Source organism: Paroedura picta, chromosome 6 (genome assembly GCF_049243985.1).
Source record: "Paroedura picta isolate Pp20150507F chromosome 6, Ppicta_v3.0, whole genome shotgun sequence".
NCBI lineage: Eukaryota > Metazoa > Chordata > Lepidosauria > Squamata > Gekkonidae > Paroedura > Paroedura picta.
Window position 1 is genome coordinate 27,883,905 of NC_135374.1, and position 121,403 is coordinate 28,005,307.

At 44.8% G+C, this 121,403-nt stretch overlaps 1 protein-coding gene and 1 long non-coding RNA gene across 2 annotated transcripts; one reads left to right on the forward strand and one right to left on the reverse strand.

Moving 5' to 3' along the window:
* The first annotated feature begins 8,045 nt into the window (after positions 1-8,045).
* On the forward strand, positions 8,046-114,885 carry ARHGAP31 (Rho GTPase activating protein 31). Its single transcript, XM_077341918.1, has 12 exons — positions 8,046-8,195; positions 73,293-73,395; positions 75,588-75,732; positions 83,732-83,814; positions 85,522-85,629; positions 91,791-91,936; positions 93,643-93,841; positions 96,523-96,647; positions 99,173-99,232; positions 102,802-103,401; positions 104,280-104,536; positions 107,979-114,885. The coding sequence occupies exons 1-12, from the start codon at positions 8,096-8,098 to the stop codon at positions 110,394-110,396; spliced, it is 4,344 nt and encodes a 1,447-aa protein (XP_077198033.1). The 5' UTR covers positions 8,046-8,095; the 3' UTR covers positions 110,397-114,885.
* On the reverse strand, positions 40,404-45,912 carry LOC143840644 (uncharacterized). The gene is made up of 3 exons (XR_013232277.1): positions 45,881-45,912; positions 42,358-42,486; positions 40,404-40,557 (listed from the first exon to the last, which is right to left on the reverse strand). It is a non-coding gene; the product is annotated as an uncharacterized LOC143840644 (long non-coding RNA).
* Positions 114,886-121,403: the final 6,518 nt, after the last annotated feature.

Below are 121,403 nucleotides of genomic sequence, written 5' to 3' on the forward strand. Positions count from 1 at the left end.
ACGACGTCGCACACAATCTGCCACACTCCTGAAACAGTCCTGCAAAAAGCGATTCGTTGTAGCGCTTAAAGGGAAATTGGGAAAAGTGGATTCACCCTCTGAAAAGTGCTACTCTTGCAAACAATCTGCAACACTAGCGAAAAAGACCTGTGCGTTCCCATTGTTGTGGTTCCAACAAAGTCCCTCCACCTGGCTCTCTCCTCCAAACTTCCGGCAAAGCGATCGCCATTTTTTTTTCTCGGAGCGAGCACAAAGCAATGAACCAGCGAGGCTTCATTCACCCAGCGAGGCTTCTCCGGCTACAGTCCCTCCACAAAGCTCCCCTAAGTCCCCAAGCACAACACAGCCACGTTTGGAAGTTCGGGGGGGGGGGTTCTTTTCACTCGTGGGAGCGTGGTAACGATGACTCGCCAGCTCACACACCAGCTAGATGGGTCTCTACGTTAGGAGGAATCAAGGCATATTCGTTGCAACGTGTGTTTTTCTTTCTTTTTTTAAAAAACCTGTTCTTAAAGGGAAAGGGGCTTTTCGGGAGCATGATAATAACTGTCCATTGGCTGTTTGTTGGATTGACGGCCAGGGGCGGGACAAAGCACAGGAAAAACTGCTTCCTTTCTAGTGATTTTTGCGAGACCGGAAACCAGTGGCCCGGGGGGAGCCGGTGGCAAACCTAATGGCAGGATGGGGGTCTGAACCTGTTTGAACATTCTAACTACCACACTATACTGGCTCTTATTTGACTTTGTGCACTGTTCCATTGCCTCTGGCTTTTTAATGTACTGGTCGTAATTTCCCTTCAGTGCATGAATATGTACTATATCCATCTATTTTCTGGCTGCATGATTCTGATGGGGTCTCACCCACAAAGGCTTTAACACCTGTTAGTCTTTAAGATGCTACTCAGCTAGGTGTTTTTCCTGTTAGTCCTCACTCAGCCCGCAGCAAGGGAATACAGTGGATTTTCTGCGGGCCTTATCAGGGTATATGTTGGGCCCGGGCCATCCTGGTCCAGCTTCTCCCCCGTCTGTGGTACCACGTACCAAAAAAAAAAATAATGCCCTAGAGTATTATTCAACTGAGGTTCACAGGATCCCTGTCTAGACTTGTCTGAAACAGCATATGGGTTACCCTTAAAAGTGAAGCATTAATATAGTCCAGATCAAGACTCCTTTGCAAATTCAGCTTTCAGCTTTTGAATTGGATATGAACATTTTCATGCAAAGGTTCAATTTGTTTCTGCTCTGTCAAAAATAGCGTCTTGTGTTCAGAATAACTGAAAAGTCCAGAATAAATCTGAAAAGCTACATATGTATATGTCTCATGGTCTCAGCCTAGTAATTTTCCCTTGAGGACTAAATGCAGTTTCCTTTACTTGAGCAGAGAGGAGTAATTGGGGTGAAAGGGAATTGTCTGTGGTGGGAAGAGCAGCATTTAAAAGTAAGTGCAAGACAGATACATAAAAACAGTTACGCTTCTCTAAAACCTTCCATTTCCCTTCTACAGTATCCTTTAATCCAAATGTTCCGAGGGAGAGCACCAGCTAAGGTAGTCTATGAACAGCTGGCTTAAAATCACAACACTAACCACACTATCCTAAGCAGCGTTACACCCATGAAGTTCCATGGAAGTTAAAGGTTATCAGGGGCAATGCTGGCAGGGGCTCCTGGGAATTGTAGTCCACGGACACCTGGAGGGCCGCAGTTTGACTACCCCTGGGTTATAACGTAGGTTAAGGTGGCATGATGAATCTATTGCATCTGCTAGTTTACCCATCTGAACGTATTGTAATCTTTTGAAACGTGACTTGAACAAATTATGCTCTTATTTGCAAAAAAAACAACAGATCCATAACTAAGAAGAGAGTGCTTGGGATGAATCAGTAACACAAAGAGGTTAAGAAAGAACCAGTATGGTCTAGGGGCTAGAATGCTAGCAAGGAAAATGGGTTAAGCTTTCATTATGTGAAACGCTTTGAGCGATTCAAAACTTTTGACCTCACCTACGTTGCAGAGGTTAAATAAACTCTGAACATGCTGGAAAGGAAGAATTGGAACCATGATCAATATCCATGCTGTGTATCTTGAACCTGCTACGAGCAGAAAACATGAATGGCTTAATTCTTCTGTTGTCAGGAACAACGAACTTATCAGTAATATAAGAGAGGTTTTCCATGTGTTAGTCTTGCTTGGTGCTCAGCAAGGTATGCTTTAATTTTATTTAGAGAGCTTTCATACTGCCTCTCCAGGCAGCTCCCAAGCAAAGCTGTACGATGAAATCGTAAAAACAGCAGCAAAATAAACATAAACATAAGCCATGAAATCCACATCATACAAAAACAAGCCAGGGCATTAAAAAGCCTTCATGTTAAACGGATTAGAATTGGAGTTTCTTTCCTTTCCAGATGTTTCTTTATCTTGTAGAAAATGAAGTTATCTAGATTTCAAAGATCTGCTGAAACCCTAGAGAAGCAGATGTTCTGTGGTTGAGTTAAGTTCTGGAATAAAGTGACTCAGTAGCAGACAGGAAATTGGACAAGGGGTGGGGAGGGAAAGAAAGCTGGGGGAAGAGGTTGGGGGAAGGAGGTCACAGTGACGTCCCAGGGTCTAACAATGAATTGTCTGTGTCAGGAAACCGATCCTAACAGCGGAGCTAAATTTAGGAGAACACATTTTCTCTCCCTGTAGCTCAAGCTTTCCTCCTTTACCTTCCCTATGCTTTACAAGGTGCCTGGCAGTTAGGTGGACCTGTAACAATTCATCTACGAAGTAGAAATGAATTTTGTGCCAATCTAGGAAATGCTACAAGCAAAAGCAGAGAGGAGGTCCCTCAAAACTGCTTTCGGATGCTTAGGGCTGATCCTGCGTTGAGCAGGGGGACTAGATGGCCTGTATGGCCCCTTCCAACTCTATGATTCTATGAAAACAGGACTGGAAGAACTCCTTCCTTCCACTGCAAAAGAGCAAGGCCCAGGCCAGTTCTGTTATGTACAGCTTTTGTTCAGGCCCTGGTTTCTACTACTGGGATTCTCAAGTGAGCAATGAGTTAAGTTAGAATAGATCCCAGCCACTATAGAACTCAGTTGATTCTTTCAAAGAGGTCTGTAAAAATTGAGGCTGGCAGGTTGGCTGATTGGGAGAGGCCATTCCAGTGCTTGTGTGGGTTGGATGTCATAGGTTAGGTTTGCATGATAGATTCCATCTCACTATACTGGAACTTTTCAGTCCCAGAAAATTACATAACAAGGTACTGACTGATCTTTAAAACAGCACATTTTTCAAAAGCTGGAGAGCATTTAAAGTATTCTTCAAAAAGGTGCTTCTTTTATTTTAGCTGGTTTATAGGAAATTACAGCATCTTGACAGTTTTGGACAAAACTCCCCATTACAAACAGAGCCAAAATATCCCATTACAATTCAGGTAAATCCAAAGCGATTCTTACATTTCAGAGGACCACTGAGGGTGCACAGAGTAGTTTGGGCCAGAGATTGATCTGTTTTACAGACATTTATTTCAAATTGACAGAGCTTTTGTGGTTGTGTCCGAGCTTTGAACCACTATGTTGTTTCTCATTTGGAATGTGGTAGTTGTCTTATAATAATGGTAGTCAGGAGTTTCAACCAAAGAAACAAAGAAAAAGAAAACAAACAAGTTTCTATATCTCATAATGGTGAAGATAAATGTATATTTGAAATTTGCTTAGCATATGATTCAAATCTTTCTGCGTGGAAAAGGATAAAACAGTCTTTACAAATAATTATATTCTGCAGTCTTTTTGCAAGAAATCTTTGTTCCCTTTTCTGCTAATATTTTCACAGTGAAGAAAGCAATACCTTTAGTCATAACACAAAAGGGTCCAAGTAGCTGAAACACTCTTTCTTAGTACCTGATTATTGTGGAAAAATGCCCTCCACCCTACAATTCACCCAAGTATTTCAGTTATTGTGGCTACACTCTGTGTGTGCTCAGAAACCCTGCTGCAGTTTAATAACTGGCAGAAAGGGTTGGAGCGAAGGAGCCATCAAGCTCCAGGCCTATTACACTCAAGCCCTTTGATCTGTGAATGATTCTGACTTAAGAGAGACAGTAGTAAAAAGGAAGGGCAGTGAGTAAGTTTGCCATTGCTGGAGCATCATAGCTGAAATAGATTGTCTCTGTTAGGTTGCAGGAGCAAAGTAGGCAGATGTGGCAACTAGGCAGAGCCAAGATCCTGCGTGCTAGACGTGTGACTCTGTTTGGCAGGAAATATTCTCTCAGTCGCTGGTGGCATGGGACTTACCCAGTTTGTTTTTGGCATGCCTGGGGAATGAAAGGAAAGGACGATGGTACTAAGAAGAAATTTGGTACAACCATGGAGTTTTCTAACCTCTGGGGGACCAACCTGAAGGAACAGGGAAGTCTTGCAAGTCTATTTATTCACCAAAATACATAAAAGGAAGAAGCTGAACTCTGTTTTTCAACCTGGGGTTCACCCTCATTGCTGAGTTGGACCACTCTCAGGCAGAAGTCAGGCTACAGGATGCAGGAAGACAAAATAGAGGAGAGAGTATTTCTCTAAAGTATTTGTAGGTTAGGATAGCATACGTGTTGTTATTTCAGTAGAGTCCTGTGAAAAAGTTAAGCAATGAGGGACCATCCTCCAGGTGGTGCTGGAGATCCCCTGAGATTACAGGGGATCTCCAGTGACAAAAAAATGAGTTCATCTGGAGGAAATGGCCACTTTGGAAGATGGACTCTATGGCAGGGGCTCATGGGAATTGTAGTCCATGAACATCTGGAGGGCCACAGATTGACTACCCCTGCTCTATGGCATTGTACCCGAGTGAAGAGCTTCCCTCCCCAATCCCTGCCCTTCTTAAGATGCATCCCCAAAATCTCCAGGTGTTTCCCCAAACAGGAGCTGGCAACCCTAGTAATGAAGAAGAAGAGCTGGCTTTACTAAACCCTGCTTTTCACTACTGGAAGGGCTCCCAAAATGGCTTACACAAACCTTTCCCTTCTACTCCTCACAACAGATACCCTGTGAGGTAGAAGAGGCTGAGAAACTGCTAAGAGAACTGATCTGTGAGAACAGCTCTATGAGAACTGTGACTAGCCCAAGGTTATCCAGCTGGCTGCATATGGAAGAGAAGAAACTAAAACCTGGTTCTCCAGGGACCAAGCCCTATGAAGATAGGTTGAGGGACTTGAGAATGTTCAGGCTGGAGAAAAGGAGGTTGAGAGGGGACATGATAGCCCTCTTTAAGTATTTGAAAGGTTGTCACTTAGAGGAGGGCAGGATGCTGTTTCCGTTGGCTGCAGAGGAAAGGACACGCAGTAATGGGTTTAAACTACAAGTACAACAATATAGGCTAGATATCAGGAAAAAATTTTTTCACAGTCAGAGTAGTTCAGCAGTGGAATAGGCTGCCTAAGGAGGTGGTGAGCTCCCCCTCACTGGCAGTCTTCAAGCAAAAGTTGGATACACACTTTTCTTGGATGCTTTAGGATGCTTAGGGCTGATCTTGCACTGAGCAGGGGGTTGGACTAGATAGCCTGTATGGCCCCTTCCAACTCTATGATTCTGTGATTACTCTACCTTCCTCCAGGCTAAGGAATCCTTCCTGCAGTGGAAATTCCAACTCTATGATTCTGTGATTCTGTGATTAGAGTTGGCTGCTCTAACCACTGCACCACACTGGCACCAAATACCCAAGCAGGCCTGCTGTGAGAACAACATTGTATATGTGTAAAACATTCCATAGCTTCTGTTTTCCTTTTTGTGTGTTATAGGCCATTTTGGTTGCCTTCTTTGTTGTTGTTAGGGTAACACAGCTAGGATGATATTTTGGTAATACTTAGTAGGATCAGGCTTGGGAAATACAACTTAAATGCATGTGCAAAAGTTCACACAAACCTATTGCCTACAAATTCGGATTAGCGTCAAGATTCCTTACTTTGCAAAGAGACATCAGTTCTTAATGTGAAGATGGATTTGCTTCTCCTACAAAATCAAGTGACTGTCTGGCTCCTGTCTTTAAAAAGAAAGGAAAAAAAGCTCAGAGAAATATCTGCTTCTTAGGAGGCCTTTGTTTGAATCAGACATCTGACCCCTTTGAAGCCTATTCCTCATCAGTTACAGTACACAACTCTTCCCACCAGAATGTTGTTTTACCAACTCATACAGTCCGAACGTTGTATGTCATGAGACACCATGTGATTAGCCAACGCTGTGGTCTCAAGAAATTTGGAATGGATGCATGAGTTTCCCAGGGAAGGTGGGAGAAACGGTTGTTAAAAAATCCCAGAATAATTTTTCTTTCTTTCTGAACATTAATGACAATAGTAATGGAGCATTTTTAGTTTTTTATAGTAGTGTTATCTCTTAGGAATGAGTCACACGAGAAGGAACGGTGTCTGTGCAGTTATTTCATGATGGCAGAAGGCGTCAGGTCTGCACATAAAAGAGAAAAAAAGTATTTTATACTTAAACAATTATAGTTTCTATAATAATATTTTCTGCATTTGGAACATGTAAACTTTATGATTTGTCATTATTTTTTTTATTATGGGAGGGGGGGAGATGGAATAGAAAGTCATCAAAGAGGAAATAAAATGCCACAAACTGTAAGGCAGAACCCTGCCCTTCATTATCCCCAAAAGTGAAATAATAACAATATTTCCATTCATCCCACCTCTGCAAAGGGCCATAGCACCTGTCAGTTGAGGACGTTACAGAAATACGAAATGCTGGTGTCCCGCAAAATTTGGAGAACAGTGAGGTGAGAAGGGGGCAATAGTTTCCCCGCTGCTCAGAGCTCACTGAATTTCTCTCCTCGGGTCACTTGTTTTCCTCTGCTGAAGAGAGGGGGTTGCAAACTGATTCTAGAGTGCAACTTTAGGACCAAAGAGCATCTGTTTCTGGTCAGCAATAAGATGTGTGAGCGTGTGGGCATGTCCCTTTGTGTGCTGGGCTGCGGGATCTTCCTTCTTTCCCTTCTCTTTTCATAGCTCCCCCCCCCCCCCCCGCTTTGCTTGCAGGAGAGAAAAATATGTAGAAAGCAAATTTAGGCTGTGCAGTGTCCCAGAGAAGAAGGAGACTTGGCCATTTATTGGAGCCAGTTATGCTCTTTCCTCCTTCCCAGCCCCTCCCTAGGCATTCCCCCCCCCCCAGAGCTGACCATTTGTGGAACAGGAAACGTCAGAGCTCCGAGCTGCTCTGGGCCCCTACTCAGTGGAACGATTTCCTTTCAGGCTGTCCCGTTATCTTTGAGCGGGCAGGACGTCCCCCTCCCTCCCTGCTCTGAAAACCCTCTGCCTCCCTCTCCCCTGCCCATACTTTTTCTTAAACACACACACACACACACAACACTGCCAAAAAAGTCCATCCTCCGCCCCCTCCCCAGCTAACTTCCTTCCAGCATTTCCTGAGCTGGATAATCCCAGGATTTGTAAAAACAGAGGAAAGGGGAAAGCGGGCGAGAGGGCATTAATATAGAAAACCCGTTCCTTGTTCTCCTAACATAGTTTGGAAACTGGGAGGGGAAAAAAGAGAAGAGTAATTGCCTAGCTGTGTCTTTCTCCCTCACTCCTCCTCCCCCCTTCTTTTCTCTTTTACAAGTTCATGGAAGAAAGGATTTGAAGTGTCCGGTAACGACTCCCTGAAGGATTTGGTGAGATCCAGCTTGATTTAATTGGACTGCCTGCTTGATTTGGCTTGGGAGGTTCCTGGGAGTCAACGACAAGGAAGCGAGACCCTTGGCTAACATCTGGTCCCTGTTGCCAGTTTCCTTGTGGCCACCACCCCCACCTCCTTTTGAGGAGAACTCCTCTGAACTTGGGCTATGATCTCTCTGCTGCTGCCTGCTGGAGATCTCTGTCTTGTCCTGACCTTTCCCTCCTGCAAGAACAGCAGCCACAGCAACTCAACATCTGGTGGGGATTAATGTTGATCCTTCCAGCTAGAAGTTCTTCTGGACTTTCGATGTCGCTGACTGGAAACAGGACCCGGGCGACGAGGGTCTGAAGAGAAGGGGGACCTTTGCACTTGTCCCGAGCAAAACGAGGGGGGTGGGGGGAAGGAAGGAGGGGGGGGGAAACCTCTTTTTGGAACTAACTCATGAAGAACAAGGGAGGAAAGCCGAAACTCAAAAGGAAAGGAGCCGCAAGCGTATTTGGCTGTGATCTGACGGAATACCTCGAGAGCTCTGGACAAGATGGTAACAAAAATGTCTTCTTCATTTCTTATATTGTCTAGCGATGGGTCCTCTTAGGCAGGGAGGAATGAAAGGGCCACCTTTATTTGATATGCCACCATGAAGGAAGGGAATAGTGCCTACTGATTTGTCCATCGGGAATGTCCATCCTACAGTGTTCTTAGCTTAGTGAAATATTTTATTGTGTGGCAGGGAGAGGAAACGTAGGGATGTGCCAACACAGTGTCCAACTTGATGTACTCGGAGAAGGAATGATTAAGAGACTTTTCACACTCTAGGGTGGGGTACAGGAGACTTCATGATCTCACCAAGGATTTGGTCCTTCAAGGTTTGGGCACTTCTTTTTGCAAGATGCTCCAACCCTGAACTTCCACCAAACTAAGTGGGAATAGAAGGTAGTTTAAGTAGTTTCTTTTCTTCCTCTGAATAAAGAGCCAGGAATGGATCCGAGGCCCTGGTAAAAAAATCCCCAGAGTTTTCTTTCTTGAACAATACAGGAGGGGAGGGGGGAGTGCAGATATAGGGAGAGCAGGGCTTCCTGTATTTCTTGCCAGAAACCCATCCCCTGCCTAGCCTATGATCCATTTCTTCAGATGAGCATATGGGGCGTCAGACCGTGGGAGGCGGCTGTGCCAATTTGGTTTGGAAGGGAATGGTTGGAGATGGAGGGAAAAACAGACTAGCTCTCCTGAAAGTGGGCTGGGTGACAACACATCCCACAGATTCTTTGAAGGGAAGGAGGAGGCGGTGCCCCCCCCCCCAACTGAAGATTTGATGGGAAATTACTGATGCTTCTTTGCTTATTGCCATCTGCGTAGACATAATGTTCTCAGAGAAGATTCATTAGATTTCTGAAGACTCAGAGTTTCCAGGGCAAGGCAGCTTCCGCAACAATCATAAGGGATGTTGCTCCAAGAAACCGTCATGACTGTCCTCTGTGGAATGGACGCCTCCATAGGGGAGTGAGCTTATATAAGCGCAAAGGGTCTTTCCTGTTACACAGTACTGTAGCTTGCCAGGATGCACCGTGTTATTCTCCTCCTCCTGACCATTGCACAAAACATCCCCCCCCACACACACTCACAGGTTAGTCATAAGATGAGCTTAATGTATTTGACAAATGTGTGTGATGGTAGGTGGCCAAGCACGGGTGTGCATCTCTCAATCAGTACCTAAATGCAGCCTGCTCTGGTGTGTAGGTTTCCCCCTTGGATTGTCTACAACAACAATGTAGGCTTTCCCGACTGAGGACAAGAAAGGCATGCAAATGGTGGATTGGGAAGAATTGCAGGTGAACGTCTAGGGCAGAGGTGATCAAACTGTGGCTTTCCAGATGTCCATGGACTGCAATTACCATGAGCCCCTGCCAGCATCCACTATTAACTTCTATTGTTCTGCCATTTCTTCAGAACTATTCTTCGTTTGTAGCATCCAGGGGCTGGTGGGAGCAAATGGTTCTTGTAGTCCATGGACATCTGGAGAGCCACAGTTTGGCCACCCTTGGTCTAGGAGATCACATCTGGGAGGACTACTAAACCAAGCATCAAGCCTTTGTGACACAACCCTTCTGATTTTTGCAGAGTAGGCAGGCAGCAAAAAATAGATCAGACCCCCTGGTGGGCTATAGGTCACAAATTGTACAGCAGTTCTCTCAATTCAGTGCAGATGTGGAAATAGAAACAAGAATCCATTTTTTATTTATTGCATCAGAGGCAAAATGGGTAGCTGTACAGCTCTAGTGAGTGGGTACTTTATCAACAGTTTCTTTTTGCAGGACAGTTAAGCCCATCAAGCACGGTTTGTCAGGAGGATCAGGGTGGGCAAATGCTGGGTTGTCCTTCATGTTGATTGGCATGTTCCCCTCGTCCAGTACTGCATGAACCTGTACAGAGAAACTCTATCAGACCATGAGCCATGAAAAGGATGGGAGGTTAGATCTTAGGGTGTGGATTAAATTGTAAAGATCCTAGGCAGTGGAAGTTTTATTACTGGCAGTAGAAGCAGGTAGAATAGTTTTAAGGCAAAATCTATCATCAGATAGCCTTGAGAACTGAGGGAGTGGGAGGTGGGGGTGGTCAGATGTCAGTGGAATAAGACTTGCACACTTCCAGTTCTCCCTTCCTGAAACATCTGAGCTGAAATTGTATCACTTATAATAGGGAACTGGCCGTTGGTGAGTAATTTTATTTGAACCCTTCCCATCAACAGGGAGCAAGGCAATAAATGCAAAGCAGAAGTGTTCTTTTTTTAAAAGCTGTGATTGGGTACGGAAACATGGCTGTGTTCCTTTTATTTTCTGTGTGGGGATGGAGATGCTTGGTCATGGACCTGGCAGTTTACTCACTTCTAAGGAAGGAGTCTGGAATCCTCGAGACTGTGAGCTTGCTGATGAAACTTAGGGCTAGACCATTTTCACTTTCCAGGCAAAAGAAACTTTCAGAACGGGGACTATGTGAAGACAAATACCTTTCAGAAATTGATCTATTTAAATGAATGCCCTCAGAAGGATTAATCAGAGCAACATGTGCTTTGGTGTGTTGCAGGTTCAAGTCACACTGCCTTGGCTTTCTTCCATCTTGTATTGGTGTTGTTTTGCCCACTGATCTTTCCAGTTTGTTTTGATGATTCATAGAAGGCCACAGAAGAACTCTGTGACTAGAAGACAGATCCCTCCAAAATGGAATCATTTGAGGAAGTCACAGGAAGTGGTGTTGGCAGCACTGTGTAGCTTTCTTTCCTCTGGGTCACCTCTTAGTAATAGTCTGGCTTATGCAAAGGGCAAGGAGAGGAAGAATCCGTGCTGTCGTAAGGGATTGTTCTGGGCTGAGGTGCCTGCCTTAACCACCTGCCGGCTTGCTGTTGCAGAGGAAATGTTCCTCTGGCTCTCCTGGGCTTGTCTGTAACACAAAAGAAGATGAACCTGTTGAAGCAAAGGCAGAAGATTTAGTTGGAGGATTTAGTTGGAGGATTGTTCTTGGTCCAAATGACCAAGAACAATCTTTTTTCTTTCTTTGGGTGGCTCCTCAAAGGTTTTTTTTGTTCTGCAAGCAGGAGGGCAGGGAGGGCCCGGCAGGCGCGCTGTGCGCACGCGTTGGAGGAGGGGCGCTCCTCGGCGGCTTCTCATGCGGCTCATCGGGGCTTTTCGGCTGTTTTTTTTTTTTTCCTTTCGGTTGCTCCTCGAAGTTTACTTTTCTTCTTCAGCCAGGAGGGAGGCCCCGGAAGGCACGCTGTGCACACGGGTCGGAGGAGGGGCGCTCCTCGGCGGCTTCTGTCGCAGCTCGTAGGGGCTTTTTGGCTGGTTTTCTTTTTTCTTTCAGTTGCTCTTCGTAGGTTTGTGTTGTAGGGAGCCCCCGGCAGCCGCGCTGCGCGCGGCTGCCGAGGGCTCCCTTGCGGGCGGCAACAAAAAAGCTCGCAGTTGCTCAGGGCTGGGAATCGGAGGGAGCAATCGGCAGGCGCTGCGCGCCTGCCGATTGCTCCCTCCGATTGTCTGTCCAGAGGAAGGGTCCAATCCGGACCCTTCCTCATCACGGACACATCCCGCCTCAGAACGCCTTACCGTTTTATTTAGTCTGTGGCGCCCGCGGTGCCACGGGCGGTGTTAAGATAATATCATGTGACCAGTGAGCAGATTACAAGGTATGATAACATTTGAATGTAACAGTAAAGAGGCCTAATCAGATAAAATAGTGTCATTGGGTTGGGATTCGAGAGCAGATCCTAAACATATACAGTGTACGCTGGAGCTAACATAGTTCCGCAGGGCTTGTAGAACAGAGCTCTTCCACCAAGCTTTTGGTTGGGCCCAATGAGCTGACAACATCTATCGGGTCCCTACTAGATACAATGCAAGGCTATTGTTACCCAGCCAATCTATTAAACAATATGTTACTGGTTAAATGGTTAATGGTTTAAATGTTTGATAATGTTGATACAATTCACAAAATTTGACTTTCAGAGTACTGTAATTCATATTGCAATGGAACTTGTTCACTGCCCTGTGCTATAAACCTCTCTGAGACACAAGGGAGAGTGGTATAAAAATGCAATTAACTACGTAAACTACCTACCTACCTACCTACATACCTACCAAACACCCAAGCAGGCCTGATGTGAGAACAACATTGTATATGTGTAAAACATTCCATAGTTTCTGTTTTCCTTTTTGTGTGTTATAGACCATTTTGGTTGCCTTCTTTTAGTTGTTGTTATAAGGATAGCACAGCTAGGATGATATTTTGGTAATACATGGTAGGATCAGGCTTGTGAAATGCGACCTAAATGCATGTGCAAAAGTTCACACAAACCTATTGCCCGCAAAGAGCTTCAGTTTGGATTAGCACCAATCTGTTTAAGTTTTCCTTGTTTCTATTTGCATCTTTGTGACTCTTTTCAGAAGTTCTTGGTAACCTGTAGAGGTTGCCCATGCGTGAGCTATGCCACAAGTGTTCTCTCTGTGATGCTCTGCCTTGGTGCATAGATGCCACTTGTGGAACCTACCAAGAAAGCAAAATAGGTGCTCAGTGATTTCTACACAGTGTTTTGTGCATATGCCTGTTATGAAAGTATTATTATTAATTTCTGTAATACAAGTTGTAATGCAAGACATGTATGAAATGTCACCCAAAGTAGTCCAGGCAGTTGAAGCTGTTATAGAAGGAACGGATTTGGGTGCACAAAAGTCAAATATTTTTATTTCTTGGGCTTTCTGATGCAGGTGTTAATCTCTCAGCCTTTTGTTGTGTAGTAACCATGTGCCCCCCCACCCTCCATCCTATTTTGCTGTTTGCCTGTCTAGCCATTGCTGGTTCTTGCAGTCTTGCAAGCATCTTAGACTGTTTTAATTTATGTGGGTTCCGAATCTGCTTTATTTTGGATTGAAAGCCACTTTGAAGACTCAGTGATGGAAAGGGGTGTGTGTGTAAAAATGTCTTCGGAAACTAAATGCACTAAGAAGGATGTTACACATCTCAGATGCAACATCTGGTACCCATGCATCTCGCCCACAGAGAAACGTTCCACTTTCCCTCTTTGCACATTATAGCAACAGGGTAAAAATGGGATTCACAAGTGTCTTGTTATCCACACTCTCCTCTTTCTCGTAACATTTGAAACCATCTGAGTCCCCTTGGGGTGGGGGTTCACCATGGTTAGGACTTTTTAATTGTGAAGTTGGGCAATTCATGATGACAACGGCACTTTCTTTTTTCTTTAAAAAAGAAAGCTCCTTTAAATAAAAAGGGATTTTGCAGCTTTTTCACAACACAGTTGCAGATACTTTTTCAAGCTTTATTTAGCAACCACAAGAGATGGAAACTTCTATATTCCTATGGAGAGCTACAGTTCCATGAATGCTCACCCTTTAAAAGAGCAGGGAGCTGATTTGGAAACTTGCTCCTGTAGTGAATATTTACCGCCCCCATTTCAAGATAATTAAGAGAAGAAGAAGAAGAAGAACTGTTTTTTTATACTAAGGTGACCAGATTCTGAGGGGACCTAAGGCAGGACACTGGGGGTGGAGGGGTGGCGGGGGGGGGGGCGCTCCTGCTCGGTGGTGGTGGTGGTGGCGGCAGGCAGGGGAGCCCCCGCCCCCGCCCCTCCTCCTCCCCCCTCCCCCCGCCCCTTAGATGCAACAGCCTCCTGTCTAAATTCCAAAAATCGGAAGGGAGAGGGGGCTCTGAGTGGGTCCTCCACCCTTCCCATCCCTTCCTGCCAGCTCTACAGTCCCCTCCTCGCCTGGCCAGGCTTGCTCTCATGGAGTGGGGTGGGGTGGGGTGGATCTCACTGATAGCTCTCCTCGGGCTCCAGGCGCGCGAGCTCAGCGAGGAGCCGCCTGCGGGCTGCAGTGCGGCTGGAGTGCCGGGGAGGATGCACGGACCCAGGCAGATGCGGGGCTTAAGATCGCCCCTGCCTTCAGCTGCCGAGGGCCTGCCCTGAGCTGAAGAGGCCGAGACTGGTGGGGCGGCGGAGGGAGGAAGCTGAAGAGAAGAGAAGGCAGCAGCAGGAGGAAGGCAGGAAGCGCCCCGCCACAGCCCATGGCTGCCGCCGCCGCTACACTTGGCTTCACCTCATGCTTCCAGGGCCCCGCAGCCGCTGCCATTGCCAGCCGGTTTCCACAGCCGGTGGGAATGGCGGCGCCATGCAAGCTCCGCCCCGGAGCTGGGGGGCCTGCATGGGGGTCTCCTGAGCCCAGGCTGCTCTCTGCACTGCCTGCCAAAAAATTTTTAAACATTGTAAACAAATTGTAAATTAAAATTTTTTTTTTTGGTAATTGTAGAACGTCGCGGGACACTTGGAAAATGCCGCGGGACAGGGCGCAGATGCCCCTAAATGTGGGACTGTCCCTCCAAAAGCGGGATGTCTGGTCACCTTATTTTATACCCTACTTTTCATTACCTGAAGGAGTCCCAAAACACCTGACAAACCCCTTTCCATTCCTCTCCCCACAACAGACACCCTGTGAAATAGGTGGGGTTGAGGAAGCTCAGGTAGCATCGTTCTGCTAGAGCAGCTCAAAGAGAAATCAAATCGAACTGATTTATTACAGTTCAAGGCCAGCAAACAGAAATGGATTTCAGAGTACGTATTCCACAGTCAAAGAGAACTGTGCCTGTCTCATAGTTGCCCAGCTGGCTGCATGTGGAGAAGTTGGGACTCAAACCTTGTTCTTCAGATTAGAGTCCACCGCTCTTTAACCACTACACCGGCCCTCAGAGAGCCCTTCTTGCATTGTCCAATGTGCAATCAGAGCTCTCCGCAGGCCACTAACTACTAGGCCCCCTGAGCACATTAGCCTACTCTAACGGGCTGCAGGGGGGTGTAGTCCAAATGTGCCCTGGCTACTTCCAGTATATATTTGAATTGTTTCTCACCCTGTTTCCCAGTGCTAGCTATCATTTGGCATGCATAGACAGAAAATATCTGACAGACGTAAGCAGGTAGCAGTATTGACAACCTGGGCAAGCTTGCCACGTGCCCAGTGTATGGCATGCACATTCAAAGGAGTATGAGAGAGTATGGGGAGAACTTCAAAAAACTTTAAATCAAAACGAGGGTCCTCAGGTTGCTAATATTTGAGAACTGCTGACCCAGCACATTGATTCTCTGCAACCATTTACGGACAGACAAGTAGCTACGGATTTTGGCAGCAGGCAGGTTGTAGCCTGGACATAAACTTGAATGAAGAGCTTTCTATGATGGGAATAGTCGAGCTGTGGGAGACATACATGTACGAATCTGTCATCATCATTCCCATCTCCCCATTATTGTGCCAGGAAGAGCTCTGACAGCAGTGAAGCCTCCACATGTTAAGGTAGTGATGAGAGGCATCAGTTTTGATGTCTGCCTTCTTTCTTTGGGCGATGCTGCATGTTCCTCGCAACTTTGTATTTTCATGCAGGTGGTGATGAGCATAAGGAGTACAGAAGAAAATGCTGGCTCTTTAGTCATTTGCCCTGACCTCAACGGATCTTGGCGTCAGGCACGTGTGAGAAGGAAACAGCTTCATGGAGTTTGCTGCAGAGGTTGTATTTGTGTTCTTTGTTCTGTGGAACTGAGATACCTTCTATGGAGTCAGATCTGAGGAGAAGCTCTCATCTAAGCCAGATTGGAAACCTGCAGTCCAGATGTGCGGTTCAGTTGCCTGAATCATGTGGTTTGTTTTTCTGCACGCGCATGACTGTATTTGCAGCACGCTTTTATGACAGTGTGATGGATTCTTCTTTGGTTACATGGCTGCGGGTGGGGTGGGAGGAATGTATTTTGATGTCCCCCCCCATACATTTGTCTGTTGTTATTCTGGTTGCATGCATGGATAAATGTGCATTTGATGCATACAGACTGGGATCCCATAAGCATCAGCAGGGGAGAAAAATCTCTTCTGATCCCAATTAGTACCCACATGCCTGCTATGGAGGAGGTTTCATGACTGAATGTTCTAACTAGAACTCGGCTGCCTGCACAGGTGGCTGTTCTTTTACCTTTCTGTAGAGCCTCTATGGTGATGGTGTGATTTAAACTGTCTTTGCCTGCGGTATCTGATACATTATCGCCGGGCCAGAATTCCTCCTTCCCTAGCCCTCCATCCATCCCCTTTCATGAATACTTTAAGCTGTTTGGTACTTAGCACTTTTTTGCAGCTTAAAGAGTCCTGGGGGTTGGGATTAATTAGGTGCAGCGGAAGCAATTTTCCTCCAATCCTAATTAATCCCCAACTTCTTTCAGCAGTGAAAAGAACACAGTTTATAATTTTAAAAGCTTGCAGCATTGTAGGCCACTGTGGATCCTCTCCCCTGCCCCTGTGGATCCTCTCCCCTGCCCCCTCCCATTCAGCTGTTCAGAGGGGTCTGCCCTCCTCACAGCCTAAAGGGCAGGTTAATTTTCATTGGGGCAAACTCAATCTGCCCAGTTTTCTACGATCAGTAATTCTCTGCCTCCTGCAGGGCAATGGACATGCACAGCCCTTGATGTGACATGGAGGGGGAGGGTGCTTTTTAAATTATTTTTTTTAATAACATTTTCTGCATCACTCTCCTCTGCACTCAGGTCTATAGTTGGCTTCCTTTTTCTGCCCTCTTGATCAGTGTGTGTGTGTGGGGGGGGCAGCCATATTATGATTATTATTAGAGAGAATGACACTATTAGGTAAGCATAGTCTGCAAGCAAGCGAGTCCTTATTTATGGCACATAATGGAATGCAAATTGCTGCTTAGGCTGCACTAAGTGAGCTCCGTAGGCGTGTTCTGCAGTAGATGTTGGGATATGTGCAAACTATCTCTGTAAATTTGTGTCTGTGGCCATTTCCACTCAAGCTGCCTCAGGACTGATGCTGGGTTTCCCCCCTCACTTCTACACAGCATTGTGGTGCATTTGTGAATCCCCTGGTTTTCCCTTGTGTGGGCAGGAAAGTTTGATTTTTTTGGTCTCATCCACATGGCTGCTGTTTTTCTCCCTTCCCCATGACGGCCATCTCCTCTCCCTGCCACGGGGTTTACAAAGTAGAATAAAACAGGGGAGGGGCTGTGGTTTAGTGGCAGAGCATCTCCTTGCCATGCAGAAGGTCCCAGGTTCAATCCTCGGTATTTCCAATTAAAAAGATCTAGCAGCAGGTGATGAGAGAAAGCTCTGCCTGAGACTCTTGAGAGCTGCTGCTGGTCGAAGGCAGTATGGTCTTTGATGGATTAATGGTCTGATTCAGTATAAAGCAGCATCATGTTTCCAAAGTCAGCAACTGAATATTGTTGTCTGTTCCACTTAATATTTCTGGTAAGGGCTTGGAGGAGGAGCATGCCTCATGGCTTAACACCCACTCAGGGCAGCTTTCCTGCTCCTGTGCCTCTTGCTCCAACCAGCTTCCCTGTCTGTCCAGGTGTGGACTGCTGGGTTGGGAAGGAATAGGTGGGATTATGCTGCTTAAAGTTCTATTTTAACTCCTGTTTTTATTGGGTTTTACTGTAAATCGCTACAATCCAGCGTGGTCCAGGAGTGACTGACAATAAGTTTAAATATACACAAACAAACAAACAAACAAATAAAATTATGTCAAACACCATTGTCCCTTCTTATCATAAACCAAGGCACACCTTCTATAAACAGGTGTCTTTGAACTAGCTGTTTACGAAAATTCCTAGAGCACCAAGCTCCAAGCTGTAGGTGGCCTGTGCCATTTTGAGTGGCACAGTTAGATTTCTGCTAGACTAAATACATGGAAACTTATAGAACAATACTGACATGACAGAATACTGAATACTGGAAAGTAAAATGTAAAATCCATCAGGTGCAAAATGAATATATGGCTTTTTCAGAAAATGGCATATATATGTTTATATGTATGCTTATATACAATGTATCATGACCATGGTTTCAGAGCTCAAGGCTTACATAAATAAAGTTTTATAAGTAAAGAAAGAAAGTTTTATAAAGACTTATAAAAACGTATAAAATTTAGGCGGTCACTCCATCAGGCTCACAGTCTGATCACCAGTTGTGGTCAGCAACTGGCTATCCAGTGAGGTCTGAACATCTGAACGCATTAAATTCTGCTAATTCTGCCCACTTCCTCCTGCACTGCTTTCCTGCAAGTTCTCTCCCTCACTCTGTCCTTTGCAGGCAGCTGCTGGTTCTCCTCCCATTTCCTTGCCAAGTCATTAAAAAGATGCATCCTTCTTGACAGCACATTCCCTACGGTGAGTGGTGTGCGAATGAGTGAAATGCAAGTGGCCGGTGCTCAGAAGGGAAAGACTGCTTCAGATTCAGTCATGGCCTCGGGGAATGCCTGCCTTCTCTGTGGATTGAGAAGGCCGCCTTTTGCACAAGGGATTTGGCTGCGATCACCGCTTGTTTGGGAGCGGGGCTAATCCCTGCTTCCAGATGGAATTGGGCCAGGTCTGGGGCAGTCCCATGCCTGGCCTGACTCAGGCCCTCAGTTGGCCTGCAGCAAGGAAACACAATGACAGTCTTCACAGCTCCACCTTGTAGCTATCAATCTGCTGGGTGTCCATGGCAAGGCTCTTCTCCTGGCATGAATGGAGTGAGACAGAAAGGCCAGGGTGCCACTGCCAAGGGCCTTACTCCAGAACTGGCATGGCCTGACTCCCTGACAGAGGCCAGGGCTGCCGGGGCAGCCACAGAAGAGGCCAAGGTGGGGTGGGGGATCCTGGTCTCTGTGCCCTAGTTTTGAGCTGCAGCCCAGCACCAGGCTCGCTCCACAACCATTCGGATCGCTTGCCCAAACCTGTTCCAGAAGTCTCCATATTGACATACAAGGCAACACCTTTGGCTGGGAACTTTAGAAGGAAAGAACAGGGAGAGGCTTGGCACCGAAGAAGGGGAGGGAGAGTTGTGAAAAAGAGAATCGGTTGGAAGGTGATTGGGCGTTTATGCCATGTGACAATGAGTGACAAATCAGCCCCCTCAAACCCAGGTGGGTAGTCTTCACTTCCTGTTCCTCGGCTATCCCATTTGTGCACAACTCCTGGGGGCAGACAGAGGGCAGAGCAGGGCAACGGCTTCCTCTGCAGTCATGGGAAGAATCGGGGCAACTATCCCTGAGCTGAAAACCAGGGGGCAGCGTGGCATAATGCCTCCCATGTGGTAGACATCACGGTCCTGCAGGCACAAACACCTGTGGCATTAAGAAACCAGTGTAGGGCAGCTTATTCCGAAAGGCTTGATCTGCCCATGACCCCATTCCAGGCAACAGGTGCAGTGAGCAGGTTTTACACAGTGCCTGATTAGAACATTGCGGAGAATTTTGCATTATCCGATCCAGAGGCTCCTCTTGGGTGTAAAGTACTCGCACGAACCCAGATGTTCAAGCCAGGCTCATGTCTGCATCAAAGGTCTCAGCATTCCGTGTCCCAATAGCATATTTCCCCCTGTCATGGTTACAGGCTGTTCGGTTTAATTCCCTCCGGTCTTTTCAGGGGAAGGGCTTTGGCTCAGTGTCAGAGCATTTAATTGGCGTGTAGAAGGTCTCAGGTCCAATCTCAGGTTTCTCCTGCTGTTAAAAGCTTCAAGTAAAGGGTGATGTGAAAGATCTCTCCCTGAGAGGTGAGGAGCCACTACCATTTTAAGTAGATCGTAATGACCTTGCTAGGCTAAGGAACGAGTCGGTATAAAAGCAGCTTCATGAACAGAGCTGTGTCCAGTGCTCTGGTAATGCTGTGCTGGTTCAAGGCTGTGCTTTTCTGTGCACTTATTGTGCTCCATGGCACTCAGAAAAACATTTGCCATTGAGCCTATACCATATCACTGCTTGTCCTTCCTTCTTCCTTTGCAAAGGTGCTCTATTGCTTTGCAGAAGGCTACTAGCTACCCTTCAGCCCTTCCAAAGAGTTGGGTCACATGCAAGCAAGTGTGCATAATGCTGAAGGGACGCATGTTTCAAAGTGGAGGATTGCCTGCTCAACAGATAAAGACAAGCAGGATCAGAAAAGAGAGATAGGGTCTAAGCTGCTGCCTCTTGTGACCAAGGTTGTCTAGAGATGAGGCTACCCTTCGGAAGGAAATTGTGAAAGCAAGTTTGGATTTAGCATAAGCCCACAAAAATTCCAAACTTCCAGAGTTTTACTAGCTGGTCCAGCCCTATTCCTTTATTAGTAATTTGTGGCATGTCGATAGCTTGAATTTCTGCACCATTTCGGCTCTGATTTACAAAAGCTGGCTACTCTCCGGGAGGGAACTTTTGTTCGTCAAAGGTGATCAGAGCTATGGCTGTTTGCAGTCTTGCGCTATTTGGTGCGTAGGAACCCAAGGAATGCGTAACGTTAATCACTTTGAGGCGGAAACATATTTGAGTTTCTCATGTAGTGAATGAGGCCTTTTAGTTCCTGCTCAAGAATGGGCATTTCCAATATCTTTTGCTAGCAGCTTCTCAAGAAAGGAGGAGAGAGGAGTTAGAATGGTGTAATAAAGGGAGAGGGGGGGGGCTGACAAGACTTGCCAATCAAAGCCGTGTATTACAACTGATATCAATGGGAGCCAAAGCCATCTGTTTAGTGTTGTTACCTCACTGTCCTTTTGTGTTTTGAGGCTATATTTCCATTATTTCCTCAATCTTTTGCTCATTTCCTGCGAACTGTGGTTTAACAGCCTCTGCACTTGAATGTTTGTGTTGCCGGCACAACTCTCAGTTTTGTTATCTGCATTTTCTTTCGCGGGCTTCTGTGTTTCACTGCACTGCCTCCTATTTCTACCTTTCCCTTAGCAGTTACTTAGTGAGGGATGTAATTGTTTGAATGCATCAACTGACTTTCCCTTACAGGCTGCTAAAGAATGTTTTAGCTACATGTTCTCAAAACCTGATTGCACTGCTAGCACATTTTTCAAAGAGATTTCAATTTTTGAGTGAGTGCGGGAGATACATAAGACACAAACTAAATTGATATTTTGGTGCATCTAGCATGTCTCAGCCGTAAAACAGCAGGGATATTCTACAGGAGGAAAGGCAGATTCAGAAGTAAAAGTAACGGGATACTTTGTGGTCTGGAGCTCAAATTGGTTTGTGGTTTTGACCCAGGAGATCCTGCAAATAACAACTTGTATTTTGTGTTGCATCAGATGACAGCAGCTGCTGTGAAATTGACACACACACATGGTTGATTCAGGCAGTCTTATCTGTTCGCTTAAGTCAGATTTCCTCAACTAGGGTTTCATGAAACCCTGGGGTTTCTTGATGGCCTTGGAAGGGTTTCCCTAATGGGTAGGAGTTAATTTTTTTTTAATTTGTTTAACATGAATTGGGTGATATGACCATATAGGATCATGTTGACCTGTCCCCAACTTACAAAATGGCCAATGATGGGCTTGGAGGGGTGGGAAGGGAAGGGGCCCCGGGTGGGCATGTATGCAGCTGTGCTTCCCAACCATATTCTGTACGATTGTGCCACTTCTGGAGTGTCTTGAAGCCTAAATAATGTTTTTGGGTTTCTCAAAAAGTGTACCCAAAATAGGTTTGCCAACTTCCAGGTAGGGCCTGGAGTTCCCCTGGACTTATAACTGAGCTCCAGACTATACTTCCAGTGGAGACGTGGACTGGAATGTGGGCCTCGACCTCCTTCCCCTCCCCACACTTCAAACTCCAACCCACAAATTCCCAGGAATTTCCCAACCCAGAGTAGGTGACCATAAAAATAATCTCCCCTCAGCTTCCCAATGGTTCTCACCTGTAATTGTCAGATCATTTTTGGACACACACTTTTTCTCAGTACCTTGAGCCAAACAGCAAGTCCACAGATCTGAGGGCATTTTTAGTGGGAAAAGGGGAAAGAAAGGTGAGGTCTGGACCCCCCTTCCCCCCGCTTGCATCACTAGTTGGAAGAACTTGAATGATAGTTTTACCATTATTTTAAAACAAATGGCTTAATGCCCCATTGGCCCAAAATAAATATTTAAGCAAGTCCTCTGCTGATTTAAAATGGAATGCTTAGATTTATCATTATTAATGAAAACAATCCAAGAATGCCACCTTGACAAGGTTATAGATCAAATTATATGATAATGCTAGTCCAGACACGGAGAGGTTCAATAATTGATCACATGGGTAGTCTATTGACGCAGGAACTCTTTGCATGAACCTGTTGTCGATAGAAGAGTTGCATGCTTTCGGCGGATTTTAGAACAATGTGTTTATAATGCACACAACGGTGGCCTGATGGGGAATGACTGTGCTTCGGAGGCAGAGTGTCAGCTTAGTATGTCAAAGGTCCCTGGCCCCTCTCCTTGAAAGGATCAGGTGACAGGTGATTTGAATGACTCTTGAGTTGAGGCCCTGGAGAGCTGCTGCCAGGCACACCTTGATAGAACGATGGTCTGGCTCAAGAGAAGGCAGCTTGGTACGGTTGTCTGTTGTGGTGAAAGCCTTCCTCCCCATTAATTCTGCGGCAGCATCTTCACATATGGTGATATTTCATTGACCTTCTCTCTTTCTCAAAAATAAGAGCTGGAATTTTTATTCTCGCTTGCGGCCATAATAGAGGGCAATTGACTTCCTTGTGTCGTGCAGGTATGAAATAAATTGAAGTGGATACTCGTGCACTGGAGAGTTCAAGCCTGGCTGATGAGAGGCATTGTTGGACACACCAGTGTTTGATTTTGATTCTCAGGGTTTTGGACTGTGTGCGCATTTGCAGCACTCAGTAAATGTGGTACTGGGTCAAAAGCTTGTTGTGCAAAACTGCCTCAAGCTCCATCAGGCCATTGTTCTGTCAAGGTCTGCACGGTGGCTTTCTCCAGGGTCTCCGGCAGAGAGTCTTTCCCATTACTTACTAGTTGATTCTTTTAACTAGAGATGCCAGGGATTGGACCTGGGCTCCTCTGCCTACCAAGCAGGTGCTCTACCACTGAGTCATGGCCCCAGTTTTTGATTTGTCAACATTTAATCCAGGAGTAGTCAGCCTGCGGCCCTCCAGATGTCTATGGACTACAATTCGCAGGAGCCCCTGCCAGCATTTGCTGGCAGGGGCTCCTGGGAATTGTAGTCCATGGATATCTGGAGGGCTGCAGTTTGACTACCCCTGATTTAATCAGTGCTTTATCTGGGCAGAACGTTGTCCCAGAGAAATAATTTGTGGTTTCTGTAGCATCTTCCCTGCCCAATTATTTATTTATTTATTTAGATTTTTATACCGCCTTTCCATACGGCCCAGGGCGGTTTACATGGAACATTGTGGGATACATAGAACATCATATTAAGTAACAGTCACAACATAACCTATCAGTAACAATTCTAACAATAAATGTAATTCATTAATTGAACACTTTCAATAGAACAACCCCTAGGAAGGTCAGAATCATTCAGATTATGGATGGCTTGGGGGGGGGGGGATGTGTTTAGGGGATGTATTTAGGTAGGGTTAACCTCAGTTGAATGCCAGGTGGAGAAGCTTCCTTCTTCAGGCCCTGTGGAATTCTGGGGGCCCATTCCGCACAAGAATCAATGTTGCAAATTGCTTGCAGAATGAAATAACGGAATTTTAAATAGTGGAATTCGGCGTAACGCATACCTGCCTTTGTAGTGGAATCCAGGAGCATTTCAATCGTTTCCCACAGGTTTCCGGTCTCGCCAAAAATCGCTAGAAAGGAAGCGATTTTTTCTGTATTTTGTCCTGCCCCTGGCCGTCAATCAAATGAGCAGCCAAAGGGTGGTTGTTATCATGCTCCGGGAAAGCCCCTTTCCCTTTAAGAACAGGGTTTTTAAAAAAAAAGAAAAACACCCGTTGCAACGAATATGCCTTGATTCCTTGATTCCTTGCTTCCTCCTAATGTAGAAACCCATCTAGCTGGCAGCTGGTGTGTGAGCTGCCGATTCATCTTTGCCAAGCTCTCCCAAGTGAAACCCCCCCCCCCCATGCATGGGCGCTATTTTCAGCCGAAAATAAAGGGAACTTGCAAACGGGGCTGTGTTGTGCTTGGTGACTTAGGGGAGCTTTAAAGCAGCTCTGTGGAGGGACTGCAGCCGGAGAAGCCTCGCTGGGTGAATGAAGGCTCACCGGCTCGTTGCTCTCCGCTCACTCAGAGAAAAAGAAATGGCGATCGCTTCGCCGGAAGTTCAGAGGAGAGAGCCAGGGTGAGGGACTTTGCTGAAACCACAACAATGGGAACGCACAGAACTTTTTTGAAACTGTTGCAGATTGTTTGCAAGAGTGTAGCGCTTTTCGGAGGGTGAATCCACTTTTCTGGATTCCCCTTTAAGCGCTACAACAAATCGCTTTTTGCAGATTGGTTTCAGCAGGGTGGCAGATTGTGTGCGACGTCGTGCATAACTGCAAATTAGTAGCATTTACAATTTGCCACATTCCTGCTACATTTAACTTGTGCAGAATGGGCCTGGGAGTTCAACCAAGGACCTGATCTCTTCAGGGAGCTTGTTACACCAGGTGGGGGACAGTACAGAGAAGGCGTTGGCCCTTGTTGAGGCCCGACATACTAATTTTGGGCCAGGGATTACTAGCCAGCTGGAGGTGGCAGATTGTAGTGCTCTTTTGGGAGTATAGGCAGAGAGATGGTCTCTCAGGAATTAATACTGGAATTGTCCATCCGTCCCCCCAACACTCTCATGTGATCCTTTGCACATGTACTACTACAAGCTCCCAGCTCCTCTGGAGATCCTTTATTTGGACAGAATGTTGCCTCAGGTAAATAATTCATAGTGTCTGTAGCAGCTTCCCTGTCCAATTAATACTAGATCCCCGCCCCCATGTGATCCCTTGCATGTCTACTAATGCAAGCCCTCAGCTCCTCTGGAGATCCTTATGATATACAGTCGAAAGCAGAATTCCCCAGCAGAACAAAATCCATGTCATACCTTTTATTAGTAGCAACAGAAAGAGAGGAGAGAGGAAGGCACAGCCTGCTGCTGGATTCTCAGCCACCTGGTGAGCTGCTTGGAATTGTGCCTTTGCAGCTGAGCAGGGTTAACTTCCATTCATCTTCAGCTGCTCCTCCACACCACCACCCCTTCCCTTCTCTCTCCCTCCTCACCTATGCTGCATTCAAGGCTGAGCAATTCTCACTGTCTTAGGAGAGACCATTATCCAATATGCTTTACAAGGCTGGAGGCATCTGTAAAATTTACCAAGTAGATCAGGACATTTTAAATCTGTTTTTTCAACTATGCTACTGTGAACCCCTCCCCCCACCCCGGAAAAAAAAACCCAAACCCAGAACAAAATACCAGACAAAGATTGCTTTTTAGTCCCTGGGCTACCCCTCTACTCTTCCGAATTACGATTCCATCAAAAGACGGGCTTATGTAACAGCTTTGTCTTGTTCAGGAAAGGACTGACTGAGTCCCTGACACCGAGTCCTGATGTTAACAGTGTAGTGGGAAGGTGGCCTGTCCAGGTGATCAGCTCTGTGTACCATAAACATGCAGTTACTTCCCAGTTGGGGCCCTAGCAGGGCCACCAAATCTCTCCTAACATGTAATGTTAAAGGGAATGTAAAGGTTCCTGCTTGGAGAAACACTGGAATTTAGAGAGAAAAAAACACAGTGCTTATTTAATAACTGAATTCTTGCAGTGGCCAGTCCCTACCTGAGACCCACAGAAAACACTGAGGCTTTTTTTAAAATTCAAGCTGTGTCATGGGCCTCATCTGCTTCTCGGTAGCCTGGGGTGGGTAGCTTTCTGGGAATCTTGTTTTCAGAAAGGAGTTGCCACTAACTTTTAATAAGTTAAAGACACTTTTTTCAACCTTGCTGCTACTGCTGCTGTTGGCTGCCTTGTGTGAGAAACAAAAAGGCATTTTTTAAAACTAAGCATGTATCACCTTGTGTCTCGGTGGGTAGCCAGCCGTGCAGGAAGTCTGATTTAAGAATCGCATTCTGCCCTTCCCGGGCTTTGTAATGCAGGTATTATTTCAATCTGAGCATCCCCAGCCACAGGCTCAGGTCCCAACCACATCTAAAATACGTCACGGTACTTGAAATGGATGAAGCAGACCAAGTGATTGGTTTTCAGTGAGTGAGCTGCACTGTGGCCATGAAAAGATGCACTCCCCCATCTTCTATGCAGCAAAAGGCGTTCTCCATCACACCTTGTCACCCTAAAGAAAAGCAGAGAAAAACGGCATGTTTGATTAAAAAGAGAAAAATGGCTCTCATGTAGACCCCAGCTCTAGAAAAGTTGAAGATATTGGTGTTGAAGTCCAGCCCTAAACAGAATTCCAACCCTCCAAAAACTTCAATGGATCTTGAAAGGAATAACATTGCTCATCATTTCTTTGTAAATAGAGTATGATTTTATATTTATTAGTGGATTAGTGGATATCTACAGAAATAGAGGCCTGGCAGGAGAACCTGAAGACCACTGGATTCAGTTTGCTTTGAGGCAGGGTTTATTCCTACCCAGAACCAGAGGTAGATTTCCTGTAAATGAACTTGTTCAATTTGGAAAACCCCAAGCTATTCGTAAGCTCGTGACAACCTCCTCTGCGGTTGCTTTGTGAGTCCGTACTTAGCACCAGTGTTTCCCACTGCAAATCAACTTCAGTTCTGCTTTTAGGAAGGCCCATGGTTGTTGATATCACTGCCCTAACGAAGGCTCTGTGAGGAAAATCAGTAGTGCCATTTTACAGGATGAGTAGCTGAGGATGAAGGAAAGAGAGAGATTTGTCCTGTTTCCTTCCCAACTAAAATGAACCTAGGCTCTTTGACCGTAGGTCTTGCACTTCAGGAATACTCTTGGTTGGAATACTCTTTTGCCTTGTGAAAGAGAAGTGAATATTAAGTATATAATGACACAGGAGCACAGGCACAGAAACAGAAAGGTGAAAAGTAAAGGAATCCAATATCAGTTGAGCCTACGTATGGTCCTCAGTGGGAAACCAATTTTTAGTGCTTCAAGATTTTATTTTAAAAAACGCAAACTTTAAATTATAAGTGGGATAATTTGTTTATATATTTGTTTGTATAACTAAGTTCTTATTCCTGTCACTTGTTGTTTTCATCCTAGTGAAATTATGGGGAAGCCAGATCAAACACATATGTAGAGCAGGCTTGACTGGAGCAGTGGGTCAAAAACGTCCACTGGGCCACGCCTGTTGCTGTTCTTTTCTGAGGAAATAATCATGGCAGCTTGCCAGAGATTCTCATGGTCTGCTTGTCTGTATGATTTCTTGAGGTAAAAGGCGCACAAAGCCTAGAGTATGTTTGAGGCTACTAAGGCATTGGGAGACGGGCTTCAGTATTGCTCCAGGAATCTAGGAACTAAACACAGGTTCTTCATCCTAACCCATCACAACAGTTGCTTGGTACAAAGTTACATACTGGGCAGAGCCTGAAGTCCCTGTCTTTAGAGAAACAATGGCGTCAAATTGCAGACTGCTCCCTTCCTGACAGTATCAATTGGTTTGCTTCAAAGTGAGCGGAGGAAACAACTAATCAGCAGACAGGAAAGTGGCAATTCCTAATTAGGTCTCAATTTTATCCTAGTTAAATAGCCATCTGTCACTCATTCTGCCACAGGAATCAGTCTAAAGGAGATTAATGAATCTCCTCCCCCTTCCCCTTCCCCTTCCCAATATGGCAGTCACCTGTGTGTGAAGTATTGGAGTCAAATGTGGTAACACTGCTCATAAAATCAGCCAATGGTTCGTGGAGAAGAAGGGCAGAAGGAAATAATAGCTTCAAGTGGGTAGCCATGTTGGTCTGAAGTAGTACAACAAAAATAGAGTCCAATGGCACCTTTAAGACCAACAAAGATTTATTCAAGGCATGAGCTTTCGAGTGTTGGTGACTAAGTACTTTTCTCCTTAGTTGATGTGATGAGAACACTCCAGATTTCTTTATCTGTTGTGTAAAGGGGAAGCTCTAAAACTGTATTTGCAGTCAATTAAAAATCTTGGAATTCCTGTCATGATAATATGTTTTCTGATGATTTCCTGGTAAGCTTTTTGAAATGAACTTTTTTTCCACGTTTCTTTCTCATTTTTTTAAAGGGGAAATCTGTTTTAAGGCAACAAAATAATCAGTTGAAAATAGATTGTCAGACATAATATATTTTATTCCCTTTTCCCCAGCCCTCAATCCCTTAAACTCATTCTCAGCTTTGCGATACCAAGGTTGGTAGGAGAGGAGAAAAAAAAGAGGATAAAATATTTAGCAAATGGCTGTAGCTGGCGAATGAAGGCTGATAACAAGCTCTCAAGGCCACTAGTCCCTAAAGTATCCAAGAAATAGATGGAAGAACATTTCATATAACTAAGACATTCCTATCTGTTGATATCTCATCAGTTTTTGGCCCACGGGGACTGGAGCAGTGGCCTACGAAAAAAGAATATCAATAGTCTTTAATGACTGTAGAAGTTCCATCAATAGGAGTTGATTGTTAGGAGTTGGTTCCCAAGTGAGTCTAATTGGGTTGGAGAGAGGTGACCTCTGTTAGCTGAGCAAGGCAGCAGGTGTCTCTGTGTGTGGGCATATGAGAGAGAGAGAGAGATTTGAGCTGGAATAGAGAATAGACAGACTGGTGTGAGTCAGTTGAAGCACAGTGAATCTTTCTGGGGATGAGGTGTGAGATGGTGGATCTGCTGTCCTGGGGAAGCTCTTCATTGCCTCCTCTGCTTTGTATTCCTTCACTCTAGGGGTTTACTTGTACATGAAGTTTATCTGTGCAATTTTCTCTGTCCAATGTTCTCCCTTCCAAAGGAAACCCACTCAGGAAGTCTTGCTTTTAGAACTTCATGCATGTCAATGTTTGTCTTTTGTAGCCTTTCCTTACATCCCCAGGGAATTGCTAATGGCCACTGTGAAGTGGTAGGTGAATTCCCTTCAGTCCAGATTGAATTCTGGAGATTTTTGGTGGAAGGATCACTTGGGCTTGAAATTAGGGTCACCATGGGTGGGCAGGTAGATGTGAGTTCCAGCATTGTGCAGGGGTTTGGACTTGGTGACCCTGGAGGTCCCTTCCAACTCTATGGTTCTATGCTGGGGAATTAGAAGGACAAGGACTTGCCATTGAGTCAGAACCAGCTTATGATGACCCTTTCCATGAGATGCTTAAGGCAAGAGATAAGCAGAGGTTGTTTGCTGTTAGCATCCTCCATGTGGCAAGCTCAGTCCTGGTGCTGTGGTTAAGGCGGCAGTCTCTAATTGTGAGAGCTGGGCTTTATTCTCCACTCCTCCACAGGCAGCCAGCTGGGTGACCAGCTCTTCTTCTTCCTTGGTGGTTTCACATCTCAGTATTGACCATTACCAGGTCTGCTTCACTCCCAAGATCTGGCCAAGCTAGGCTATTTGGGCTGTGAGGAATTAGAGAGCCTTTAATAGCATAAATGGGAAAAGCATTCATTCATTGTTGGGGTAATCTCAGTGGGATGGATACAACATTCTTTTGGGTGTTATTAAGCTTGGTGATCAAGCCATTTTTCACTAAGCAAGCCATTGTACACTTCAGCCCCATGGAGACATTGCGCTGTGAAATGATTAAAGAGACTGTTCTGTGTGAATAAAATAGGGGGCTTCCTAGTTTGAATCTTCCTGCAACAGTGAACTCCCTTGGTTGCTTGGGGTAGGTATTCCTAGATGTCTCGAGCCAAGACAATAATACCAGCCTCATTTACTGGATGTGCATGGAGGATTATTGTCCTGATGTATGTCAAACGTAAGATGCTGTTATTACTCAATATATCACAGGTTATGCAACGCTTTACAGATCTTCACACCTCTCAAGAGATTCTAATTACGTGAGACAGTCACATCATTATGCTGCTTCATGCCTCATTTTGTAAGCAAAGATCAAGCCAAATGGGGCTAAATGAATCAGGAGAAGTTTTTCAAGTGGGATAAAGTGGCAAATCCAAAGATTTGTCTCAGTTATTTGAAAATGAAACTAGCATTTGTATAGCTATAGGGCATCATTCCTTCCAAATCCAATCTAAACATTGCCCGGCGACTTGGTGTAAAATTGCAGAGCTTGTCTCTCACTTTATCGTAGCCACAACCCTTTGAAACAGGCTAAGAGTAGGCAGCAGCTTGCACAAGGTGAGTAGGAATTTGAAGTTTGCACCTTCATTGGCAAGGGGTTGCCTATAACAGTGGTCCCCAACCTTTTTATCACCAGGGACCACTCAACGCTGGGGACCACTCACCGGGGACCACTCAATGCCTTTTACTGAGGCCCGGTGGGGGGGGGGGTAATTTACTCCTCTACTCTCAAGCACTGCCCTAACACTCTCTAATCGCTATGGTAATGTTTAAACATCCCTTCAAAATAAGATACAGACACGCCACAACAATGAAGTGTGTTGTAAAGGGCTGGGGGGGATGAAGTAAAGAGCCGGGGGGGGGGGGAGAAGGCGTCCTTCGGGGCCCACCTCCAATTAGTCGAAGGACCACATGTGGTCCGCGGCCCACAGGTTGGGGATCACTAGCCTATAAGTTTTCCAGGTTCGTAGCAACAGATTCACTTTTGTGTCTGGAGACTGCTTCACAGCATGTGCTAAGCACAGAGAGGGGAACTCCAAGTTCTTGCAGCCGTAAAATCTCGGAGGGAAGGAGGTGTCTCGCTGAATATTGAGTGAAACTGGCCCCTTCCCTATAGAGCAGGGGCAGTCAAGCTACAACCCTCCAGATGTCCATGGACTACAATTCCCATGAGCCCCTGCCAGCATTTGCTGGCAAGAGCTCATGGGAATTGTAGTTCATGGACATCTGGAGGGCCACAGTTTGGCATAGGCTTTACAGACAGATTTTGTACTTATGTGCTTTACAGGGGTAGTCAACTTGTGGTCCTCCAGATGTTCATGGACTACAATTCCCATGAGCCCCTGCCAGCAAACACTGACAGGGGCTCATGGGAATTGTAGTCCATGGACATCTGGAGGACTGCAGTTTGACTACCCCTGCTAGTTTGGTGTAGTGAGCCATTTTGGTGTAGTGGTTAGGAGTGCGGACTTTTAATCTGGCATGCCAGGTTTGATTCTGCGCTCCCCCACATGCAACCAGCTGGGTGACCTTGGGCTCGCTACGGCACTGATAAAACTGTTCTGACCGAGCAGTGATATCAGGGCTCTCTCAGCCTCACCCACCCCACAGGGCGTCTGTTGTGGGGAGAGGAAAGGGAAGGCGACTGTAAGCTGCTTTGAGCCTCCTTCGGGTAGGGAAAAGTGGCATATAAGAACCAACTCTTCTTCTTCTTCTTCTTCTTCTTCTTCTTCTTCTTCTTCTTTAGAGTGTCTTCAGGACACAAGTCAAGGGGAGGGATGGGGTAAAAAATCTATAAATAAATAATTCTGCATGGCATAAAAAGATCCCAGGTTCAATCCATGGCACCTCCAGTTGAAAGAATCAGGCAATGGGTGATGTGAAAGACCTCAATCTGAGACCTAAGTAACTATTGCTACGTAGACAATATTGACGTTGTCTATAAGTCTGATTCAGTATCAAGCAGCTTCATTTGTTCTCTGGCACATAAAAAGAAGAGCTGTTTTTTTTTATACCCTGCTTTTCACTACCCAAAGGAGTTTCAAAGTGGCTTACAATTGCCTTGCCTTCCTCTCCCTACAACAGATACCCTGTGAGGTCGGTGGGGTTGAGAGAGCTCCGAGGAAATTGAGACTGTCCTAAGGTCACCCAACTGATTGCGTGTGGAGGAGCGGGGAATCAAACCCACCTCTCCAGAGCAGGTGCTGCCACTCTTAACTGCTGCACCAACCTGGCTCGTAACCACTACATCAAGGAGGGGAAGGATCTCATCTCTCCATTCCAGCCAAGGAGTCTCATTGTGGCAGAGATTAGGAGAAGTGAGAGGCGGCAGGAGAGATTTATGTTCCTTCTGAACTCCTAAATTGACAGAACATGAGTGGTTGAGCTTCCCCTCCCCCGCACATGCCCAGGCATCTTTTCCCTGGGTTCCGTCCAAACACACAGCTTGGGCCTCTATCCCAAGCATGAGTCATGAGAGAAAAGTTCCACGTTGGTTCTTCAAATGTAGTAAATAGACCCTCTTGTGGTAATCAGATGGGAGCTCTGGGAAAGTATACCCATTGAACCCTTCGTTTTGGGCCCTCCCTCCCTTCTCAGTTCTCTGCATGGCTCCATAACAACTGCAGAACTTGCGGCCCCCTGGACTTTGGTGTGAATCTGGACCTCTGGTCTATCAAGCAGCACCTTGGCAAGACTGTTTCACAGTGGCTCTCTATTCCTCATGCAGCATTCCTTCACCCGGCACCAACAGGAGCTCCAGTTACATATAATCCTACTCTTTATTATCTGGAAAGGGAAGGAGGTAAGGCCTTCTCTGACCTGCTCCTTCCTCAAGCAGTTTGCATGTTAATTAGCCTGTCTATAAGTCAGGAGCACGCAGACCTACAGAGCGTCAATTCAGCAACTGAACAATGTCCAATTATCCCCGCTTTGGGAGCGAGAAGCAGGCTGCTGGCACGTGGACACTGCGGCTTCGGCCAAATGGCTCCCTGAACTTGCTTGGCTTCAGCCGGCAGTGCCGCTGGGAGGGGGGGGGGGTGGAATTTGAGCCGTGTCAGCAGTTTTGGTGCAGTCCTGTTTTCTACGCTGCCAGAGGCGGAATTGTTAGATGAGCAACCTCTCTCCCACCAGAACCATTGTTACCCCTTGTGGATTGGCCCTTGTGGATTGGCCAGAGGTGGGAAAGGGGCTAAGGGCCAAGTCCCCCGTCACCTTTGCAGCCTCTTGGCCAAATCATTAGTGGTGCTTTTAAGAACTCATACTCAGCTGCATTTTAGGATTAAGTTCCCAGAGAAGGGCTTCTGGCACTCATTTGCAATCACTCCGTGGTCAAATGTCAAAAGCTGATTTGTGCAAATTTTAGCTGGTGGGATTCAGGCATTTGAAGCTGCCCCTCCTTTCTGCACTCACTCTGCCTTCTGGGACACCCACTCGCAGCCTGGCATTGGCTCTTTGCTGTTGCTTTAGGAAGAATGAGTCTAGAGAGCAGAATGCCTAGTGATGCTGTGCTTGAGAATTTACGAACAGGGGCAAAGAGGTATGAAAGCTTATTTAGAGTCCTGTTTAGTAGGAAAGCAGGACAGAGTTGAAATAACTTTAGCAGATGCCTTACCTTTTCTCCACATGTTTGTGTCCTGTTTACTCTTGCCTGACAACAGCTTGTGTCAGGCCCTTCAACAGTGGATCACACACTGAGAGACCCAAAATTCATAACTCCACTGCAGGAAACCTGGACCCCATTCTGCTTGACATGGTAGGACAGGGGAGCTTGTGGGTCACCTGTAGCCTACCAACCCCTGAGATGTGGCCTGCAGGCACTCCCCCCTCCAAGCTGGTGGCTCAGCAGAGATGGCTGGATTCCATACCCTTGACATGTTGCTGATCTAAGAAGAAGCAGCTTAGGCCTGTCAGGACAATTAGATACCAATGAAACAGGGCCACAGGAGATGGGCAGCCAATTTCAGGCAAGGCACCAAGAGGTGATAACACAAGGACATTTTTTTTCCTTTTTGAATAGTAAAATGGAGGGGAGGTTGAAGAGTTGAATTTCCTCTTCTCCACACAATCCCGAGGCAAATTGAGGCTGCCTGACCCTGCAGGTTTGCAATTTTCTGTGGGATGAGATGGTGATCTTCACCTTGTTTGTTCGAGCTCAGAGTGTTGCCAGTGCAACAACATCCCAAAATCCTGATTTCTAAAAGATAAGACCATGGGGAGGTGGGGGGGCTTGTGGTGCCATGACTTTCACAATATGACCCATTTAGTTCATGTTAAGGTTGATTGATTTGGGCCTGTGCAATGGTTTTAATTGCATATCTGAGAGCTGATAGACAGGGAATTAGCCCTTAAGCCTTGATACATGGAATATTGGAAACCAAAGCAGAAAATGCAAAGGGTGCCTTTCTATAATTAATGACATTGTTGGCAGTTTGCTGTCTTTTAATGATACGCTAAATAGGGTTGCCATCGGAAGAGCTGCAAAATAAGGGCCACATTGTGAAACTGCAAGAAAATGATGTGTTACACGTGTTGGAACATGAATTGTATATTATTACAATACACTGTGCTAAACTGCTTTTTGCAGTTATAGCGCATCACTGAATATGCTGTACTAAGAAAAGGAATTCTTCAAATAAAGAATAGGTGGCATAACTAGCATGGGATGAGCGACCTCATCTTTCTTGATCTTGGGGTCAGGCCTGGTTTCACCTGTGACAGCACAACGAAAGATTAACCTAGAGTGACTGAAAACTACTTTTCCCATGCTCTGTGTAGAATAGATTGTCCCTAAGGCTTAAAAACTGAGGGGGAAACTAAATGTCCACAATAAAAGTGTGCTGGCCTAAAACATGATCATGGTCATATTGAGATCGTGGTTATATCTCCCAATAAATGTTTAACATCTTGTACAAATATAAATATATAAATTAAAATATACAATTAATTAACTCCCACATTTGGGAAACCCTGCCAGGGCCTTCAAGAAACTCCAGGTTTTTACAACACCCTGGTTGAGAAAGCTTGAGTTGGAAGACTGATGATTTTTTCAATCTAAATAATCATTTAAAACCTCAGCCATTGAATTATGAAACCCCCCTCCCAAACTGATCTTTAACTTTCTAGAGAAAATGGTGAGAGCATAATGAGACTGTCTCTAGGGCTACAGAGAGCCAGTGTGGTATACGTACTGTTTATGTGGGGTGGGACCTCGGAGACCACAGTTCACATGCCCACACTGTTGTGAATCTCACTAAGGGATCCTGACTGAGTCACTCTCTCAACCTGACGTGTCACAGGACTGGTTTTAATGAAGGAAGAGCATGTACACTGCCTTGGAGAAAGGATAAAAATGGAGAGGCGGAATTTGTAGTGCTTGTCTCCTTGTCTCACCCCTTCTTAAATCAATATATATGTTAAAAATTAGAGGTAGTGTTTGATGTTCAGAGTGTTTGAGATTTTATGGAAGCCATCCATGATTGAATGACATCATGAGTTCCTGCTGAAAACAGCAGTCTTCTGCCCAATCTAGCCTATCCCCCCTTATTATGTTTAGTAAGGCTACATGTAGTTATCACATTGGGTATTTCCCTGCCTCCATTTCATGTTGCTGTTTTCAGCGGCAACTATGTGATCAAAATCACATCTAGTTCCCCTCTGAAATATTTCCTCCAGAATCAGGAGTGGTTTAAGGATTTAGGGACCCGGTAGCACCAGAACCAGTTTAAAGATTTGCAGGGCCTGTAGCAGAGTACAATTGTGGTGGGAGAAGCCAGACTGGGGTGGAGTGGCCCCCCACAATGGAAAGAGGTGTCACTCAAAAGGTCCTTAAAGAGGGGAAAAGGGGAGAAGAGAGGCTTCAGCCCTGATCCTGGAAGGGGCCCATAACATGTACTACATGGATAAACCAGGCCTGTCTAGAAGGCCTATTACATTAAACCAGTATCCAGAATTCGCATATTAATTTATCTGCCTTTAAATGGCCAAACTTGAATTTTTAGAGGAAAAACTACTGTGATGGACTTATTCATGGCCTGCTATTGAAAGTCTTGTCCCCTTTTGTCAGTCAGTCGTTCTGAACCTTGACAGTTTATTTCTTGAGAAGGACGATATGGTGCATTTTAATTAAGATGACTCTGACTAGCAGCCAGTTGTATGACATTAAGAAAACTACAGTGTCTAAGTGAAATAGCACCACTCCAGGTAATCCCTTTTGTTACAACTTTGTCAAGTTTACCGTGACTCTGATAACAGCAGGCGCTTTTAAGGAACGATATCTCTGTTTTCTTTTCCTTTATGGACATTTAGGACTCCAGTGGCATATTAATAATAGGGGCCCAGAGCAATCCTGATTCATCCATAAGTGTTTGACCCGTTGAGTCATTCAGAGCAGTTCATGCAGATTTTTTCCCCCTTGAAAAACATCCAGCCAGTTACTGGGGCCGTTTCAAGAAATCAGGGAAATCTCAAAGGGGAAAAAGAGAAAGAGAGCTGAAAAGTAGGAGAAAACTGAGTTGGATGGCACCAGGGCCACACAAAATGGTGGGGCAGCTAAAAGTGTTCAAAGCCAGTGTGGTGCAGCTAGGGGCAGAATGGAGCACTGGGAAGTCAGAAGAGCCCAGGAGCAACGTGCCCCGGTGATGGGGACCAGTGATGGGGACTACACGGACCGTTCAGCTCAGACGCTGCCAGGGCTGCTGTCGCTGGGCATCCACTCCCCCATTGCCTCCAACCAGTGCGGGTGTGTCTGGGGGAGCATTTTAGGATTGTCAGCTCTGGGTTGGGAAATACCTGGAGACTTTGGGGGTGGAGCCAGGAGAAGGTGGGATTTTGGGACAGGGAGGGACCTCAGCAGAGCATAATGCTATACAGTCCACCCTCCAAAACAGCCCGGGGAACTGATCTCTGTAGCCTGAAGATGAGCTATAATTCCAGGGGAGCATCTGTAAAGCTGGTACAAGACATCATTGCTAATAAGCCTGGGGTTCAGTAGGCACAGACTAGATGTTCTTCTAAAACAACAGCTCTTTATTCAGACAAACTCCAACTCCAAACACTTAACAGGGAACACAGGCACACACATGAATTTATATACAATTCAGACTACCTGCTGAGGGGTTGATTGGCTCTTAATGGAGGAACTTGATTGGATTGGTCCATTATTATAGTCTGACAGTTAGTGATTGGGTGACCTTCAAGCCATCATTTGCATATTGGCAAGTTGAGCTGAATGTCTACATGCATAACAGTTGCCATGAATGATCTGAGACAAGCCCCTTCTTCCGTGCTGGCCAAGCTACTTGGGTTTAGTTCTCTGCCTAACTCCGTCATCCCACAAGGAACTTTCCCAGGAAGTCAAACTGCTGCTCTCCCTGCTGGCTTTGGTGGTTACCATGTTAGAGTAGGGTCTGGGAATTCAGGTTCAAATTCCCAGTCTGCATGTGTAGCTCTTACTGGAAGATCTTGGCCAGTTACTCTCTTCTCATCCATCTTCCAAGGTAGTTTTGTATCGAGGACTGTAGCACGGTAGACTAACGGAGGGGAAAGGCTTGTTATTTTTGAAGAAGACAGAGAGAACTGCAAATTCATCAGGACAAAATCCTTAAAAACTCAACTCTGATAAGCTTTGGTTATTGGCAAAGCAGAACTTCAACACTGGTAACCTGAGATCCCGTTTTCAGTGCTAGGGCTTCCATGCAGAAAGCGCGAGGTGATATAGTAAAGAAAATAGTTTCCTTACACATGGTTTCTTCATTGCCATATGACTGCAGCCAGCACACATACATCTAGACTACAGAAAAATGGCCAATCTGGGGTTACACGTGGTTTGGTAGTGCCCCATTAGAATTACTGTAATGCACTATAGTAATCTCCGTAAAAAATGATCCAGTGCAACAATTTGACAAGCCATCCTGCCACCTTGGTTTCAGCCAATGATAATTTAACTGGCAATTTTAGTATGTTGTGCTGTTATGTTGATTGTTTTATCCTATTGAACCACCCTGAACCCATTTGCGGAGAGGGGCGGCATACACATTGAAATAAATAACCACCACAACAATAATACCCAATCCTTCCTCCCTTCCCCCTTGATATGTGCCCTATTTTGCAGATTGTTCCTCTGTGTGAGGCTGTCTTTGGATGCCGCATACTAGTTCTTAGCCAGACTGGTTATAAAGTGTATATTTCTTCCATGCTCTGTAGGCTTCACTAGCTCCCATCTAGTTTATAGGCTCAATGTGCAGTTTTGCTGTTTGAAGCCCTAAAATGTCTGGGCTTCTAAGTATCTAAGGAGAAACACTGTCTTTTAAGATAAGCTGTGAAGCTACAAACAGCAGGGCCTTTTCAGTGGTGGCATCTTGGTTTCAGAACTCCTTGCCTAATTCAAGGGCCCTGGTCTCGTCTAGTCTTGAGTAGCTGGCTAGGCAGTTTTATTTGGAGTGCTCTGGCAGACCTGATGAGTATGATTGGTACAGCTGATGTGTGTGTGTGTGTGTGGGGGGGTTAAGTGCCATTCTAAGCAGAATTACAGCTTTCTAAGTCTATCGATTTCAATGACTTTAGTCACTCTTTTTAGGATTGTACTGCAAGTCTTCTCTTCCAGAGGGCATGACGTCCCGGTCAGTTTAAGCTCTGGCACATCTTATGTTAGTAATTATGCCATGGGAAACTAAAAAAAAACAAAACAAAAAGGAAAGCACAGTCCTCAATAGCATGGGCCAAGTTAATGTTTTGGAAAGGACTGAGCAATAGTGCTGGAAATGATGATACTAGAGAAGGACTGGAAGGCAAGCCAAAATGGTGTTTTAGTTCCCCTCAAGCTGCATTTCCAAATGCTTATGAGAAGAATAAAATCTGTGTTTGGGTTAGAATGTGTTTGGGTCCAAGAATGAAAGCAGTCCCCATCCCTCCTATTTGGGGGATGTGCCCAGGGGTAGTCAATCTGTGGTCCTCCAGATGTCCATGGACTACAATTCCCATGAGCCCCTGCCAGCAAACGCTGACAGGGGTTCATGGGAATTGCAGTCCATGGACATCTGGAGGACCACAGGTTGACTACCCCTGCCCTAAATGACCATTTCTGTGGTTGGAAAATGGAAGACTGACATTTTCAATCATGCCTTTCTTGTTATACGGCTCCCCAGTCAAGTCTCTTAACCTGAGGATGCCTCCCTGGTCTACAACATTCTTACAATAGCCGTAATTGTCAATTACACATCTCTGCCTTGAAAGGGCACAGAATCATCAGTGTTCTTTAACCTAGATCCACTGCATACAGACGTCGTTGGTCTGATTATGATTTGGAATGTTGCAACAGGTGGACATCACAGTTTGCTTTTATACGTTGTAGGAGTCCGGAAGAAAAGTGAAGAATGTGGCAGCATACAAAGAATGGAGCTTTACGACTCTCTTGGGTTGGTGTTGTGGTTCTTTTTAAATAGCAACTAACTAGCACGGTTACAAAGATAAATCTAGAAATGTGTGTGGAGACATCTCAAAAGCCAGAGAAGTAGCAGATTATGATTTTAATTGAGGGCATGGTTTCCTCCTCTCCCATGATAGCAAAATCAAATATATTATGCAAAACAACAGAATAGCCAAATAAAGTATACCCACTGGGTATTCTATATATTCAGTTGGCATAATTTAGCATAAAGCTTAGATTTATTTGCCTCTGGTTTTGAATTGTCTGGGGATAGGCTTTTAAGGGGTTTTTTTTAAAGAGCTGTATACAGTTAATCCTGCTGCTACAGGTGACACCTCATCCTACGCAGAACTTGGATTAGTGTTCTGTTTGTAAATTTCCTTGTGTGTAAATTAGTGCCTAGTGTTCAACAGGGATTAATCCTGGGTCTATCTGCAAGTAAGGCATGTGTTTCTTAGTGAGCTGTAATCTCCTCATTCTTTCTTATCATCATCATCATATCTAGTTCTCGACATGGTAAAATCTGTGGATACTAAAATACAGAGACTGGAGCTATGAAAAGACAAAGCAGGTCTTTCTGCAAACCTGAATAATATCCCAGATTTGCAGAAAAATCTGAAATATTAAAACAAACCAACATTGGGGATAAAAAATTGTTCAAAATAATAGAAGCAGACCCGTTCGAAATAATAGGAGCAGTCTTGTAGCTTTATGAAACAAATGCCCACACTCAGTTTTCAAGTCTGTCAGTAGGAGGCAGGGAGACGAGGCCCTTTTCAAGGCAGATTGAACTACTAGGCCCCTTCTCTATGCAAAGCAGAGGCTGTGCCATAGATCCACAGCCCCTCCCCTATCCGGCACTTCATCTTGAGATCTGTCTATTGGAGTAGAGTTCTATTTCCAGATCTGGTTATGGGGAAAACAGCATCTTATAAAAAGTTTCTTGCAGTGTCATCTGGAGTGCAGATGTGTCCGATGTCCATAGTTTTTGAGTTCTGGTGCAAAATCATATATGAACAGCTAGAGATAAGTGTGGCAGATAATGCTACATGTCTGAGCCATTATCACAAATGTACAATTAAGTCACTCATGCAGAGTCCGGGAAGACGTGCAAGGTCCAACTTGTTAAATATCATGTGTGGATGGGATTACAGACACTGCCTCCCACCCTTCTTCATGAATCACAAGTGGAAGAGTTTCATTTTTCCAGAAGCAAAATACTGCTTTTTGTATGCAGGGAAACACAAAGAAACAGAAAGGCCCAGCAAAACAAACTTCCCATTATATCCACACACAGACCCATCTGGGAAAATTTTAGTTTGAATCCTGGAACAGTGCGATATCGTGAGAATTCTTCAATTTCATGCCACTGTTTGAAGCTATCACATATGAGGATGCTTAAATGTGATCTGTTGTACACACTTTCTGCAACATCTTTTCACATTATATTGATCTCTGCAGCATGTTCTACTATTTTAGAATTGCTGATAAAGCTCAGGATTCTCAGTGGGGTTAGAGACCTATTCAAAATAGATAAAGGGGTGGGGGGGGGGGGAAACCATGAGGATTTATAGTGCAAATCCAAAACAAAATTACATGTGGAAGTGAATGGGTTTTGATGGTTATATCTCTGCTTAGGAAGTGCATCAATACAAAACCACTAGTTGCTCCTGGATTAGCAACAGAATTATAAGGTCTGTATCACAGCCTCTGCTTTTTAAAAAGCAGCTCCTCCTCCCACCCCTACAATGCAATTCTAAACAGGTACACCCTCTGAAATCAGTGGTTTTGGGGGGCATAACTCTTGTCCAGGATTGCTCTTCAAAGATCTGCACATTGGGGGGGGTCTTAATAAAGAGCTCCGAATAGTGGGCCCTTTAATCAAAGATGCTGAATCAAGAGAGCCTCTGCTGACTGCGGTTTTTCCAGGGAACATGACTGATGCATCTTTCACATTATAGTGGTGGAGGTGGTGGTGAGGAAGCCTAGATCTCCCTGCACCAAAAGCCATTTTGTGTTTTCATTTTTGGTTCTGCTGGCTACATAATGAGGCTGTGAGAGTCTATTATATTCAGAGCTGTAGGAAGCCATTGAAGTGTTTTAGGTACCAGCCAGTATTTTTCATTATTAGGAAACAACAACAACCAAACAGTAATACTGGCCAAGCACTAGTTTCAGTAGACCTCAGGGAGATTCTCTTGCTATTACTACAGTTCAGCCGTTTCTGCATGAGGAATCTGCTTCTGGACAGCCTCTGGTCACTGGGAGATTTTAGAGCCCCCTCCACATGACATCGTCTGCATCCTGAGGCTTGTTTTGCGTTGCCACCTCATCAGGAAGCAAAAGGCCACTATGAGGAAAATGGAAAACGCGGGAGAGGTCTCCCGTGACAAGACGTGTAAACGCGTGGCTTACAACCATGTGTTTACAAGCAGGAGGCATCACGAGATTTGCACCTCCATGTGGAATGGTCTTATTTTCAAAATAGTCTGTTGCAGTTTGAATTTCTAAACTTATGGAGTTTGCCTTTACAATCTCCCTTGAGGCTGAACCTCATTAGTCCTATTCAACGTGATGGGGAACAGAGGACAAAAGAGTTTTGCTCAAGATGTAATATGCCTTAGATTGGGTTTTAACCTCTTTCTCTCTTAAAAAAAAAATTGATTCGGTTCGCACCATTGCAGTTCCCCCGCCCCCATGTGGTCACAGTCCCGCAGAAACTTAGTCTTATTTCATGATTTGATGTGTTCCTTGCCTTGCATTAGAGTTTTCATGCTGGTAACAAAAAGTTAAAATGATAAATCCTTAACATTTAGTACTCTCCACCCTCTAACCTCTGGCACAAACAAGATCAACTTAAGAAGTTAGGGTTTGACTTTAGAGATGGCATGGAGTCATGGCGGTGGAGACAAACTCTTTGGGCAACACGGGCTTTAGGGGCTTACCAGTTACAACAAGCGAGCCTGCAAGGCATTGTGCCAATGCTGGAATCCCAGAATAAGTTGTTCCTAATTTTCTGCTTCTGTCAGAAGCATCTCACAACACCCTAAAGCTCTCTAGCATTATCACAACATAAATGATGTTACAGGGAACAAGAACTGAAGTCACAAAGTATATGATTGCATCCTGTAAGTCTAAACTTGGGGGGGGGGGGAGATGTAGGGCATCTGAGCTCTGTGATGAATATCCCAAGGCCAGGACTGGTGCAACTTCAAACATAGTGTCATCCTTGCAAGTGCACTGAATTCAGTGGGTTGGAAGGGTATAACTTTGCTTAGGAAGGCACTATAAATCTCTGCCATGCTATCGGTTCCACCTACCTTTCATTTCAGAAGTTGCAAGGCCAGGCATTATTATTTAGCTTCCAAATGAGCATGTTCTCGGTAGGTTTCTAGACATCTGCTTTCCAAATTTAGCAAGATGCTGGGAGAGCATCCAGAGTGCAGGATCTGGATAAAATGAGAAGAATAATTAGAGCCAACTGTCCTCTGACTACTAATGGACTGTCCGTTGCTGAAGAGTCTTGCTGCTTACCTGTGTGCCTGTTGAACTGGGAAGAGGACAAAATGGAACCCTGACACACCTCAAGAGGTGGCGGGCTGTTACCCACCTCCTCTTTCTAGATGTCCCAGCCAAGGATGTTCTTCTGGGTCTTAAGAAATGTCTGCTCCATCTATCTAAGCAAATCTCAAATTTGCCTTAGGATTTATCCACATTTTTTTTTAAAGTTTAGAAAACATGATGGCTCTTTGGTCATAAAAGGCAATTAGTACATAGTTTCTCCCTGTACTGTTTTCATGTCTGATTTAGCCCCAAAAATATACTTAGCAAGCTTGAACTGCTGGGAACTGCCTCCATGCCAGCTTTAAAAAAATAACTTTTTTGTTTGCAGTGTGGAGGCTTTAAGTGTTATTAGCAACATTCTGTCTCAGTGATGTTGATGTATGGAACGTTGTGTCAGAAAGGACAAAGTGATGTCACTTGTTTCTGCTTCACCACTATTGATATGCCAGTTGTGTTCTTAGTGTTCCTGATGCTACAGATGTCATAGTCTGCAGGCTGACTCAGCCTAGGCATTTGCGGATGAGTCCAGGGTTTTCTCCAAGAGCCACGAGACTATCATAATTTAAGAGTGATGGTGCTTCGGCCACCAAAGCGACTGTTCGTGCTCGAAACAGCCAGTGCTACAGTGCGGGAGGGGGGGTGACGGCATGGGCGCAGCTGCATGCGTGTGCAGGTTCTGGCAGCTTTGGGCGTGAACAGTTGCTTCGCTGGCCAAAGCACCCAACCCTCTGATTGACAGTATTGAGATTGAGGGGAAAGGAAAGAAACAGAGACCTTTTTTGCACATTCCATAGCAACATACCCAGCTTTGCCACCCAAGGAACCCCTTACAGAGAACTGCAGCCAATTCCACTCTCCTGGCAACTTCATGACCATAATCTTTCCCTTCTGCTTCTCAAAGTTTGAAGCTTCTCTCCTACTAAGACTGGAGGAAGACATCAAACTTTGCTGAGCAGAGTGGTGAGGTGAGTTGCACGCCACCATCTTGCCTTTGTGTATCGTGGGACTCACACTAAGGTGCCTAGAATTCTTGGGAAGTTTCTCATTCAGACACAACCTAAACCCAGACCGGCTTAGCTGGAACAAATATGCCATTCATATAATGTGTGAAGAGGCTCTAAGAACAGTATCTGGTGAAGAAAGGCCATACATACTTGCCTAAGAATTGTCAGGCTGCAAACAGCTAGGCAGTTTCTGAAGAGTGATGGGCCTGATTTCCCCCTTAAAGCTACCAGAGCAGTATAATTATACTGGATGATGACAATTTAAATAGATTGGGAATTGCCTCACTCCCTGGGTGCAGTGGGAACAAGAGGCCAGCTTGCTTATTTCTGTCCTGATTCTTAATTCCAAATGTCTCTTAGTTTCTTATGAAGTGGAATTGTGAAACTGAGAAGAGTTAACAGCGAACATCTTCTGGTGTAGTTGATTTTTCTAGACGGAAGGAAGACTAGATCATTTCCGAGAGTGGGAAGTACACACTGTACTGTTGCCCTTCCTCTCCTTTACAATTGCTTTATGTGCTGATAAGTCCATTAATGTATATAGGAACAAAATACTGTCTAAAAACTGCTGCAGGCTTGGAGGGAGTAGCTTATTTATCGTGGGCCCTATCCGACTGATATTTGCGACAGTCCCACTAAATCCAGAGAGATATTTCCAGCAGTGGTGGATATGTGGCTGGAAATTACTTTCAGCCTTTCCAGGTGCTGTGGACATGTGGAAATTAGTTAGACAAAAGACCATGATGAGACTGAACAAATGAACAGCATATTATGGGAAATGACACCTGTAATGTAGCTCAGAGCTCCAGTTTAATTTGTGGACAGCCACATGGAAGCCACTAAGAAGCACTGACAGGTAGGCTTAGGGGTGCCAGATCTCTCCTGGCAACCCACAGCGGATTGTAGAGGAACCAACATCAAGCCAGTGTCTTCTGGGTAATGCTCTGAAATTTGAGCAAAAGCTCTATGATAAAACCAGCTTCTACCACAGAGTTTCAGCCCAAATACCAGAGCATCGCTTAGAAGTCAATGGCATGATGACATCACTTGCGATGCTGGTAACATGGCCTGGGCCTTTCTCTTTCTCTTTCTACTTGTACTTCTACTTCTCTTCTACTTCTCTTTCTACTCTGATAGGCAGCTGGGGGCAGGGCCTGGTGGTGGGGGATCCCTGCTTCCACTGGGGAAGGGGCTGGCAACCCTACGTGAGCCCTCTTCCAGGTGACTGCTGTATCTTCTTCACTAGCCATTGGATGAGCAGCTTCTGTCCTACGGCAGAAATTACCGGATACAATGCAATCCAAAGCAGAGTTACACCCTTCGAAGTTTGTTTAAAGTGAGTTCAGAAGATTGTAACTCTGCTTAGGACAGTGCTGCAAAGAATTCTTTACACCAGGAGCTTTCTGCATTGAGAGCCCAAATGTGCCAATGCTTTTCAGAGATCTCATTTGGTGCTTCCTGTAGGTCTTCAGTTTTGTTCAGTTTGTGGACTCTTGTTGCAGTCTTTTGCTTTAAGCCTTCCTCTTTTAATGCGACTCATCTGTGATATCTTTGGCAACCCCCTGGGATGACACAGCTGCCTGATTCATCTCCAAGGAGATTTTGAAAACTTTGAAGCCTTCAAAACCTCTTCTGGAGAATAAAACCTTCTGTTTTCTAAATTTGGTCTTCCAGACATCATCAGGGTTTGTCATACAAGATTTTGCTGCTTTTCTCCGCCTCATCGTTTTTGCTCTTATTATCTTCAAATGCCAGTACCTGTGACAGTGAAGGGGGGAAGATGATTGGTACCACAAATATGAGAACGGGTGCACCATACTGGCTAGCACACTGAGCTGTGAACCAGGAGTAGTAGAAATACTTAGATTTTTGGAGGATGGAGCCTGGATAGGGTGAGGTTTGGGGAGGGAAGGGTTTGTGGTTTGTGATGTTAAAGACCTTCCTCAGAATGGCCCCGGTAAGAATAGTCCATGCTGTATAAGGCAGCTTCAAGGGTCAGATCCTCTAATGCAGCATTACTTGGTTTTATGTGGCCATTGGTCAAAATACTATTATTCAGGGCCAGCCCCTCCTCACAGTATCTGTAACACAGAAGTAGCAGTACTAATCTACCTAATCAGTCTGGAATAAGTGAGTTGAGCTCCTGTAACAGTCTGATCATTGTAAAGCCATGGTCTTCAGCCCAAGATCCAGGACTCCCAAGTCTATGATGGAGCCATACTTGTTTGCCATGAGGCCCTCTGAAGCCACTAGTCTTCACCAATCAGAAGCTTACTCTGAAAGCTTTCCCATGACGTTTCTTTTTTCTGCCTGCCCCAGCCTGCCTTGTCCATTCCTCTCCAACCAGTCCTTCGATGTGTGCATGTGGTGCAGAACTCCCCAGTGATATCACAACTCTGGCTAGTGTCACATGATTAGTGTCACATGATATCACAACTCTGGCTAGTGTCACAATTCCTCTGCAGGTCAGCTCAGTGTGTCCCATACCATAGTTCCACCTGGGGGTTAAAGGAGAGTCCTTGGTCTTAGGGTTGGGCACTGTGGTGCCTGAAGTGGCCAGTCACTCCCAGCACAGCCAGGATCGGACCGTGGGGGGTGGGGAGGACATTGGAGTGCTGGCAGGCGCACACACGCAGGCGCAGAACTCCACACCTGCGTGTGTGTGCCTGCTGGCGTGCGGATGCCCACGCCTTCCTTCCCCCCCCCTGCACCGGGAGCGACTGGCTGCTTTGGGCACCAAAGCACTCAACCCTAGTAAAGATTAAGAACTATCTTGTTACTATTTTGCATCTACTTCTTCTTTCTTTTTATTTTAACTTGGGATGGGATGCTGGGAATTGAACCTGGGATCTTCTGCGTACCTAGCAGATGCTCTCTCACTAAGCACTTTCTAACATACTTTGTGTCCCCACTCTATTTCATTGGCTTCTTGAGAGTGTGGGGAAGCTCAAAGTGCAATGAGGTTACATCCAGCCTGTTTAAGGATTTGCAGGGCCTGTAGCACTGAAGCCCCTGTTTAAGAATATGCGGGGCCTTGGCAGAACACGGCTGGCACTGTCACTTGGTGGGGCACCCTTCCCAGGGATAGTTGGAACTTTGGAAGCAACTTTTGAGGTCCACAAGCATGTATGAAGACCCCTTAACATTGCAGTTGTGAAAGCCCCTAACTGTACAGCACCACATGGCCTCTGGAACTACGAGACCCATGTGCTACTAGAATAAACCGCCTCTGGTTACGTCTTCTGTTTGGTACAACTCTGTGCTACAAGGGAGAGAAGCAAGGCAACTATTTCCAGGGACAGCCATGAGCCGGGTGTTCTCCAGAATGTCTACTTCCAGCCTTAATTTTGACTCCTCCATAATATTTCATCATGATTTTTTGCCTTTATTACATTTTACAAAATATTCCCATAACAAAACTTTGGCATTAAGTGACAACCTTTGGGGGAACCTAAAAAATAATGTCTAAAATAATTTCTAAAATGCCCCCACCCCCTTCGCACACTCTTCTTGCACCCGTTGTGCCTGGAGTGGCAGTTTGCCTTTGAACCATTCAGGCACTCCTGGTTAAGAGGAGAGAAAATACCACCTGAATTCCTCCAGAAGGTGATGATGCACAGCGTACTTTCTTCTTGAGAATCACATTCAGGACTCCGTTCCGTGCGTACAAAATAGATGTACAAAATGTAAAACTTTACAGACTTTAAATGTCATCCACTAAGCATATAATGGATGTTCTCTGTGTTTTTACGAGCTGTTGTATCCTCTCAGCCAACATGGCTTCTTTGAGGTGATTAATGGTGCCTTCTTGGATCACTGGCAGTAACACCACATTCATAAATTCCTGGGATTTCCTCTGCAGTTGTGTTATCTTTTACACTCTCGGGGATGGCTTCTTGCTCCATTTCTGGACTTATTTGTTGGCTTGTTCAGCAGTGGGGCAGTGACCCCTGCCCAGGACTGTTCAGCAAGACCAGTGGCGTGGAGGGTACATGTCTCTACAAGTTCCTTTTACATTTTCTGGTTCCCACCCCTACATTTCTTGGCTCCTCAAGCTTTCTGTCATAGTTACCTCCAGCTTTCTTTTACTTTTTTTCAAGGGAGGGAAAGGAAGACTCTTGTCTTTTTAAGATTCATCAAGTGTAAAAACTGACAAAAATACTGCTCCACCACTTAACATATGGAATGCATTCCCACAAGAGATGCTGCTAATGTCTAGCTGGTATCCAAGATTTTTTAAGAAGAAACAGATACATGAAAGGCTGTTCTGTCAGTGACTATTAGCCAGGAGAACTAAACGCATCTTGTGAGCCAGAGTGGTGCAGTGAAGCCAGCTAGGGGTTCTTGGGCTAGTCACAAAGCAGTTCTTTCAGAGCTCTCTCAGTCCCACCTAACTCACAGGGGAAAGGAAGGGAAAGGTGTTTTGTAAGCCACTCTGCGAAATAAAAAGCAGGGTATAAAAAACAGCTTCTTCCATGTGCAGAAGATAATTAGCAGAAGTTGGTGGCAAGTGCTAGGGCAGGGTTGCCCACTGTGGTGCCCAAGGATGCTATGGCATCCATGACACTTCTTCTGGTACCCACCAGGTATTTTTAGAAAGTGTGTCGAGCCAGTTGCAGTTCTTGCCCAGCCAAGCTTTTGATTGGCCCTTGAAGATTTGATTGGCTGTAGAGTATAAGGATCTTCACTCTATGATTGAAGGTAATCTGTGGCACCCATTTTGTAGCTGCTCTGCCTCCTGCAGCTGTTTGTGGCAGCTGTTTTGTGGTTGCACCCACTACACTGTGTCAGAATTCAAAAGTTGCCTGTACGCAGAGAGGTTGGGAATCTCTGTGCTAGCGCAGGGGTAGTCAACCTGTGGTCCACCAGATGTCCATGGACTACATTTCCCATGATCCCAGCAAATGCTGGCAGGGGCTCATGGGAATTGTAGTCCATAGACATCTGGAGGACCACAGGTTGACTACCTCTGTGCTAGGGGATGATGGCACCATCTTGCTGTGCTTGTGCTCTCCCAAGGGTGGGCAATTTTAAGAAAACCGTCCCAAGCAGGTAGGCTTAGAATCCTACTCACATCTGTCAAGCAGTGTATTTTTATACTGTTCAAAGCAATCTTAAGCAGGTATGCTCAGAATCATAGAATCATAGAATCAAGTCTATTCAGTGAGGCTTCCTAACAAGAAAGTATCCTTAGGATTGCACGGTCAGCCTGCCTCAATGAGTAGACCTTTGTAGGATTTCACCTTTAAGTACTAGACTGGATAGATCTTTGGTCTACTCTTGCAACTGTGGAAACCTTCTTGTGTTGGACTCCAGAGGACAATGTCACTGTTAGTGGAACAGATACGTGGGATCCCGCTCAGCTTAGCTCTCCAAAGAAGGTGCGTGTAGTCAAACTACTGAGAGTCCAATAATGTCTTTACTGTAAAAAAAAAGATGGGAGTTGAGGGCTCAGGAATATGATGGATAAAACCATGTCATAAATTTTATGCTATTGTATATTAATTGATAATATTTACGTCCTGCTTTTCCATATAAATACAGCAGTACAACATTCAATACAATAAAAATGCTATACAGAATATTAGAAATCAGCACATACATAGTAAAAGGAAAAGCAATTAAAGAAACGTCAGATTAATATTAAGATAATAACCCCTAAAAATTCTAAAATCTGATGGCAAAAAAATGACCAGTCTAATAAAATTTCATAAAAGTAGCAGAATGTCTCAAAAGAGTTGCATAAATTCGAACATTTTCCCCTGGTACCTAGAAGGTTTTAAATTCAGTGCCAGACTAGAGAAGCAAAGGTTCTTTCTTATCAGACTTAAAATATGATCAATTTTATCTCATATGACTTAACATATAAAATTTCATTAAACATAAAGTCCTTTTTCTGCAACCAATGCGAGAGAGAGAGAGAGAGAGAGAGAGAGAGAGAGAGAGAGAGAGAGAGAGAATCATAGAATCATAGAATCAAAGAATCATAGAGTTGGAAGGGGCCATACAGGCCATCTAGTCCAACCCCCTGTTCAACGCAGGATCAGCCCAAAGCATCTTAAAGCATCCAAGAAAAGTGTGTATCCAACCTTTGCTTGAAGACTGCCAGTGAGGGGGAGTCCGCGCATGCGCATTTGCGCCGCCGCCATGCCGGCGGCCGCGGCTCCATGTCCCGGCCAAAGTGGCCGGCAAGCTTCTCTTCCCCCCCCCTCCCGAAACAAGAAGCTTGCCGGGCCGCGAGCTAATCGGCTGCTTTGGCGGCTGATTTGCTCGCGGCCTGGCGAGCTTCTCGCTTCGGTGGGGGGGGGGGCGGGAAGAGGGAGCTGCGGCCCGGCACCAAGGCCTTCGCGGCCTGGCACCAGGCCGCGGCCCGCGCGTTGGTGTCCACTGCCTTAGCATACTCTTCATGCATCTTAGCCCTCTTTCCTCAACTCTGGGTCCACCCTCTGCTTGCTTTGGAGTACCGGGCCTGTTTTCCCAGAGTGCCTTGGGGTCATGCCTAATAAAGGCCTTCCTGGAGGCAGGGCCCCTCCAGGCTCTGCCAATACCCTGCCATGAGGGATGGGACTTGATTCCCTCCCACTCTGCCTTCATTGGCCCTGCCTAGGGATGCTGGTTGTACGCAACCACAATGGTGTGTTTTTTCAGTTGTGTAAAACTTTCTCCTAATGTTCACAGGCACTAAATGTTCCTTATGCTCCTTGACAGCCATTGCAATTTGTCCCACCCATCCCAATTTTTTTGCTTTCACAGTTTTATATTTCTCCTTGGAGTTTCAGCATTTTATGCCTCTCCATACAAAGCAGGGTATCCTGTTTAGCTCTCGCCCTGCGACAGTACAGAACACTGGGCTAAAGGATTCAAGGATTTTTCCACTAATAATCCCCACACCCTTTTCCTGGCCAGTATGTTGTTTAAGAAGGATTGAGGTAAGTCATTCAAGAATAGAGATCTGTGCTAATAACGGGGGAGAAAAACGGAGAGAGCCTGCAAAAGGAAAATTTGAGTTTCTGCGGCGATTCCTGGTCTATTTTTGTAAGATGTTTTCAGTATATGTGCAGTTTCTCTTCCAAGGAATGGAAACTCTGTTGCTGAAATCTCTTTGCAAACCTAAAGCTGCCAGACTAAAACTCAGTAAGGAGCAAGACGCATTGACCTCCGTGGGACATCCTTCTGCGCATATGCAGCAAAGATTTCATTCCTTGTAGCATTCTGTGGTGTCTGAAGGCAACTCTGTGGCTCTTCCTTACAGAATCCTCATCATTTAGTACAGGAAATGCTTTGCCACCTAGCTCTTCATTATAGAAGAAGAAGAAGAAGAAGAAGAAGAAGAAGAAGAAGAGTTGGTTCTTATATGCTGCTTTTTCTCTAGCCGAAGGAGTCTCAAAGCAGTTTACAGTCACCTTCCCTTTCCTCTCCCCACAACAGACACCCTGTAAGGTGGGTGAGGCTGAGAGAGCCCTGATATCACTGTTTGGTCAGAACAACTTGCCTGGTTGCTGGACAATCCTTGGATCTCCTGGCCACAGTACACACACCATACGATAAATAAATAAATCCATCAAAGGGGTCCTGGACAGCAGGCCCCTGTATCTGTCTGCTGCCAAGGGGGGCTCCATGACTTGGAGGGAAGGGGAAGGGTGTGTCCCGCCATGCAAGGCCAGATATCTGGTCACCTTAACCGAAGAGGGAGAGCTGGCTGGGGACTTTTTACATTTTCCATTCGAACTGCCTGTCTAGAGGAAAGCTGCAATTACATGCGCGACTGGAAGCTCTGCACGGCCCTTCTTGTGCGGCTGCAATTCCCATGCGGAATACGGAAAGGCTGTTCTAAATATATGAGGCTTGGGTCACTGATGTGTGAAGAAAAGCCATATAGTTTAGAATGTGCTTGTTCCAGGATTCTGAATTGATATCACCAGGACAGAAGGTTGGTTAACAATTTCGTCCAGACCTTACAGTGCTTGACAGTGCATTTGTCATTTGGCCTACTGATGCGGAATTGTTTGAATCCAAAGTTTACTGAGGTAAAGAGTGTTTTTCTGCAGGTGGAAGGCTAGATCATTCCCCAAACCAGCATTGCAATTCAGAAACTGATAACTCGGGGGGGGGGGGGGGGGACAAAGAGAGGCAAGTAACAGTAGACTAAGCTTCTAGTTATAAAGTTTATCATCAAAACAAAGCAAAGCAAGGCCATTTTGTAGACTGTTTTTCAAAATGAATATGTAAGGTTCCATAACTCAGTGTTTTTGTGCTCCCGGATGTCTTAAATAGTGATAAACTGGTTTTAAAGGTCATAAGATGGACTATCAGTCTGTGGGGCTGCCAGCCCTATGCTAGCAAATCTTGGGATATTCTGGGAGTGTTGCATGGGGTAAATTTTGGGTAAATGCAATATCACTTCCTGGAGATGCTTTAGGAATTTCCTCAGTATTTATGGTCTCTATCACAGAGATCTGAAAATGTTCTATAGTCACATGGAGGACTTGACATCACTTCCAAGTAGAGAACATAGAAATTGGGGAGATTCCTAGAACGTCACCTGGACCCATTATGCATGGGGGTTTTAGCACGCATTCGGGGTGGAATGGTGGCGACTAAAATCACCGATAACGCACGGCCGGCCGCAACTGGCTGCAGATTCGATGCACGCCGCCGAAAAAGCCGCGTTAGCAGAACGCAGAAGAAACCGCAGTGACCGGGGCGCAACCAGAAGCGGCGCCGGGATCGCCGCATGCATAATCGTTTACTCTGGGGTTTGCCACCGTTGTGTCCCTTCCTGTGCATAACCAGTTTGCTTCGCTTCTTCCCCCTCCGCGTTTTCCATGTGACCTGAAATCACCGTTTCGGTGGCTGTGCATAATGGGCCCTGGAAGTGATGTTCTTAAAAATCTTCCCAATCTCTTTGCCAGGGGTGGCCAAACTGTGGCTCTCAGATGACTGGGGACTGCAATTCCCATGAGCCCTTGCCAGAATGTGCTATGTTCTTTACCGCTGTGGTCTTTACTTTACTGGGCAAATGGTTAGCTTATCCCTATGTTGATGAAATCAAGAACCATGCCTCTTGAGGTGTATATTTTTATCTGCCTTCACATATGCACTGGCTGCATTAGCACTCACTAGAATTTTCCAGCAGCTTGAGTGAAGGAGACCATTATCTGACAAATGGAGATTTTCTATTGGCTTCAGTTCGAGTGATTTTGTTATTCTAAAAAATAAGTGTAAATTATACTGGCTGCTTTATGTACTTTCAACCGAATCCCTAATCTACAATTCAGTTTATCCATAACTTGACTTCTGAAGAAGACCCAATTTGGGTCAAAGTGCATTAGGTCTAAAGTTTACTATGGTATTGTGCATATTATGTTTTTATAAGACTAGTCTATGGGCTTTGTGCATGTTTTTAATTGTTTTAATTGTATATGCATAATTTTATTATGCATATTGTGGAGACATCCAACCTTTAGGGTCCTAAGTATGTCTTAGTTAGGTGTTTTTGTTTCTTGCCTTTCTGAACCCATATTTGGATAGCTTTTCCTTTCTCAAATACTTCAGTTAGAAATACGTGTTCTGCTAGACCCTGAGACTAATATTGGTGTTAACTGCTGACATTGTAGCAGTGGCAATAGTGGTGGATCTACCAGGGATCACAGTGGATCTCCCAGCTACAGAGATCAGCTCTCCTTAGGGTAGCCAGCTCCATGTGGGTTGATTCCAGGATATTTGGGAGAGGAGCCTTGGGAGGGTGAGGTTTGGGGAGGGAAGCAACCTCAGCAGGGTATAATGCCATAGAGTTCACACTCTAAAGTAGCCATTTTCTCCAGGGGAACTGATCTCTGTCATCTGGAGATCAGATTTAATTCCAGGTTATCTCCAGCCCTCACCTGGACATTGGCAACACTAGTTCTTCAAAAGGAAATGGCTGCTTGAGACGATGGAGGCTTACGAATTCCCTCCCCAAACTCCTTCCCTTGAATCTCCAGGAATATCCCAAACTGAAGTTGGCAACCCTATCTTGTTCCAGCCCAACAGCCAGTGTATCTTCCATCTCCTCCCCTTCCCCCACAGATTCTACTTAAGAAAATGACAGTCTTTCTCCCCACGACAGAGCAAAGGAGCTTCTCTTATCCTCCACCTCATCTACACCAGTGGTCCCCAACCTGCGGGCCGTGGCCCGGCGCCGGGCCGCGAAGGCCATGGCGCCGGGCCGCAGCTCCCTCTCCCCGCCCCCCCCCGCAGTAAAAAACTTCCCCGGCCGCAAGCTTGCGGCCCGGGAAGCTACTTACTGCGGGAGGGCGGGGAGAGGGAATCAGGGCCGGGCTGCGCCCGTGCAGGCCGCGCCCGCGCGGCCCGATCCGCGGGCGTGGCTCGCAGGCGCGGCCCGATCCGCGGGTGTGGCTTCCGGGCGCGGCCCGATCCGCGGGCGTGGCTCGCAGGCGCGGCCCGATCCGCGGGTGTGGCCAGCGCGGGCGCGGTCCCCGCGGGCGCAGCCCGATTCCCTGCCGGTCCCCAGCCTAATAAAGGTTGGGGACCACTGATCTACACAACAACCCTGTGAGGTGGGTATGCTGAAAGTCTGTGACAGGTCAAAAATTATCCCCCGAGCTTCTGCAGCAAGATGGAGATCTGAACCTGGATTCCACAGACTCTACTCTGAAGCTCTAACTGCTAAAACATACTGAATGTCATAGGGTGGGTGATGTTGAATGCTAGCAAGCAGCCAGTTTTATTATTTTGCTTCCTTGTGTTATGTTTGATGAGAAAGAAAAAGAACCACTGCCAAGCCACTTCCCACATTATGAAGCAGGATTAGGGCTGTTGCATAAAATTATGTTCCAATTCTATGTATTGATGCAAATCTTTCCTTGTGAGCAAGTAGTAAAATGCAAGACTTATTACATCAGTCCAAGTTGGAAACCTGGAGAGAGAGAGAGAGAGAGAGAGAGAGAGAGAGAGAGAGAGAGAGAGAGAGAGAGTCTCCTTCAGTTACCTTGCATAGTATTTTGTGGGTTTTATTGTGACAAAGGAGCCATGGAGACTGGAGCAAATATGGGCCACCATAAATGATAATAATTCATCAAGAGTTCTTTACTAGATCTGTTGTGCTAGCCAGGATTCACAATTTTCTTCTACTGCAGCAGTTCGTCAGTATTTGCAATGTCACTGCTTAAGCCAGCCTTTCTCAACTTTTTTTACTGTTGAGGAACACCTGAAACATTCTTCAGGCTTCGAGAAATCACAGAAGTGGCATGAATGTGCAGAATATGGTTGGGAAGCATAGTTATGTACATGCCCACCAAAGGCCCTTCCCCTTCCCACCCCCTCCAAGCCCATCATTTATAATGTGGTTTTGCAATGTTCTGATGCCTTATTTGATTTTACATACTGTTGTTACTATATACCATTCCATGTAATTTGTATTATATAATGTTCAATGTAAACCACCCAGAGCTGCAAAGAAATGGGTGGGACAGACAGACAGACAGACAGACAGACAGACAGACAGACAGACAGATAGATAGATCATTGGCCATTTCAGGAGGGAGTGATGGCTCAACATTACCATATCACCTGATTAATGCTTAACAAATGTATATATATTCTTCATATATAGTAATGACGAAATTAGTAATATAGGTGTAAAATACATCAATTATGAAATTTGAAATTTAAAATGTTTGAAGTAAGGACTATAGTATTTTATAGAAAATGTCCTTAAAAATATAATGAAAGGGATGTTGGGAAGAAATATTTTCTGTTCCATGGACCTAGTAATATAGAATTATAGAATCGTAGAGTTGGAAGGTACCTCTAAAGTCATGTAGTCCAACTCACAACAACCTGCCCACCCACAGTGACCCCAGTTTCATGTCGAAGTGATCCCTCCACCAAAAATCTCCAGAATCCAGCCTAGCCTGGAAGAAATTCACCTACCATCCCACAATAGCAATCAGCAATTCTCTGGGTATTCAAGGAAGGGCCACAAGAGTCAAACACTGGCAAATCCCTTCCTGCCCACCTACTCACAGTCTGCCTAAGTTCATAAAAACAGCATTTTTGTCAGATGAATATCTAGCCTCTGCTTAAAAACTTTCAAAAAAGGAGAACCCATCACCTCTTGAGCAAGCCTGTTCCACTGAGAAACCACTCTGTCAGGAACTTCTTCCGGCTGTTTAGCCAAAAATTATTTTAAATTAATTTCAACCCACTGGTTCTGGTCCAACCCTCTGGGGCAACAGAAAAGAACTCTGTTCCATCCTCTATGTCAGTGGTCCCCAACCTTTTTATCACCGGAGACCACTCAATGCTTGACAATTTTACTGAGGCCCGGTGGGGTGGGGGGGTAGTTTACTCCTCTACTCTCAACCACTGCCCTAACACTCTCTGATCGCTATGGTAATGTTTAAATATCCCTTCAAAATAAGATACAGACATGCCACAACAATGAACATAAGGAACATTTTATTTTCATGGAAATTTTAACTCATGACAATGACAAATCAATGGGAATCCTGAGCTTGTTTCTCTGCAACGAGATAGTCCTATCTGGGAGTGATGGGAGACAATGACACCCGAAGTGTGTTGTAAAGGGCCGGGGGGGATGAAGTAAAGGGCCAGGGGGAGGGGAGAAGGCGTCCGTGGCCCACCTCCAATTAGTCGATGGACCACATGTGGTCTGCAGCCCACAGGTTGGGGATCGCTATTCTATGTGACAGCCCTTCAAGTATTTGAAGATGGTTATCATATCACCTCTTAGTCGTCTTCTCTCCAGGCTAAACAGACCAAGGTCCCTCAACCTTTCCTCATATGTTTTGGTCTCCAAACCTGTCACCATCTTTATAGCCCTCCTCTGGATTCGCTCCAGTTTGTCTACATCACTCTTCAGTTATTTTGTTACATATAATCAGTTACATAATCCCTTTTTGTATCCCTTTTATGTTATGTTTTAAAAATAAAAATATTATTTTAAAAAGATAAACTTTTTTTACAGTGGCATAAAGATCAAAGGCTGAATTTTGCACATAATAGACAGCAAACTGGAACATCTAGAATTTTCATATGGCTTACATGCAGTCAGCAGTTATGTAAGCCAGTAGCAAGTTAACTTCCTGAATCTTATGAAGATTTGCAGGATCCCATATTCTCCAAAATAATGGTGGGAGTGGTGATGGTGACCTGGTAGGGTTTTCAAGGCAAGAGATGTTCAGAGGAAGCTTGCCATTGTCTTCCTCCACATCATGGCCCTGGTATTTCTTGGTGGTCTCCCTTCCAAATACTAGTTAAAGCAAACCCTGCTTAGCTTCTGAGATCTGACAACATCAAGCTGGGCTATCCAGGTTAGCCTGAGGATACAGGGCAGTTCAGAAGGACTTGCACCACCTCTGTGCTGAAGTGTAGTAAAACAAATCATGACTTGATATCGTCACACTCAGACTTTCCCTGTTGCTTCTTGCAGAGGAAGGATTGGGGAAACTCAGAATGACAAATACTTCTCTTGAATTTAATGGGCGCATTAAAAAAAATTCATATCATTTCCATAGAATAGCTTTTTGCGGCGCCTAAAGGATCGCCTGGCACTCCAATCAATTGTGCCTTTCTAACAAATATTATCAGTAATACAGTAATCCGAGAGCAGCTATTAAGGAAGCAAGGGAAATGCAAGTGGGTTTTGACATAAGGCTGAAGATGATAAAGGAACTTGCAGTGGATTTTATCAGGTGCTTGTGCCCTTTCAGGCTCTCGAAGCTTTCAGAACTACTTCTAATTCAGTTAGCATGAAAAGTGATGTATTGTTTGCATCCATACCCAGCATCCCAGTTGCCTCTTTCAATTTAGCTTGCACTTTATGATTGATTTCCTTGTCCACTTTTGTTCACACAATGAACAGCAGTCCTATTGGTAGTAATTGGATACTCTTACTTTCCCCAATCTGGGATAAGCCATTAGTCATGTGGACTTCCTACCTGGCCTTGCCTGCTTCAATGGGCCACGTCAGTTGTTTTAGCAATTTCAAGTCATCCCTTTCTTCAACTGCAGCTTTGCTCTGTTAAAGGCACTGGATGATATAGCAGGTTCATGTAGTGTTGGAAACAGAAAATACACTCGCCCCCCCATTCTGAAAGAGCAAGTGGGCAGAACTGAGAGGGTGCAGAGGAGAGCAATGAGGATGATCTGAGGCCTGGGGACCAAGCCCTATGAAGAAAGGCTGAAATGGGAATGTTCAGTGTGAAGGAGGTTGAGATTGCTCTCTTTAAGTACTTGAAAAGTTGGCACTTGGAGGAGGGCACAGAAGGGTTCCTGTTGGCAGCAGAGGATAGGACCCTCAGTAATGAGTTTAAACTATGTGTACTAGTTAGATATCAAGAAAGATATTTCACAGTCAGAGTAGTTCAGCAGTGGAAGAGGCTGCCTAAGTGGGCAGTGAGCTCCCCCTCAATGGCAGTCTTTAAACAGCAACTGGACAGATACTTATCATGGGTGCTTTAGTCTGATCCTGCATTGAGCAGGAGGTTGAACTAGATGGCCTGTACAGCCCCGTCCAAATCTATGACTCTATGAAACAGGATCACTGTTTGGTGTGTGTACCCATGTTTACCTCTGGTTGACAGGTTTGGTAAGTTTCTGCATTGGTCTAAAAATCATCAAAAGGTACTGAGATGATGTGTGTGTTGTTACTTGGGTTATACAAAGTGATAGAGATGAAGCCACTGGGCCTGAAGACATCTGTAATGTCATTTCTTCTGATATCAGGCTAGCCGTGGTTGGAGTCCTTGGTGCTTGATGCTTGTGTGCCAAGAAGTACCTCTACCTGAGACCCTGGAGAGCTGTTGTCAGTCAGAGTGGGCAATACTGACCATACGAGACCGGTGATCTGATTCAGCATAAGGCATCTTCATGTGCTCATGTTTGATCACTGGACTGCTGCTACTAAAGGGCTACTGAAGGGCCAGTCTTTTTACCACTGATAACCTCCTAAAACATTTTTGAGGCTTAGAGAAACCCCAGAAATGACATGATGGTGCAGAATACGGTTGGGAAGCAGAGCTGTGTATATGCCCACCTGGGGGCCCTTCCCTTCCAACCCCCTCGAGGCCCATCATTGGCCATTTTGAGAGAGGTGGGTGGGTCAAGATGACCATATGTGATCATATTACCCGATACATGTTTAACAAATTTAATGTATATATAAAAATTAACTCCCACGCATTCAGGAAACCCTTCCAGGGCCATCAATAATCCCCAGGGTTTTATGAAATCTTGGCTGAGAAAGCCTGCCGTAGGCACTCTAACCGCAATGAATACATTTTGGGTGATAGTATACCTGTCAATGGTAGAGGACAGGAAGGCCTGGAGGATCATTGTCAATGGGGTTGCGATGGGTCGGACACGACTTTGCACCTAACAACAACAACAACAACAACAACAACACCTGTCAAAGATTATGCATGAACTGCCTGCTTTCATTATTGTGCATTCTTTTCTAAGTGCATGCCTAACATCTACATCCATGTCCCTATCCCAATTCCTCCCAGACAACCATGCACACTAGCTTCCCCAACTGCAGTGCTTATAAACCAACTTCCTGATAAATCAGACAGGTGAAAAACACAGCTAGGAAATAGCACTGTTAAAGCCACACAGTGGTGGGAAATCCCTAATCTTTTCTGGTCTTTGATGTTCAGGAAATGATTTGTCAAACCTGGCTTCTCAAAAACTTAACTCCGTTGTTACAGGTATGTGATCAGTGAGTACCAGATTCCTCCTGGGAGAGCAAGCAAAACAAAGGAGGCCCTGGGTTGCCCTGCTATCCCCAGTCCTAGTTCTCTGGCTTCTTCTTGCTTTATTTATTTATGGATGGAGGCAAATAGCCCTCATGGAAAAGGTTACATATGCTAACAGGAAGTCCCACTGCTTTAAGAGGAAGTGTGGCCTGACATCAACAGGAAGCCCTGTTCAGCCAGGCTACTGCTGTGTTCAAGAGAGAGAGGCCTCTCAAACAATGTCTGCCAGTAACATAGAGCTGACTAGCAGGAAATGAATATGTGCTGGTGTGTGTAGTAGAGAGGAAATGATAAGCTCTACCTGGTCTGACATGGAGCAGAGATAGCAAAGAGAGAGAAGCCTGTGTTTTTCCTTACGATAGGCTTGAGCTTGTGATCTGCCAAATGGAAAACAAAACAAGCAACTAAGAATATAGCAGTGTCCATGGGAAAGTCAGATTTGCAGAAGGAAAAATGCTGATTGACACTCCAAAGAACATTAGATTCTGATCCCCCCCCCCCCCCCGTCAGTCATCAATGAAATAGCCTCACATTCACAAGCAACGGCATTAGTCCAAGTTGGAAGCAAGCCAGTTTAGAGTTTTGTCAAACGATTGGCTTTCCCATCTTCCTCGTTCTCATTGTTGCTTTGAAAATTAAGAAGAGCAAAGTGACATCATCCATTAAAACCTAAAGCTGAAAAGCCAGGGAGGTGTTTGCAATTATCATTGTTGTTTGTTTTGTTATGTTTTACCTGCATTTTTGCCAGATAGGTCTGCAAAGTGTTTTATAACCAGGTGAAAACCAAGAATGCCAGTCTCAAAACAGCTCAAATGCATTTAAATCTCTGATCAGCCGTTCTCAGCATGATCAGCCGTTCCCAGGGGGTCCCTGATCAGCCGTTCCCAGGGGGCCATATGACCCACATCTGATGGGAGCCACAGAGTGAAAAATGTGAGAAGGGAAACCCCAAGGGTTTATGGGGGGCCCTGGTACCAGAATTGATTAAATACCTTTTTTGTTATGACATAATTGCTAGAAGGTTTGACCTTTGTCAAGGGAAAGAAAGAGAAATCAAGCAATCCGGTCTTTTGTGTGTGCTTGAATTAAGGTATCCAAGGGGAAAAAATGAATACACATGCTGTGCTTGGCTGAAAGTTCTAGAAATCTCTCGCATATATATAAGATAAGGGATGTTGAGTGTCGTTAGCTGACTCTTAGCTTAGGCCTTTTTAAAGCCGTGCTCATTGTGCATGCAGCCAGCCTACTGCAGGGGTCCCTGGAACCTGTAAAGAGCTCCTAAAGAGGCTATGGCCAAAAAAGGTTGAGAGGACCCAGCAAGTAACTCTCATTACAATAAATTACCTCCAGTTTTGTTTAAGTACCGCTTCTCTTGTGGACCAGTCATGTTGCTTGCCCAAAAGAGCGCATTGTGGGACATGCCCTAACATCATCAGAGCCTTTCTTGGTTAATGCTTTGCTGAATTTTGCTAAGCAAAAAATGGCGATCCAAAACAGGTTTATGTCCTTCTGAGCCCACTGAAGAGTGTAATTCTGTTCAGGATTTCACTATTCTTTTTTTCTATAATGTTCATTTTAATTAAAAAATAAACAAAATTAGAAGTCAAACAGATACATGCCACGTTCTAAAATACAAGTCACATAGCTACCATAAAAATATCAGCAATACAAGCTTGAAATTAATTTCTCATTTTAGATAGAAGAGCATTCCATTTTCCAAAGTTATCAGACACTTGGCCACGTAGCAGACAAGTTAGTAGGCATAACCAAATACATTCTGCTAATTTTTAAATCAATGCTTCTTCTTTGGGGTTATTTTCTTCTTCCAGTTCTGAGCAAAAATTAGCCATGCGGATGCTATGGCATGAAGGTTCTCTCTACTAGCCCCATCTTCCATCCTCAGTATAGTCCAAGGAGTGCTGGAACATACTGGAATGCAAAATAAAAATGGTTGTTTTTGATGTATGTTTTGATACTGATGTATGTACCAATATGTATTGGTACAAATTTTGAGGTGGGCCTGTGTTTCCAGCCCCCCTCCGCCAAGGTTACCAAAGTGGAAGAATGCTTATGTGCATTGACTAAACCTACTACACCAAAAGGAGTTGTGCTATGAATATGCAATCATGTAAAGATTCCATTTTATGCCGTGCTTGAATCAATGGACATATGCACTCATGCGCATCAGTAACCAGGTAAGGGGCGGGCGAGACACCAAAGCATTGATCCAAGGGCATTGGATCACAAGTTCATGCACTGTGGATTCAATTGAGTCTGGAAGTGAAAGGCCAAGAGAATGTTGGATTGCTAATGCAGGAATGTTGCTTGGCTGACATGCCAGGGAGTACCCCCTCCCCAACATCTGGGGAGAAATTAAGATGGGGATACATTTTGTGATTATCTGCCATTCAGTATAGAATTCTAATGGGGAGGGGGAAGGAGAACCCTCCAGAGTAATTCTAACAGACCTTTAATAGTTTATAAAACAATATCTATAAAACATAGTTTCATACCTCTTGTAGTCCTTGCCATATAAATCTGCCCTGATATAGTGCCGATGCTTCTATAGTGCTGTAATATCCTGAGGGTACTACAAGGACTCTGCAGCTTCTTTCCTAGACATTTTTGATTTGTAGCATATAATGTATTCGTTGATCAATGGTCATTAAGTAAGAATTTCAATAATCCATGTGTCACGGAGATGTTTCTGCTACAGTGGTGTTAATACAGTTGACTTCCCTATAATAGCAGTGTACCATTGAGTCCAGAGGGAATGTATCCATTCATTCTTGTATCTGCTGTAAATATGTGAAGTGTGAGATTTCTTTAAAAAAAGACAAATACAGAAGAAAAGTTAATTTTTATTCCCTGCTTCTTACTACCGAAAGGAATCCTAAAGTGGCCTTTCCTTCCTCTCTCACGACAGACATCCTGTAAGGTACGTGGGGCTGAGAGAGCTCTGAGAGAGAATGACTGACCCTTGTCTGTTCACTTTTCCAGAGGAGAGCAGGGCAGCCACAGTAGGAAGGGGCATGGGAGATTAAGAAGGAAGATTCTTGGTTTTAAGACCTAGTTGATGTTGATTGGTTATCTCACTGTTCAAACACAGGTGTCTGAGACTTCTAACTCAGATGTCACTGCTAGAGTCAACATTAGCATGGTTGTTGTTAGGTGCAAAGTCGTGTCCGACCCATTGCGACCCCATGGACAATGATCCTCCAGGCCTTCCTGTCCTCTACCATTCCCCGGAGTCCATTTAAGTTTGCACCTACTGCTTCAGTGACTCCATCCAGCCACCTCATTCTCTGTCGTCCCCTTCTTCTTTTGCCCTCGATCGCTCCCAGCATTAGGCTCTTCTTCAGGGAGTCCTTCCTTCTCATGAGATGGCCAAAGTATTTGAGCTTCATCTTCAGGATCTGGCCTTCTAAGGAACAGTCAGGGCTGATCTCCTCTAGGACTGACTGGTTTGTTCGCCTTGCAGTCCAAGGGACTCGCAAGAGTCTTCTCCAGCACCAGAGTTCAAAAGCCTCAATTCTTCCTTATGGTCCAACCTTCACAGCCATACATTGCAACTGGGAATACCATAGCCTTGACTAAATGCACTTTTGTTGGCAGGGTGATGTCTCTGCTTTTTAGGATGCTGTCTAGATTTGCCATAGCTTTCCTCCCCAGGAGCAAGCGTCTTTTAATTTCTTTGCTGCAGTCCCCATCTGCAGTGATCCTGGAGTCCAGGAAAATAAAATTAGCATGGTAGGGCTGGCCCATTGGTTAGTTTTCCTTCGAGAACTGCATTTTACCTCAATAGTTGTCAAGGCTGAGGATCTCTGTCTTTATGTGGGTCTGTGAGCAAAATGCTGTTCACACAGATATTATGTCCCTAGAAAGTTCTTCTGAAGAGGACAAGGCTCTGTCTTTAGTGGGGGGGGGGGATGTCATTGTTACCTGTTCTTTATTCAACATCCAGACATTGTCTTTGAAAGTCATGTGACTGTAGTAAGGATGCTATGTCTTTTTTAACCTAGGTAAATTTATTCTTCTCCTCGCTAGCAAATTTGTTGCTATAAAATGTGTTTACTTGTCAGGGCAAAGTGCTATTGGGTGTTGTTTGTGGTCCTGCTGCATAGCTTATTTGATGTTCTACGCTGTCTGATTAGATTCCCCTGCCTCCCCCCCCCCCCATTTTGTAATCTGTCAGTGAGAACAGCAGGCTAAACATGGAGTAAATAAAATAAAAATGAACAGCAGTAGCCTGTACTGCTTTGTGCATTTCACCTTTTGGTCTGTTTTTTTTTTTTAAGATGTCATTATGTGATTTTTGCGGCACCTCAGGTGTGCTGCAGCAACAAAAATGGATTTTTTTTCCTGAGGGGAGCTGGCTGGAAAAGATTACTCTTAATATATGGGTATCACGTAAAATGGAGGAGGGGAGAACAATGTGGTAACCTGCTCTGGAGACCCCATGGGAGGTACTGTGTCTCAGTGGTAATGCACCTGCAAAGGTCCTTCAGGTTCTGTAGCTGGAGGGATCTGGTGGGAGGTGATATGAAAGGCCTCTGCCAGAAAGCCTGGAGAGACACTGCCAGTCTAGTGTAGACAATTCTGACCTTGAGGGATCCAGAGTTTGCTTTAGCATAAGGTGACCAGATTATCCCACTTTTGTACTTATGTTGAAATAAGAAATATATATATTACAATACTATTTTTGCATTCTATGTGTTCGGTGAAACTTTTTGTTACTCCTTATAGACCAAATTTTTAATCAAGAACCCCCCCCCCCCCGGTCAGTGGTGTCCTGCTTTACCAATGTTAAAATCTGGTCACCTTACTTTAGCATAAGACAGCTTCATGCGTTCAGAGTGGAGCTTAAGTATCTAAATGAAAAATAAGTTTTCATTGGCCAGCTGAAGGTAATGGTATGACTGGACTAAGGGCACAAATGTCTCTGGGGTATAGAATTAGCAGTTTTGTTTCTTTTACTCATAGATTTGTTTGCATTGGCTGCACAGACCCTGTATACTAATATTTGGATCTCTACTACGTTGCAGAGCCTATGACCAATCTGTACTGTGATAATTAACCTCAAAGTTTCAAGAATTTGGAATTTTGGTAAAGTTGAAGTGGACCCATTGAAATACATATAGAGGGACAGGCCACTGAAGAAAAATTGCTTTTGAAAACGGATGCATTTATCTGGATACCATCCTGGTTTGGGCCACTTCAAATATAATATAATACAATAAAACAGTGGTCCCCAACCTTTCTGAGGTTGGGGACCGGCAGGGCATTGGGGTGCGGCCCGCGGCCCGCACGGGCCACGCCCACGCATCGACCGCGCCCACGAGCCCCGCCCGCACATCGGGGTGCGGCCCAGCCCCGATTCCCTCTCCCCGCCCTCCCGCAGTAAGAAGCTTCCCGGGCCGCAAGCTTGCGGCCTGGGAAGTTTTTTACTGCGGGGGGGAGGGGCGGGGAGAGGGAGCCGCGGCCCGGCGCCATGGCCTTCACGGCCCGGCACCGGGCCGTGGCCCACAGGTTGGGGACCACTGCAATAAAATAAGGTAAAAGACTATGTTTGAGATAGATGGATATTTATTTGGAACATCATTTTGGTTGGTTAATTTCTTCGTTTTAGTGTCATATCAGGGCAGTCAGGGATGTCTAAATGTCAAATTCCGCAGAGCTCCGAAGTCCCCTTCTCTTTAATGTCACCTTTCTTAAGCTGAGAAGGATAGCTGTGTGAGATTCTTGTTGCTTCCAATCTAACCGGATTTGTTGTAGTCACTGATGGCGGGGGGGGGGGGGGTTCTATGCAAAAACAAAACCAAACAAAAAAAATGTACACTGCAACAAATCTCTTAATCTTAAAAATACTACAGTATTCCTTTTAGTTCAAGGTGAAGAGAATGTGAGGTTTGCTTTGCGGAGCCTAAAGGAACACTTTGAATTATAAACAGCGACTGCAAACTTGGTACGTAGTTAGCAGTGCTTAATCCTCATTTGATGTCAAAGGGATTTGAGAGTGTTTGAAGTCGGTACTGGATTAATGTCAGCCTCTTTCTCCCTCTCTGACTCTTGCACATGCACACACATGTACATCATGCCATTGAATTAAAAGATATAGAGATTAGACGTGAATTACTTTGTCAGTTCCCGGTTAAGCATTTAAGAGAGCCTGAGTGGATATCTGAAAGATCCATTTTCACCTCTAGCCGATGCAGCTCGCATTGTTTGGGACAAATGCACATGTTTGGTGTGTGTGTGTGCTGTGTCATAATTTGGGAATTGTGTATTCCAACATAAGGAGTTAAATTGCTGTAAATATCACCACAGTGAACTCGATAAGAAAAGATGAAAATAACATTTTTTCCTTGTGTTTCCAACTCTTAATAGAAGACTGCCGTCCCAAGATTATCACCATCTCTAGACCATAAAGGCTAACTCTTTATGTTCCTGTGTAATTGCATGTTGTTTAGATTTGGGATTTGAGTTGAGCTAGCTACAAAAAGGAAGACCATGGGCTTGCTGATGGAGGGGAGTGTATCAGTGAGAGAAAGTAGTACTAAACTTGAAAAAGGTCTCCTTTATAATGGATAAACTGATTTTGCTCTGCATGGTGAACTGCCTCTTCGGTGCTTTATGCGTCTTTTAAGCGTTGTTTCTGAAAGATGCTTTACACCGATTCATTTCTCTCCTGCCTGCCTGAGACGGCCTATTAGCCATGCAGAGAAGATCTTTAGTTATGCAGATTAGTGACTGCATTCGAGAACAAAGCGGAGTTGGCAAAACTACAGGGGGCAGGGCTATGAATTGTTTCATGCAGAGAGCATTGCAATGTAGTTTTTCAACAGACTATATTCAATGCAGAACAACGACTGTAATATAATAAAGTGGTCTAAACTGGTTGTTTTTTAAACTGTTTTATTCGGCTCCATGCAGAATACCTCCTAGCTCCACCCCCAAAGTCTCCAGAGCTGGCAACCCCAGTACTTGTCAAGGTGTAAGGTCCAAGCCAAGGTTTTCATAGCAGCTTTGTCATGTCCATCCCAAAGGAGGAGACATAGCCAGGGTGGTGTAGTGGTTAGAATGTCAGACTAGCGTACTGAAGCCATCCATATTCTGGTTACTTCATATACCCTGCATGGTTGTTGTGGAGAAGAAAGGTGGGGGTGTGTAGAATAAGTACATTCATTTATCCAAACTCCTTGGAGGAAAGTCAGAATGAAAATGTAATCAAATAAAGACTTCTGGTGTATGATAGCTTCAGAAGATTGACGAGAGCAGAAAGGGGAGATGAGAACAGTGCCCAATAAAAATGCATATTTCACACAATGCGTGCTTTAGGACTACTTGATCTCTCTTTGGTTTCATGTTTGTCCAAAAAGGAAAAAAAAAAAAAGCTATATTCTCGGTGTGTTTTCATTACAACTCAATTTCCCTCCCGCCTGACGCCTGGGGTCCACGCTGTCTCTTTCTTCTTGCATCTGGTTTCTATTGTACTCGTAAACCGAGGACATTCTGGCTGCCTGGCAGAGCGATGGGGGGGGGGGTTGACTGTGTGACACTAGCTGCCTCTTCCAACTTTCAAGCCTCTGGTATGGTTTCAATTATGGGCACAACTAGGTTGGGACACCCAGCTCCATTCCTCCTTTCCCCCCCGACACAACAAATGCTTTCTTTTCTTCCCTTTCCTTCTGGCCCCCACCTTCCCCACACACACTTGAAGAAATGAAAAGTTCTGATTCAAAACTGAAGGATTTTGCTATGTTTCTGTGCACACAGTTACAGAAGAACAACCTTTGCGAAATTTCAGCATGGCTCCGGGGCTCAGTTTTTTCCATGGAAAATTGTAACCAATACTTTTGTTATGTTTCGTTTCCATGCAGGATGACTTCAGACAAACCAGTAAAGCAGAAGGAAATTATCTTAGTACCTACCATCTAGTCACTGATGTTTTCACCCCAACTCTTTCAAAGGTTACCAAATGAGAGACTAAACTACTGGGTTTCAGTTGTCCTAGTAGAGATCAGTTTTTTGTTTTAAGTTCATATAATCAGGTCCTTGAGGAGCTTCACTCTGAAGGAAATTGATGCATAGCCCGTTTCTCTCACAGGGATGTGAGGTTGGACTATAATTTTTGGTCACAAGTGAAATGAGTCCCTGGTGAACTCTTTTTTTAAAAAAAAAATTAACATCACAAAACCAGTGTGGGTTCTGACAAAACAGGCTGTTTTCTGTTTAGTGAAGTTCAAGGACTGGGACAACAGGAACTAGTGTGGATAACGTTTGAGGAAGCCTTTGACTGGAAAGTCAACTAGGCATTACATGACAGTGGGGTAAACTGGGGGAGTAAAGAATGGTGGATAACGGGGGTAGTACGAATAAGTCTGAAAATCTTTTGCCTCAAGAAACAGATTGGCAGAGGTGTCCCTAGTAAGGTTGGAGGGGACAGCCAAATGGAAAGAAGAAGAAGAAGAGTTGGTTCTTATATGCCGCTTTTCCCTACCCGAAGGAGGCTCAAAGCGGCTTACAGTCACCTTCCCATTCAGCTACAGGCGTAGCTGTAGGCATGGAGAACAAGATGTTGATGGATACCACAATAAATCAAATATAGCTTATTCAGAACTGTCCTACAGATTGCAGAACTCTATTGAGATTCAGAAATAGCCTCTCTGAGGAACCATGCATATTGACCTGAACTTTTTGGAGGAAGGACAAATTGGGGGGGGGGGGCAATTTACAGGTGGCTGTCCCTATGCTGCACTAAACCTCACCACCAGTCCCTAGGTGGGATCTGCGGATCACCCAGAATTACAGGTCATTTTCAGACTACAGAGATCAGTTCCCACTGAGAAAACAGATACTTTGGAGAACGGACATTACAAAAATTGAACCCGACTGAAGTCTTTCCAGGTTCCATCTCCAAATCTTAAGGGGTTTCCTATGTTGGATCTGGCAACCCGCCCCCATTTTCCCCTAGGGGAGATCTGGCAATCCTACTCACTGTGCCTATGAAGAAGGGCTGTGATGTTTTTACCAGGTTAGCAATATTATCAAATCTAAACTGTTCCAAAGATCTCAAGAACACATGTCCTTGAGACTAAGACTATTCTGGGAGCCACTGGAGCATCTAGGGCAGGGGTAGTCAACCTGCCAGTTAAATGCTGGCAGGGGCTCATAGGAATTGTAGTCCATGGACATCTGGAGGACCACAGGTTGACTACCCCTGATCTAGGGAACTTTACTCCTCCCCTTTTTACATAGGCCACCTAACCTAACTTGTCTTTGCCTGTCCTGTGGTCAATAAAATCAGTTCTCTTCTTTTTGCTTATTGGAAATTCTTTCATCTTGTCTGATGGTGTTCTTGACGTTTGTTACTTTTGACAAAGAATGCATTCAGTTTACAATTACAATGAACACTTCTCGGTGATGTTAAGGAGATAAATGTGGATACCAATTATATCCTTTTACAGTAGCTTCACGGATCATTTGCGAACAGGAGTACCATCATGGCCAGGTGGGCCACAAACACATCATAAAAGGAGTTCACCTCTACAATTGACATCTGAATCACAGAATCATAGAGTTGGAAGGGGCCATACAGGCCATCTAGTCCAATCCCCTGCTCTACGCAGGATCAGCCCAAAGCATCCTATAGCATCCAAGAAAAGTGTGTATCCAACCTTTGCTTGAAGACTGCCAGTGAGGAGGAGCTCACCACCTCCTTAGGCAGCCTATTCCACTGCTGAACTACTCTGACTGTGAAAATTTTTCCTGATATCTAGCCTATATAGTTGTACTTGTAGTTTAAACCCATTACTGCACGTCCTTTCCTCTGCAGCCAACAGAAACAGCATCTTGCCCTCCTCCAAGTGACAACCTTTCAAATACTTAAAGAGGGCTATCATGTCTCCTCTCAGCCTCCTTTTCTCCAGGCTGAACATTCCCAAGTCCCTCAACCTATCTTCATAGGGCTTGGTCCCTTGGCCCCAGATCATCCTCGTTGCTCTCCTCTGTACCCTTTCAATTTTATCTACGTCCTTCTTGAAGTGAGGCCTCCAGAACTGCACACAGTACTCCAGGTGTGGTCTGACCAGTGCCGTATACAATGGGACTATGACATCTGCTTATGCAATGCTTCCAATTTCCGGCTATAATACTGCTTCCTGCATTGTTGGAGCCTGTTCTACTTTGACTAGTCGATACGTTCTCAAAGAAAAGCTCACCCACAAACATTTCAGGCGTGTGACTATTTTTTAGAACTCCTCAATAGTGACATTATGCCGATGACAATTTTATGCACAGCAGATGAATTGCATTAATATATCGTAGCAGTTTATAGATGCATATTACAGACTCTTGAGTATCATTTTAACAGTTTGGTCTTCCCTTGTGCTGAGGTGTCCCATTTGCTTTCCATTCCATTCTGCCCTGAATAAGAAGCTCTAGTCTTGTTTCAAGGCTGCAGTTTACCCATGGCATGTGGTCAAGAGAGATTGTTTTTACAAGGAAGCATTTCATACCTTGGGTATATTCTGTCAAGTCTTGCAAGCCATTGAAACAAACTCTCCTTGTTCTCTGTGTGTACAGCTACACATGGAGTTGCCTTATGCTAAATGAGACCATCCATCTATCATTGTCTGCTCTGGCTCGCAGTGGCTCTCTGGGGCTTTTCAGATCCAACACCTGATTCTCTTCTAACCCAAGATACCAGGGATTAAAACAGGGACCTTCTGCACGCAAAGCAGATTCTCTGTGATTGATCCTGGCCCTTCCTATGGTACCAGATGCATGAAACTGTGGATTTTATGCCAGCTCTGCATGCCAAATACTCTTCCTCCTCTACAGATTTATGCATCACTCCATCATAATATTTTCACATCATGCTTAGGGTTTGGTATTGGACTGGGAATGGGAGAAGATTCCCAAGTAACCATGTCGGTTGTTCTCTCGTGCAAGTCAGAATTTGTAGCAATCTTCACTTTTACTTTTTAGAAATAATGTGTTTCATTTCAAGCACATCAAGGTTGCAGGGACCACCTGCAAAATAAATACTGACATCTTTGTCAGTGTGCGCTTGTATCTACATGGGTATACTGTCTGCTGACAATAAACAGGACAGGTATAATTACTGATGTGATTGCCATGCTTAAAAGAAAGTTCTTTATACCCCTTCAGTGAAGCATGAATGATGGCGTATCCATGTGCTAGGTGCAGGTTTATACCAAAAAATATATCCCGCCTTTCTGCCAATCAGCGCCAACAAGACTACATTCAGAAGGCAATGGAGAAGCATGTCTCCTTCAAACAGGAGCAAGTTCATCAGCACTGCAGAAGCCCCACACTTAAAAGACTGACAACTGAACTGATTACTGTCACTTTCAGTTACCTGCAGTATTTCTATCTGCAGCCCGGAAAATTCTCATAGTGATTTTTAGGGATCCATGAATGTTTCTATTTTATTTTAAACTAGTAGGAAAGCCTATTTTATAAATGGGCTGGGGGCCCTCCCAGCTCTCTTGGCAAATAGAAGGCTGGTGAGAGCAGTGGGCACAGAATGTGCCTGCTCAGCCTTCTGCTTCCTTCCCAGATTGCCAGGAGGCTGGCATGGAGCATGCCCACTTAGCCTTCCCTGCCCTCCTATGGCTGCCAGGAGGCTGGCAGGAGCTGGGTGACTGGCATGGAGCAGGGTAGAGGGCATGTGGAAGGCCCGATAGCTTACCTCCTGCCTGTTCATTGTCCTCATGGGAAGTGCCAGGAGGAGTATGGAGGATGGGGACAGGGAAGATCCTCTGATTGGCCCTCAGTGGGGGAGAGCTTTCACCCTATTGGAGGAATGCTTCCCTGGTGAGGGCCAGTCAGAGGTGCACATTTTGATGCAGTGGTTAGGGGTGCAGACTTCTAATATGGCGAGCCAGGTTCGATTCTGCACTCTCCCACAGGCAGCCAGCTGGGTGACCTTAGGCTCACCACAGTGCTGATAAAGCTGTTCTGACCGAGCAGTAATATCAGGGCTCTCTCAGCATCACCCACCTCACAGGGTGTCTGTTGTGGGGAGAGGAAAGGGAAGGCGACTGTAAGCTGCTTTGAGACTCCTTCGGATAGAGAAAAGCAGCATATAAGAACCAAGTCTTCTTCTTCTTCTTCTTCTTCTTCTTCTTCTTCTTCTTCTTCTTCTTCTTCTTCTTCTTCTTCTTCTTCTTCTTCTTCTTCTTCTTCTTCACATTGTCAGAAGGACCATGCAATTTTTAATGTGTTTTGATATTTGTTTATTTTTTATCACTGGTTTGGACCTCGGAATTTATATTCCTGTTAGGTTTGCATATTAATGAGTGTTATGCGTGTATGTATGTTGTATAGGTTTTATATATAACATATGCAGTATTTATATGTGCAAAATACGTAATATATATGTATACTGTTGATTTATTAATACATAGATAGTGAAAACTGTGTATAATTTATGGGGAGAAATTCAGTGTGTGGAAAATAGAGTATGGCATGAAAATAAAGAGTCAGAGGTTGGGGGTGAGAGGAAGGGAAGGTGATTGTAAGCTACTTTGAGACTTCATGAGGTAGTGAAAAGTGAGGTAAAAAAAATAGTTCTTCTCTCTTCATTGACTTGAGCATTCCGTTTCCAGGGGAGACCTGCTATATTCCTTTGGGATCATAGTAAGTGGGATATGGTGATTAGAGACTGATGGGGAACCAGCATGGTGGATCCAGATTTAAATCCCCACTCTGCCATCAAAGCTGGCAGGGAAACCTTAGACCGGTGACACACCCTCAGATTAGCCTCTTTTACAGGGCAGTTGTGTGGATCCAATGGAGATGAGAAGAACGTTGTAAGCTATTTTGGGTCACCACTGGGAGAAAAGCGGGGCATTGAAGAAGCAAAGAAAATATCCTTATCCATGGTTCCTCTGTATATTTGTGAAACAGTCTGAGTGGGTGGAATGTGTCCGGCTGTCCAAGTTGGAATAGGGCCAATGATTGGCCCTGCCCCTACAGCTCCCGTCCTCCCTCCCTGAATGCTATCCACGTTCCTCTCAGACATGCCAGAGATAGAGAGAGACACACAGAGCCCTGCCAGATCAAACACGATCCCTCATTCCCTCCTATCGCTCCTGCTGCGAGGGAGGCAGAGAGAGTCAAAGAGAGAGAGCTGCCCCAAGCTGCACACCAGCCCTCCTTCCCTCCTACAAACCAGCTCTAATTACCTGCTATTCCTTCTGCTGTGAGGCACACCGAGATACACGTAGCGAGAAAGAGAGAGAGACACACACAGAGTCCTAGCACCCATTGTATTCCTGCTTGCAATGGGCTTTCTTGCTAGTACATAAATAAATCCTTTTTGGGATTTATTGCTTAATCTGGTAACCAGTTCAGTTTATTTCAATGGAAAACCATCTTAACACCTTGCCACAATACAGTACAATAATCTGGTGATTAAAGGTATAATGGCTCCGATGATGCAGAGGAAGAGATGTTGTACAGTGATACCATGTACAATGTCCTAGCTTCAGTCTCCTGTTAAAATATCGCAGATGGTGTTGGCAAATATCTTTCTCTGCCTAAGATGTTGACGAATACGTTGCCATTCAAATGGGATCCTACTGATCTGGGTGGACGAATGGCTGTCTCAAGTTTAGGCAGGTTTATACACGTTGCATTTGGTTTTCATTTTGCCTGGGCAGGAGGGTACCGATGTTCTATGTTGATTGTCCCACTGATGAGGATTTCACTCTGCAAATTAAATTAAATGGACCAGCGCATGAAACGCTATTTGTTATTTTTGAGTTGTCTATGATGACTTGCTACCAAAAAGGTGATTCAGTTTGAGGTCACCTGGGAAAGGTCTCTTTCCACTGTAACAATTCTTATTTCTCTCTCCCTCTCTCCTTTTCATAGTACCCCCAGTTCTGAAGAGCTGTGCAGAGTTCATAGAGACTCACGGCATTGTGGACGGAATCTACCGGCTTTCTGGAGTGACCTCCAACATTCAGAAGCTGAGGTGAGCAGGATAAGAGGCCACATTCAAGAGACAGTTAGCATAGATGGTGTGAGAACAGTCTGTGAATGCATGGGTTGAGCCTGGTTTGTTGTTGTAAAGCAATGGCCATGGGGCAATGAATAGAAAATCTGATAATGTACTTGAGAGAAACCTTGAAGCTCATTGTTTGTGGCCTTATCAAACAAACTGTGCTGCTTATTGTTTACACTGCATTTTTAAATGCAGACTAATTGTCCTACATGGTATAAACCTTAAGAATCCCCCTGTGGTCTCTCGAGGATCTGGATCATGCTCAAACACAGTTTTTAAGAAAGGGCACATTCTTTGCTTCCAGTCCCATCTTTATTAAGTATAGTTCATTATTTCTGAAGACTTAGTTCAAGGTTATTCCACGGTTTGTACGTTCCGTGTGCAGCAGGCTACAGTGGTGCCTTTAGGCTCATGCTCCCTTCCCTTCTCTACAAAAGAAAAAAGATTAGTATAAACTGGGGGTTCCCAACCTTTTACAGGTTATGGCCAACTTTGGAATTCTGATACAGCATGGTGGTGAAGCCACAAAATGGCTGCCACAGGATGGGGAGCCAGATTCAAAATAACTGCCCCCTTCAAGGATACAGGGAATATCCTTATGTCATGGTGGCAGCTGCAGCCAAAGTAATGTTTTAAAAATCTGCACAGCCTATCAAACCTCCAGTGGCCCCATACCTTGCCCATTTTTGAAAGCCATTTGATGGGCATCAGGAAAGGAGTTGGCTGGTTCTCTGGTGCCATCTTAGAGACCCCTGGTAGAAGGAGAAGGAGGAGGAGGTTCTTATATGCCACTTTTCTCTACCCGAAGGAGTCTCAAAGCGGCTTACAATCACCTTCCATTTCCTCTCCCCACAACAGACATCCTGTGAATTAGGTGAGGCTGAGAGAGCCCAGATTTCACTGCTCTGTCAGAACAGTTTTATTGGTGCTGTGGCGAGCCCAAGGTCACCCAGCTGGCTGCATGTGGGGGAGCGTGGAATCAAATCCAGCTCACCGGATTAGAAGTCTGCACTCCTAACCACTACACCAAGCTGGCTCTCATGAGCTAAAACACACCAATTGATACACAATTTGGGGCCCATAAGATCCACTTGCCAGGATAAAGAAAAAACTGGATGGTTCAATAGGCTGAAAATGGCAACAGTGGTATTTTGCATCTTGAAATGTATCTCTGCTCTGTAACTCAGGAGTCAAAGCATGTTGGGCACTGCCATCAAACAAAAGCCAGTTTCCCTCACATGGATTTCAAGTAGAACAACTATGTGTGGGGCGGGGGAAGGAAATTTAGTTTTAAAAACTACTGAATAAATGTTGTGAATGTTACTATCTTTCGACACCAAGATTTCCCTTGTAAACATCATTGCAGATATAATTTTAGAGTCTGTGCTGGATTTATTTTGGTAGGCAGTAGAGATTACAATCCAGTCCAAATAAACAAGAATAGCCAAAGAAAGTATTTGAGTTACTTCTCTGGTATGAAGTGAGATCTGATAGGAAACATAAACAGTGGACAGAGCCATGGTCTCCTGTATTCATTTATATTATAAACCGATATTCTTGCCCTCTAGGATTGGTCATTTTTGTCATGATCGGAATTTGCCCTGTGCTTTCAATATTATCTTCTTAATCATTAGACGTATGGAAGATGAGTTCAATGGTATTGTGTTCTAGTTGTGTTAAATGAAATTTAATTTCAAAAATGGGTAGCAGGAGGATGGAGCTTGTGGATGGAACCTATTTGTCTGTAAATTCTTTTCAAACATTCTATGCACAAGGGTGGGAAGGTACACACTCCTGTGAAAAGCTAGATGTGGAATACATGCATCATGGCTGACTGCAAACCTGCCCAAGGAACATTGCAAAGCTCACTCAACTGTGGCTTACAATGTATAATCCTCATGCAAATGGCATTTAAAATATGTAAATTATGTGATATAAGAATATGCATAATCATTGCAGCCCTCGAGGTATAGGTTTCCATGGTGATTCTGGGTGCCGAACAGGTTTCCCTTCACTGAGAAGGCACATTCTACCTTGCTGCTACTCAATCAGTGAACATTTATTCTCGTTCTCTCTGTTTTTTTACCGTGACAGAAATCAGACACAAATTGTTTCAGCTCCTCCTCATTAACACCACTATGCTTTCATCTCTGTTATTCCAGGCAAGAGTTTGCCTCTGACCAGTGCCCAGATCTGACAAGGGAAATTTACCTCCAGGATATTCACTGTGTGGGGTCACTTTGCAAGTTATACTTCCGGGAGCTACCCAACCCCCTCCTCACTTATGAACTTTACAAGAAATTCACGGTGAGATCTTCTCTGTCTTGTTCCAACCCAAGCCTACACTTGTAATTGTTTTCTTGGGGGGGGGGGATTTCCAAAGAGTGAAACTGTAGCAGTTTTGGTCTCCTTCCATTACTCCATTTTTCTCTCTGTGTGTGGTGGGTGGGTAGAGGGAAGAACCATTCATCATTTCCCTCTTTTTTCCCCCCTTCCTGTTTCATTATTTTGTCTGCACTCTCCGTTCTTTCTGCATCTCAGTCTTTGTTTGTTTCCAGGCCTTAATCTGAACCAGCTTTTAGCTCTGGAACTGGTTTTCGATCATTGGTCCTGAGATATGTGAAATAATATTAAAGCAGACCATTTCTGAGCAAGCACAGAGCATTGATCACTACAATGCATTCCACATGGGTCTGCCCTTGAGAAGAGCTTGAAACCTTCAATTTGGGCCATATTCTCTAGGCAAGATGTTGATTGGAGTGGGTCATAGATACAATATGATTCCAGTTTGGGCCCATCTGCACTGGCCCCCAATTTGTTTCTGTGCACAATTCAAGGTGGTGTTGATTTTTAAAGCCCTCTATGGTTCAGGGCTGGAATACCAGAAGTACTGCTTACTCTCTGATGAACTTCCTGATCATTATGGTCATCTTTGGAGGTCCTGCTTTGGGTGACCCCACCATCTGAGATCAGATGATGGCATTTCAAGGGAGGCTGTTTTGTTAGTGACACCTAAACTCTGGAACTCTTTCCCCAGGGATTTTAATTTGTCTCCTCCTGTACCATCTTCCATCAGCTGGTAAAGACTCTTGTTTTTGTTGCAATTCATTCAGTGATCCTTCCTTCCTGCCCAATATTTCAATAGTTGCTTTTATGTTTTATATGTATTCAGCACTGGTTTTAATTGTTTTAATTTATGTGTTTGGGGCTAGTTTTAATGGTTTTAATGGGGATTTTATTATGCATGTTTTGATTTGTAAGCTCCTTGGTGGCTCTTAAAGGGGCAGAAAAGTTAGGTATAAAGTTTGTACGGTAAAAAACCCAATTTTTGTCCCTTTATGGAATAGTTTCAATCAGTTCACTTACTTAGGGTTAAGAGGAAGGGCTTCCTAGGCAAGGGACTTCATGGTAGAGCAAAATTCTATGCAACCTATGGCAAATGAAGCACTTCTCCTTCCAACCGTTTAGTTTATTCTTTCCCTGTAGCTGTAAGCCAGCGGTCAGGCATATCACTTGCAGGCAGATGCTTCCGTTTCAGTCCCTGGTTCTCTGTTTTCAAGAGTTCCAATCTGGAATTGGGATTAGGGAAGATCATGATAATAAAAACTTTAAAAGCCAGTGCCAATCCAAGAAGTCAGTACTGAGAAGAACCAATGGTTTGACCTCAGACGAACTACCTTCAATATAATTCCCACTACACTGCTTGACACTGGTGTCCTGTTCACCCATATGCAGTTTATGAGATTGCCGTGTGGTAAAATCACCACTAGCATTCCCACGAGTATCATGGTTGTACTTCCTGTATTCTGGAAATATATCAAGCCATGGGCTTTATCTATCTATTTAGGCATTTAATACTCATTTGGCTCCCCATCTAGGGACTCAAATCACATTATGACATGAAAAAATACAATTTCAACAAAAACATATACAATACAATGTTGCAACATCCCAGGCTGGTGCTGGTTTCAGTAGGTCAACTCATTGGAGGCCACAAGCCATTGGCAAAGAGACAAAGGGCTTGTGGGAAAGGCTTATGCCTGTGACCACACCCAGGATAAATACCAGGAACATAAGAGCAGCAAAAGCTGAGCCTAGATCAGCTGGAGGCAAAAAGATATTCCAGACCTTTCTCCCCTCTCTTTAGCTGTAGTCTCCAAATATATTGGAGTATTGACAAGATTTGATGTCTCATAACAATTTCTCCTTCCTAAGATCATATACATTGAAAGTCAGCATGAAAAAGGCCACTGAGAGTCACTACACTGAGGCCCAGTCTGATGGGTACGATACTGACTAATACTTTGAGAGGCCTAGATCGAAACCCTCACCCACTGAAGCTTGCTGGATGACTTTGGGCCAGTCACTTTCTCTTGGCCAAAACTACCTCACCGGTTGGTTGTTGTGAGGACAACATAGAAGAAGGGGAAATTGAAGTTGTAAACCACTTTGAGCAGCCATTGGGAAGAAAAGCTGTATGAACAACCATATACCCCACTCTAAGCTTCTTGAAGGAAGGGCAGGATAAAAATGCGGCAGACAGAAAGATGGGTGAAATATGTGCTTTTTTCAGCCCTGCCTTGAGGCTGGTGCAGGTGTTGCTTAGTGCTACACCAACTTGTATTGTGAAGGCTTGCTCAAGGGCTATAATGCCATACCTGGGCTGGAAAGCAGCATCTTCCAGATTTTTATTGCAGTTCCTTTCAATTATCAGTAGACTCTTGTGGGGGAACCAGTGTGGTGTAGTGGTTGGAGTGCTAGACTAGGATCAGGGAGATCTTAGTTCAAACCCCTACTAAGTCATGGAAGTTCACTAGGTAACCTTGGGCCAGTTACTCTCCCTCAGCCTAAACTACTTCATGGGATGGTTGTTATTTTATGGATTTATGAATGACCAATGTTAGATTTTATTATCTTATATCTCATATATTTTTATAGCCAATCGTCGTTTTATTGTTGTAATCTAGCTGGAGCCCTTGGGCAGGGGAGGAATAGAAATCTTCTAATAAACAAACAAACAAATAAATGAAATGAAATAAAAGTACTCCTAGCAATTTTATATCACAAAGGGCAAAAATAAATAATTAAGCAAATGAGCAGAGTAAAATCACAGCCTGTACTTTCAAAATGCTCAGTTATTCTGTGAGTTCAATAATCAGTGCATTATCAAATATCTTTTTTACAATGAGCATGACATCTGATGCCCATAGTCTTCTTCAGTACCTCTGCGCTATAAAGAACGGGCTCTCTTTCCATTCTTAACAGCGTTCCAAGCAAGGTGCATGTCATTTCTCTTCCTCCTCCAAAACCAACAGATTCTTATTATAATTTTATCAGCAGCAGGAGACTTTGCTGTGACTTAATCTGGTGCAAAGTGGGTGAAAGCAGCATAATTCTGATGTAGCAGCTCTGTTCCCTTCCCTGTTTTGGTGGAAGTTAATGAGTCAAGGTGTAGGTTCGAAATGATCATGCCATGAATGCAGAAATTGAGCGTGGGTGGAAATAGTCCAAGCAGAAATCTCTGAGCAACTTTAATGCAAGTTGTTGGGGAAGAGGAAGGAATTGAGTACAAATTATGCATGGCTTTAAAGTTGTAGACAGATGTATGTGTGTGTGTGTGGGGGGGGGGGAGGAATCAAAGAAACAGACCAAAAATTCTGTCATGTAAATCAATGTATGGTCTTTGTTCCTAGAGTTAAAAAGATGATTAACATATGTATGGTAGAGATAAGTCCTCTACTTTGGCCTGCATAATATTCTTGAAGCTTTGTTTCCATCTTAATGGCTTTCTTGGTCTTGTTAGTCCCAGGTTCCCTGTCCTTGGCCAAATCATTCATCTCATTTCCTTTAATTTGTGGAATCTCAGTATAAATGAATATAAGTATGGTCTTTTTTCACTGAGCTGTTACAAGAACAGAGTGCCCTAGGAATGGTCAATGCAATGGGACATGGCCTGAGAAACTGAATACATAACTATATCATGACATTCCTAAAGCGGTTGTCACCTTCATCATTAAATTTACAGCCCTAAGGGCTGCCAGCTCTGGGGTGGAATATACCTGGAGACTGGGGGGAGGAGTTGATGCCTGGGAAAGGCAGGATTTGGGGAGGGGAGAGACCTCAGTGGGGTTCAATGCCATAGCATCCACCCACCAATGGAGCCATATTCTCCAAGGAAACTGATTTCTGTTGTCTGGAGATCAATCATAATATCAGATCTCCAGGCCTCACCTGCATGTTGGCAACCATATTTTCCGGTCATTTCCCTTTCAATGTCTGGCAAAGTATGCTGTGCACACAACAGCTTATGACTTGAATAAAACTTTGTAGGTCTTAACATTTGTTCTGCTCGTTTTCCTTGTTTGGCATCCCTTCAGTAGCTCTTATTGGCCCCACTCCCTGGTTGTGGTCTTGTGTGGGTTTATGTTAGTATTCCATTCTTTTATATATAGTTTATTTGAAATGTTGTTTTAATGTTGAAATATTTCAATGGTTTGATGTTTGCTGCTTTGGGAGCCCTTATCTGAGGGAAAAGGCATTGTAGAAATGTTTTAAATAAATTAATACGGCATGGATTTCTATTCCCTTGCATCCCATAAAGCAGGAGTAGTCAAAGTGCAGCCCTCCAGATGTCCATGGACTACAATTCCCATGAGCCCCTGCCAGCAAATGCTGGCAGGGGCTCATGGGAACTGTAGTCCATGGACATCTGGAGGGCCGCACGTTGACTACCCCTGCCATACAGCTTACTGGGAGCTCTCTCTCTCTCTCTTTTTGTAATGGTACTAAAAAGGGAAAGAGAGAAAAATATACATTTTTGTTGTGTACTTTGTACTTTCTTGTTTTCTGCATTTTTAACAAATCTATCGGAGTGTGAAAAATGACCAAGATCCCATGTGTTGTATACTATAAAGAGATATTTAGTGTGTGTGTGTGTTTTTTGCAAAGCAAGGCACTAATTCAAAGAGTTTCCACCCAAAACTTCCGTGTAGCCAACTAAAGTCTTCAACCATTTTTTAGTAACATTAGGCTGGGTGAATCATTGGACTGTTTTGATATACAGCCAAGTTTCCCAGACTGTGTGACGCAGCACTTGACTTCGTTGTTAGAAAAATGCTAATAGGCCATGAGACATTAATTGGTAGCCCCAAAGGATCTACCCACAGAAGAGCGGAGGCAGGGGAGTTGACAGCATTCACATGAATGAACTCCAAGTACAGCTGGTACAGAGAAACAGCAGAATGACATTCCTGCAAGGAAGAGTATTGGGACTTTTGGACATTGCTTGATCCTGAGTACCTCCAGAAAATTAAAGCTGCAGAGTAACAGAGCACTTTGAAAGTATGCAGTTATTAGTTACCTTTGTGGATGAGGCACTGATCGAGACTTACAGTGCTTTCAGTTTTAAAAGGGAGTAATCTTTACTAGGAAAGAATATTTACAAACATATATCATATTCATCTTCATTCTCCTTATTGAAGCAGTGTATAAAAGTTTAAAGAGTAATTATGAAATCAGCACATTGCAGGCCTCTATGGCTAGGCTGCAGGCAGAACTACATCCCGCACATCTGCAAATGGAGAGAGCTGAGAACCAAAGGGTGGCTGCTTGCTTCAGCAAAGCAAGAAGAAAATGGCAGCTTCAGAAGGTAGGCTGGATGGGATCATATTCCTGCTGAGCTCCTTCCCAAGCTCCATACCAAATCTCCAGGAATTTTTTAACTCAGGGCTGGCAACCCTTCAGAATCTGGAAACGCCTTCTCCTGCTTGCTCCTGCTCATGGAATTTTCCATTGCTCTCTCTCTCTCCATATCTGTCTTTCTTCCCAACGAGGACCTAAAGGGGTGTTTAGAAATGACTTTTACAAAGAATCTAAATATTTTTTTCCAGACAAAAATATGGCCACTGCACAACAACCAAAAAGGAAGTGTAGCCAATATAGTATGCTTTGAATTTGCAGCAGACCTAACATCAGGAAAGGGATATATGTGGGTAGAGGGAGGCACTAGGAATGTGGCCTAGGAGTCAAGGGGGGTGGCAGCCTGAAAAAGTTTGGGAATCCCTGGCATGAAACATCTCTTAAACACAGTTATCGAGAAGTTTGGTGAGATTTCTTTCTCAATAAACATGACTAGGATGTGGCTGGAGGTTTCAAGCCTTCTGGATTACACTTGGAACGCTGCCATAGGAAACAGACTTCATGGTGATTATTTATGCAGCCCGTGATTTTAGTGCTAGGTGCTGTACAAAACAGAAACTCATCCCTGCCAACAACTTGAAGTCTAATAAAGTAAAGCATAAGTCACTTAATTACTAATTAGTACTGCTGGCAGGGTTTATTCCTTGTAATATAATCACTGTAAAGTGCCTAGCCAATGATATGCATCATACGTATTTAAAAAGCATTCTTGCTATTCAGATTGGTGTCTCTGTCCTTTTTATAGACTGGGCATGAAAGTGATGCATGCCTCTAGTTTTAATTCAGAAAAAAAATATACCTGAGCTATCAAAATTTTGGAAAACTTCCAAAGTTGTACCTATGGCCAGGAATTTGGGGGTGATCTTTGACGCCTCTCTATCGAAGGAGGCACAGATCACCAGAGTAGCCCAGGTGGTGTTTTCCATCTACGCCAAGCGAGGCTACTAGCACCCTACCTGTCTCTGGAACACTGGGCTACAGTGATCCATGCAATGGTCACTTCCAGACTAGACTTCTGTAACTCGTTCTATGCGGGCCTTCTCTTGTCCTTTACCTGGAAATTACAACTGGTGCAAAATCTGGCTGCTATGGCCCTCTCTATGTCATCTTGGAGGGCTTATATCCAACCGGTGCTGAGGCAGCTGCATTGACCACCAATTGCATTCCAGATCAAGTTCAAGGTTCTGGTATTAACCTTCAAGGCCATTCGTGGTTTGGGCTCCACCTATCCAAGTGACTGCCTATCTCCTTATGCCCCCCACAGGGCCTTTCACTCTGTGGATTTGAATTTGCTGGTGGTTCCCAGTCCATGGGATGTGCACCTGGCCTCAACCTGGTAGAATGAGCTCCCAGAAGAGATGAGGGCCCTGAAAGTTCTAGTGCACTTCTGCAGGGCCTGTAAGATGGAGCTCTTCCATCAGGCATTTTGTTGAGGCCAGGTCATGGAAGATCTGGGGTCCCTCCTGCCTGGGGCTGGAGGTGCTCCCTCCCACCGAGGCTGGCTGGGCGGGGAGTGGAGGGGACAGGCTTTTTTTGAATGGCATTGGACTGCTGGGTTGGGAGGGAGGAAAGAGGGATTACACTGCCAGGGGTTTTATAATTGTATTTTATTGTTATTTTACTGGGGTTTTATTGTAAACCACCATGAGCTGGCTTGGACCGGGGGGGGGGGGGTGGTGGTCAATAAATAAAATAAATTAAAAAATATATTTTTAAAAAACCATTTAATTCTAGCTTGCCTCTTAAATTCACTCATTATTTTGTGATCCTTTGTTTTGTTATTTTATTTTTGGCTTGAACATTGAGAAAGGACTCATGGAGGTGTAGCTTCAAGACTGAAATGTGTTTGGAGCACATTTCCCCAGTATATGCTTCAACACCTAAAGTTAATGTTAAAAAGGCAAATGCAATCTTAGGCTGTATCAACCGAGGCATCACATCAAAATCACAATAGTCCCACTGTTTACTGCATTGATCAGAACCCACCTGGAGTACTGTGTACAGTTCTGGAGGCCTTACTTCAAAAAGGAAGTGGACAAAATTGAGAGGGTTCTGCAGAGACTGATGAAGATAATCCAGGGCCTGGGGACAAAGGGCTGTGAGGAAAGGCTGGGGGACATGGGGAAAGTTCAGCCTGGAGAAGAGGAGGTTGAGAGGGGACATGATTGCTCTCTTTAAGTCTTTGAAAGGTTGTCACTAGGAGGAAGGCAGGGAGCAGGTCCTGTTGGCAGCAGAGGATAGGACTCGCAGTAATGGGTTAAACTATGTGTAGAACGGTACGCTATATATGAGGGAAAAAATTCATTGTCAGAGTAGTCTCGTAGTAGAATAGGTTGCCCAAGGAGGTGATGAGCTCCCCCCTCACTGGCAGTCTTCAAGTCTTCAAGTAGCAGTTGGAATCATGGGTGCTTTAAGCTGATCCTGCATTGAACAGGGGGTTGGACTAGAAGGCCTGTATGATTCTAACACCTATCAGACTGCTCTCTGCTATGTGTCTTTCTTCTGTTTTGACTGAATCTGCCTGCATCATGTAATTCAACCAGCACTCTTTGGGTCCACCAAAGAACTGCTTCTTCCTTGGCTTAATTTCTCTGTTTTCATCCTGCAGGAGGCAGTTTCAAGCTTTCCGGAAGAAGAGAAGTTGGTCCAAATTCAAAATGCCATCCAGGATCTTCCACCATCTCATTACAGGTAAAACTCTAGCTTCTAAGACCTTGGTGATATTTACAGTAGTAGAAATTAGAAGAGTCAGGTGTAGGTTTAGGCTGGTGAGTGTGTTTGCTTGTGTTCAGTCTCCTTATTTAGCTAGGATCTTTCTTAAGCAGGCTTCTGGAGCACCTCAGTTCCACTCAGCTTCTTGTGCCTGTTTTGAAAGAGTTTCTAATCGGGTTTTGTTTGATTTAATGATTCACAAGAACGTGGCTGGATACCTCTACATCACAGATATCCTTAACATGCCCGCGGCGCCACTAAATAATGTGCTAAGGGCTTGGTGGGAGGAGTTAGGGCGGGCTTTGTCCGTGATGAGGAAGGGGCCTGATTGGCCCCTTCCTCCGGACAGATCATCGGCCAGGCCATCGGCCCATTGACCATCGACAGACCATTGGGCCCTTCCTCCGGACAGACCATCAGCCCGGCCGATTCCCGCCCTGCTGACAAGGCTCACAGTTGCTCCCTTGCCGGTGGCCTGACGCGTCGGGAGGCGCAAAGCGCCTCCGACATGTCAGGCCGCCGGCAAGGGAGCCCCCGGCAGCCGCGCTCTGCACAGCTGCCGGGGGCTCCCTTGCCTAGCGCCCGCTGTATTTTAATTACAGCGGGCTTGATTACTAGTATATATATATTTAAAGGATTCTTTAAACTTAACTGTCTGTGTGCAATAATATCCTTTTAAAAATGTGTTTACTTTTCTGGCACACAAAGGACAAGTCAGGAAAGAAATTACAATTTGTTGTATTCTTTGATATGAAGAACACAATTCTGATCTCCTGTTCCATAAAAATGAACAAAAGGATAGCATTCTGCATCTCTCCTCCACTCCAAATTGTTTAAATGATCATGTTTTTAACATACCAAGGGATTGTTTTGAAAAGATTTATCTCATTTTTGTTATATTTTATGTTGTTACACATGGGTGCACTTTTCCTGGGATCCTGGATGCTCAGAGGCACAGAACTATTCACCTATGTGACTTTTAAAAAAGCCTTTTCTTTCCAGAATCTCTTGAAGTTCCTAACAACATAAAACAGTGCAAAATGTCCCATTAAAAATAACACATCAGCAAACTAAAACAAGCAAAAACAGCATAAATGAAACCCACCTGAAAAGTGGTGTTCCGACTCCGTAACAGAGCATCTGTTTTGTATGCAGAGGGTCCCAGGTTCAAAACCTGGTGCTTCCAGTTAAAATTGCCAGATAGTAGATGATCTGAAAATTCCTGCCTAAGACTCCAGAGTAGACAGTACTGAGCTTGACAGACCAATGGCCTGACTCAATAGAAGGCAGCTTGGTGAGGCCTATGCATTGCCATGAACTCCTTCTGTCCTGAAATTGGGTCATATTTGATACACCATCATAACAGAACTGTCAGATGTCCCTGGCAGAATCAGTTAGTCCCTGAAACTGAAGGAAATGGGGGGGGGGCATTTTGAGGAGCCCTCCCCTTCCAGTCCCTGAACCAGGGCAGAAGCAGAAAACTGGCTAAAAAACTGGTTGAAGATATATGAGCTGAGGAATATAATAGTGAAAGGGCTGTGGTTGGTGGTGTAGAATCAGGCAGAGGCAGCAATCAGGATGCTTCCCATGTGGCTCTGAGTTCTTATCCTTTGCCTTCTGCATGCAACCAGTAAGCAGAAAGCTTCATGCAAGGAGCATTTTATTTATTTAACCAAATCATTGCAGGACGCTGGAATACCTGATCAAGCACTTGACTCACCTAGCATCCTTCAGCAGCATGACCAACATGCACACCAGGAATTTGGCTTTGGTATGGGCCCCTAACCTGCTCAGGTATGGTATGAGCCTTTCCTGGTCTGTTTCAGAAGGTGGAGCCAGTTTGTGGGACTGCTGGATAGTTGCAGGTCAAAGAACAGAAAGCGACTTACTGGAGCAATCCAGCTGAAAGAAAAGAATATTAAGTCAGCATCCAACTCCCAGACTACCCATCTGGGTGGCAACCTAACTGTAGCAGCCATAACACTGGAATTCAGCCAGTTCTAAATGATCGACACACTTATGCTACCTGACTTGTTCCACGTCACAGTGATGTCAGGTGACTAGAGAGCAGACAGGTGGAAGTGGCAAGGGCTGTCTGCTCACTTCCAATAAACTTTAAGGCAGTGGTCCCCAACCTGCGGGCCGCGGCCCGGTGCCGGGCCGCAAAGGCCATGGCACCGGGCCGCGGCTCCCTCTCCCCGCCCCGCCCCCGCAGTAAAAAACTTCCCAGGCCGCAAGCTTGCGGCCCGGGAAGCTTCTTACTGCGGGAGGCGGGGAGAGGGAATCAGGGCCGGGCCGCGCCTGTGCGGGCCACGCCCGCTCGGCCCGATCCGCGGGCGCGGCCCGTGGGCGCGGCCCGATCCGTGGGCGCGGCCCGGGCGCGGCTCGCGGGCGCGGCTCGGGTGCGGCCCGATCCGCGGGCGCGGCGTGGGCGCGGCCCGCGGGCGCGGCCCGATCCGTGGGCGCGGCCCGCGGGCGCGGCCCGATCCGCGGGCGTGGCCCGCACGGGCGCGGTCCGCGGGGGCGCGGCCCGATGCCCTGCCGGTCCCCAGCCTCGGAAAGGTTGGGGACCACTGCTTTAAGGAACCTACTTTACGGAGTCTGTTCCGACTCCTGATTGCATAAACCCTGGTTCCATAAGGGTAGGTGGGGGAAAGGGTGGTTTTGTCAAACAGTATGGGAACTGGGCCACGGAAAACTGTGTAGGCCGCTTTCCTTAAATAATGGCTTTTTATTATCAGCTCATGGGAAAGTGTGCATATGTCACTGAATGCCTGAAAATGCTGAATGAGAAATGGGAACCTTGTTTGTTGGAGAACAGAAACAAAGACTCTTTTTTTGCCTATGTAGAATTCTGGGGTGCATGTGCAAGAAGAGGGGAAGTGAGAAGAGAGAAAATACTGGGGGCATTTGGAATGTAAGAAGAGAAATGGTTGTCTTACGACTACCAGGCAGTTTTATTTTATTTTATTTTATTTATTTTATTTATATACCACCCTCCCCTGAGGCTCAGGGCGGTTTACAATGAACATGATAATTGTGCATCAAACTCACTTTTACATATTGTATGGAAACAGATAACAACAATGGTAATGGTAATGATAATAGTAAGAGTGATGTAACAATTTAACAGGATGGTAATCCAACCGGGCCATGGTTGCCTGAGTCACGTGCATGGGATTCCTGGGAGGGAGGTTCAGGGGGCCCAGAAGTTGTTATTGGTTCCAGTCAACCTCAACCAAATGGCTGGTGGAGGAGCTCCTTTTTGCAGCAGCAGGCGTACCACTGCCCCTTTTAGGCCCTCCGGGAACTGGTGCTGCACTGCAAACCATTCTCCATAGTCTGAAATGCCACAGCTCAGTTCAGAGCTCATCACAGCAATACATGTGAAAACAGATGGGAGAGACCACATGGTATTGTGATTAGAGGGAAGAACTAGTATTTGGAAGACCTGCTGGGTTTGACTTCCCAATCTGCCATAGGTGACCTTGGGCTCCTCACTCTCTCTCAGTAGCTGTTGTCAGGATAAAATGAAAGAAGGAGAGAATGTTTGGGACCTTGGGTCCCTGTTGGGGAGAAAAGTGGGGAACGGATGGCTCGATAGATTGTTCTGTGCTCCTTGAAGACTCATGGATTTTGCCAAGGGTGAAATATGTGAATCTTTTCTTCACATCTGAAATAGAAAGTGCACTGCTTGCTTTCCCCTCCCATTTCCTGAGCAACCAGAATAACTCTGGATAGAAACTGAGAGAACAATTCAACTGCTGACCACAACACCGGATATATTGTTGTCAAGTTATGTCCCAGTAACACGAGTGGGAGTTTCACCAGAACAGTTGGACATGCCATTCAATTTAATGGGTCTTGTGAAACAGAAATTCCTGGCCAACTGCATGGCCATTGACAAGTTTGGGGCCACTTCTCCAGACAGGAGTGTGAACGATTACTGGCTACATATACAGGTAGTCCAGGATGAAGATAGCAGAAGAAGCTGCATGACTAAATTAGGCACATTGGCTTCTGGCCAAATAGCCCTGAATAAACAAGCTCATTCTTTACCATTGTAGCTCAGACAGAGCTGGTCCCATGACTACAAGCGATATCAAATATACTACACACACATTGCGGGGGGGGGGGGGAGCCTCATTCCAACTATTATTTGTTGAAGTCAGATTCTCTTTAAAAATCCAAGTCCCAAGGAGAACAATTTAAAAAGCGGGAGGCACAACCATGCTTTTCCTTACATGGCTATCCGTCTGCAAAGTCCCCTCTGAGCTTTATCTAGCACTCCAGCCATTAACTTTACAAAGGATCCATTGCCCGGAGATAATTCCTTCAGGAACACTTTGGCATGTCAAGATAAGAAACAGCTTCTCTGCTTCTCCTGAAGGGGGGTGGGAGAGAAGAGATTGGCCGGACAGTTAGTGGTGGGGCGATGGAAAACATGAGGCAGCCGTTAAAAAAAGGACAGAGGCACAAAATCCATCAAAATGAGTTGTGGTGTTCACAACTGATGCTTTCCCTTCCATCCGTACTTGATCTTGGTTTGACGTGATGGGTCTGCTCAGAGATAAGCTAAGTCCTACAGATCAGCTTAAGCTGTAGAAACTGTGGCAGACTTTTGCTCTGCAGCAACTGAAGAGTAATATGTTGCCTGGAGAGTAGAACTGTTTGTGAGGAAATCCCTGCCCCCAATGACATATCAGGTCCTGCACTTTTGGGCTGGTCTCCACAACTCCTGAGACATCCATCATTCTAGCCACCATTCTTTTGTGCCAGTATCCAGTGTGATCTGGAACACATCAGTTCTCGTAGTAGAAAAGCGGGTATTCTCCTCACAGTGGCATATGAATTGACTCTTCAGTCTATGGCCTCAAAGGACTGGGTCATGAATTACATAAGACTGAATGTGGGCCCAGAGAAATCAGTGGAAATATGATCCTATCCATCAGTTCCTGAAGCCCCATGCTTCAAGCCTTTCCCGTCTGCCTGATAGATGCAGCTTTAGTAACAAGAGCCTTTGTGAGAATAGCTGGGCATATAACCCTTAGTTCTGAACATGTTCACATCTCAGCTGTTTCTGAGGAGGAAATCTGGCATGCCGTCATTGCCTGAACTCTCTCCCAGCCCTTGCCTTTGGGCCTGGAACAAGATCACATCCAAGTGGCTTTTCCAGGCAAAGTGTTCCATTAGCAGATCCCATGATTTCCCAACTAGGTTTCCACGAATCACTCCCTCTCAGACTCCTGAATAAACTTTACTGTTACCACGGAATCCACACATTAGAGACAGAGGGGGTGAAGGGCAAAGAAGAAGAAGAGCTGGTCTTTATCCTCGCTTTTCACTATTCAAAGATACATCTCAAAGCAGCGTACAACCTCCTTCCTTTCTTCTCCCCACAATAGGCACCTTGTGAGGTAGATGGGGCTGAGCTCTTAACCGCCACCCCAAATTGTTCCCTATAAGGAGAGCAACGATGAATAGGGAAAAAGAGAAAGAAGATTGTTTACCTCAGGATGCCGTACCTTTTACTGAAATGGATGATGGGAAGGGAATATGGAATGCAGTCAAGCATTGGGCCTTGAAGTGGTGGGTGCAGGGGGAGGGGCCATGGCTCAGCTGTAGAATGTCTGATTTGACTGCAGGTGATCCCAGATTCAGTCCCTGGAACCCCCAGTTGAAAGGACCAAGTAATTGGTGAAGTGAAAGACAACTTCATGAGAACTGCTACCAGTAAGAGTAGACAATGCCAGCCTCAACGTTCCAGTGGTCTGACTTGGTGGAAAGCAGCTTCATGTGTTCACGTATTCAAATGAGTAAGCTGAAATGGCTAACCCAAACTCTGGGCAAAAATTCCCCAAAGCACACAGAAGATGACAAGTGCATAGACAGGGGGCTGCATCCTAATTCTCCACACAGCTGAGTGAAAAGCCTTTCTTTGGCACAACAATTCATCCTCCAGAAGAAGAGCTTCTTCCATTGAAGGAACACTTCTCACACCAAAGAAGAAGAGCTGTTTTTTTTACATGCCTCTTTTTTCTACCCGAGGGGGACTCAAATTATTCAGGATGGTGAAAACCAAGGCTGACTGAAGAGCTCCAAGAGAAGAAGAAGAGTTGGTTCTTATATGCTGCTCTTCTCTACCCGAAAGAGTCTCAAAGTGGCTTACAATTGCCTTCCCTTTCCTCTCCCCACCACAGACACCCTGTGAGGTGGATGAGGCTGAGAGAGCCCTCATATTACTGCTCAGTCAGAACAGCTTTATCAGTGCCATGGCGAGCCCAAGGTCATCCAAATGGAATCAAACCCAGGTCACCAGATTAGAAGTTGCTGCCCTTAAGCACTACACCACAATTCTCTGCTTTGCTGAGTTCAGTAGTTGGGTACAATCCATTAGGTCTTATTAGAAGTGCAAGATGAGGTTGTTAAGATTATAGCAAGTATAAAAATAGTAAACATTCTCCAAAAGGTAAACTATAATAGCTACAATCAGGATCTGTACCAAATTCTATCACCTACATCACTTGTTGGAAACCACCTATTTGTTAGAAACCACCCCTTAGCCAGCTATGCCAGTCTATGAATTGCAAAATAACTAATAAATAAATAAGCAGCAGTTCCCAATGTAGTGCACATGGGCACCATAAAACATAGGGTCATCTAGTCCAACCCTCTGTAGAATGCAGGAAATTCACAACTACCTGCCCATCCATAGTGACCCCAGTTTCTTGCCCAGATGATGCTCCCCCCCCCCAAAAAAAAACAGAATCCCTGGCCAGTCTGGCCTTGAGGAAATTCAGCTCCTCACCATGAAGTAGAGATTGGCATTTCCCTGGGCATGCAAGAAAGGGCTGCAAGTCCAAGCACTGACACAATCCCTTCTGCCCACCCACTTACAATCTGCCTAAGTTCACAGAATCAGCCTCTCTGTCAGATGGCTATCCAGCCTCTGTTTAAAAACTTCCAAAGAAGAAGAACCCACCACCTCCCAAGGAAGCCTGTTCCACCGAGGAACTGGTCTGTCAGGAACTTCTTCCAGGTGTTTAGCAGAAAATTCTTTTGAATTAATGTCATCCCAATGGCTCTGGTCCAACCCTCCATAACTAGTGGGATGAATTAATTTCTTTCTTAATTTTCTGTATCATTTTCTTGTTCCATGTAAACCGCCCTGAGCCTTCGGGGAGAGCGGTATACAAATACAATAAATACAATACAATAAATAAATAAATACAATATAGCTCCCCTTCACATCATTTTGTGTTCTTTCTTGGCAGCCATTTTTGTGGTGACACCAACTCCCTGTTTGAAAATTCCTAAAGTGTTGCCAGCTCTATGTAGGGAAATTCATGGAGAATTTTTTTGGGGGGGAGGCTTCAGAGAGCAGGGTTTGGGGAGGGGCTTCAGTGGGATGCAATGCCCTAAAGTCCACCTTCCAAAGAGGCCGTGGGTTTCTGTTGCCTGGAGATCCAATATATTCCCAGGAAATTGCCTGGCAACTACCTGGAGAATTGTAACCTTATGCACAAATGTATTTGCTAGGCAACAGTGGCAATGAAAATTTGGGGGGGATTTGAGGGGATTAACTTGAACCACACACCCCACCTTCCTATCAGCAAGTTGCTGTGACTTTCTTTGGCAAAGGGAAACCTGGGTTTCATTTTACATCTCCAAATCTTATGTATGCTGCACACAGAAGAGAAGAGTGAAAGAGGCGACTGCGTTTAAAGCTCTGGAGTGCCTGTGCTTTTGGAGGAAAGTCACCAGGGAAATCAAAATGAGAGAAGTTGGAGAGGTGGTACTAGCTGCTGTTGGTAGATAAAAATGTCCTTTGCAGTGACATGATATATATCTGTTGGGAGGCTGTAGATAGGCCTCATGAATATTGTTAGATCTGCTCCCCTCCTAACAAGCAGCGCCTCACAATTCTCACGGCTGTCCCCGTTACCATGATGCAGGTCAAAGGAAATTGAAGCGGTGGGATGCAATGGAGACGCAGCATTCCTGGAAGTGCGGGTCCAGCAGCTGGTGATTGAGTTCATCTTGAATCACATGGATGAACTCTTTAATGACCATGGCTCTACAAGACCAAAGGAGACCGAGGGTGAGTCTTTCTGAACTTTTTCCTAGCATGTCTACAATTGTTCTTAGGTGCAAAGTCGTGTCCGACCCATTGCGACCCCATGGACAATGATCCTCCAGGCCTTCCTGTCCTCTACCATTCCCCGGAGTCCATTTAAGTTTGCACTTGCTGCTTCAGTGACTCCAATGAAGTGTCTACAATGAAGATTTTCAAATCTACCAGAAGCTTTTACAATTTTTAACTATTTTCCCATCTATCCATCCATTCATCCATCCATCCATACATACATACCCCAGCTATCTAGTAGCAGTAGCGAAATTTAAATCAGCTAACAACCAGTACCAACCATAAACCTTGAATGATTATCACAGTAACATGCCCCAGATAGTAATAATAAACCAGGATATCTCCTGTTAATCACCAAAATCCTCCTCCAAAAGTATTACCTTGTGTAACCTGGAGAAAACAGGTAGAGAGGGCGAGTTCTGTGGACCTTCTTGAAAAGACCATTCCATAAAATCTGAGCCGTATATATCTAAAGCTACTGATCTAGCCAATGATTGTTATTATTATTATATTTTAATTTATAGGCTGTCCCTCCATGCAAACAGGCTCAGGGCAGCTTATAACATGCAACTACAGCTAAAAATCATATTTAAAAATACATCACATTGAAAACTGACACATCGCTGTTTCTAGGAGAGCTCTGCTGGGCATTCTGTTCAGAAACTATTATTGAGAAACTCTCTTGAGGTTCAGGGATTCACCAGCATAGCCAGAGGGAGGAGGCGAGGAATGGGACACACATGAAATGGGAGAGCACTGTTTTACTAACTTTGATAGTTCCTTCAGGGCCCGCATCTCAGTTCATAGCTCATTTTACCAGGCAGAAAAGGCCTTGGGTCTGGTCAAGGCCAGCTGGATTTCTCTGTGGCCAGAGGTCAGTAGCAGATTAATATCTGCTGATCATAATACTCTCCGAGGGATACACAGGGTAAGGTGGTCCCATAGGTAAGCACAGCAGTTCAAAACAATTGTTGTGCAGACATACACATCCATTCCCCCACAGTTTTCCCTGAATTTTGTTTTGTATTGTTTTTCTTTGCTGCTTCTCTGCAGAAGGTGTTTGCAGTGACAGAACATCTTCTAGCACCCCTTGTGCTGTTTGCTAATGATTAATATTGTTAGCAAAATCTGTAAAGTATAGTGTTTGGAAACAGGAAACTTCTGGTTTTTCTTCTTCTTTTCAGCAGTGATCCTTTGAGATTCAGGACTGGCATTTTGGCTCTTCTCTCTAACCATAGTTGTCATTAACAAATTGGGGGGGGGATGGTTTCCAAACACATTCCCAGAAACAACTGGGAGTGGGTTGATGAGTCTGTTTAGCCTCAAAGGCCACCTCTGGGTGGAGTCTTCCCAAAGTTCAGGACACCTGGGATCCCTCTAGCCCCATCCTCAGAAGATGCATACCAAAGGACTGTGTAGTCTGGCTGGTGACCAAGGACCTGCTGGGAGGGAAAACTAAAGGACTGGATCAAATTGCTGGGAAATAAGAGAATTTTATTAGCAAATTACAACCCTAAACAGGGTTTTCACTTTCAAGCGCTTATTCAGAAAGGAAATGTTCGAGAGGCTGATGAAGAACCTTCCCTTCTCCCATACGCTTTTCCCTCTGCCCACCACCAAATGAGGCAAAGCGTCTGTCATTTTTCCTTCCTGCTTTGCAGAGAACAAACCCATTGTGAAGAGCCTGACGCTGCCTTCTGCCTCTCTTCCCATGAAGCTGGTGAGTCTGGAAGAAGCCCAGGCCCGAAGTCTGTCAGCTTGCCACCCTGCCCGCAAGGAGAGGAGGGAGAACAGTTTGCCTGAAATTGTCCCCGTCACAGGCTCTTTCTTTCACACTGTCCTTGACCTACCAGACGGCAAGTAAGTGGCCCCTTTTTGACAAGCTGGTACGCTGTAGGGCCTAGGGTGCCAGATTAGATTAAAGGGGCCTGGGTTCAAATTGTGTCTCCGCTATGAAACTTGCTGAGTAACCTTGGGGAAGTTATTCTGTCTTTTGGCTTAAATTACCTCACAGGGTTGTTGGGAAGATAAAATGGAAGGGGGGAGAATCTTCTAAACCACTATGATAGGCCAGTAGCTACATGGGTAGGTAGATCTGTAAGTTTCTTAAAGCAGAGTATAAAAGGCAAGCAGGCTTCTTTTTTACGCTCTGCATTCCATTTTTGCACCTCGACATTGCCAAGAGAATAATAAAGGGAATAACAACCCATATACATTTTAATTTTCAGTAGCCTGAGCCGCTTTCTCAGAGTGGTATGGATGCATGAAATGAAGACAGACAATGGATCCAGCCTGCCAAGTACTGTTTGGCATCAGCTCTTCGAAGTCTTTGGCAGAAATCTTTCCCAGCCCTGTAACTTGAAATCACTGTAGGCAGAGACGCTTGGGACCTTATACATGCTAAGCATCTGCACAGCAGCTTATTCCTGGTCCTTCGGCAGTGCCAGGCCTTTTACTGTTTAGTAAAAGAGCGGGATGTAGGAATGGCGTTTGGTGCTTTGCTTCATTCCCAATGTTTGATCAACGTGAGCTGAATGCTAAACAGGCCTTGTTTCAGCTGTTAGAAGAGGGCCACCTGCTGGTGACCTGTCTCAAGTGCACAAGCAATACCCATCTTTGTACAACCCTCACATATAGCAGTTGTTCTTGCGTGTGACGGATGGTCGATAAGAACGACTCTTCATTCCTGTTGCATAGTGCAGAGATGACTGCTAGGCGGCCAGAGTGCTAATGAAACACTGATGTTATCTGACCTTGATGTGGTTGTTAGCTCTGCCTTTTTAGTTATTTAGAACAGGGATCCTCAACCTGTGGTCCTCCAGATGTTCATGGACTACAATCCCCATGAGCCCCTGCCAGCAGTTGCTGGCAGGGGCTCATGGGAATTGTAGTCCATGAACATCTGGAGGACCACAGGTTGAGGATCCCTGATTTAGATGGTGGTGGGTGCATCTTTGATGAAGCTCCGCCTCTATTACCTAGTAGTTTATAGCCACTGGGGAAGGACTGTGATTTAGTTGTATAGCATTTGCTTTGCATGCTGAAAGATCCATGTTTAGTCCTCAATACCTCTGGCTAAAAGGATCAGGTAGTAGGTAATGTGAAAAATCAGAACCCATGATCTTCGAGAGCCTTGTCCAATCAGAGTGGATTATACCATCCTTGATAGAACAAGAGTCTGGTTCACCTTAGATGGACTCACCATAAGGCGGCTTGCTGGGGACACTGAATTGTGACTTCTGTGTGAGGCTGTCGTAACTAAGCTATGAATCCCGAGAAGACTGTCAGGTGTCCCACAAACTGTGAGGGTAGCCATCCCACACTTGTTTAATATGCAACTGGCATATGTATCATGAGTGATGACCACACACGCATATTTATAATAGTTATCGGCATGGACAAGCACTGAGAACCACAGGCCAGGCTTTGCTTCCTGGAATCATACAGGGGCCACAAAATAGTATGTGTGGGTTGCATGATATCTCTTGCATCGAAGCATATCAAGCATAAGAAAGAACAGAATGTGTGCAGTGGTTCTGTCTCTTGGATTCATTTCCCCAATGGCAAGATAAGCATATAATACTGCTGTTGCTTCTTCTCAATTATCCGAATGCATTAACTCAGGAATCAGTACAGGAGGCCTGCACAGCATGTAAGCCCTCCCCCCACCCAGTAAATGCCACCCATCAGCCCTGCTTTTGTATTTCCAGACTGACAGCCAAAGCAGGAGGCTTATTGAGCACTCAGTAGGTCATGATGCATGGCCAGAAGGATGTGTTCAGCATGGGAGGGATGAAATCTCGGGCGGCAGTGTATCATCAGTGTGTTGGCAGAGAGCATCTTAAAACCAGCAGTCCTTCTCTCCCAGCTAAGAGGGAATGCCTCGCTAAAGATGATGCCTGCGATGACGGGCATCAGTAATTACAAGAAGAGGAAGTATGCTTCTTTTTTGTTTTGCTTTAGAAAGCATTGCTTTTCTTCAGTTGCAAATGTAATCGGCTAATTAACAAATCAGTTCAAGCTCTAGCATCATTTTAAGAATTCTTTAATCAGTCGCTAGCCGTCATCTCAAGAAACGTAGCTCTGTCTTACAATAATCCTGTTCAAGGAAATTCCATGGGTTGGAATTTAAGAATCTGTTCTGCTTGCACTGGAGCTTCCTAACAGGAGGAACTTTTTGCTGGTGGGACATGTTCCTTCCACTGAAGGAAGGCTCCACTATTGGCAGAGGGGACCGTAAGAACTGGCCTAATATGTTTTGAAATTTTGAAATTAGAAACAAGAATAAACTTCAGTGCTTGGGTCTCTTTAAAGAATGTTGGTGCCTTTTGTTATTCCCACTGGAAAAGGAATGCGGATTTGGGTTCTTCTTCCACATGACAAAGGCCTCTGGCATGAACCTTTGGAAAATTTGCAACAGTTAGGATTTGTTTTCAGATGTGGCAGGTTGTAAAAAAAAAGACCTGAAAATGATGCAGATAAGAGAGACTGTGGAGTTCCCTGCCTTCATGATTAAGGGTTTCTGAATTTTTCTCTTCCAGGAGAAAATTATCTACAAAACCCAAGAAATGGAAGTCCATATTCAACCTGGGCCGGTCTGGATCAGAATCCAAGTCAAAATTGAGCCGAAACGGGAGTGTGTTTGTGCGAGGGCAGAAGCTGTCGGGTGAGGACCGTCCTTTGACTTCACTGATAGGGCTTTTCTTTTCTCCACTTCTTTAGCCTTCTTGCCCCTCTCTTGTGCAATACGGAAAATGTTTCTGTGAATTGGGGGAGGAGACCATTAATGCTGGTAAAGTTACAGGAATCCAGACAGGGTGAAATGGTTTCGGAGAGAGCAGAGCACATATTTGACCCCTTGCATCATGCAGAGCAACACTCCAGGGGACAATGAAAGGCAGTCATAGCCTAGGGCACACAAGCTGCCTAGTGTGAATACTCTCCATTATTGGACTGGAGTGAATGTGCGTCTCCTTTCCTGGTTTGATGCAAGCATCTACAAAGGTCAGAGAAATCTTCCACAGCTCTGTTACTAAGGATAGGTCTACAATGATTGTTTTAGCTAGAATGGCTGGGATATTGGACACATGAAGATACCCTATACTGTGTCAGACAATAGTTCTGCTAAGGTCAGTATTGTCTAAACCAGTGGTTCTCAACCTGAGGGTTGTGACCACTTTAGGGGTGGAACAACCATTACGTAGGGGTTGCGGCAGGGTGAGCAGCTTGGCTGGGGTGGGGGGCACCACCACTGTTGCCACTCCTCTTAAAAGCATACTTGTACATGTAAAGATATATATTTATATATTAGGGTAAATTATATTAGGATTTATATTAGGGTAAATCCTCAAGTTAAGGTTAGGGTTAACTGAACCATTGGTCTGGTTGGGGAGTTTGAAGGTTCATTGAGATAGTTAGTGGTGGGGAAGACTTTGTGACGTGTTTTGGAAAGACCATGGTATGTATAAATATTTTTGACATTGTACATATTAAAATATTGGGATTAATATTGTGGTAAATTCTCAGGTTAGGGTTAGGCTTAGCTTAATCATGGATCCAGTTGGGGAGTTTGAAGGTTCATTGGGATCGTTAGGGATGGGGAAGCTCTTCTGCCAGGCGTACGGTTGAGGCCAGGGCAGGACCTGGGTTCCCTTAGATCCATCGGCCAGCTTCTTTCGTGAAACCAATTTTATGACCTCTGACTGAACAGCCTGGGGTTATAGGATTAGAACGCCATCGCTGTTGTTATTGTGTAACATATAATGGGTACCTATGGGGTTTTTATTGTGATTTTAATGTTTTATTGTGAACCGCCAGGAGACCTATTGGCGAACGGTGGTATTCAAGTTTAAATAATAAATAAATAAAGATTTATATTGGGGTAAATTCTCAGGTTAGGGTTAGCTTAATCATGGGTCCAGTTGGGGAGCTTGGAGGTTTACTGGGATTGTTAGAGGTGGGGAAGACTTTGTGGCATGTTTTGGAAAGACCATTAGATGTATCAATATTTTCTGACATACTTTTACATGTAAAAATATAGGGATTTATATTAGGGTAAATTCTCAAGTTAGGGTTAAGGTTAGCTTAATCATGGGTCCGGTTGGGGAGTTTGGAGGTTTACTGGGATCATTTGCGGTGGGGAAGACGTTGTGGCATTGTTTGGAAAGACCATGCGATGTAAAAATATTTTTTGACATCATATATTTATGATGTCAAAAAATATTTACATGTACAATAATGAGAACAAATATTTTTGCATCTCATGATCTTTCCGAACCATGCCACAAAGTCTTCCCCACCCTTAACGATCCCAGTACACTTACAAACTCCCCAACTGGAACCATGATTAAGCTAACCCTAACCACAGAATATACCCCAATATAAATCCCAATAAACCTACATACTCCCCAACCGGACCCATGTTTAAGCTAACCCTAACCCTAACTTGAGAAATTACCCTAAACTGATGGGCAGCAGCTATCCAAGCTCTCAGCAAAGGTCTTTCTCATCACCTCCTGTCTGATTTTTTTAAGTGGATATGGAGCCAGTCGATGTAGCCCAGGAACCTTCTCTAAAAAAAAGCAGACGATCTGTTGTAGGTCCATCATCCCCGCCTCCACTCGCCAGTTCATCTTGAATTGTGCCTGCTGGAGGAGAGTTCTTCTTCCAGATTCAGTTATGAGGAAATCAGCATCTTATGGAAGTTCTTTTGCAATGTCATTTGGACAACCAATGTGGCTGATGCCCATGGAATTTGAGTCCTGATTTGAAAATCACATATTGGCAGATATAGAAAAGAAGGCAAATAATGAAACAGATCTGAGCCATTATTATTATTTGGATTTATTATCCGCCCTGTTGGCAAAGCCGGCTCATGGCTTATATCAAAGCGGGGAGAAGGCCAGCTTGTTAAGTATTATGTGGGGCCAGCACATTGAGTTGGGAATAGTGCACACTTTGTTCAGATAAGTGGATAAATGTGCCAGAGACGGGAGATGGACACATCTGCAAAATTAAGAGGCAGGGATTTGCCCTTTGCTAAACTGTAATCTCCAAACCATGCATGAAGCTGTTGTGTGTGGAAGAATCTGATTCTGCATTGATGCTGCACTGGAGATCTTTAGCTTCTATACCATTCTCCACAGTTATGTTTTCAAACCCTAAACTGTATTGCAATTCTTTTCTCTACAGAAAAAGCAGCCATTCGGCCAGCTAAAAGCATGGATTCGCTGTGTTCGCTTCCAGTAGGAGGTGAGATTTTGCCTCTCTATACCAAACTTGGCAGAGCCACTGGTTTATGCTAAACATATACAGGTGTGGTGATGGCAGCAGCCTAGAGTTGATAGGTACTCCCCGATAATCAGCAGGGGTGGGGGCATGAGGGGGGGGAACGTACCAGGATCAAAGAGAAGCCCTAGGTGATGCTGTTGGCAACATGGCAACATTGCTTCCAGTTCACCCTATGGTCTTTGGGCAAATCTCTGTAGTACAAGACATTTTTATTATAGTTCTTGCTCAATACCAGAGTGTCCCTGCTTTGCTGTCAACTGCTGATCACTTCCAGTGTGTGCCAGACATTGCTGTGTTACCAGGAATGCAGGTTTAGGCCTTTTTTTCTGCTGGTAAGTCCCTGCTGGTCAGCTGGCTGGCACCAGGGAGAGCACCCCAGACTGGGGGATCATCTGCCCCTGGCAGGGGCGTAGCAATCCTTCAGCAGCCGATATGGGCTTTCACTTACATGTATCACAGTGATCACATCATTGTGTTTCTTTGTTGGTCCCAAGAGCTTTATTGCTCTTGTGCATGGGCCTATTATTATTTTTTATTATTGAATAGTAGTAAATCCCATTGCATTCTGTAATGCAACGGATGATAGCTTATGGTTTGGGGTGAGTTTAGTGCCTCACTTGGAAGCTGGCAACCCTAAGAGGAGGTCTCTCTGTGCATAGCAGTCTTGACCCTAGGCAGGTTTATGTGGAATTCCAGAACATGAACCTACACCAATCTGACAACCTTACCTCCTCACTGCGATGTTTGCTCAGACCTGAAATAGGTCAGGGGGCACTATGTAGGGTGGCTGCAGAGGCATTATACCCTTTTGAGGTCCCACTTCCAAACCTCAAGGAATATTTCCAGACCTGGGACAGCCGGCCTTCAGGTGGGGCCTGGAGATCTCCTGGAAGTGCTGTTCATTTCCGGACTATAAAGGTCGGCTCCCCGGGCAAAAATGGCTGCTTTGGAGGGGTTGTCTCTGTAGAATTGTACCCCACTGAGGTTTAGGGAAGCGAGCCATGAGGTGGGGTGTGAGGATCCCCGGGAAGTACAGTTCATCTCCAGGCAATCAGGCTGAAGGGAAAGCTCTCCCCCCTCACAAGGGCACCTTCAAATGGAATACACATGGCCACAGACACCCCTTGGCTAGGCTGATGATGCCTGCCCTTCTGAAGCCTGAGGCCTACTGCTGGCAACTGCAGTACCTGTTGTCCACAAAACCAAATCATTGTCTAATGAAAGTGGATCACGTAGTCCCCCCCCCCCCCCCAAATCTCACTGTCTACTTTCCTGTAAACCCTTTCTATGTGAATTCCCAAGCTAACTCCACTTGAAATTCTGGACCAATTATGCCTTTTATTTTATAGGACCTTCATGACAAATACTGATTTTTATTTATCAGGACAGGCTTGAGCAAACTCACTTCAGCCCCTATGTCTCTCCAGCCATTTACTTGTTCACCATTTACATTTTCAGGCTGTAAATATTCTTTATTTAGATCTTCCTGCACTTTCCAGACTCACAGGAGTCTGGTCTGTCTGTCTCCACCCCAAAATACAAATCTTTACTGGTAAGGGCTAGCTAAAGACACACCCACACCACTCTACCCCAACCTCAGCTTGCAAGCCTCTACTATTGTTGCTCATCTCTAGATTATAATGATCAGCTCTGCAGGCCAAAATGGATACTTTGGAGGGTAGACTCTGAGGCATTGTACCATTTTAAGGCCATCCTCCAAGCCTTCAGGAATATTTCCAACCCAGGGGTAGCCAACCTCCAGGTGGGGCCTGGAGAGCTCCTGGAATTGCAGCTCATACCCAGATTATAAAGGTCAGCTTCCCAGGCAGAAAGCGCTGCTTGGAGGGTGGACTGCGTGGTCATGCAGAAGAAACATTTAAGACCTCCTATGCAGGTTGTTGTGGAGATGACTTGAGGCCTACTGCACAGGCTGCTGTGCAAATTAAACAGGAGGCAAAAGAACCTCTGCAACAGCTTCCAGTTTCATCCGCACAACAACCTTGCATAGTAGGTTTCAAACATTCAGAGAGTTGCCGAGAAGAGACATGCATGGCTTGGCTGCTTCTTTCCTCCAGCAGCGAGGCCAGCATGTTGTCAGAAGTATGAATCACATTTTAGGTATAAGATGTCTGGGACCTTCCCAGTATGCAAAACTGAAGAGTACAGGATACGCATATTTCAAATAAGCAATATGAAAACTGGCTGCTGTCTGGAGACAAAGTCCATGCCATATCAAGGTCTCAGCCTCTCAGGTCTGTGGGGATCAGAGGAAAAGTCCTTTTGAAAAGAGTAATCAGTCAGAAACATTCCAGAAGAAAATGCATTGCTGAGCAAGATATGTTTAACTCACATTAGACACCATGTAAGAGATCTGCATCCTTACATCATGGACTAGGCAGTGTGGGTGGCTTAGAAGTGTGTCTCATCAGAGGCAGGCAGCCTGACTGCCATGCATGGCCACAGCCACCTCTCTCGACCCCTTTGCCTCTCGCTTCCACCCACCCTGACCCATACCTCTCTCAAGACATCAGGTAGCCCCACTGGATATGCCCAACTTGCCAGCCTTGTCTGAGGACCCAGGATGGGGAAGGAGCACGAAGTGGTCAGGCTCCCGTGGAGACAGAACTGCCGCTCTCCTCCATCTGCTGCCTGAGGTCTCTGCCTCACCTCCCTGTAGAGCTGGCCATGATGGGTAGCCTTGCCTTGGTGCCAAAAACAGTGTGCTTGTGTTTAAAGGAAATGGGTACTTTCATATTTCCAGAGTTACACGCACAGCCTCCATGGGAGAAAGGCCGAAAATGGGGAAATGCTTTTTTGTTTTATTCTTAATGGGCAAGTGGCTTTTCGGACGGGCTGAGCTGGTGAATGTGGGATTGGTAATGGAGCTTGGACGGGTGTCACAGGCATCATCCAGTAAGTACCTGTGACACTAATGTATCATTCATCACCCTAGAAAAATGGATGCAAATGTCATTTATGAATAGCGCACATGTATATAAATGGCCTTTTCCCCCTGCAGCAAATAAACCTGCTCACCCAGTAGAAAAATGAGTTCTCCTTCTAGCAAGTATTTTACGGTGGGGGTCGGGGGGAGAATGACTCAATTTATATGTGTGTGTGCGCACCATTCATAAATGATGCTACACTGTGGGGGAATTGCTGTTTGCTGCCACTCAAAGCACTTAATGCTGTTGATGGAAGACAGCAATTCTGGCAGCAGCGAGCCTGACGATTGCTCATGTTTTGCGCCCAGGAATCAGTTCGCATTTTGTAATCCAAGATATTCCTGAAGTCAGCCAGAACTGCTCCACACACTGGAAAGAGAAATGTGGTGTAGAAGAGTTAGTGAGTGACGTTCGGGGTTAATGTGAATTCAGGGTCTTCCATCTCTGATTAGGGCCTTGAGGAAGAATCCCGATGAACTGCATTTGGCAAGGGGCTTGTACTTCCCCCGTAAACAGGCTTGGGAGAGCTGAGGATAAGCATTCCTTTGACAATCCTCGTCTGATCTGACACCCTCTCTCCCTTAGGCGATGACGAGAAAAGCCGGTTCAAACGCACGGCGGTGGCCGGAGGGTTTTTCGTTCCAGTGATGAAACCGCGGACGGGAGGGGCAGGTGGCTCCTCTGACCTCAGCCGGCTGGAGAGTGAGTGGGCTGCAAAGGCTGCTGTGAAAGGGGCAGAGGGGGGTGCAGAGGAAGGCGCAGACAAAGGTGCTTCTCAGCCCAGCCAAATCAGGCCCCTCCCAGAGCAGCTGAAAGTGTTCCGGCCCACAGAAGACCTGGAGGGGGAACAGACCTCTCCAAAGATGTGCCGTATGTTCTACACTTCCAATGACGGGGCTACCAAATCGGGATTCCACGGGGCCCTCTTTCCCCTGGAGGCCTCTCCACGGCACCAGCGCAAAGCCTTGAACATCTCAGAGCCTTTTGCTGTTTCAGTGCCCCTTCGAGTGTCTGCGGTCATCAGTATCAACAGTACCCCTTGCCGCTCGCCTGCAAAGGAAAAGGCTGTTCTCTCCAGCCTGCAAGAGTCTTCTTTCCTCGGGTTAGACGGTTCCATTTCTGCAGCCGTAGAAGAAGCTAAGCCAGAACCTACTACAGTCAAGGAAGAAAAGAAAGCAGGAGCAGGTAAGCTCAGGAGGAGAAGGCAGGGGCAGGTTGTTCAAAGGACGGCAATCCAGAAGAAGCTTGCTGGACTACAGATCCAAAGTAACTGGGGAAAGAACTGTAGGCTAGCTTGATTTTTTTAAAGGCTAACAGATTAAAAATACGCATAATAAAAATGCATGTTAACGGCATAATTACAATAATTAAAACCAAACTAAAACACACACACTACATATAACAATAAGAACAGCTATTAAAACATAGATCAAGAAGAAGGGCTGAAGTGAGGGGACTCTAGACAAATTTAAACTCATTCAAATCATAGTTAACTTTGAGGGTGGAGTCACACATGGAAATCCAGGCACATCTTTTGACTTCCAAAGCAGCCTGGAGTGGAGAAGACAGATTTAGATGGTGCTTGTGGAAAAGTTTAATTCTACCCCATTGTGCCATTTCCCAGATTGGAAATGCCCCCCACCCTCCAGCTGCTTTGATCTCAGGGGATCAAAAAAGACCAGAACAATATGAGTATTTTTTAATATCCATAGTGGGCCCTAATTCAGATTTTAAACTGCCATATTTTATGTCTTTTGAAACTGTTGTTTTATTTTATACTGAAAGCCTCCTTGAGTAGAAAATTAGCTAATAAACTAACTAACTAAAATAAACCACAAGGGAATACCGTTTTGTTAGGACCAATCAAAATGTCACAAAAATGGGCAAGCCTTTAAGTTCTTCAACACTTTATTTTAAATAAATAAGCCAGGCATGATTTGGCCATCTCTTGAGTTATGGCCACAAAGACACATGCTGTAATTCTATGAATGTTTGGGCCACTCTGCATTTGTTTTCTTCCCTGAGGACTGGGTTAATAACTTCTCTTTTTGCCTCCGATACAGATGCTACCACTGAAAAAACAATGCCCCCCCAGAAGCCTGAATCCTCAGGTATTCTTCAACCAGCAACTACAACCCAGGAGACCACAAGCAGTGTCAAGGGCTCAGTTTCAGAAGAGAAATGTAGCCAGGAACAGGAACCCCCGGCAGATGGAGAGGAAGCCAGTCAGCTGAGGAGGAAGACCAGGCCAGGTCCAGGCTCTTGGCAGCAGGAGCAGCCAAGCAGTCGAGGGGAGGACTCCTCACTCCTAAGCAAGCTGGTAAGGAGAAGACATTGAAGAAACCCCTTTGTTGCCTTGTGCCACTTTGCAGAGAAGGTCCAGGTCCTCAGCTGCTTCCATTTGAGATGCACCTGTCCATTGTGCTCATTTCCCACCAAGCAGGCTTAAAACATGCAAAGCTGAAATCAGAGTTGCCAATTTTGGATTAGGGAATTCCTGGAGATTGGGAGGGGGGGGGATAGAGCCTGGGGATGATAGGGTTTTGAGAGGTGAGGAAGCTCAGCAAGGGTGTGATGTCACTAGAAGACTTGCTTGTTCTACAGCCCACCCTCCAAAGTGGTTATTTCCTCCATGGGGGAACCTGATCTCTTTTACCTGGAGGCCAGGGGATCTGCAGGCCCCACCTGGAAGTTGGAAACTGTAACTGAGGCAAAGTGAATTTGCAAGTTCAGAACTTTTTATGTGTGCCAGTTGCTTACCTCCTAACTCTTCATCCCTCTCTTCAGTTAAAATCCTCTCCCACCTCTTCTGCTGCCCCTAACATGCCCTTCAGCTATAACGGCACTCACTTGACACTCCCTCTGAGTTTTCAATGGCTGTACAGGTGTGCCTGGAGCTCAGTTGAACTCTGCCCCACCCGTCAGATAATTTATGCCCTGTTGATCAGCATGATTAGTCAGTGTCAGCCAATGGCTCACGGTTGATTCTGCCCAAGTGAACTGGAAACCACAATCTTCACTAATCAAGCCTGGCAGCCTGACAGGCTTTGTGAACCTGTCTCTGCTTGTCAGATGACTGGGGCGCTTCTCTTTTTGATAAGGTGGCAGTGATTTGAATATTTGGGTCTGGATAAGGGTGACAGTTGGGTGGGGCGTGTGGAGAGGCAAGGCCTGGTGCCAAATGGTAGGAGAGGGATCCACTGCTCAATTTAAGAGATTTGGGATGTAATCCTAATAGCACTTTCCTGGAAGTAAGTCCCAGTGAACAAAATGGGAATAACTTATGAGTAGACCCGCTTAGATTTCCTTCTTAGCTGAGGGCCAAACCATATGTCATGGTGGTTCTCAGAGCCACCACAAGGATGCTGCCTTTGAAAATTCCCCGAGGGCCTGCTCCCGATTGGGCCTGCAGTTCGGCCTCTTGGTCTCTGCCCCTGCTTTTTTTCAAGTGCTAAAACAGTTCCTGGGGTGGAGGGTGCTGGGGAGGCTGGCCAAATGTATTTGAAAAAGCGCGGGGAAGGGGAAACAAGTACAGTGGGCCCTTGCTGCATTTCACAGTGTCTTTACAATGGCCGACATGGCCATGTGGACACCTTCGTGTTTAGCTTGGCCCTCAGGGATACACACTGAGTAACCGAGGCTGATATTCAAAGAGGTGCTCAGTAGAGTAGTGAAAATAAATAGCAAGGGAATACTGTTTTGTTAGGACCAACCAAAATGTCACAAAACAATGGGCGAACCTCTTCAGTAAGTGGGGTGTTCAAACCAATTTTCTTCTCAAAAGAGAGAAACTTCAGGATAAGTCTGCCATTTGCAGCAAATTAAAACAGATCAAAGGAGGATGCCAGACTTAACCAGATTAGTTAGTGCCTGGTACAAAACAGACTTCACAATGTACTAAAGGCTTCTGAGACACAGAAGTTTAAAAAAAAAAAGCTGCTCACCCTTTGATGATATAAAAGCCAGCAGTTAATCATGTGTCTTTCTAGCACTAATCAAAACATGTTGGAAAACTACTATCAGGCAAGAGAAATTGGAAGATGAGATTGACATAGGGTGACCTGCTCCGAGTTGGGAAATACCTGGAGACTTTGGGGGTGGAGCCAGGTGAAGGTAGGATTTGGGGTGAAGCGGGACATCAGTGGAGAAGAATGCTATTGAGTCTACCCTCCAAAGCAGCCATTTTCTCTAGGGGAACTGATCTCTGTTGCTTGGAGAGGAGCTGTAAAATTGGGGGATCCCCAGGTTCCACCTGGCACCCCTAGATTGACACGGAAGATCAGAAGATTTCATAGAAGAAACTTTTATTTATTTAATTAAGCATTATGGTTCTGCTTCTTTCCCTATTTTTGTGTGCATGCACATGAAAGCTCATACCTTGAATCAAACTTTGGTCTTAAAGGTGATACTGGAGTCAACATTGATTCTGTTCATTGGGTTGCTTAAATGAGCTGTTCTAGTTCTTTAAACTCCCCAGCTACTGAAAGTTTTGAAATTATTTCAGTGGGGCTGTGGCTGTACTCCACTTCCCTGCGCTATAATTCCTAAACACATTCTGGATTTGTAGCAGTTGTTCTAAAGAGAGCAGTGCAAATTCAGTACTCTTCTTCCAGTGGATGCATTCTTTATCTGCCAAGGTTTTACTTAAGGGGATATGTCTATTAATAGGTAGAGTCTTTTTAATGGAAAAAAGCTAATGAAAGGCCTGAAGGAAATTTGTTCAAGAAGGCACATGTTTAGCTGCTACTCTGCAAGCCCTCCCTTGGAATTCATTTGCTAATGGACTTATTCCATTAACAATTTTTTCATGTGGTTTATTTGTATACTTGCATACATGAAGCCTAAAGCAGACATGGGAAAGACAAAGGATCAGTCTGTAAAGATTAATTGTGAGTGTGCATAGCTGCAGTTTTGGATCAGGGCTATGTGGGAAGAGGGAGTTTAAAGGACACGTCTTCTTTTCCTGTTAAAACATAGATAAATGCTCAGTTCCTGGTTTTGTTTAGCAAAATCAGCCAGGAGTTCAGGGGCCGAATCTTACAATCCCTATTCAGCCTCAGTATGAATTGAGACAGTACATGTGCACAAACCAACTATCTGACGGTTAAAATAAATTACGTTTATCATGTATCTTTTGTGACCTTCAGTTTTTACTACCCTCCAAAAAGCAAATGGTGTGTCTAAAGTGCTGTCATCACAGCCAGTTTATGGTGACCCCAGCAAAGGGCTTTTGGCAAGTGAGATGCAGAGGTGGCTTGCCATTGCCTTCCTCTATAGAGTCTTCTGTGATGGTCTCCCTACCAAGTATCAACCCCAGGCATACTCAACCAGGGTTTCGTGAAACCCTGGGTTTCTTGATGGCCCTGGAAGGGTTTCCCAATTGGCTATGGAAAATATATATATTAAATTTGCTAAACATTTATTGGGTGATATGACCATATATGGTCATGTCAACCTCCCCCCCCCTTCAAATGGCCAATGATGGGCCTGGATGGGAAGGCCAGGGGTCCCAGCTATGCTTCCCAACCATATTCGGCATGATTGCACTACTTCTGGCATTTCTCAAAGCCTGAAGAATATTTCAAGGGTTTCTCAATGGTAAAAAAGTTGAGAAAGGCTGATCAATACTGTTTAGCTTCTGAGATCTGATGGGATTGGATTATAACATGCTGCTTTTCTTCTCCAGAAAAGAGAATTGGTAGATAGAAAAAATGGAAAGCAAAAAGAGGGAGCTGACATTTAATGCCATTTCTCTTCTCCAGGTTGATGACCATCATTCCAATGCTGTAATGGAACCATTGTGGCCAGAAATTCAGCAGGAGCTGAAAATCATTGAGTCTGAAGAGGAGACATCATTCCCACTGGCATTTCCTCCAGAGGAAGCCCCAAAACAGCAAGAGTTTAAACACAGTCCTATATCCCTTTCATCCACAGAAGCAAACAGCTTACCATGTAGCTTGTTGCTACCTCCAACACCATCTGAAGAGAACACGATCAGAACCCTGCCAGCTGGACTTCACATTTCCTTGTTTGGTGCCTCTTCCAAAGAGTCACCTACCTGGGGCTCCAAATTCAGTGAACAGGGTGGTGCTTCTTCCACTTTACTAAAACTGGAAAATATCCCACATGAACTACCTGGACCAAAACAATGCCTGGAGAAATCGGAAACCAGAAAAGACCTTCCTCCTCAGCTTCAAGACTGGAAGCTTTCCTTTGAATTACAAGAGAACATAACTCTTTCAAGAGATAAGTCATCACATCTCCAAGAAAAGCATCCAGACCAATCAGAGTGGGGAAATAACATTGAGTTTTGTCAAAGACAGAAGGAAGGTGCTTCTGTAACTCAGACAGAGAAAGCAGATAAAGTATTTTTGGATCAAAGGGTGCCAGCCTGTTTAAATAGCAGTGGAGTCCATCAGCTTAAAGAAAGCCGTACCAATGATCAAGCCCAAGATTTTCTTGACCTACAAGATGATGACACGTGGGCAGACCATGTGCAGAGCTTCGAGTTAGTGGAGCCATGTGAAGATCACCAGTGGGTAACTAGTCCTCTCCATTCCCCTACCTTTAAGGACATCCAAGGAGAAAAACTTAATGAGTTCCAGACACCGTGCCAAGGAATGGGCAGGACCCATTTCAAGAAACCTTGTTTCAGTCGTAGCTTTTCTTTAGACAGTAAGGACTCTGTGAAGAGGCACTGGGCTATACAGCTGCCTTTCAAAAGTGCAGATGAGGAACATCTTCATGAGGTCTTCCTGCCAGGGATCAAGGAGCCCTCACAAACACAGTGGAAAGGAAGTGACCGAGTAGAAGCTTGGCTGAATCTTTCTAAGGAGGTTTCCAAGCCAGACAAATCACACAGGAGACCTCCAACCTGTGAAGCAGGCTTCACAACTATAGAACTGCCACAGGAGCATGAAGGCCTGTACCCTGTGACTCATGAGGACTTGGAGGAGAAGGAAACATATGTTGACAAAGAAAACCAGGAAGTTTTAAATTTAGAGTCTCCTTTGCTGCAGTTTACTTCTGAAGAGAGATTAGGTTCTAGTGGTCCAGAGAAAGGTGCATCCAGAGTCCAACAGGCTAGTGGCACTGGAACTACGGTCATCAAAGATCTAGGCTGTGCCAAAGAATTACAGAGCAATAAGCATGAAGGCATCTCATGGAAAGAGAAACCAAGGCCCACTTCTCTCAATCTGGAATCTGTCCTCCCAGCAGCCAACCTTTTTAACTTTGAGAGCCTTTCTGTGCCTACTCCACCTGGGAACATGGTCTGTGGCCCAAAAGAGATTAGGGGCAGTGATTCTGCCCCATCATTACCTCTTGCCTGCCCAAACAGGAATAAGGCAGATCTTTGGGGTTCTCGCTTTGAGCCCCAAGACCTAGACCTAGACTACATCATGATGGCTCATGCTGCTACTGGGCGCCGTAACTCTGCTCCTGTGAGTGTGTCAGCAGTGAGAACTTCTTTCATGGTTAAGATGTGCCAGGCTAGAGCTGTGCCAGTCATACCACCTAAGATTCAGTACACTCAGGTCCCCCAGCCTCTGCAGACCCAGAACCCCAACTGTCGGCCTCAAGAAAACAAGGAGGCAGAAGCCAATGAAGGCCAACGCAAGCCAACCCAAAATACTCAAGGTCAGCTGCCACCCCCAAAGAGTCCACAGGGAGACAGGAAAGGGAAAGAGAATAATGGCACAATCTTTATGGATTCAGCAGCAACCGGAAAGGTAGAACCCTCCCTCTCCAACCATAGTTCCATCCAGGATGCACCCATTCTTCGCCGAAAGCGTACTTCCGAAGGAGAGACCACCACGGACAATCCACAGTGTTCAAAAATGGAGAGGCCATCGGGGGTTTCCAAGCCTTCATACAGATCTAGGCCAGGAAGACCTCAGAGCCTTATCCTGTTCAGTCCTCCCTTCCCCATCATGGACCATCCATCTTCCTCTGCAGACTCCAGGGTGCTACTTTCTCCCATAAGAAGCCCTTTGGAAACCACATCTCCAGGTCTTGTTTCTAATGATTTGTCAGGGACTACCCCAGAGGGGGTCACTCTTCGGAACAAGATGACCATTCCTAAGAACGGCCAGAGACTAGAGACTTCCACGAGCTGTTTTTATCAACCCCAGAGGAGGTCTGTGATTCTGGATGGGAGAAGCGGGAGGCAGATAGAATAATGCCTACTTGCCATCACTTCTCTTCCCTGGTGGATGAGATGGGAGCAGTCACACTGAGAACTAGGATGATGACACTGTTATTATCCCCCTGCTATTAAAAAAGAACTTGCTTGCTAACTCCCCGCTACCCTTATTTTACAGCTAGCCACTTTGAATCAATAGGCAGAGCGTTCTGTGGATTTGGCCTCGAGTCCACAGGGGCAAAGGACACGTCAGTGAAAGCAGCGTTCTGCAGCAAGTGAAGTAGCAGTCGGTCCTCATATCCTCAGCCGCGGACTCTCCCCCATCTCCCAGCTTCTCAGCACCATTCCACTAGTCCATAAGAACCTCAACAAGAACCTCAAACTATTTCACCTTGATTTGGTAGCTTTCCAGCCATCCCCATCAGCATCTCCTTTGACTTGCTTATGTACACATTTATAAGGAAGTTGGTGATGAGAATGACGAGTGTGAAAGGCACTCAGATAAGCAGTTGGAGAGGGGATATGACGTCCTTGAGCTAAAACCCTATAGTGATAGGCGGTGGTTGAAGGTGAGCCCCTGGTTGTTCCTGTAGCATCTCTCTCTCTCGCATTTGTGTGTGTATGTGTGTGTTTGTGTGTGTTAATATACAGCTAATGCAGGGTGTTTACAATAATTGACTATAAGGAATTGTACAAACAGCCATCTAAAACTACTTGCTTTCTTGATGGTTGATGCCATTCGCAATGCAGTATCCCAAGGAGAGACTCTTTTAACACCGTCTACCCTGCTACCTTTTGCTCTACTGTCTTGGTGTCTGCTGGACGTCTGGTAGACAGAGCAGTTTCAATAAGCTGCACTCCAACGCATGCACTGCATTTTTTAGGCGCTGCTGCTCTTTGTTTGAGGACCAGTACAGTAGGGTTTCTTTTTCTACTGTAAGAAGTGGGGGTGCTGTTTGTTCAGAAGGAGCTTGTTCTTTAAGCTGCCATTTAATTGGCATCATCAGGACTCTAGGTGGCAAGGACGCAGGATCTGATTCACATATATATATATATCTCCTGGTGCTAATTCATGGCTGAGTGACTAAGTGGGGACTTCAAGGTTTGGAATAAAAATAAATAATTTCCATCTTGTCAAAGAACAGGGTCTACATTTACTTTTCCCTTCTTTCCAGGATGCATGGTAGGTGGCTCTGAGACTTGGTTGTTGATAAAGGAGATTTAGATAAGCTAGAATATATTATAGTGTGCAAAAAAAGCCTTGTTCAAGTAGGATAGCTGCACTTTTGCACCTTGTCCCAAAACTCTAGGCTCCTGCAACTCACTAACTACTGTTGATTTGTACTTCTGCCTGGCCTCTGCAGCCCGTCTTGTAAAAGATTGCTTCACAAAGCAGCATGGTTGCCCCATATTTGAGACACCAGTAGTCTTGATGTCTCCTGCACACCTGAAGCTGCCTACTCCTGAATCCATCAAGGTCCATATTGTCTACTTAGATGGGCAGTAGTTCTCCACGGTCTCAGGCCACCTGGAGATGCTGGGGAATGAACCTAGGAAATTTTGCTTACTACCATTAAGCCCCAGCCACTCCTCTTCCCAGCCACTACAAATCCTTGAGTTTGTTTTGCAAAATTTGATGGTAGTTGTGGGAGTTCAATCAATCTCAGAGCATGCCTTGTCCCTGATTTGTAAGGGAAGAAAAGGGCAGTACCGCAGTTATTTCCACCCATTCTTACGAATGCAGCATTGTGCTTTCTGTTGACTGTGGAAGCCATAGTTACTGTGACATTTTAGGTCCTTCCAAAGGATGACACAAGTTGAGTTCATAGAGCATAGGGTATCTGTCAGAATGTTTGGCAGCCATAGGTGCCGTAAGATTTAGTCATGGCACAGCATGTTGTTTATAAGATTTGGGAAAAAGAGCAAAGGAGAGACAAGAGATATCATTTTTTTATATGTAGTTGTGCATGGTGGAGCCTTCTTGGGCTGTCTTCTTAAGTGTGAATAAGTGAGCATGAGTGCAGGAGTGAAGCTAACCATATGAACAAAAGGAAGGAGATTAGTATGGTATTCATCTCTGTGAATAGCTAGGAAGGTTTACCTGTCTGGGCAGAATGAATGAGCTGTTTATCTACCTAGGAAGGGAGGTGTGCAGAACTTACCTGGATGGAAGGAATGGCCCTCTCAACAAACAAAGCTTAGGGTATGCTTTAAACCTTTGACTTATTTGTCAACATCAGAGAAGTTTTCTGAAACAGAGTTTTGGCATGTTATGGCTCCAGCATGTGTTCAAGCGATAACATGCAGAGACAGCATCAAGGGCTGAGCAGTTTCCAGTTAAAGCTGTTTTTAAAAAGCTCTTCATGCAAACCAGAACTTTTTGCTAGTCTTTTCTATCTTTCAGAGATTTTCTTAAAAAAAAAATAGCTGAACCGATACAGAACATATAACATTACAGTGAATTGAAAACGCAATGGTTTAATCAGCATCCATCTATCATATCCATAAATCTTGAATGGATCCAATAGACAAAACTGATTCTTCACTGAAAACTCTTCTTTCCCAAATCTTTTATAAGGTTTTCATCTCACCAGGCTGGAATCCATATCTGTTCTCCAGCCCCTTCCGCATTTAAATACCAGCCAGTTCAGCTCACTTCCCATTCAACAGGGGTGATCAAGCCACCATTTAATCAACAGGCTGATCAGCTATTCACCACCATGTGTATTCACAGGTACAGGCTACTTGCAGGTTCCTCCTTCACATTCAGAGGCAGTCAGCCTCTGAATTCCAGTGCCAGGAGGCAGCATCAAGGGAAGGCTTCAGCCTCTATGCCTGTTGTTGGTCCTCCAGAGGAATCAGTTGGCGACTGTGTGAGATAGGATGCTGGACTAGGTAGCCCACTGGTCTGATCCTTCAGGGTTCTCTTAAGTTCTTGCTCAATCATCAGAAGCCAATTGCTGAGAGATCAGCTGGGAGTTAACATCTGATCTCTTGCAAATTTTGTTCTGTATCCAGTTAAGTTTTTGGGGTTGGGAGGGGAGAATCAGGAGCTGGCTCCCAGATGATGAGCTTCTAATCTCCCATACTGCAAGATTTGCTGCCTTCATGACTTGTTGAGATGCAACAAATACAGGGATGCAATGATCAGAAGCCCAGCTGATTTCCATTCATTTTTCTCTACCCCAAACTGTCTGCTTGGGCTATGGAGAAAAACAAGCACTTTCTCCTCCCTGTGAAAATGCTGGTTAGCTGGCCAAAAAATGGGAAAGGATTGTACTTGGCCAAGGTCCAGTAGCACTTACAGTATCTCAGGAATTCACCTTGGATTTGGCTAATGGTTGTATAGGTCTGGGAAATGTTGCCAGTGCTTTGGTTCCTTGGGACAGGGATGCCAGGCTCCCCAGTGGAATGCAGGGGATTCCCTGCCACCAAGCCTTGCTTCCCACTGCTGATTAGCTGGCCAGTGTGGGACTTACCAGGACAAGGAAGTAGGCCCAAGCTATGTTGCCACAATATGTTGATGTTACTTACAGCATGCACCGGGAGCAATATCATTACATTAATGACATCTGAGTAATGCTCTAATATTTGGACAACTACTTTTACCATACAGTTTTTTCCCAACTACCAGAGCATCACTGTGATTGCACAACATGATGACATCACTTCCAGTGCATGCTAGAAGTGACATCACTGCATTGCTGGCAACATAGGTTGTGCCTCTGTCTCATTCCTGGTAAGTCTGCCATATCCCCCACCAGTTGCCAGGAGGGACCTGGCAGCCCTAGCATGGGATAGATCTTGCCCTGAGTGGTAAGCAAAATGTTTTTGTGTACCTTGTTATGTACCCACAGCAAGAAACTTTGTAGTGTACCCAAGTCACTGGGTCTAGCTCCAACTCATATTGAGGCCATTCGAGGTAAAGTTGGTTAACTATGAGCTGAAACCTGAAACTTGGTTAACTTGGAAAACTAAAACTTGGTTAATTATGAGCTGAAACTTGAAAGGATAATTGCAAGTTATTCCACAAGTGGACACACATACAGAAAAACATGCACCAAGCTGCCCCCGCTCCTAACCTACCATCAATATAGGTGCATGGATTTCTATATACCAGGAGGTGTCTAAACCCTATATTACACCACAGTTTGCTTGGGTGCTGCTCTTTCTTGTATAGCTTAGTAAACCTTTGGGATCAGTATACACTGAAAACTTCAATTGGGAAAAAAACAGCACCTGAGTCAATATTTTCTCTGTTTGTTTAATGTTACCTTAAAGCTCCATTTACCTTTCTGTGAACCTCCTTGCCTTGACTAATCCCATTCAGTGTTGAAAAGATACACACACATAATCTGTCAAAAGGTAAAAAGTCCTGGGACGGTCATTAACATGTAGCCCTGGTAGGTATTGTTTTTATGGAACATGGTGGTTCTTGCAGACTATCTGTTTTTGTGCCTTTATTGCTTAAGAGATTTGCCAAGTCTCAGCCATGAGATTAAACTGGAGTTTTATATTTTAAAAAATTATGTGTGTCCTGGTGATGTTTGGGTACATAATTATTCATTGTGATCCAAAAAACAAACAAACAAATGCTGCTTCTATAACTTCCATTGTGGTTTCTGTTACTGGATTAGCCAGCCTGAAATACCATGGGATTTAAAACCGAGTGCTTCACTACGAGAGAGCTTTCCTAGTATATATTCCACCAAATGCCGACTAGCAGAATATCATTCTTTGTTTCCACAGCAACTAAAATAAATCTAACATTACATTTGGTGTCAAAAGAATTCCATGTTCTTCTACAAAGCATCCATCTTGACTGTTGTCACCACAAGCTTGTGACTAGGAGAGATTTAATGGCCTCAGATATCTTTTTCAACTGTTTCTTGGCACAGTTTGAAAACATACCTGTGTTTCTTGGGATCCTTCTGGTATCTTAAGCAGTATGAAAAATGTGAATCCCAGAAAGGTTATTTACATGTCTTTTAAAGGGGAGACACAAATACTTTGATCCATCTTGTCTCTCAAGTTTTGTTCTTTTAATACCACACTTGCAGTTACCGGATGAGGGGGGGGGGATCCTCCAGCTAGCTCCTTTGCAGTAGCTGTTGTATTTCTTACATCCCTCATACCACTTTCTTATTTTCTGCTGATGCAAAATGAAGGAAGGGTTCCTTTCATCATACACACACAAAAAGGGTTATGCTGAGGATTATGCAGGCCAAGAACTGTAGTAAGGAGGGGAACTGGGCAAGATGGAGTGGAAAATCTGAATCCAGTGCAGTGAAATCCTGCATGTGTTGAATTCCATGTCCAATTCCAGGTAGGACCCACACATACTAAGGCACAAAGACTGTGGCACCATTTGAAGCTGCACACAACTTCAACTGACATAATTTCATCATGGCATTTGTACCGAGCAAGTGGCCCACATGAGAATTTCTCCTTCCGTTTACTCATTAAGACCATGGAAGCCCTATGGGGTGGGGGGAGGCATATCTAGCACCAAATATGGTTTACTAATTCTATAGTGATAAAGGACAAAAATGTCAGAACATTTTAATGAGGCCTGAGCTGGAATTTTATGAATATTTTCAAGGGGAAAAAAGTGAGTCAGGAAGGTTCTGAAGTAACAGACACTCCCCCCCCCCTTTGCCTATATACACTTTTCATTCAACAGCTACTTGCTGCCCTTCTTCACGGTTGTTTTGGATCACTTTCTTTGCAAAAATGTGTCTATTCTTGCTGATTACATGTTCCTGCTCATCAAGAATCATATAACCAGTAGGGTGCCACATAGCTAATCAGATCTAGAGAGCTTTGTAAAAGCACCACAAGACTACATCTCAAAAAGTGCCATAGTCCCTGTCTTCACTCTGAGCCCCAGAATATTTCTCCCTGAAGACCCTTCCCCATTTTGTTGACGGAACTGGCCTTTTACAAGGTTTTTATATTTAAAAGAAAGAAAAAATGAACTGCCTAGTCTCACCCTCTCTGCTTTGGCTTACTCTGAGTTTTAAATTACATTTTTATTTGATTAGGATGAATTTCAGACTTGAGATTCAAGATATGTATTTTAAATGAACAGTACTGGGCAGCCCCATGGTTAACACTGGGTCCTACGTATTGAAATTGCTTTGGAATACAGATTCCGCCCTGGGTTTCTGATCTTTAAGACGTAGCCACTGCAGTTGTTATAATTTTCTCTGATAGAATCTCAACGATGCTGGCAGATGATGGGAAATGCAGCACATTCTCTTGGCTTTAGTAAATCCTTGTTCCAGAAATATTTAATTTTGGCAAGAGGAAAAGACCTTAGCACTTCAAAGAAAATACAGCAGCTGCTGAAGAATAAACGATGGGATTAAAGGCAGGAGCAAGAGGGATGTAATGACGGCATTTAAGTGGCCTGAACAAGGAATGGTTTGGGGGAAAAGGCAAAATGGAAACAAGCAAACAGACCCCAGCTGTTGTATTCATTCTCAAACGTCCAGGGGACGCCAAAAGTGTTTAATAGTTTTATATATACATTATTCAGCATTTAATAGCCTATTGCTGCTACCTCAGGCAATTGGTCATCCTAGGAATTTTGCCCTAAGAAAAACGGTAAGAATTGTTCTGGTATTTGAAAAGGCCATGGAACCCTCATTGCTTTAAAAAGAACCCCAACTTGGAACCTGCTCAGCCCAAATACTGCCCACTCCTGGCTTCACCCACAAAGTCTCCACATGTTTACCAGGCCAGAGCTGGCAACCCTTAGCCAGATCCTAGCCACCACATCCTATTGGCTCTTCCACATCCACCCTGCAGCTCTTCCAACTTGACTACAGTTGGAACTAGTCTTTGAACTAATCCACAAAAACAGGTTCCCTCCATGAGAAACATGCCATTTTTAATTTTTATAGAGATTGAGATGGAATTCAGAGACACGATGACTGGGAAATTGGGGGTCATAATTTGGCTCTGTCTGAGGACTTCTTTGGGAAACACACTGGATTCAAGGAAACAAAACTCTGGCACACTGTTTAATTTAGAACTCACAAATGAGAGGAGACCCTGCAAAGGCTTTCTTCTCCGCCCCTCCATTATTATACAGGCTGGGTTGGCAATGCTGTTGAGATCCCTGCCAGGGCAGGCAAGAGGGCAGGATATCTTCTCCCTTTCCCTGACACCTTGGGCACACCCCAGCAAATGTCCTGTTAGGCACCCTGGAACAATGGGCCCTAGGGGAGACAGAGACACAGCACCTTGGATATATCAGACGAAGTCACTGTAGGAAGGGAGCCTGAAGGGGAGGGGGAGGATTCTCAGCCTGTACCTGCTGACTAGATAGCACTGGCAGCAGGGCAACACAGGCAGCACTGTACATGTGGACTGCAGCTTTGCTGGCACATAGCAAAGAAGTATGTAAGGAATCAAAATTATGCTAAATTTGTACAGGTTATTAAATTTAGCCACAGAAGATTCTGAATACACAAAATACATGCAGCTCTGGGCACATCCATAAAAAGAATGGGACACTGCTGTGTCCCTAGCAGGCTGAAAGCTAAAGTCTCTCTGAAGTATAGACTTTTTTGCCATTCTTCCCAACTCTGGCTTTTCTTCTCTCCAGTTTTCCTTTAAAAAAAATCTTTTCTGCCTGCCCACTCTTCCCTCCTCCCCCAAGTAACTTTAGGGGAACTGCAGTGGCCATTTTGAACTGCATAGACAATGGCAGACAGTTGCCTACTCCAAATGCCTGTCACAGCCCTGCCATTTTAAACGTTTCAGCTTTTTATTCCTTCCTTTATTCTGCAAAAATGTAAGACTTCTGGAAACCTCGATTCTCACCTCATTGGTGGGAACATCTCTCTCTTCCTAGGTTCCTTGAGCAGATTGTTCAGTCCTCACTCTGGGGCCAGATTCAGAATACGCAGCTCTTGGTGATTGTGATTTGTTATATTAACTACCCTATTGTGCTCTTTGCTTTGCACAGATGGAAACAGTTTCTTCAGTCAAGTGTTGGAAGGTATATGGCCAATGTGCAAGAAAGAATACACAGGAAGCCAGAGAACCTAGTCCAAACAGTTGAATTAGTGATGTATCTAACCGAAAAGAGGGACAACATCAGGTTCCCGAAGAAACAGAACCCTCTATAATCAAGCTATGCCATGCTGCCAGCATGAGGCCACTGTAATGTAATTCTGACTTGCCTAGTTTGAGTCCAATAGCACCTTTAAGACCAACCAAGTTGCATTCAAGGTGTAAACATCATCATTAGGCTGTGTGCTCATCCATGACCCACTATCCTCTTACCTATGTGGTCCTATTTCATTACCTGACAAAGTCTATGTACAAAATGCTTATACTTGAATAAAAACTGGTTGGTCTTGAAGGTGCCATTGAACTCAACTTTTGTTCTGCCATTTCAGACCAATTCAGGGCAACCTACATGAACTTGGGAATCTTGGAAATCTTACCAAGCAATGCAGGAATCACTATAGCATGCAATTAAACTGGTATGATACCGAGCAACTCAGTGCTTAGTAACTTTTCAATCAAAAGTGGGCATCAGTATATACTCTATGAACTGGCAAGTTGATAGGGTCCTAGAAGCAAAATCATCAGTATTCATGCTTGTGCCTGCTGTTGCATGTAATGTGGAACCATTTCTCTGCCAGCTCTGTATTGGAAAATATCTGGAGATTTTAGGAGTAGTGTGCTAGGAGTGGATGGGATTTGGGGCAGGGAGGGAACTATCAGTTTCCTCAGGGGAACTGATCTCTGTCATCTGGAGATGAGCTGTAAAAGGGGGGGGGGAGAACCCCAGGTTCCACCTGTGGACTGGCATCCCTATGTTCGTATGGTGTCAAAAAAATGCAGAGAAAGAGAAAGAGCAACACTACTCCATAGATGCCCACTCATTTCCGCTTAATCCAGTGTTCAGACTCTATTTAAAACAACACTGTACACAACTTAAGAAATAATTATGTAAACCACTGTGATGCAAAGCATGAATCCATTTTGACTCAAGGTAGTCATACCTCAACGGTAGAGCATGGTTTTCATGCACAAGGGCCCAGGTTCTATGGCCTGGAAACTCCAGTGAAACTGTAGTGAAAGAGAATTTTTGAGAAAGAGGAGAGCCATTACAAAGCAGAGCAAGACAATCAAGGCTAGATAGATAAACAATGCAGTGTAGGACAACAGCCTCCTTCCAGGTTGTTTCTTACTGTAATGATGTGTGGGAGATGGGAATTATTCTCAGAGAGGCCCAGATATGGAAAGCATGACATCTGGGTGAAATCTACATAGCTCCTTGAGAAAGAATCTGTAAGTAGGCTTTGTCTTTCTCAGAGTGTCTGTGGAAAATATGGATGGCCAAGTCATAAGAACCCCATGGAGGAAAGCATGATCAAGGACCAATGAAGCTTTGTGAGCTTTTTGATGTCCCCACACCTGCAAAGGAACACCAGATCTTGGTCAGTGGTCTCTAAGAGTGGTCCAGCAGTCACAGCTCATATTCATTAAGGATCATGTTAGTGGGCACTTCAGCTGTTTTGGAGCTGGCCTTTGTCAAGAGACAGACAGTGAGCTAAACAGAAGGAGGAAGAACCTTGTGAATCTTTTGACAAATTATGTTAGTCTGCATCTTCTTCGCTCCCTCCCGATTAGCATCTCTGCTCTGCTCTTTACCAACCCTGCAGTGGAATCCTCCATCTCATTGACCGGGGAAGTGGACAGGACCTGTATGGCAGTAAAAACTGGAATGAGATCCTTGCAAGAGCAAGCAAACAAAACTGGGCAGACCTTAAAGAGACTCCTGATAAGCCTGCAGGGCAGCATTCTGGCACCAGCCCACTATTTAGGCATCTCTGCTATCCAAGGGCAGCAGGAGACTGTCAGAAACAGAAACTCACCACGTCTGCTGTCTTCAGAGAGGGGTTTCAGCTTCATTTTTCACAAAAGTATCGGTGTCAGGTCTAATCAATCCACAGCAGGAGTGTGGAGAGGCTCTGCCTTTGATCAAGAACGCCGGCCATCCCTTTGCAATGTTTTGCGTTGTTTTAGTCTCCTTGAAATGCCAGAGAGAAAAGTGGGCCAGGACTCTCACCAACATATCATCAATCCCATATATACAGCAGGACTGAGGGCTTCTTTTAATCTTCTACAAAGGTTACCTTGGAGAAGAAGCCTTATCAACTCTTTTCTAAAATGGAAGCCCAACAGTTCCTCAGCTGTCGGAAGCACATTTAGGAAACCCACCAAGCCTCAAGGAAGATCCTTGCAGAGCAAACTGTGCCCAAGTGCCAGACTAGTGGAATTCCTCCTGGGTGCCAGTGCAGAGGTAGTTTGAGTGGGGGAATGTATGTGGGAGGCGGAATAGAGATGAGAGAAGTACTATTCTAGGGAGGTAACCTATACATTCCCTAAATAATATAAGTTCCACCGGGCAAGGTGGAAAGCGTGATCTTGCTTTCTCTACCAGCAAAGGGTAAAGAGAGGTGTGTCATTGAGATTGTATACTCCTTGAGGGCAGGAAATTTATTTAGCTTATGAAAAAGTAGTATGTACTAATAATGGAAGAACCCCTTTTTGAGCCATTTTGAGCCAGGCTCTTATGAAATATACCCAAATGGCTCAGATAGTTTTGTCTAGAGTTCAGTAGGATTCAAGAAGTTGATTTTAATCAAATTTTAGTATTTTGTTTGTTGTATTTGTACTTTGTATTTTATTGTTGTACACTACCCAGATTTGGAGAGGGGCAGTTTGGAAAACTCAAAATTAAGCAAACAAACCAATAACCATCATTCTTAGTAATTTCCCCATAACACATATCTAGAGTCTTCATTCACTCAGCATCATGCCTTCAGCATATAGCTTGAATATAAAGCTTCTTCTTGAAGGTCTAGATAGTTTCTAGCAACAGGCAAGGTTGTGGGCTTACATTTCAAATATTATGTGATACCTAAATGGGGTTGGTAGTCTTATGAGAATATGGCATTAGCACCAATAGTTTGTCCCTCATATACAAGTATTATGCTAAAATAAGGGAAATATT

Bases quoted from the DNA above. Each gene is read 5' to 3' on its own strand.
- ARHGAP31 (XM_077341918.1), top strand. From the start codon at position 8,096: ATGAAGAACAAGGGAGGAAAGCCGAAACTCAAAAGGAAAGGAGCCGCA. The intron at 91,937-93,642 runs GTGAGTCTTTCT...CCTGCTTTGCAG, and splicing joins AAGACCAAAGGAGACCGAGG to AGAACAAACCCATTGTGAAG. The intron at 96,648-99,172 runs GTGAGGACCGTC...TTTTCTCTACAG, and splicing joins GCGAGGGCAGAAGCTGTCGG to AAAAAGCAGCCATTCGGCCA.